General features: G+C 42.8%; 1 protein-coding gene, 1 long non-coding RNA gene and 1 pseudogene across 2 annotated transcripts; 1 reads left to right on the top strand and 2 right to left on the bottom strand.

Moving 5' to 3' along the window:
• Nucleotides 1–31,111: 31,111 nt before the first annotated feature.
• On the bottom strand, nucleotides 31,112–32,673 carry LOC146577450 (uncharacterized). Its single transcript, XR_014889519.1, has 3 exons — nucleotides 32,598–32,673; nucleotides 32,114–32,171; nucleotides 31,112–31,181 (listed from the first exon to the last, which is right to left on the bottom strand). It is a non-coding gene; the product is annotated as an uncharacterized LOC146577450 (long non-coding RNA).
• Nucleotides 32,674–46,060: 13,387 nt separating this feature from the next.
• On the bottom strand, nucleotides 46,061–108,167 carry LOC146577449 (NACHT, LRR and PYD domains-containing protein 12-like). The gene is made up of 25 exons (XM_085254123.1): nucleotides 106,376–108,167; nucleotides 104,023–104,199; nucleotides 102,101–102,277; nucleotides 82,938–83,135; nucleotides 80,604–80,777; nucleotides 69,355–69,531; nucleotides 67,020–67,196; nucleotides 66,789–66,829; nucleotides 66,580–66,609; nucleotides 66,357–66,436; nucleotides 65,534–65,589; nucleotides 65,187–65,401; nucleotides 60,979–61,232; nucleotides 60,422–60,541; nucleotides 60,183–60,324; nucleotides 59,563–60,039; nucleotides 49,995–50,077; nucleotides 49,492–49,693; nucleotides 49,231–49,380; nucleotides 48,918–49,061; nucleotides 48,673–48,820; nucleotides 48,491–48,556; nucleotides 48,062–48,243; nucleotides 47,854–47,964; nucleotides 46,061–47,366 (listed from the first exon to the last, which is right to left on the bottom strand). Exons 1-16 carry the CDS (start codon nucleotides 107,965–107,967, stop codon nucleotides 59,720–59,722), a joined length of 3,930 nt encoding a protein of 1,309 aa, XP_085110249.1. The 5' UTR covers nucleotides 107,968–108,167; the 3' UTR covers nucleotides 46,061–47,366; nucleotides 47,854–47,964; nucleotides 48,062–48,243; nucleotides 48,491–48,556; nucleotides 48,673–48,820; nucleotides 48,918–49,061; nucleotides 49,231–49,380; nucleotides 49,492–49,693; nucleotides 49,995–50,077; nucleotides 59,563–59,719.
• Nucleotides 108,168–128,814: 20,647 nt separating this feature from the next.
• LOC146577448 (uncharacterized) lies at nucleotides 128,815–130,210 on the top strand (annotated as a pseudogene).
• The last annotated feature ends 13,969 nt before the right edge of the window (nucleotides 130,211–144,179 follow it).

Raw genomic sequence — 144,179 nt, 5'->3', positions numbered from 1 at the left:
CAATAACTTTATGTTAATTTCAGTGCACTTTCACATTTCTTTAAATTCAAACTACAGTCCTGTGAATAACTAGAAACATGGGGTCAGGTGGCAGAGCAGGTCAGCCACTAATCAGAAGGTCGGTGGTTCGATCCCAGGCTGCCTCCTGGCTGCATGCCAAACCCTAACCCCGTGTTTGCCTACTGGTGGTGGTCAGAGGGCCCGGTGGCGCCTGTGTCCGGCAGCCTCGCCTCTGTCAGTGCGCCCCAGGGCAGCTGTGGCTACAATGTAGCTGCCATCACCAGTGTGTGAATGTGTGTGAATGTGTGTGTGTGAATGACTGAATGTAGTGTGAAGCGCTTTGGGGTCCTATGGACTAGAAAAGCGCCATACAAATGCAGGCCATTTAGAAACACTTCTAGCAGCACAAATGTGAGCTAATTGTTTTCTGCTTGACTTTATCAGTCTCTCATATTGTTGTGGAGGAATGTTGGCCCACTCTTCATTACAACGTTGCTTCAGTTCTTTGAGCTTTGTGGGCATTTATTTAAGCACAGCTCTCTGAATGTCCCAGGTTGAGGTCTGGACTTTGCTTTTCAGCTATTCTGCTGTAGATTTGCTGCTGTGTTTGGGATCATTGTTCGACTACAAGACCTAAACTTTACCTATTAAACAGTTAACTCTGTATTTTACACTTTATGTGAATATTGTTGCAGATTTCAATTATTAATGTTTTTATAACTTTGTTCTTTCTTATATTTAATATTATACAATATTTATACTTCATGTCTCTGTCTTCTTTTGAACACTCCAGCACAGCATCACTATAACTTTGTCCTCACTGACAATAAAGCTGTTTTATATATTTCATTGCAAATGTTTCAAGCAATTTGTAGCTGTATCTTAAGATATTTTGTTAATAATATAGTATTTTATATTGTTTTTTTCCCCATATTTGAGAAATATTTAACATGTAAAAGTCTGTTTATGTACAATTTGGTGATATTAGCCCTGATTATTGGAGGAACTTGTACATGAAGCAGATTTCTGAGACTTCAGATTTGAAGGTTGTTGTCATATAATCTAAATGATGGCAGATTAACGTTCCCTACCTCTGTCCTACAACCACAGGACTCCTTTGCATTCAACTGATAGAAATTTCAAGCTCAGTGTTAATGAAGATTTCAAAGGCCTTAGTGCAGGGGTAGGGAACGTCTAAAACCTGCAGGGACACCGGCCCTCGAGGCCTGGAGTTCCCTACCGCTGCCTTAGTGTGAAAGGAATGAAGCTGTAGCGCCTCCCAGTGGTTGAAAAGAGGTACACAAGAGGTTTTGCAACCTGCTGTTTAATGAAGGCAATCAGCTGGGACAAAGGTACATTATGAGAATAATATCTCTGACAAACCTCTACCTCAATTAAAAGATGCATTTTGATTTACATGAATGCATTTCATCTTCTCTGCAAAGGCTACACAACCTTCTTTGCCATTTGAGTGTGTCCAGTCCAGCTGAAACCAGCTCATTACTGATGGCATGAAAACGATCTGTGAGGTAACATTTTTACTGTCATTCATTCCTGTTGAAAACTTGTCACGTGTTTGCTTAGGTTCTTCTCAATAATCCTCCCATATCCTGTGTAAAAACGACCCGAGCTTAAAGTATACAGACTGCCGGGAGGGGCGAGATGGGAATTTTCATTGCATATATGTATATATTAAAATACAGATAGCAGCAGCCACGAAAACATAGGCAAGAGAGAGCATAGCAGTGTCGTAGATGTAGCCAAATAAGACAGATAAATTAAGATGGAAAATCCCCAAAACAAAACCCAATCTTTAGTGTGGGAGCATTTCCATGTCATTCCCAAAGGTGTAATTATTTTCAGCGACTGCAAACTGAACACAAACTTTTCATAACTGAGTTTGTTTCTTCAGTTGAATTTTGGTAATGCTGTTGTACAGCAGGGGAGCAAACACAAGTGCTAACGCTAACAACATCCAATCAGGATTTATTGGTTAGATCAAAGCTAACATCTGCATTACATGTGAGCACTACACATGTTATTTAACATATATAACGTATAAGATTTTTACATCTTTCTCTTTCCCTCGAGAAGAACTGCTAAAACTGTAGAAATAACATTACAGAAAAGCAGGACATGCTCAAGCAAAACATTATAGAAAGTCTGTCACGGTTCTGGGTCAGTTTGACCCAGTATTTTGAGTTGTCATGTTTTTGCAGGTTTAGTTTAGTTCCATGTGTCATTTTCTGTCTCTCTCTCTATGTCGAGTCTGCGTCTTAGTGTGATGGTTTCTTGTTCCTGTTTTATTGTGAAGGTCTGCGTCTCATGTGAGTGTGTTCAGTTTGACCTCTGTCTCGTCTTGGTGATTATTCCCAGCTGTGTCCACCACCTGTGTGTAATTCCCCTGTGTTTCTCTGTGTATTTAAGTCGTGTCCTCTGTCATTGTAGTTGCTGGTCCGTCTGTGTATCCACCATGTCTCACCCTTGTGTTCTCCCTGCTGTCCATCTCCTCTGCTCGTTCTTGTCCAGGTTTGTGCTCTGTAGTTTAGTTGTTTCCAGTCTAGTTTAGTTCGTGCTCCATTTGCTGTTTGTCCATATTTATTTTTGTGTTCAATAAACCACCTTCACTTCTCCACTACTGCCTGCGATTGGATCCTCATTTATTATTTTCACACGGCTCTCCTCACCCGCCGTGACAGTACGGACCAGCCAGATATGGATCCAGCGGCAGTCACCCCACCTAGGGAGCTTCAGGAGGCCGTTATCGACTCTGCTTCTAAATTGATTTACCAGCTGTTAGAGCATGAGGGAGAAGTGTCTCTTTACACTGTGGAAGCCAACCTACAACACCTTATTTCCAGTTACCCCTGGTTATTGGACTCACTGCATCCGCTCGTACAGAATTTTGTTCTTCACAAGCTTCACCTACACCCCCCCGCCGCTACCGCTCGCCTGCTCATGCAGTGATATCATCAGTGACAAGTCAGGTGATAGAGGCTAATGCAAAATGGTGTTTCAGTGAGGCAGAATTTATTATGACAATACATTTTTTTTAAATACTCAGTATGAATTAAACAGGTTAAAGGTCAATGCTCTGTTGTAATATAAAGACAAAATGATTGACAGCAGCCCAGCAATATCAGTAAAACGCAAATTAGCCACATGGTGCAATGTAAGGAGCTCTGTGATTGGTTAGGAAAGGACAGACTGGCCACCTCGATTTTTTTTCTTCACTGCACATTGATCCATAGCTTTGCTCTGTAAAGGCTAACAAAGTGCTTTTGCTTTACAAAGACATTCAGCATCGGTATTCACTCTTTTAAAATGCCACTGAACACTGGAGTGAAATGGAGCCCTGATCCTCAGAGTTTTATTGTTGCTAACATTTCTTATAGATAGCACAGATAGTGCCCCACTGCAGTAATCACTCATGTCTAGATATTCCTGTTAAAAGGGAGTTTTTCCTCCCCACTGTAACATGGCAAACATAGCAAACGGATAATCCAGCTGAAGCTTCAGACAGCCGTCAGACGGTGAAACACTGCCATCTGCTGGACTCGAATAACAAAGACGCTGCTTTGACGGGTGAGGGAGTTTCAACAAGTCTGCAACGACTCAAGCATCAAACTACAGAACTATTATAGCGGACATGGTGCTTTAATGACTTCCTTAACGCAGGTCAGAAACGATAATAGAAACTCAATAAATTATGAAATACAAAACTTACTGGTTCACTGCACACACAAAACGTCTCTTATTAGCACAACACTGCTCAGGGCTCAGAGTATATTCCTTACAACCTATTAAACCTTAGCATGTTATTTTGAAGTGTTACAGGTGAAACAGCCAACCAGTGAAGTTAACTGTAATTTCAACATTGAGCTACAAAAACGCTTTTTTTTTTTTTTTAAATTTCTTTTTACAGTTTTGCAATTTTACACAAGTTTTATCATCAGTGTCACAATGACTGCTGCTAAAATTGAGTATGAGCTTTTTGTTGGTCTGATTAAAAGGTTAAATGTAAAAGCATAATTTAAACATGTGATGTGAGGTCATTAATTACAGTGCAGGTGTCCTGCTTTAGGATCATATATTAATACTTCCAAAACAGTAAAGTTGTAGAGAATCTATGTTCATTATCGTTGCTAATCATGGAAAGACAAAGACGTCAGACTCTGCTGAAAAATATTACACCCTCCTACTCTCTGCACACAGCGGTCTGAGGGACCTTCCAGGATCGGGGATTTTATTTATTTTGTTCTTTTTTTGGTCTTACTGGTTAGTAGGTGGTGATTTTGTACCTGGTGATCTCACATTTGGAACATAAATTGCTTTGGAGCAGATTAGGTTCAAAGGATAACTTGGCTCTTGAAGTTAGCCGGATAAGACAGCGTTCTGCTTCACAGTTGAGGCCTCAGAGAGTTGTTGCTAACCAAAGTCTATCTTGTACGGCCATGCAGCATCTTATGACATTTTGTAACCTGAGCAGTGAAATGATTGCTGTTTTAGTGCACATACACAGTGTGGGGATCAGTATCAGGACAATAAAGTTATGGTGCAAAAAGCTGCATCTGGTCAGAAGGAAAAGCACGCACACTTGGAAGACTTGACCATTTGCACAAAATGAATGGCTGACACTGGACAGATGAGAGAATGTGGATGGTCACACCCTCGTGCATTAAAGAGGGCTTTCAGTTCAATGAAAACACAAAACCAAACACACAAAAGACACAATGAGACAGCCGATCAGTTTGCTTCACTAAATCATCGACACAAGCCGTGTTGTAGAGGGTACTGCAGCCGTGGCAGGTTATCATCTTAATGTGGCCCTGACACTCCATCGTACGCCACAAAGCTGTGAATAAATGAAAAGCAAAGAGGCATCATCACTAACATAATAACTGTAGAAGTTATCCCGCTGCATTACATTTATCAGGATATCGTAATAAATGTTCATCATATGTTGCTTTGACCCATCATTGTTGTCATTAATATCGGTACGTGACACTGGACACTTCCTGTCATTCATACAGTGGGGCAAAAAAGTATTTAGTCAGCCACCGATTGTGCAAGTTCCCCCACTTAAAATGATGACAGAGGTCAGTAATTTGCACCAGAGGTACACTTCAACTGTGAGAGACAGAATGTGAAAAAAAAATCCATGAATTCACATGGTAGGATTTGTAAAGAATTTCTTCGTAAATCAGGGTGGAAAATAAGTATTTGGTCACCTCAAACATGGAAAATCTCTGGCTCTCACAGACCTGTAACGTCTTCTGTAAGACGCTTTTCTGTCCCCCACTCGTTACCTGTATGAATGGCACCTGTTTGAACTCATCATCTGTATAAAAGATACCTGTCCACAGCCTCAAACAGTCAGACTCCAAACTCCGCCATGGCCAAGACCAAAGAGCTTTCGAAGGACACCAGGAAAAGTATTGTAGACCTGCACCAGACTGGGAAGAGTGAATCTACAATAGGAAGCAGCTTGGTGTGAAAAAATCAACTGTGGGAGCAATCATCAGAAAATGGAAGACATACAAGACCACTGATAATCTCCCACGATCTGGGGCTCCACGCAAGATCTCATCCCGTGGGGTCAAAATGATCATGAGAACGGTGAGCAAAGATCCCAGAACCACACGGGGGGACCTGGTGAATGACCTGCAGAGAGCTGGGACCAAAGTAACAAAGGTCACCATCAGTAACACACTACAACGGCAGGGAATCAAATCCCGTAGTGCCAGACGTGTTCCGCTGCTGAAGCCAGTGCATGTCCAGGCCCGTCTGAAGTTTGCCAGAGAGCACATGGATGATACAGCAGATTGGGAGAATGTCATGTGGTCAGATGAAACCAAAGTAGAACTTTTTGGTATAAACTCAACTCGTCGTGTTTGGAGGACGAAGAATACTGAGTTGCATCCCAAGAACACCATACCTACTGTGAAGCATGGGGGTGGAAACATCATGCTATGGGGCTGTTTTTCTGCCAAGGGGACAGGACGACTGATCCGTGTTAAGGACAGAATGAATGGGGCCATGTATCGTGAGATTTTGAGCCAAAACCTCCTTCCATCAGTGAGAACTTTGAAGATGAAACGAGGCTGGGTCTTCCAACATGACAATGATCCAAAACACACCGCCCGGGCAACAAAGGAGTGGCTCCGTAAGAAGCATTTGAAAGTCCTGGAGTGGCCTAGCCAGTCTCCAGACCTCAACCCCATAGAAAATCTGTGGCGGGAGTTGAAAGTCCGTGTTGCTCGGCGACAGCCCCAAAACATCACTGCTCTCGAGAAGATCTGCATGGAGGAATGGGCCAAAATACCAGCTACTGTGTGTGCAAACCTGGTAAAGACCTATAGTAAACATTTGACCTCTGTTATTGCCAACAAAGGTTATGTTACAAAGTATTGAGTTGTATTTTTGTTATTGACCAAATACTTATTTTCCACCCTGATTTACGAATAAATTCTTTACAAATCCTACCATGTGAATTCATGGATTTTTTTTTCACATTCTGTCTCTCACAGTTGAAGTGTACCTCTGGTGCAAATTACTGACCTCTGTCATCATTTTAGGTGGGGGAACTTGCACAATCGGTGGCTGACTAAATACTTTTTTGCCCCACTGTATGTCATGACTTTGTGATCAGTGTAGAAGCTTGAAAATAACTGCTTGGGTAACAGCAGGTGTACAGGCAGGTGCTCTGATCAAATAACATGTTTGGCTAAAGAAACACAAAATAAAAATATGTAAATAGGAACACCCACATCTCTACTTCTTCTTCTATTTTCCATTTCACACTTACAAAAAAGTTCTCCTGCGTAGGTGTTGAGACAAATATATGTCAATTTAATACTTCAGACAGGCCCCAGAGCAGGTCTGAACAATTAGTCGACTTAAAATCAAAACTGCAATTTGAAACCATGCAATTAGCAATTTTGCAAAGAAAACTTGGCTAGGCTAAGCTAAGCTAACTGTTTGACAAAGTAGAGGAGTTGGAAGAGTAAAGGATTGTGGTTAACTCCAGTTCAACTTAACATTAAATTAAACTGAATCTATTAAACTATTAGACTCAGACGAGGTCGGCACAGGGACAGGCCTCGGGGGTCCAGGCCCACCCGGTGAAGTGCTTCTTCCCCAACATCTTCTGATGTACTTCATTTATACATTTTGGTAATAAAGTACTTAAACTACCACCTCACTGATTAGTTATTGCAGTGTGAGCTCAGTTCAATTAATCAGGTCACATTAGTTTAGTACTTCTACAGCAATCATGCAACCAGCATGACTGAGGAGGACACTGGGTGGACGGGCTTTGCAGGTCAGACTTTGAAACTATCTTTTATTGTCATTACGCCAAAAGCAGTGAAATTATATGCTGTCCCATTCAGTGCAAATAAAGAATCTGTGTTTACTGACAGGACAAAGCACTGAACATGATTTCATCTGTTAACCTGGACAAATTCCAAAACAATTCCTTATTATTTCTTTTTCTTAAGTAAAACCAGTAAAAGCTTCTACTTCAAAAATATGGACTTAACACTGAGATCCTGATATTTTAGACCAGTTGAATTTAGATGATCTTTTTTAGTTCGTTCAGTTTGCTGGTTCTAACGACGACGGTCTTCATCAGTTTTAATGTCACTGTGACTCATATCTCTGCATGGCTGTTTTGTTCTGAGTGCACTGTGACAATTAAGTTAAGATCCGGTGATCAGCACAGCAGCCTGGGAGTGACTGCTTGGTTAACGACAAGGTTTACAAGACCTGATCAAATGTCACACTGGAAATATTTTGCAAGTGAAACAGCAAAAGCAAATGAAAAAATGTAAATATGTTAATTGGACCACCTACATTGTTTCGAGAGCAGGGGTGAACTAAAGAGTGCGACCCATCACTTCAGTTTCAGCATATAATTTCTATTTAACACTCAAAAAAATCTGTTGTACAAGTATTAAAAATATATTCACAAATGAAATTTACATGCCTGAGATGAAAACATTACTCATACAAGTTGTCAGGTAAAGTCTATAGCACTGTTACATCTAAATATGGACACTGAGCTGGGACTTAACGATGTCACAGATCTGAGCCTCTGCACCTTCACTATACGTTTGTGTATGTCAGGCCTGTCCTGTATCTCTCCACCACCTGATCCAACACACCACCAAATCCTGATCAGCTGATCATCTCTGCTCCTCTAATCACCTGAATATCCAAGTATCCGAAAGTGTCCATCGATCTGACAATACAGTTGTAAAATCGATCATTGACCTGTGCCCTAATGTGTTCTGTGCACTTGTGAACACACTTCCTTATGGAGTACGTTTATTAAGGACACTCTTTCATTAGCACACAGGTTCAATAACACAACAAATAACCTCCAATAAACCTTTTAATAAACTGTCATTGGAGGCTGATGTGTTCTCTCTTGGCTTGTTTTCTTGTTGTGTGCCACACAGAAAATAAATGCATGGTGTCTTAACTCACTGATACTGGGATATCAATGAGCACAGAGTCCAGCCAACGATGGCACAAAGTCAAACCTCCTTCAAGGAAACCGGAGAGTCCAACACTGGCATTGAGGCTACCCCAACAATATCAATATGGTGTAACTTCCTGCTCTAACTCAGGCTCCTTCCCCACAAGAAAGATGATATTTTATGTACTCGAAGTCAGACCTGGAATCTGCGGGTCAGACTTCTTGGGCCCCCGACCCCTGAGATTTTCATGTCTTGTATTTTATAATATTTATCTTTTGTTCTCCTGCCAAAATTGTAAACACTGTCATCATGCCATATCACTGGGATTGCCAGGCTTCTACCGTTCTACCTTTAAAAGCCGGAGAGCAGTCAAATGCTGGAAGTGGAAGCTAAATTGGCTAGTCATTCATATGTATATTAGGTTGTTAACTAGGAATTCTGGAGGGAGGGGAGTGGGGGTGAGTGATTGAGGGGTTGGGGGAGTGGAGTGTTTCAGTTTGCCATCTTAGGGAGAAATCAACACACATGGGTGTAGGTCCTTTGTTGCTGACATTTATTGATAAAAACAGTACAAAAAACCAACCATTTGTACACATATGTACAAATAATAATAAAAAGTGAGTGAGTACATTTCAACATTTTCAGCAATCACTCACAATCCTGGCACTGCCATGGTATCTGTAGTCTGCATTTACCACATGTGTATCTGTAGCAGTGAACACATCGCACAGTGGCATGATTGTTCTTGCATTTGTGTTTGACCTGACACGTGGCTCTTTTTCCAGGGCTCGTTGTGGAGGGTTGTGTCTGAAGCAACTGTTCTTTTCTTGCCTTCTTCGCAGCTACATGAGAGCGAGCCAACTCTGTTGCAAGCGCCACCAGGAAGTCCACCCGTATTTCCTTCGTCCCGGTGCATGCTTGATACAGCACATGTGCATTCAGTGCTGCCATGTCAATCATGTTATAAAACACGGCAACTGGCCAGCGCCGTGTTCCTCTGCGGACAGTGTACTCCCGAACCATCTGGTCCATCACATCCACGCCACACTTTGTTTTGTTGTAAAGGGTGACAGTGTTTGGCTTCCTTTTGGTAGTGTTATCAGTCTGAACCATGCTGTGCATGCTGCTAAGAATATAGACTGTCTTCTTCCGTTTGGCCACCGTTCTTTATGTTTTCATATTTTAATTTATATTTAATTGGGTTGTGGTTTGCAGTGTTTTGTGTTGTTTTCACTTTAAATTTGTAAAAGGAAAAAGCTGAAAATTTAAATAGTTCAAAGTTGAAATGTGAATAGTTGATTTTTGTATTACATGATTTATTTACTACATTTTATGTGGAGTGAATAAATAAAAGTATATTTACAGTGGTCCCTACAGACAAAGCACATACAAACTTCAAGTCACGTACAAAAGACAACAGAAGTGCTCCAGGATGCTGGGCGCAGTGTTGAGCTTTTGTTACCTAATGGCTACACAAGCCAGCAAGTACCAACAACCGGATTTGGTGTGTGATAGTAACAGGTAGATGAACTTTTTTTTTAAATTATTTGAATATATATGAGTGCCTGTGTATAAATACACAAACAATACACACATGCTTTCAATTGTGTAATTTAAGTGATCTAGTAGCTCTGCTTTGGAAGTTCAGTTCATGCTAGAAATGTGTTTTGGAGTTTGTACGTGTTTTGTCTCTAGGGGCCACTGCATATATTTATATATAAACATATACAAATAAAACCACTTTTTTACATTAGTAATTCCTTTTGTGCATAATTTTATATTATTGTTAATAATAAATTAATTAAAGCAACAAAACAACCTGAAGAGCCGGTTGGGAGCCGAAAGAGCCGGATCTCTAAAAAGAGCCGGAAATCCCATCACTACTAGCCCAGCAGTTCTAAGAAACTTCTCTGTTTGTGGTTCAGAACCTAATGTGACACCAATGACCACAACAGCATGCAGCTGCAGGTTGTTGTTCATACCTGGCTTTACAATAAAGAGCCATGTTTGCAGGCAGCTATTTGAAGTTTTGTGTAAAATATCATTTTTATAGAAATAAACCAAATGTGTCTAAATATATTAAGTAAACAATCAGAATAAGAACATTTTGAAATAAAATCCAAAAACTGCATCTGGCTTAGTTTTTGTTGAATAAATAATGACTCTGTGTAATATGTCATGTGTTGTATATGTAAGTTGTATTTGTACAATGAAGCCAGGCTTTCTTTGTGTTAGCTGCCTGACAAAACCTAAAACTCTAGTCAGAGATTGCAGGTGTCACAACAGACATGATCAGCTTTCTCTGTCAATCCTATCTTTCTGTTTCACACTCTGTGCACTCATATAAAAAAAGCTTTAAAAAAAAATCACATGACTCTTCTTCCACACAACATGATCCCTGAGTGCTGCCTGCTCCAACCAGACATGTTATCACAGCGACGATGGTGATAATTAAAATCTACAAAGAACGTGATAAACATTATTAAAATGCAGCACTGTTAAAGCAACGCGATTAATGCTGCATTAAAATGAGCCTTTAGCACATAGAGATGATTAAACTGTTTCATTTGAGTTCATTGTTTCTAAGGCAGATGCTACACCAGTGAAGGTGCACTTAGTTTTCACACACTGCTTCTGCATTGTGTCTTAGTTTTAGTGGATTAAATAATGACACAGTGTTTGTTTGTTTTTCTTTAGTAACAAATGACCTCAGACCAGCTTATAATATTTTATAAACAAATAAGCATAAATGCATAAACTCAGCCTGGAATAACATGGGATAAACATGGGATGTGCATTTTTTTTATTTGTTTTGTGTTACTGAGTCTTGCAAGAATGCCAACCTTACCAGCAGCAGCTTGGTTTTTTTGTTTGTTGTTTTTTTAATTTAATGAGTGCTGAAAGTTGAGCAACAGCTGTGACAACGAGAGAAGATGGAGCCAATCAGAAACAACTGTGAAAATGTACAATATGCAAGCTAAGAAAGCAAAGTGTAGCAGTGTTGCCATCATTTTTGTTATTGTGGTATTTTTTCAACATTCACTGAAAATCACTTCTCTCATATTTCCTCTTTATTATTTTCATCACTGTTTAAGAAACGTAACAAAGTCTTATAAAGCATCTAAACCAGCATCATGAAGTGATGTTTAAAGATGGCAGCAAGCTGACAGCATCTCTCAACTCAAGAGCAACATTCAAAGTGCACAGGCTGAAGGAAATGATTGATTTTATCACATGCAATTACAATACGCCTTTTCATCTGTATCTGTGTGTACAATGGGTATCGGTTGTTTGTCCCAGCAGTTTACAATACAGAATGTGCATGTCTGTGGGGCTTTTATAAAGATTTCTATTTGCATTGATACAATTGCTTGGATCACAAATTGTTCTAACTTGATTAAAGTCACCAATGATAAAGGTATTCTTGCGCTTACAGTTACCATTATTATCTCTGTTTGCTATCAGATCATCACATCCCCCTTGTGGGATCATGTTGATGATATGCTGGTTTTCGAATTTCTGAACACGTCCGTTAGTCATGCAGAGCACAGTGCCAGAGAGCGCCACCAGCAGGAAAATGGAAGTCTTCATTGTATTTCTATATCGAAAAAGTAAACAGAGTGAATATATAAATCAGTATTATTTCATTTCATTTATTAACTTGTTTATTTTTGTTTCCTAAATGTTAATCGTGCTTAACTATTAAAGTAAAAATACAGATAGATAGGAAACTCTCTGAAAAGTCAAACTGTTTTCAGTGAGTTTATATATTTGCCAGAGGAAAGGTCAGAATCTGCATATCTGACCACTTTGAATCAATTTATATCTAAACAGAAATCAGTAAAAGTTCAAATCAGTTTTATCAATATCCTCACTTATGAGGATATTGATATCTGTATAACTGGAGTTATTATAGATTTTCATACATGACATTTGTGAAAAAGGCGAGGGTGTCAGGGTCCCTGTGTCTACCCGGTCGCCTCAGTGTGGCTACATGTGTTTCTTTGTTTTGATTTTGTCCCCGCTCTCTCCCTCCCTCCTTCTCTCACTGCCTGGGCGGAGCTCATCTGTGGGCTCATGCCCTTGCCCTCTTCTTACAGTAACCTTTTGCATCTCTGTGAATAGATTTCCCTGGACCTGCCCCTGTGTTACCTGAGCGATCAAGTGTGTGAGGATTGGAGCGAGCTTTTGTGCTTCTTGTGGAGTGTGAAGAGGAGCGTGGAGCGTGGATGGAGTGAGGACTTTGGAGCGTGTGTGGACTGCAAGTGTCTTTCCCCCCTCCTGTTCGTGTGTGGATTCCCGGAACCCGTCTTTTCCCCACTGTGTAAATAGATCACCTGGTGCTTCTGTAAATAAAAAAACCTTTATTGTTCCCTACTCAGAGCCTACGCGTGAGTCCGTTCAGTCCCGTTGTGACAGAGGGTAAGGACGTAAATCGACTGGTAAAGAGGGACTGGTAAAGAGTCTGCAGCCGCAGCACCAATCCATCTGTCGATCTCCTGTTCCCTTCTCCGATCACTCGTGAACAAGACTGCGAGTTTTGTAACTTAATAAAAGCAGTAATTTGTTTGCCAGAGTGCCCCTTCCACGTCACACCCTGTTCTTTCCTTCTTGTCTTATATGGAAATTCACTTTGTGGAGCTTTTTGGGAAATTGTTAAACTTCAGGAAGATTCTGAACATGCCCCATCGTTTAGCCAGCTCTTTGGAGCTAAGCAGGTTCAGGCCTGTTGTTGTAAGTTTTATAAAACGATCTCATTTAAACGAATAATCCAGCTGAAGCTTCAGACAGCCGTCAGACAGTGAAACACTGCCATCTGCTGGACTCGAATAACAAAGACGCTGCTTTGACGGGTGAGGGAATTTCAACAAGTCTGCAACGACTCAAGCATCAAACTACAGAACTATTATAGCGGACATGGTGCTCTAATGACTGCTTCATTAACGCAGCTCAGAAAGGATCAAACATATCAATAAATTTTAAAACACAAAACGTCTCTTATTGCCCAGGGCTCAGGAAGTGAGTGACCACTTAAGTGTGTTCAACAGGAAGCTAAAAGTTGTTAGCTGTTAAAGTGTTCAAAAAACAGCAGGAGCTCGGTGTGAGGCTACAGTGGGCCAAAAAACACAAGATGACCTCCAGCAAGGAAAAAATGTATCTGGACGTCTCTGTGAGCATCTGTCTCACTGTGTAAGTGTAGCACAGTGTCTGTGTGTGCATGGCTGGGCAAGAGAGACAGCACAACTGAAAGCCAGCACTCAGACGAGGACCCGGTGCATCGTCTGTCTCATCTCAGCCAGTTTACTTACAAACTCTTTAAGTTTGAATTTTAAAGCCGACAATGTGCACAGGGCAGTGATATTTAAAATGAAGGTAAACTATTCCAATCTCTGCAGCCCCAATTGTGTATCTCACACACACACACACAGTCCTGAATTCATTACTAAAGTCTCATCCAGACATTCAATGTGCTCTGTAATTAAATTGAGACGTGGGGTCAAAATTCCCACCTAGATTGAGTGAGATGAAATAGAAATCGGCTCTCCTCTAACTAGGGTGACCAACCGTCCCTTAAAAAATGGAATTGTCCCGTATTTAGAAACAAAAGTACACGTCCCGTATTGAGCTAATAAGGGACGCACTTTGTCCCGTAATACAGTGAGAATCAAAAGTAGTCTATAAATGTTAATGGAATTAACGCTTTGTTTGAAAGCATAATTCCCAGCCCCTCTCCTGCTTTGTGACCAATGAGCTGACAGCACACTTATGACAATTCGAGTATGACAATTCAGATTACCGCTCATCTCATTGGTCGAGGAAAGGTCGCTTGCGGAGAAAATACCGGAAGACAACAGATGACCACAACAAGAAGCATGGCCAACAGGGAAACAAACGCCGACACTGCGGTGCAAGTCTCGGACGACAGTACACCTAAAGCTGGGCAGACACTGTGCGATTTTTTCAGTCACGTTATTCAGCTCCTGCTCAAACTGCACGATTGACTCGCAGGGGTTAGAAGTTGGTAGGTCACGATGCAGGTCTCACACTATACCGCCCGATGCTCTGATGCAACCTGAGTGCTCACACTGTGCCTCCATAACATGAAGGTTATAACAGAAAATCTGTCGCTCTCTCTGTCTTTCACTCACACAGACACACCACCACCATCAACTTTGCTAAATTGCTAATGAAAAACATGATCAGGCAGCTGTGAATGAGCAGCAGTGTAAATCCAACTATTTTCACGATTGTTGTGGTCGTGATAATTTTGTGATGCCACATCGAAAAGGCTCGGATGAGCTTTCCAAAGTTCTACAAGTTGTGCCTCCATCGCTTGTGTCCAGATCACACGCTGCACAGCCGTGCTGCTCCGTCTTTTTCACCGACGTTTACGTGTTTGCGCGTGAGCAGTGTGAGCGGCTCACGAGCGATTGATGATCGGGAGCTGCTCGAGGTGTTAATCGCTTCTCGTTACCCCACGTATACTACACGATGCACGATGAAGGCCAAAATCGGGCCGATCACCAAATCGGTCGCACGACTCAAAAACCGTCTCAAAATGGGCCAGAAATCGCACAACCAATCTGATTATATCCTGTTTTTGTTTTTTTGTTTTTTCAATGTTGAAATTAAAATCTAGTAGCAGTCTTCTCATTTCTTTGTGTTTTGTGCTGTTTTACAGGCCCACAGAAGAGGACGACTCCGAGGCAGATGAGGGACGGGTCCCAGGACGGTCCATCGGCGCTGGAGCTGGCCATCCTGGAGTCCCTGAAGAGGCCACACCAGTCTCCAATGGAGCATTTCCTCCTCAGCCTTGTTCCTGCTCTGGAGAGCAGCTGGTCCTTTTTATTCCTGTCTCTCTGTAAATACTTATATTTATGTTTAATGTTTTTCTGTTTGAGAATTTTAATATTATTTCAAATAAATGTTTATAATGACTAATGTCTCAGTTCTACTACACAGCAAATGTTGGCACACGACTTGACACATGTAGAATTTATTTCATATTATACTAATGACAAAACATACTAATACAGTGGGATGCAAAAGTTTGGGCAACATTGTTAAAAGCCATTATTTTCCTGTATAAATCGTTGGTTGTTACAATAAAAAATGTCAGTTAAATATCATATAGGAGACACACACAGTGATACTTGAGAAGTGAAAAGAAGTTTACTGGATTTACAGAAAGTGTGCAATAATTTTTTAAACAAAATCAGGCAGGTGCATAAATTTGGACACCACAAAAAATAAATGAAATAAATATTTAGTGTATATCAATGTGTGTCTCCTATATGATATATGGGGTGCCTTTGTCTGGACGTGCTTCCCATCCAGAGCTGCACAGCACAGAGGAAAGTTCCAGCGCTCCTGGAATCCCTCTGTGATGGACCGCCAGTCTCCAGGTGAAGGCACAGCCATGAAGTCGTCCACTAGACAGTCCCAGATGGCCGTCGCTGTCTGGGGGGTGATCTGACACACCGACTCTGAAACTGAACGCTTGGTCGTGAAGGAGTCCCCGGTGACAAGGAACCTGGACAAAATTGTTCAAAATCAGTATTATGTGTACTGCAGTTACAAAATACATTATTCAAATTCCAAAATACTTTTGTGATGTCAGATTTAAATCACAAAACTTAAATCTTACATAAAACATTTTGTAATTATAAGGATAATCACAAAATGTATATTAGATCATATCTAAAACAGTTGTTTTGTTTTAACTTTAACATATCATAATTTGATTGGTAGCAACTTTTACAACTACAGTGTGCCAATCACTCATAATTCCTAAACATGTCAATCAGGTAGGAATGAAGTAAGACATTAATAGAAATAAAGAGTTGTATGTTGACATGTAGCCCTTAATCTGATAAGACAGCTTACCAAGATGAACCAAACTGTTCAGTTTTATCTAACTCTGTTTTAAAAAAGGCTGGTGACCCCTGCTATAGAGTCTGACAGCTGCAGGGATTATATACAAATATTCAACTATCTCAGAATCAAACCAGGTCTAAATAAAAAGGAGTGAGTATCACTACAAAGGTTAACTCAGTGGTCCTAATGCTACAGTTTGATATCAGCAAACACCGAGCGCATACATTGATGTGACACCACAGCCATGCTATCATTGCAAACACTGATAACGGCATAAATCGAATTAAATCAGGACTTGATGAGAGCTGAGTATCACTAGAAATATTATAAACAGTCGTCTCCTTACCAGTGAACACCGAGAGCATTCACTGTTAGCATAGCACATCCATGTTAGCAGTGTATAACTGGATGGTTTAGCATATTAGCACAGGTATCAATAAAGGACTACCGTATTAAACACTTTTACTAACCTCAGGCAGATGGACAGGCGCTCTGCAGGTGGGATTGAGCGTCTGTAGTTGGTGTCTAGGCGGGCGATTCTGGGACCGACGCGGGAAAGCAGGTCCTCAAACTGGCCGAGTGAGAGACGGTGATATCGCTGGAACCGGCCGTCATCCAGGCGCAGCTCCTGGAGCAAATGGTGAAACTCACCAAACTGCTCACGCCTCTGGAGGACATGATGGACTCAGGTACAGCGAGGACGTCTTTTACGCCGCTGCTCTGCTCTCCACAGTACATAGAGAAAGGAGACTCTCTCTTCAAGCGCTAGCTCGACAGCTGCCATCTTGCAAAGATACCGGTCTGGCACAACTTCCTCCCACATCCCTCCCACATTTCCGGTTCACATGCGAGAAAATATGATATTTTGAGGCGCGATGGATTTTTCTTGGACACGCGTAGAGGTGCGAATGTGCACGCGTCAAATTAGGGGCGTTTGGGACGTTTTTTTAGGGTCCATCGCGTTCGGTGTGAACACACCGTTACATCTCCAAATGTACTGGAACTGATTTGAACCAGAGGACTCAGCCACACTGTTACTATGTACTGCATAAACAGGTTTACCGATGAAGGTAAATCAGACGCTGTCCTGACTGTGTGGCTAAATTTTGTGCTGAAAGCATCAAATCAATTGAATATGATTAACTTGCTATGAGAGGTTTTTACTCCAAGTGTGACTTTTTCTGGGTTCATACACCTTTCAGGGTCAAATTCAAGCACTTTGTGAGCACGTTTAATGTCCATTTTCAACATTTTCCAGCACATTACCATAAAAAGGATGCATATTTCACTTCGCATCACCTGAATAAGACCACGTGAAAGGCCAAATTAATGTCTTCTCATCAGATATTGATGCTTCTTTCTTATGTGACAAAAAAACAGGAGGAGAAGGATCTTTGCTTGTGTTGTTTTTTAAGTTCATTCATTCAAAACTAACTGTAAGACGCTTAACTACATTGCAGTCTGTGTTATTGTTGTAGACCTAATTATCACCTTTAAAGTGTTTGTGCTAATAACATCATGTAGAGTAAGACAGGCATAGAGAACAGCACTGACTGGGAGAGGCTTTGAACAGATGACATACTCAGATCAATTCAACACTTTAGACTTTAAAAATGCACAAGCGTCTTTCAAAAACCCATTTATTTAATCTATCATCATTGATATTATTATGTACAGTTATAATGTACTGTTCATCTCCCTTAAATAAACAGGCAGCCTTAAAGTGTGAAATAGTCACTTGTCTACTGTCTCAGTGGCTGATAGTGCCCCACAGGCCTCAATGTGAGCTTGAAGCCATTATGTTTCAATTGTTTAATGAGAAACAGATTTTGAATGAAAGCGAGGAAACTTCGGTAGCACAAAAAAGTGCCTATTCTTTGTTCCCATACGGTTCAGTCATATTACCGTCATTTCCCCCTAAGGTGTTCCCAAAGACACCAGGTTAATACTTGAAAAGGCTGCAGCGATACACAAAAATATCATCAATATTCTGTTTACTTGGTGACAACGTCGCTTTTAGCCTTCAATCAGAAAGCCTGACGTTGGCTAGTTAAGCATCGGGCTAACGTTTAACGCTTTCACTTGAGGGAAGTAACTCGTATTACTGCTACTGCTGTGTAATCTTGGTTCAATTCACAGCATATTCTACAAGTTACCCTGCAATAACTAACTGTTAGAATAGCGGCACCGTATTGTATCGCACTGAGTGCACTTCAATCCTTTATCCCGCGAGTTTGCTAGCTAGCAAAATAATAATACCAATTTTAAACAAATAACATGTGTAACGTACACACTCGAGAAAATTATTTACTAGTACTTACGCAAACTCCCCCGTTGTGAAAACGTACAAATCCTTCTTGTATTTTTCGTTTTCCAGCAAACACTCATTAAAACGGCCTCCAGGCACATTAGCGCCCTCACCCCCGACTGATCAGGGAGGGGGTGGGGGGTCACACATTGAAACAGACTAACGTGCAGAGGTACAGCCCAGGCAGAGAAATGTTGCTTTTAGACTTTGCGACTCGTTTTATTTCTCTATCTGATAAGAAAACTATTCAATCAGATAGTTATTTGTGGTGAATGAAATACGGTTACAGTTTCAAGAAGTTTTAAGCACCAAATCCGAAATCCAAGCACTGCAATATTAAAATCCAATTCAATTTCTTGTTTGTTCCGAAATCTACGACATGACTATATACAGAAAAGCTTGACATGGTATGCAAAAAAACCCCCGAAGACAATACAAATACAAATACATGAACAAAAAATGTTTTAACTGTCAGTTATGTCATTTTAAAATTTTCCAAAACTAACATTTTCTTTGATTGACTGATATTAAATTGATTAGGATCAAGTTTAGTGTGAACAATATTACACAAACAAGCACGTGTGTGCGCATGCGCACATATTAGAAACCTTCGATCGCTTCTCATATGTGCGCATGCGCACATATGAGAATCGCTTTGATCGCTTGTGACGTAGTAACTTTGCTTTGATCCTTTCTGACGTCATAACTTTGCTTTGATCCCAAAATCCATAAATAGGAGCGCTCACCTGTTACTTTATGCTTAACGGACGTTGACCTGCAGCAACTAAAACCCTTTCGAGAAGTTTTGAGAGCAATTTACGAGAGAAACCAAAACAAGTTCAGTTTTGTTTCTCACCAATCCACAGCGCAAACAGACACATTACACCATGTCAGCCAACCCATCTTTCGGCTCAGATGAGCTTGGAATATCTAAAGGGACCATTTTGGGAGATCACCACATGGTGGAGGCTTTCCTTGGAGAAGGAAGCTTTGGTGTCGTAACGAAATGTCGCAATACAAAAAAGAACCAAACTGTTGCTATTAAAGTCAACAAGAGTGACCCTGAAATTCTGCTCCAGGCAAAACTGGAAATTTTCATCCTGGAGCAGCTACGGCGCTTGGATCCAGACAGGTGCAACATTGTCGAATGGAACGGCTATTTCCTCGATGGAGAGCGCATTTGCTTGAATTTCGAACTCCTCGACCAAAGCCTGTCAGACTACATAGGGGACCGGAATAACCAAGGTCTCCCAATGAGAGAAATCAGGCCAATTTTGCATCAGCTCGCAAATGCTCTATTCCACCTGGGTTCTGTGGGAATAGTGCATGCTGACCTCAAACCTGTCAACATCATGGTTGTGAACCGCAGTGAGTCTCAAGTCAGAGTCAAACTTATAGACTTTGGCATCGCATGTAACACCTCTGCAGTGATTCCTGGTGACTGTGTGGGGACAATTGGTTATTGTGCACCTGAGATTATGCTTGGCATTCCATATGATGAAGCAATTGACATGTGGTCTCTGGGGCTGGTAGCTGTGGAGCTTGCTACAGGGGTGCCTCTCTATCCTGGGGAAGACGATTATGATGTTTTGAAATTCATAATTGAAACTCAGGGTCAGCTACCAGATCATCTTCTAGAGTCTGGCTTGTACACTGACAGCTATTTCATCGAGGATAACCACAACGAACAGCGCTGGACATTTAAGACCCCAGAACAATTTCAATACGAGACAGATTATCGATCCAAGGAAACTCGATATATAAAACTTAAGCGTCTCGATGACCTCGAACAACTGCTGAAGGTTAGGCGAGGACCGGAAAATGGCCAATCATTATTTGTAAGGCTAATCAAAGAAATGTTGGCCTTGGATGCAAATCAGCGCATAACACCCTTGGAGGTTCTGAAGCATCCCTTTTTCGACCCTGGCCTCTCAAGGAGAACCCCCTGCACGGACATGAATAGTACAGGGGGACAAAACCTTGTGCTCTCTCAGCAGCAATCATCGTTTGGGTGGCCAGAATTCTAGGGGAGCTAGAAATTCTTGTGGAAAAAAAGCCCAAAACAATAACATCAACAAAAACAACCAATGAATGTGGTCTTAAACTTGGGCACAATTTGGCTTGAAATCCATCAACTAATCTCTCAATATTCAAAGCGGAGCAGCAGACAACTTACCATCACATCAGTCCTTCAATCAGACCTACAACAAACGTCTTCCGTCTCTCACCCCAACCGGTCGCAGCAGATGGCCGCCCCGACCTGAGCCTGGTTCTGCCGGAGGTTTCTTCCTGTAAAAAGGGAGTTTTTCCTTCCCACTGTCGCCAAAGTGCTTGCTCATAGGGGGTCATATGATTGTTGGGTTCTCTGTATGTATTATTGTAGGGTCTACCTTACAATAATACATATAGCCTTGAAGTGACTGGTGATGTGATTTGCTGCTGAATGAATTGGGAACTAATTGGAAATCTGGATATTAATTAAATAAACCTGCTTTGAGCATCAATTAATTGTTGTTTGAAATTCTTTATAAATATATAAATATAGTGCCACTCTTCTACTGTTTAAATTGCAACTGTTTAAAACTGACTAATTTATTCATACACTTGAGCATAAACACACGCACAGTAAATGGCCTGTATTTGTACAGCGCTTTACTTAGTCCCCAAGGACCCCAAAGAGCTTTACACTACATTCAGTCATTCACACATTCACACGCTGGTGATGGCAGCTACATTGTAGCCACAGCTGCCCTGGGGCGCACTGACAGAGGCGAGGCTGCCGGACACTGGCGCCACCAGGCCCTCTGACCACCACCAGTAGGCAACGGGTGAAGTGTCTTGCCCCAGGACACAACGACCGAGACTGTCGGAGGCGGGGCTCAATCTGGCAACCTTCCATTACAGGATGAACTGCGAACTCTTGAGCCACGATTGCCCTATATACACATATACTTTACAGTACTAGTCAGTGCTTACATATTAGTTCTTTTCCCTACTTTTTCATGCTTACTGGTACAAAGGCCTGTTACTAGAGTTAAATGCTATCAATGTATTCTCACAGTTATGGAACTGTACAAATGCATACAAAATAACGCTCACGTAAACATAACTGTGCACTAGTTTGCCCTTATTGCTGCAGTTTGTTTCAAATCACTTTGAATAAAGCTCAGCTTCTCTCAAGCTCTCTCTCTCACACACACACACACACACACACACACACACACACACACACACACACACACACACACACACACACACTATGTAACGTTTCAGCAAGAAAATACCGCCCCTCCCCCCCACAGTGACACCACCACCACTAGTCTGCACAGCTGACATGAGGCAGCATGGATCCATCCTTTCATGCTATTTATGCCAAATTCTGACCCGACCATCTGCATGTCAGAGCAGAAATCAAGACTCATCAGACCAGGCAACATTTATCCAATCTTCTCATGTCAAATTTTGAGAACTGTAGCTTCAATTTCCTGTTCTTAGCTGACCAAAACGCTCTTCTGCATTCTTTGGTTGCAACAAATGGTTGTATGAGCTACGGTTGCCTTCCTATCAGACATTTTTCTCTGACCGTTGACATCAATAAGGCAGTTTTTCCAAGAGAACTGCCTTTCACTGGATATTTTCTCATTTTTGTCACCGAAAAGGGTGTCTGTGTTACTTCTTGTCTTATATATATTGTCTCTGTTTTCCTCTGTCCTTTGTCAGAGTGTCTGTTCACCTACCCCCTGTGTCTCCATATTCCCAGTGTTCAAGGTTTCCGAGTGTTTTCCCAGTTTAGGTTTTCATGGTTGGTTCTGTTTGCTACTCAGCCAGAATAAACAGCTCGCTCTTTTTAAAAGTAGGCTCCAGAATGGATGATGGCATGTTCGCATGTCTTTATGCAACACTGAGTGTGCTGAACTAACAACACGTTCTCACTCCCAACTCGTCAAACGTGTGACGCATGGTCAGGCTCCCTCTGCTTCACTTATGGACGCGCAGGGTACCCCCCTCGCGTCGGGAATTGACGTGAAGGGTCCTCCGATTGAAGTGCCTGTTGTCGGTATATTTATATATTTAGACATTTTCCAAATCACATTGTAGTGACGTATACAGAACACAATAAATTATATAATGTAAACAACTACCTGACCAACAGGTAGAATGAAACTTTTGTATCGTTTATTGCATTTACGGAGGGAGTGGTGTATGCTGGGTAATGGCACAGCTAGCTACTGGGTGACTTTATTCACCCGCTTCGGCTGTTATCAGTCCATACAATGGGCGTTATCAGCACAAACCAGTCCCATAGATATGGGCCATCTCCTGCTAGATTGTTCAGAAGGTTGTTCTCATCCATCCAGATGGAGGATCACTAACAGGAGCGTGGAAGACTCCAGAATCCACTCTGGCTGGAATCCGGTGGATATGCAGTGTGTACAGGTAAGACCGTTTAAACGGACAGCATTTATAGAATGACTGTTAGAAGTCAGCGAGTGTCAGTAATGTTAATGTGGTTATGTTAGTAATACACCGAGTGCTAATATAACAGCTTTAAGATGCATTTGTAGATATTATTACGTGTTTTACCGTCTTTATGGTGCTAGCTTAAAGTTACGGTGTAAACGTTAGCTTATATTGGAGTAAAGCTGTTACTGGTTAAACGATGTTAGCACAGAAATATTAGCTTCTGTCATGACTGATGAAGTTACTAGTTAATAAAGTTTCCAGTAAAGTGTTTAATCGCAGCCACAGACTGACAGCAAATATCTCGATTAGCTTCAGTGCATCTGTAATAAATATGTGCAAGTTTCAGTGCTTCGTTTAAACTGTATGATTCTTATACTGACCCAGGGTCAGTGTAAAATACAATCCTAGCTGTGTGAACAAAGCCTGGCTTCTTTAATCCTGCATGACAAACCTCAGGATGCAGGTTATTGTTACTCTTTCCTGCTGGCACACCTGTCACACCTGAGAGTCAGCTAGAAACGTACAGTGACGTGGACATCATGCAAAGACTGCCAGACTCTGTAATACTGCAAATGATCAGTGACTCAGGTTAACACTAAACTTTAAACGGCACCTCTGTGTCTCTGTGTGCTGAACATTTAGGATTGAGTCAGGCTGCATCAGCTGAAGCTGTTATTTGTATATATCAGTATTTTTTATTCAGGTGTGGGGAAAATACGTAAGACTGCAGTGAAGCGATGCACCAGATGAATCCCTGGCCAAAGGTATCGTACTTAAATCAGACTACTGATCCAGCCACATCAGCCTTTTGTGAGGTCTGTTTAAAGTTGACTAAAAGTGAACTGCAGGTTCCTGAGAGGTGGACTGTGAGCACAGAAACACATGTTCATACATACAGCTGCAGCAAACTTACATTAATTTTAAATAGATTTGTTACTCTGATGTCTGTCTCTGTGTTAGTCCTCTGACAGACTGGTGACCTGTCCAGGTGTGCTCTACTACTACTGGGACAGGCTCTAGCCTTTTTAATAGAAATTTTTGCGTTATTCTCATGTAAAGTATTTAAGTGCTTATGCATATGCTTAGTTGTGATAAACTGTTCAGTGAAAGTTTCTAAAACTAGATGAACTTACTCCAGCGTCAGCAGTTTGAGAAAACAACTCCCTTTACAGGTGCTGATAAGGCCAAGGGCACAAAACAGCTTAACCATTGATGCGTTAGGTTTCATAGCGAGACACGTGAAGTGTGGTGTGATCAGTTTGTAACTTCCTGCCTCTTCCTTGGAATGCATACAGGAGGAGGAGCACGACCTCTGTGGCAGCGCTGACATGACTGAACTGTGATGTTTGATGTGTGTTGGCGCAGTAATAAAAAGCTTGATCTCAGCTCTTTCTGTGTTGCAGACTTTATTTAAAAAATTCCACGACACCCCCCACCCTCCCACTGTGAACATGAATTGAATATTCAGAAGACATTTGTTTAAATAGTTCTACAAATCTGAGCTGTTGGTGTGTCCTTGGATTGTGTGGTAATAATATTAGAGCCTGCAACCTTTCTTACTGAATCTCTACTCTGAGTCATGTTACCTGAGATTAGTTCTATGTTTACCTGTCAGCCTGGACGAATGTGCTGTGTGAAGGAAATTAAATGAAATCAGATCTGAACTGCGTACATTTAAGGAACCTGTTCATATTTAATATGAACCAGTGATTTTTTGATTGCTGATTCCAAGAGAGTCTTTGTGGAAATCCTGTTTGGCTTTTTGTTATTTTAATTCTCTTCTCTGTTTTCCAGAACAGTTCTCCACAGTCGCTGTCCACATGGGTCAGTGGGACCAAGAAGCACTCTGCTAATGTGGGACTCTGCCCAGCAACATCCAGCAGGACCCAGACAGCGTTTTCTATTTCCCAGCTGGAGTTTTTGTTTGTCTGTGACTGGAGAGTCAGATTTGGTCTTGTGATGAAGCAAAGCTCAGGAAGAAGTGGGATTAAATGGTACCCACATGTGTGCTGCTGAGAAGGATGTACAGGGGCACCTGCAGCCAAATCCAAGCCTCAGGTTAGTTGTAGTTGCAGAACGGTATAGACTGAGACAGCTGAGGCATCAAATGTTTGATTAAACGGATGAAAAAGAGAAGTTTCTTCCCTATAATTATCACTTCTTAAAATCTGTAGCAACTTCAAGTCTGTCAGCGTGCTGAGCATGCTCAGAATGTGACAATATATTTTTGTTCAATATTTAATTTCTTTCAGTTGCAATTGTTAAATGAAAAAAAATATATATATATTCTTATAATTTAGCAAACTAATTTATCAAAAAAATATACATATATCTGTATTAGTTTTAATAAATTAATTTGACAGCTGTATTGAAAATACCATATTGTATTCATACAGAATCAGTTTGGTATCATTGTTTGTCTGCTCACTGATTGTTGAAACTAAGAGCTGCTTTGATCTGTTTGATCTAAAGTATCCAAAGTTGAGCTCTGATGTTTCTTCACCCCTGTGTGTGATATGTGATTCCTACATGCTGGCAGAGCAGAGCAGTAGTTTGTGCTCACAGATGGTGACGGTGTGGAGAGACGGTGGTGTTTCCTCAGAAGAACCAGCAGAGTCACTTGCTGACTGATGCTCGTCTGCACTGCACAGAGGAAATCAACTGACCGAGGTTTGTCCAGTGACGTGTTATGAAATGTATATTTGTTTTATGCTTACAGTTGTGTTTTCTTGACAGAGGCTCTGCAGAGGTTAGACAAAGAAAATATGTGCTTTACATTTTACTGTGATTTATTGAGATATTTGTTGCCTGATGTTCAGCAGGAATGGAGAAATAGAATCAAAGGGAGATGTTTTTGCTGTTTTTGTAATGATGTAAGTAAATCTTCAATATTATTTATTTGCTTGGTTATATTAGGAGTGTTTCTGAGTGAGGGGGGAGGAGTCATCATCCAGGTAAAGTGACGTAGCTCAGTGGATACACTTGTCTCCCCTTTAAAGGAGACGATCCAAGTCATCCTTAAATGTTAGTGCTTTCAAATACACAAACATTTTTAAAGGACAAAAATGAACATCCAACTTTGACTGTAACACAAAATAAATCTTTGCATGTGTGTTTTCAAACTCTCAGATGGGCAGCATGTCAGTCTTGGACTTTCTGACCTGCAGCACTGAATGACCACCACACATGAGCATGTTCCTGCAACATTCAGCATCTGATCCTTCATCTGTGTGCTGCTGCTTTTGGTAAGTAGAGTTACCCAACTCCAGTAACTCTAAACACATGCCATCCATTTCTTACGGCCTGGTTACTTCCTGTCAGTTACTTTAGAAACCATGTGGTCACCTGACCTAACACTGTTTCTTCTTCTTCCCCTTAATGTTGAAGTGTCACATGTCAAACAGCTGGAGAGGAAACTACACCAGCGTACTGAGATGTTTCACCAACACGTGCCAGATGCTGTTCCTTCATGGTGACATCACCAGAGACAGCCCCGCCCACCTCAGGACCTCGCCATTGATCATGATGATTATAATGATGACAGCGAGCGGAACTAAGACTGTAAAAATCCACGACCAGAATGTTTCTTTCTAATTATTAATGAATACTGAGAGCCTCTTTCTGTGTTTTGTCTGTTTTGTTTTTTTTTACCTCATTTGTTTCTAACAAAGTTCACAAACTCACACAGTTTACATTCTGTATGTTTCCATCTTTACCAGCCACACTCTCACTGCATTTAAGAAAATAATCCTTAGAAATCGTCGTTTTTGGGTATAAGGGGTATAAGGTTAATTTCTCAAAATCTTTACTGTTTCCATTGAACAATCTGGCAAAACAGACCACTTATGACGATTTGCCTTTTAAAATTGAAAATGACAAATTCACATATTTGGGACTGGTAATAGCTGGCTCGATTAAGACTATTTTCCAGTATAACTACAGGTCTATTCTGGACAGTACTAAATCTGATCTGGGTAGGTGGTCAAAACTTCCACTTTCGCTGGCAGGACGGATAAATGTGGTGAAGATGACTGTAATGCCCAGGTTTCTTTATCTATTCCAAATGATCCCCATCTTTCTCCCCAAATCCTATTTTGCCCAGCTGGATCGCTTTGTCTCTTTGTTCATATGGAACAAAAAACCTGCACGCATAAGGAGAGCAAGCCTGGAGAGAGCTAAAGCTGATGGTGGTTTGGGCTTACCTAATTTCTTATTCTATTATTGGGCTGCTAACATTGTCAAGCTGACATATTGGATAACCATGTTTGCGGATGGGGAGGGTCCAGTCTGGGCAGATATGGAACTGAGAGCTACACTCCCAATCTCTCCGATTTCGATCTTAACTGCCCCTCTCCCACTGAATGTCAAAGCATCTGGGCTGAACTCCAATTTGGTGGTTCAAAATTCAATTAAGATCTGGGGTCAATTCAGGAAACATTTTAACTTGACAAATACTTGTAGCTTTTCTCCGATAATGTTCAACCATCTTTTTACACCATCTCAAATAGATCATTCATTTGCAGTCTGGCACAGAAACGGTCTGGTTTTCTTTCAAGATCTCTTCACTGAGGATGGCTTTGTCTCATTTAAATATTTGTGTGAAGACCATAACTTACCAAAGTCTCACTACTTCAGATACCTTCAGGCTCGGAGTTTTGCCTCTAAATTTCTCCCAGGGTACCCGTCTCTGCCCTCTAAGGACCTACTGTATCTAGTTCTTAATGTGAGTCAGCCCACTAAAAGAGCAATATCGAAGATTTATGCATTGATTCTTGAAAGCTGCCCTCATACATGGGACAAACCTAAGGCGGCGTGGGAAGGGGAGGTTGGAGAACTCATGTCAGAAGACATCTGGAAGAAAGCCATACAGCATATACATACGTCTTCTCTCTGTATTAGACATGGCCTGATTCAATTTAAGGTCGTCCACAGGCTCCACTATTCTAATGACAGACTGTCTAAACTGTACCCTGATGTTGCACCGAATTGTCCTAGATGTGATTACTCTCCTGTTTCTTTGGGGCACATGTTTTGGTCATGTCCCTCCCTGTATGGTTTCTGGACATCAATTTTTCAATCACTGTCAGCTATATCGGGTGAAACACTGCGGCCTGACTCTTTGATAGCTATCTTCGGTGTACCTCGGGAAGAGCTGAGACTCTCTCCCCTCCACAAAAACGCAATAGCCTTTGCCTCGTTGCATGCCCGCCGTCTGATACTGCTGAGCTGGAAGGCGTCGAACCCTCCTTCCTACGTCCATTGGATTAGAGAGGTGATGTTGGGATTAGCTCTGGAAAAAATTAGGTATACCGTGCGCGGCTTGGAGAGTAAATATGACAAAACCTGGTCACGGTTCATAACTCATGTCAAGAGTCTGTCTTTTGCCTGATTTATTGTTCTTTACTTGTTGGTAATTTATGCTCTTGCTCTCTTCTCGGACTGCTGTCCATAGTCTCCTCAATGCCCGTACTTTGACTGTTGGGATTTCTTTATTCCCTTTTTCTTCTTTGTTTCTTCTCTCATGTGCCGGGGTCCGGCTGTTGGTGCTATAATGACTGTCACAGATTGGTTTGAGTGTTTCTCCCCTTTTTTTTTTTTTTTTTTTTTTTTTTTTGTGTTGTGTGTATTGTGCTTCCTGGTTGTGGGGATGCCACCTGGATGGGGGTGGGGGGTAGGGTTCGCAACTTTTGTAAGAAATTCTGGACTGTTTTGTTGGAAAACTATAAATAAAGTTGTAAAAAAAAAAGAAATCGTCGTTTTTCTCTTTTGTAATTGATGATAATTCAGTGAATATACTGCGCTGCTTCCTTTTATTGCGTCTCACATTGCTTTAAGTTTTTCAGTGTCGTTATTTTTTACTGCTGTTTGAATTCTCTGTATGTTTGACCCTGTAGACTGTTTGATGGACTGCTTGTCTTCCTGTTTGTAACCGCTGCCTGTTTTTTAATAAAGATTTGGATTTCTGACTTCAACACAGCCTCTGCGTGTCCTCCCTTTGTGTCCTCTTCCTCTGTGAATGTGTTGCATGTGTCTCATTTTATTAACAGCTTTCCCACAGTGAGTTGCATCAGCATTCATTCACAGCACATTTCAGAAGGATTCAGATTAATACAGTGATCTTACAGTCAGAATGATCCTGACAGAGTGCCACTGTAAATGATCTTTCATCAGGTCAATTTTAAAGTTCAGGAGCAGGAGTTATGAAGACTCATACTGGCATAGGACTAATAATATGTACTTGCAAAGTCAAAGTTTTTTAATTATGTCAGAATATTGGAAGACAATCAACTTTTAGTGTTTTCAGCATATTAATTATTCTGAAATAGAGACGGTGACCCTAACTGTACAGAAGCACTAAACAACTGACAATCTAACAGACATCATTGGCCTGAGCCGTCATGCACAGTGAGTCTGATCCTTTGCTGTGAGAGTCTGACAAGCATGTTTCTGGTCAGTTTGGAATATTCATATTCAGTATCGGTCCTTTTATATTATAACCACGTATCCACCCAGGCTCATGGTGGGGCAGGGCTCTGTCCTGGGATGCTTGAGTACAAGGTAATGTACACCCTGACCAGGTATCCAGTCTGTCAGAATTGTTTTCAATATTTGGTTCAAAAACATGAGTGACAACAAAAATCCAACTAGGATTCTTGCATATGATGAATGAAGTCTGTCTTTGACTGTATTGTCCAGCTGATCCATCAAACCCCCAGCAGGTGAACCTTATTCATGACATAACACCACAACAATGTAAAAAATTAAACAGCAACAGTCTAAATGTAAAGTGCATTCTAAACTCGTCTTCAATAAATCATATGCAAAGAGTCATTCAGGACTGTAAAACGTGAACTACAGAACCCAGAGTCTTCATCATTAAATCTCTGGTTGCTTCATTTTTCTATCCTATATCAGATACTTTAAGGTTAGGTTAGGTAAAGTTGCATTCTCATGGTGAGGCAAAGTGCTTTATGTGTGTGTGTGCGTGTCATGAACGGCTATAAAAGGCCTATAATTACAGAACAAAGCGGGGTTTGAGTTCGAGTTGCGGCAGACTGTCACTACTTGTAAATGGAACGCAGCCTTCCTGCGGCGGACAGCTAATAACAGGAATCGGACGCGATCCACCCAAGTCCACAGCAACCACCATAGCAACTGCCTAGCATGACCTTAAAAACATATTCTGTCTTCATAACTATCAAAAACATGAAATGATTTGCAAAGTGTGAAAGTGTTACAGCTGCAGAGAGCTATGGCGGCATCTTTGGAAGCTGTTTGCATAGCTAATAATATACGATGTAACCATGGAGACAGTCAGTCACGTGAGCTAGCGGTGCATGTTTACTACAGTGAATAAGGTGATTGCGTGCACAGCGTCCACACGCTGCAGAGGGTAAAGACATTACTTCAATATTGTTTTATATTGATATATATTTGCCTTCTGTTGACCATCACCTCAGGTTCACCATTACAGTTTCAGCAGACAGATGCACACTGTCTAAATATCAACACATTCAAAAACTCATGTCTCAGAAATAAGCACAGCTGTTCATGTTTGTCATTAGAGTTTTATTTGTAAGAAAATTATGAACTTCATATTGTGCATCAAATAAAAGAACATTTCACAACTCTGAGTCAACAGAAACAGGAAACAGAAATGTCTCTAATGTAGACATGTACAGTGTAGTGTAAGCATTAAAAGATCATAAAGGAAACACTAACATTTATGTGAAACTAATCGTAATAAAAAAATGAACAGGTGGTTTATAGATGTAAAAGAAAGAATCTGAAAACAACACTTTTTTGGTCTAAGTGATCAAAGTAGAAAACAGAACTGATGTTCAAGAACAAACCGTAGCTACACTAATATTACACATCTCCATTGTTGTGGTGAACAGACATGTTGCTTTTAAAAACACATGCAGTGTGTGAACGTGACTGTTCACTGAGACCATGAACGCCACTTAGCTGAAGCCTTCGCCTTCTTCTTCTTCTTCTTCTTCTTCTAAATTGGAAGCAGAAGGAGCACGAGCTGCTTTGATCTACTGAAAGGAAAAAGCAGAACATCTGAGCTGAAACCATTAAGACAGGAACAATCATTCAATGAAATTTCTCAGGTGGCTTAGCCTGTTACAACTGTTGATACAAGCTAAATACGGTTAGCACACAGTGTCAGGGAGCTCCAGTGTGGGAACTAGTGGCTTTTGGTTTGTAGTCATTTAACTTTCATCCATTCATTCATTTAATTCAGGAGGAAGAAATGCCAGGTTGGTGCAGGCTGGTTACATGCATTTGGTCCCATGCTGTCTTTAACTAAATGACTTGGTTCACTTTATGGCTGGGCTGTATGTGGGGTTATATCATGTTATTTGGGCAGGAGTACCTGTCCTCTGTTAGACTTAGAAAGTTTCTCCATAAGTAGAGTTTCTAACTCTTCTAGCACATCTGTGGCTGACAGCTTTTTGGTGGCTCTTTTTACCCCACACTGGCTGTGAGTGTGCAAATAGCCCCACTAGTTCTTTTGGGTTGCAGTTAACTGGGGAGGAAGAGGTGGGTCTGCCATGACTAGATGAATAACAATTATCTGGGATACATAAATTTCATAATGCATGCATATATCTCTATAAACCTGCCTGAGGGCTGCCATTTTTACATTCAGTTATTTCTTTGTTGAATCTAAATAATGAATGTGTTACAGTTAAACTGACACAGGTCAGTGTAAATGGCTCATTGGGACACAGAAACCTTTAAATTAAACCCTATCACCTGATATCGAGTGTCAAACAATATCAAAGCTGTAAACGCTGTTTACAGTCAGAATTTATAAAACTATGATTGTAAATAAATTCAAACAAGTGAGCTTTTCTCTTTGTGCTGAATATCAACACTGTGATTTCTTAGACTGTAAGCTTTACTTTAGCACAACCAGTTGTAGAAGCTGCCACTCCAAATGTCTTTGATAACAAGAAAAAAATACCTTTTCAGTCCACGGCCTGAAGTTCTTCTCTGACATCTTCTGCCATCAGCTTTGTCTGCTGGTTTGAAGACAATAAACCACAAAAAAGATGATTTAGTCACTTTGTCTGCGTCATGCAGCTCGAATGTGTCGTGCAACGATGTTGAATAGCCGTCGTTATCCCTCTGCTGCGTCAGTAGGATTGTACTGTACAGCATCTCATTGATATGTGAGGAATGCTAATGTAACACGATAACAGACTTACATCATTAAAACATAAAGGACAGGAGATATTTAGATATTTTTATATTTATATTACAGTTTATAGCTGACGGATATTACTAAATAGATAGAATTTACTAAATAGCTGGATGAACATGAAAAATATGTCTATAATAACAAATGACCATGAGAGCCAGTAGAATTAATTCAACTGGACACTCGAAAGACTTCTTTAAATGCTCTTTAAGTGGCAGAACAGACGAACAAACAGTTAATCGCTTACTTGAGATGAAATCTGCTCAGCTACTTTGAAAACAGCTTCTAACTGGTTCCTCCTTTAACAGGATGACGGCTCAGGGGTAAGGCCATCATGCAGTCCAGCAACCTTTATGCTTCTGCTTTGATTCACCAGGAACTATTAGGGAAACCTTCCAGCGCCTCCTGTGAAAGACACAGGCATAAACACAAACATTTATTAACATGTTCCACAGTCTTCCAGCTTGAATTTCTCATCCTGTGGACAACAACGAACAGAGATGCAGGTTTATTGTTAACTTTTGTAAGGTTTATTTACTGAACATATCCAGCTGCAGCTCCACTGTGATCCTGAACTGGATAAGCACTTAAGAAAATGTGTCAATAAATGGACAAACATCAGCTTACTACTAAATTTATCCAAACAGACGGGACCAATAATGCTTCACTGAGTCAGAGACTTTAACAGTCTCTTCTATGTAAGAATGTCTCGTGCTGATAGACCTGCAAACTTGACAACAAAGGTTTTTCAGACTGCATGTAGCTGTCCTCTATGTCAGCTCACACATTTACATTCATGTCACACTTATTTCTGCTTTCCCATTTTATAATTATTACTTACATTTTGATTAGATACCTTGAGTTTGTAAATGATCAGATTACATAATTGGAATACAATTCAATACAATTCATGTATCCAATTCAGGGTTGCGGGAGGATGAAGCCTATCCCAGCTGATACAGGACAAAGACAGGCTGCCAGTTTATCGCAGGGCTAACACAATATGTGTAACAGAAAATCCACTTAAATGTTTGATATTTCTTATAATAATCATAATTATGACTATTATTTAAAGGTTTCTTTATAAATACATTTAGATTTTTTTATAACCCCTAAAATATAAACCTGAGCTGTTTCAGATTCTGACCTCTGACCTCAGTAACCTGGCTGTGTCCTCACTGCAGCTCCCTCTTGGAAGTACGTCTGCTTCTTGTCGTCCCCCAGTGTTGACCGCCTGCCCTTGATATCACGTAAAGGACAAACACTTGCCTTCATTTAAGAAGTACATTCATACAGAGGTAATCTATGGAAACACACTAGTTCACCCTTTGGGAGGAATCAGTTCCTGTCAAACATTTCTGTAAATGGACATCATGTGGAGAATGAATGAGTTCTTCAGGTGACTCAGCAGTCCCACACTGACAAATGAAATCTAGTTAAACTATTAAGCATATGTACCCCGCGCGTCGATAAGTGAAGCAGAGCAGGGCCGTGCAGAGAGGTTTAAAGGGACGGGTGCTCAAAGTTAAAAAGGGACACATTGAACCAGGCTGAATAACAACAACACACATTCATCAAGAATCTAATATGGGCAACAAAGCAAATGTCACCGATGTTTTACCTGATGGGTACATGGTAAATGGCCTGCATTTGTATAGTGCTTTTCTAGTCCTTAAGGACCCCAAAGCGCTTCACACTACATTCAGTCATTCACACATTCACACACACATTCACACACTGGTGATGGCAGCTACATTGTAGCCACAGCCACCCTGGGGCACACTGACAGAGGCGAGGCTGCCGGACACAGGCGCCACCGGGCCCTCTGACCAACGCCAGTAGGCAAACATGGGGTTACACACAGTACAATGTTGCTGTTGAGGGGTTGCTGTGGATAGTGCTGGAGGGCAGGGCTGTGTTGGTCTGAGACTGTAGACATTAAAAAGTCCATAGGAGAGGTGGTAGCTGATTAAACAAGTGTAATGAGATAATAACAAAATGCAAAGATTGGTGACAGCGCTTGGAACCATAAGGCAACAAAAAACTGTGAGAAATAATTTAGGCTCTGCCTGTGAATCACTCTTTGCTTCTCTTCTTCCTTCCATCCCATCATTTCATATATCACTCTCCACTTGCTGTCTATGTGAGAACAAGGCACAACTTGCTATTGCAATAAACTATAATCTAATTATCCACACCTAACAACTCCAGCACTTAATCTAAATGATGACAGAAAAATGTTATAGCCCTGCCTTTAGTAGCCTCACACAGCTCCTACTGTTTCCTCCTCATGTCCTTACCAGCCATGTCTGCACAATGTTATATCATGAGTAATATTTTTTTTTTTAAATCCATCTAAATAAAACACACACATGCACGCACACACAGTGACATGTTAGACCTTCTTCAGAATACTGTATATACTATGGGCATCGCACTGATCCAGAATCCTTACATATTTATTACTAGAGCTACAATAATAAAGCAATGAGGAGGGGGAAGTAATAAATATGAAATAATGTATTTATGATGATTCCATGTGTTTCACTATCCACTCTGTGCAGGGCAAAGCTTATTACATGTTTAAACTGTAGAGATACAATCATTTTACTGCTGTAAAATCCAACTTTTGTCTTATTTAAAATATAAATCTAATATAACCTGCTTCTTAATGTATGTTTTTTAAAATACAGCGTGTGTTTTTTAAAATATTATAATAATGCATAATTATGTGGACATGCATATTAGATCGTTTTTTAGTGAAATATAATCCCTCCACAAAGGCAGGAAAAGCCCAGAAACTTACTTTAAAACTAAATATGTTCCCTAAAACGGTGACAGAGCTACAGACCCATGACAGCCAGGTAGCCAGCAGCTGTGACCAGCACTACCTGTACAGTTAATAAAAGGACAGGTAATGTTTGTCGCGCTGTTGCACACACAGCACGCTCGTTTGTTTCAGTTCGTCAGTTGCAACAAGACAGCTTACCAACGTGTACGTAATAAGCTAATACTCCTGGGTGCTACACACTACAGTGTACGCTGTACACCTACTTACTGGTTTTGTCGCATCAGTCTGCGTCTCTGAGTTCACTTGTGTTTCTCCTACAGCTCCGGACCGCTAAAAATGCGTGTGCTCTTTGTGAGCTCGTTCCCGGCTCGTAACCAGCGCGTTCTGCCGCCAAGGGCAACCATTGGTTAAATGTGATCATGTGACTGATGCAAGCCAGATCCTTTTATTTAGCAAAACTGTGATTAATAGTTAAATATTATTGTTGAGGGGCACAGACAGGACTCCGCACGCACACCCACATAAAAAAAAAAAAATAATAATTTTAAAAAAAAAAAGTTGCCTCAACAAAAGGGCACTTTGGGCACCCATCAGGAAAGGGGCGGGTGCTCAAGCCCCTCTAGCCCCCCCCCCCCCCCCCCCCCCTCTGCACGTGCCTGAAGCAGAGGGAGCCTGACCATGCGTCACACATTTGACGAGTTGGGAGTGAGAACGTGTTGGCATTTGGGTCCTCCTTCCCCTCATCATAGTCTGCCACGCAGGCCGTGGCAGAAAAGCCCACTAAATGAACGCCCACCAGACCAAAGCAATGGTTTTGACTTGATCAGCATTAACCCCGCCCCCTGACTTTGATGGCAATAATTAATTAAAATTGGAATTAATTAATTAAATAAATAGTTATGACACATGTAATTAATTAATTATTCACACATTTAATCAATTAATTATTGACACATTTAATTATTTATTTATGTATTTCACATTTTAATTAATTATTGACACTTTTAATTAATTATTGACACATTTAATTAATTATTTAATGATATATTTATTTAATTATTTAATGATATATTTATTTATTTCATTTTGGCAGTCCTGGCGCCTGGCTCTCATCTTGAAATAATTTTATCTGTCAGCCTCACCCATCAAACTCAGGGGGCGGGGTTAACGCTGCCCATGCAGCTTCTCTAACGTAAGTCAAAACAGGTCGATCCTAGATAATCGATTGCTTGTGTAGACTTGGGGCAGCCAGGTATCCCAGAATGCAGATCAAATCACAGGCAGCAACGGTGGTGGTGTAGTTTTAAAATACCCCGTTTTTCTGTCACCAGCTACACTTTTAACAGTGTTTTAGCCGCGAATGTCGCGCCGCATGTCTGGTCAGGTTGTCAACATAGAACATGTTTGCAAAAGTGCTCAGATGTTTTCAGAGATTTCACTAGCTCTGCTAACAGTCAGCATGCAGAGTGCACCCAGGGGGTTACGTTAACCGGTTTGTTTACATATTCCACTCTCCGTGTTCCACATGTTGCATTCGCAGATTCTCATTTTCACCGAACGATCGTCTCTTTCCGCCTGGTCTTGTGTCTCTGTGCTTCTGTAACATAAAGAACAAGCTGACATTTTCCTCACGAAACCAGCGATCAGCTCAACAGACCCTCAGTTTACCTGCATGCATCCTCCTCCTCATCTGTCAGCTGTTTAACACCTGCTGCTAATTCAAGAAACACACCTACGTTACCTGGTGATAGTCACAGTTTAACTTGGCAGCCGGTGCTCGATATAAAGCAATGTCAGCGCATTTTTCTGCACAAGATAAGTAAATATAGTGTTTTCCCCCAGCGCAGAGCTGCTGGAGCTTGTTTCCTTACAGAGCACTTCATCAGCGGCTGATGTCCAATCACCGGCACACAGCTTTGAAACCTCAGCTGAGTTTTAGCTCTCAGTGGTTAAACGCTGGACTTCATTCACTCAGGTTCTGTCTGTCGGGTCACGTTTACTTCGCTGTTTTATTTACAACTGAGCAAATCGGTTTGGCTGAGGTTAAAGTTACGTTTCATAACTGCATAGTTTCACAGATGTTTAATGGTTCACTGGCACATGTGTTAGACTGAACTATTCGCTTTTCTTTATCTGGTGTGTTTTGGATTTAACAGTGAATTTTGAGATTAAACTGACTTTTAAAATGTTTTTATACAAAGCGGAAAGAGAAGGTGCATTTCCACCAAGAGGAGCAGGGTTTGCAACAGCATGTTCATCATGAAGTCTGCAACCTGGACAGAAATATTATATCATCTGTTTTTTAATAGTTATTCAACTGTATTCTAAGCTCCAGCTGTCTGTCAGAATGTGATTTTTTTTTCTCTCTCTGTTGGCAGAGGTATAAAAATGCGCAGGAAAATCTGACGTGCATGGCAAACTTCACCGACGATATTTAGGGAGGAATAAACACACGTCAAACATAAATGAACCATTTGCCTGTCTCCATAATTGAGAGCATTTTCTCTTCTTATGTCAACACTCTCTCTCTCTCTCTTTTTTTTTTTTTTTTTTTTGCTTTTTCGGTCATGTTATGTTTAACTGTCAAAGGCTTGTTACAAACTATGAAACACATCGTGCAGACTTCTGGATGTTAGAAGAAAACTAATACTGCTCATGAAGGAGACTAAAGGCAGGAGGGTGTCCTTTAAAACTAAACATGTTAATAGGACCTCCCTATTTATATCATAGTTTATGATATAGCACATGTATTTCAGTAATAGCCTGCTGATTTCAGTGTAGTGGTGAACAGTCGCACAGCTCACGTAGGCGTTATCTGTGATACTCCTTAACTATAATTTATCCAAGTTAACTTCAGTTAACCATTCAGACGGTTCTTTTGCAATGAAAAACATAAACACCCATGCTGCCGGTAGGTTTCCTCAGTGCCAGCTGTTAACATTATAGCTGCTTATGCAGTAACCATGGTAACCACGGACTCTGAGCGAATGGATCGACGGAGGTCAGACAACAATTTTACACGTATGATCTTAAAACAGGACACAGCCACTATACGTGCTGGCCTCATATCAAATGTGAAGGCAGACTGAGTCTATGTTTGACGTTTGTTTATGTCTAATCTTCCTTTTCAAACATTTTAACAGCAGCGAGTCTGCAGCTGAGGGAATACAAACTCAAATTGTCGGAACAGGTTTGCTGACCTCGCTCTGTGGTGTACAGAGCGAGGTCAGCATGATTAATATTCACAATAAAAATATTAGCCGAACATCATGAAGTCTGTATGTGTTTCATAGTGTCAAACAACCTTTGTACAGTTAAAGCCAGCAGTTACTACATGACAGAAACACCAACGTTATCTCTTTTATGCGTTTATACACAGGTCACGCTGATTACTGAACAAAAACCCAAAGATCAGATGTTAAACAGATTTATTTGCTCTCTCTCCTCCTTAAACATGTTTTTAATGTTAGTTATAATTCAGAATTGGCGACTGAAACACGTAGGACACATAAGAACATCAGGAAATGAAACACCGATAAATACAACCTCAGTAAAAGAAGTCAGCCGAGAGGCCGGGGGCACCCCACCTCCGAAGTGGCCCGAGCGAGCCCCAGTCCCCGACAAGCGGCCGCCAAGGAGTGAGCCAGTGTGTACCCGGACGCCCATCCCCAGACACAAAGAACCACCAACGCATCGATGTCTGAGGGAGTCCGCCACTGGCAGGGGAAGTGGTGGTGGTGGGAGATAGGCCTCCAAACCTTGGAGGGCCTGAGATGTCCCCAGAGAGGTGGCGTCTGATACCCAACCTGACATATAGACACAGACATACAGGCACACACAGACACAAACCTCCATTCCCACCCTCATGCTCTCATATGCACTTACACCACACTCAACCGACATGGAGACAGACATAAAGAGACGCTGTACACACGATCACACTCCCCAAGCGTACTCTACGAACCGGGTCTAGGTACCCTTGCCCCTGGAGGGGGGAACTGCACCCAGACCCAGGTGGTGTTACCCTTTTCCCTGCGGTGGGGAGAGGCAGACCGCCCCGACTCCGCAGCAGCAGGGAGGCCCCACACCCCAGACCGCAGTTGGACGGCCAACTCCTCCTAGCCCCCCTGCTCCAGCGGGCCGCAGAGAACAGGGGTGAGAGAAGACTCCAAACCTGCCTCCACCCGCTCATTGTAGTGTTGATGCATGTGTGTTCTAAGGTGCATTTAAAACCCAGGAGGGCATGGAGCTACCTGCCAGAGAGCAGCAGGTAAGCGCATAGTCCCTCCTGCTAGCCCTCAATGTCTACGTGTATTTAAAATTGAGAGGTGGGCAACGACGCCAGGGGTGAGGTGTACACCCTGATGGTAATTTGGACTCCGTGTGTCGTGCCCACCCCCAAGATCCTATATGTATGTGTAATGAGAGTGTGAGTAATGTGAATGTCTAAGTTGTGGGATAAAATTGAGGCAGAGGCAGCCAGAAGGGGACAGAGGGGGGGGGGGGGGGGGTAGCCTCCTCTGCACCCTGGTGACATACCCCTACTCCAAGGCCCTGCATGTGTGGGTGGTTGTGGTCGAGCGGGAAGAGGGAGGCAGCTGGAAATGGGGAGGGAAGGAAGGGAGGGGCAAGTGACCCCTCCCTGGGGCCAGCTCCCCCGCTGACCCCAGTAGGCACCCCCATACTCCGCGACCCGCCAGGGAAAGGGGGCCCAGGCCCATCCAGACCGGGGCCCAGTGCAGCAGTGCCCCCCGGCCCCACAGAGCCCGGGACAGTCCACCCAACCCCACCACAGAGAAAACTGCACTCACCCCACCATCCACTCATCTTCCAGACTACATAAGACGATAGACGCCCAGGCTGAGATCTTCCTCCACCTCTCCTGTATCTCCCCCTCCTGCAGAGAGAGTTCCTGAGGGGAGGAAAGCTCCTGCAAGGTGTGACAATCTCCCCCACCAGTTGAAGAGCCCCCCAGGTGGCTCGACGCACCGGCGGCACCCTGCGCCAGGGCTGGGCCCCCATGCACCCACCCGCCCACAACCCCGGCAACACACCAACCAGGACCCAAGCTCCCGAGGCCCGGCCAGGGCCCCAGCCCAGAGACGGAGCGCCCCCAGAACCTCACGCCCATCCCGGACCCACCCAGGGGCAGCCAGGCTACCAGGTCAGTAACCCACGTCCGTCAGCACAGACCCTCCCCTAGCCCCGCTGCACGCAGCCACGAGGAAACAGTCAGAAAAGAGCCAACAGAGCCCCTAACCGGACAAACTATGACCCCCCACCCCCACTAGGTGATGGAGCTGATCAAAGGAGCCCAGAGCAATTGATCTGGTGTGGTGGCAGAGGCTGTATCAAGACTAATGTAATCTAATAGATAATTTCTATATTGGTTAGAATTAAGATTATTCTTATTTTTCATGAGGACAGTTTTCAGAATCAGAATCAGAATCAGAATACTTTATTGATCCCTGGGGGAAATTATTTTTTGTTACAGTGCTCCATTTTAAACCAACATTAAGACAAGACAGACAATACGCTAACTAAGAATAGTACAATATATACATATATATACATACATAAGTCACTTATAAATAAATATTTGGAAAAGAAACATGTGTAGTTGTAGCAGCAAACAGTGTGTTAAGTGGATGCGTTGTACAGGGAGATGGCCACAGGCAGGAATGATTTCCTGTGTCGTTCAGTGGTGCTTTTCGGTAATCTCAGTCTCTCACTGAACGAGCTCCTGTGACTGATCAACATGTCATGGAGTGGGTGGGAGGTGTTATCCAACATTGTCTTTATCTTGGACAGCATCCGCCTCTCCGACACCACCTTGAGGGAGTCCAGCTCCATCCCCACAACATTGCTGGCCTTACGGATCAGTTTATTAAGTCTGTTGGCATCTGCGACCCTCAGCCTGCTCCCCCAGCATGCAACAGCATAGAGGATCGCACTGGCCACAACAGACTCATAGAAAATCCTCAGCATTTTCTGGCAGATGTTGAAGGACCTCAGTCGCCTCAAAAAATAGAGACGACTCTGGCCCTTCCTGTAAAGTGCTGTGGTGTTTTTAGCCCAGTCCAGTTTATTGTCAATGTGTACTCCAAGGTATTTATAGTCCTCCACAATGTCAACACTGACCCCCTGGATTGAAACAGGGGTCAAGTGTTTCCTGGTCTTCCTGAAGTCCACGATCAGTTCCTTGGTCTTTGCCACGTTGAGCTGCAGATGATTCTGCTCACACCACGTGACAAAGGAGTCGACCACAGCCCGGTACTCTGTCTCATCATCCCTGCTGATGCATCCAACCACCGCAGAGTCATCAGAAAACTTCTGAAGATGGCAGGTCTCTGTGCAGTGGCTGAAGTCTGTGGTGTAGAGGGTGAAGAGGAAGGGGGAGAGGACAGTCCCCTGTGGTGCCCCTGTGTTGCTAATCACCTTGTCAGACACACACTGTGGGAGACGTACATATTGTGGTCTTCCTGTCAGGTAATCAACAATCCAGGACACCAGAGAAGCATCCACCTGCATCGCTGCTAACTTATCACCCAGGAGGGTCGGCCTGATGGTGTTGAAAGCACTGGAAAAGTCAAAAAACATGACCCTCACAGTGCTCGCCGGCTGGTCCAGATGGGTGTAGACACGATTGAGCAGGTAGATGATGGCGTCCTCTGTTCCGAGACGAGGCTGATAAGCGAACTGAAGGGGATCCAGATGTGGTCTTACTATGGGTCGCAGCTGGTCCAGGATGAGCCTTTCCAGGGTCTTCATGATGTGGGAGGTCAGTGCCACGGGCCTGTAATCCTGGGGGCCACTGGGACGAGGCGTCTTTGGTACACGGACGAGGCATGATGTCTTCCACATCACCGGGACCCTCTGCAGACTCAGACTCAGCATAAACAGTTTATGAAAGACTCCACACAGCTGGGGGGCACAGGTCTTGAGGACAAGGGGACTCACTCCGTCTGGTCCAGCAGACTTGCCTGAGTGAAGTCTCCTCATTTGCATCTCAACCTGGTATTGAGTGAAGGTGATGGGTGGGGGAGGGGTGTCAGGAATCTCACAGGAGGCAACATGTGAAGAGAGAGGCTGGCACAGTGGTGTGGCTCTGGATTCCAGGCTGACTGCAGGTGAGGTTGTGGGGGTGGGAGCAGACACTGTGGTGTCGAATCTATTGAAAAACAGATTCAACTCGTCGGCTCTATTCTCACCTCCCTCAGCTCCCCTGCTGTTGGTTGGCCTGAATCCAGTGATGGTCTTCATGCCCCTCCACACCTCTCTCATGCTGTTCTGCTGGAGTTTCCACTCCAGCTTCCTCCTGTAATTGTCCTTAGCCTCTCTGATCTTGTCCTTTAGTAACACCTGGATCTTCCTCACCTCCTCTTTGTTGCCCCCTCTGAAAGCCCTCTTCTTGTTGTTGAGGAGGGCTTTGATGTCCTTAGTCACCCACGGCTTGTTATTTGGGTAACAATTTCTTGGCTATGCATAGGGCAGTGAAAACCATATGGGCTATATTCTTTTCTGAAGTGACATTATCTAAGCTGCCCAACAAACACACTAAGGGGGAAATTGGAATGTTACATTTCAGACACTTTGATAAGTCTTCACATACCTCGCGCCAAAACTTCTGAACTGGTGGACAGAACCAAAGAGCGTGGATATAATTGTCCGGTGAATTGGTTTGGCAGTGTGAGCAGTTGTTGGTAGATGTAAAGCCCATCTTGAACATCCGATGACCTGTATAGTGCACTCTATGTAATATTTTGTATTGAATTAATTGAAGACTGGGATTTCTGATTAGATGAAAGGTTTTTAAGCAAGTCTGAGACCAGAAGTTTTGGTCTAAGTTAACTGATAAATCCGCTTCCCATTTTACAATAGGAAGTGATATTGATTCATCTGTTTTAGAAAGCATTCTATATATTTTGGATAGTAATTTGGGGGTTTTAAGAGTAAGAAATTGAACCACACTTGGTGCCGCACTTGGTGGTGTTTGTAGTTCAACTTGACCCGGTTTAAATTTCTTTTTTACTATGGATTTAATTTGTTGATATTCTAAAAATCTTTTCTTGTTGATCCCATATTGTGTAACTAGTCCGTCAAATGAAATAAATTCTGTTCCTTCTAGTATATGTTCTAAATATTTGATTCCTTTACCACTCCAATCTGAAAAGTTTATCATATTATTGTTTTGTAATATGTCAGGGTTGTTCCAGATAGGTGTACGTTTGCATGGGATTAATGAAGATGCCGTCAATTTTAGAAACTCCCACCATGCTGTCAGAGAAGAGCTGATGTCGATGCTTTTAAAGCATTCATGTCGTTGGATGTTTGAGCTGATAAATGGTAGGTCTGAGATCTCTAAATTATTGCAAAGTGCTTGTTCTACACGACGTGCTTCCTTTTCAGATGCTCATGCATCGCCGTCATACTGTCATGCAAGGCAAGTTCCATTTTGCAGATTTTGCATTGGACCTTCTTTTCTTTTGTTTTGTGAAAATGCTCCCAGACTTTTGAGTTCTGTTGCCGAGTAGCCATGATAACGGAGACAGCTTCTGTACACCGTTATAAGCGTGCCACAAAACCAACCAATCACAGACTCGGATGCAAAAATTCTGATTGGCTGTTTTGGTCTCCAATCAGCTTGCTAGCTACTGTAGCTAAGCCCAGGCAAATATCCCAGAATGCATTTCATCCACAACTCAAATTGAGGCAGTGGTGGAGGAACGCAGAATTTGAAATATACATATTTCTTTCTGGGTCACAAAAAAAAAGATATTTTCAGGATAGATTGTTGCTGTCAGGACATCACATTTTTGCAAAAGTGCTCTAACATTTTCAAAGATGCCTGTTACCCACCAGCTGACCTCACAGCTGGACTGGCCATCGGGCATACTGGTCATTTGACACAAAGCTGGAGTTATTCTGTCTTTGCTGCACAGCTGCCTCTTCTCTCCTCCTCTCCCCCTCCCTCTCCTGTTGCCACTTCAATCATGAAACTGATCAATGATCAGCTGATCGGCTTTTCTTTCGCAAGTCCTGTCGGTCTTGTTTGTTTATCACCCACTTTGCGCCGAAAAGAGGAAACAAGCAGATGTCACGATGAACAACAGCAGCGTTTAAGCTTGATCAGCTGTTGTTAGAATTTATTTAATATTAATTTCTAGTATCAGCTGATGTTTGTTGGAGCCACAGCTATAAAAGCTGCTGGTCATGATATCGGGTTGGATATGTGGTGAGAGGGAAACATGAAGATGAAACCAGGAGATGTCCTTAAGTGGTCATCTGTGTCATGGTCCTGGGTCGGTGACCCAGCGCTTTTAGTTATCATTTTCTAGTTTATGATGATGATGATTATTGTTGTTTGAGTTCTGTGTGTTATATTTTCGATCTGCCTCTGAGTCTGCATCTGAATCTGTCTGTTTAGTTCAATGTCTTGTCTGGTTCCATGTATCTGAGTTTCCTGTTTTATTGTGAAGGTCCGTGTCGTATGTGAGTGTGATCAGTTTACGTTTCCCCTGTCCCGTCAGCCCAGATTCCTCCCAGCTGTGTTGCCCTCCTGTCTCTCATCCCCTGATTACTGGTGTGTGTATTTAAGCCCTGTGTGTTCTCCTGCCTGTTGCCGGTTCGTCTGTGTTCCTCCGTGTCAGTCTGTGTAACTCTGTGTCAGTCTGTGTAACTCTGTGTCAGTCTGTTACCCTGTGTTCCACGGTGTCCTGTTCCTCGTCTGCGTCTCTCTGCTATTCATCATCCGTTGTCATATGCTCCCAGGTCTGTTATTTTAGTTCTCCCAGCTTAGGTGTCTTTAGTTGTTTGTTATGCCCCACTGTTTGTTTGCCACTACACCTCTGTAAATAAAACCACCGGTATCTCATCCACTGCCTGCATCTTGGGTCCTCCTTCTATATCCACACGGCTCGCCTCGGCAGCCGTGACAATCTGGTGTAAACTGTATAGAAATCATACATATATACAAACGAGACAGTGTACATCACTGTCACAACAGTGTTTGTGAAGCAGTATGTTTAAGATACATTGACAGTCTCATGACGACATGATTCAGATATAAGACGCAAATCAAGTCAATCAGACGAATGTAACATTTGTGTTAAATACTTTTGAATTTCACCCAAAACACCCTTTTTTTTAAATTAAATATGTCATTTTGCATCTCACTCTCCTACCTGTGAGATCTGAGTCTGTGTGCGTTCGTGTGTGTGCGCGCTGCGTGGTGACGTACGCGCGTGCATGTGTGCCCCGGTCACAGCTCGCTTCAGCAGCAGAGTGAAGCTGACCCCCCACCCACTTGAAACGTAAAGGCAAATAGGCAGAGCGGTTAGTGCTACGTTTGTGCAGATTTGTGCAGGTAAAATTAGCGTTTGTGCTGCTACGGTTTCCGAGATATTAAACTTTATTTTATAGGTCATTCAAAGGTCACCATCCCCCCAGACTGCTCCAAAACGGGCCAAAGTGGTCTACTTTTTTAGTGCTACGTTTGTGCTGATTTGTGCAGGTAAAATTAGCGTTTGTGCTGCTACAGTATCTGAGATATTAAAAGTTATATTTTTTGCTGATGACATCACCATCCCCCCAGACTGCTCCAAAACAAACCGAAATGGTCTACTTTTTAAGTGCCACGTTTGTGCTGATTTGTGCAGGTAAAATTAGAGTTTGTGCTGCTATGATTTGAGATATCCTGTTATGGTTTACTGCTGAAAAATGTCTTTTTCAAATGACCTTTCACTTTGTGTGTTCACTTGTTCAATAAAGTTCTGTTAAAAAAAACCCTCTTGTTGTATTTAATCAGCTAAATTTGTAATGAGTGTATTTTTTTTTACTTCAATTTCTTTACTTCAATCACTTTTTGTTCATAAAACCACGATGCAAATGCTTGAGTATTTATTTTTTTTTAGAGTGGATTAAAAAGACTTTATTGAAAACTACATTTGAACATTTTACACTCCCATGAACACTTTTTGAGAAACGAACAAGCTAGCAGTCTTTTGCATCAAATACACATTTTCTGGCAGAAAAAACTATTATTTGGCATTACTGTGTCTGAAGGATTCTTAGAACAGCGTTCATCTGATTTCTGAACAAGGTAAGCTTACATTTAAAATACTGAGGTTTTAGTTACTGAGTTAATACATGATATAGCTATCTGTCTGGATCAAAATGATTTTTTTCCAATGTTAAACATTTTCAAAAATGTCCAAGAAAAAAGTTTCTAAAGCACTTTAAAACATGTAGCACACTGGACTAAAGTGTTGTACAGTACACAAATTCAATAGCTCCATCTTAAAAACAATAATTCCAGAAAATATGAAAGTGTAGATTGGTGGAGAACTTGGGGGAGGGGTTGCTCCTGGCTGTATATATAGTTCAGAAATCACATTTTGCTCCATCATAATCATAGTGTGGTTTTTTTTTTAGATGCCTCGAAAGCCATCTGTAGACAAGGTTTCCATTTTTGCAGTTCTTTGCAATTCAAAAGAGGCCATAGTCCAAAATGGCAAAATAGCCACTCCAGCTGCATCAGTCTGGAAAGAGCTGAGTCAGCAGCTAGAAGACAAGATGTCAGCAAAGGCCCTGTACACTTTTGTGAAGCTAAATAGACACAACATCTGGTCAGCTTTGGAAATCAGTGATCAGGAAAGTAATAATGAAGGAGAGTTAGATTCACATTGCATTTCTCCTGGACAAGAAAACTGTCAAGCTTTTGAACTAGAAGTCCCTTTTGAGGACTGGGTTAAATTTATTCCTGAAAAGGTTGAATACAATGACAAGTTTTCTCCTACCCAAAAAAGGGAATACACAATTTTGAAACCTGGCACTTGGACTCATATCATCAACGATCTTATATGGAAGAATATCAAAAATACATGTACACTTGTGTTCCGTAGAGCAAAGGTCCATCCAACTGTCAACAATAATTATCTGGACATCAGAGGCAACTGTAAGGAGTGTCATGGCCAGTTAGAAATGTCATGTGACAGACAGCCAGCAATTAATAGTCCAATGGTGCTCCAGTGTTTCATGAGAAATACAGATTTCTCCCTGCACACTGGCCACTCCAAGCGGTTCATGTCTGGAAACCTGCGTGAACAGATCGCTAAAGAGCTGTGTGAGGGCAGAATGGAACCGGCTGTATGGAGGTCAGCGAGGGCAGCAGATCTGATGGATGTTGGAGATCCTGAGCCAAGCCACCTTCCAAATTTGGCCACTCTGCGAAAAGCCAAACAAGAGAGAAAAGAATTGGAATTAGGAGATAAGGACCCCATTGCATCTCTGCAATTGTTAAAATATAGTGTTCCTCACAGTGGTAGCATCCGAGATATTGGACTGGACAAGTTTTTTCTGTCACTACTGGAGTCAAACACAGATGCATGTTTATAAGATATTGTCAAAAAATTCTCCCCCAACTGTGTGTTTTGATGCAACCGGTTCAGTTGTGAAAAAACTGCTGAGACCAAATGGCAAATCTGGCCATATCTTCCTTTATTAAGGTATTCTGAAAGAAAACAATTGCCCCAGTGTCCCAGTGGTGCAAATGCAGTCAGAGAAACATGATGTTAATGCCATCGCAAACTGGTTGACAGAATGGATTCGTGCAGGTGCACCTGTGCCAAAGGAAGCTGTGAGTGACTTTTCTCTGGCAATTCTGGGAGCTCTGGTCAAGGCTTTCACTCCTCATCCTGATCTGAAGTCCTACCTTAATGAATGCTTTCATGTCCTTCTTGGAACCCAGTCTTCCAAACTCTCCCCTTGTTATATCAGGGTTGATGTTGCGCACTGCATCAAGATGATATGCCAGTGGGATTGCCTGAAGAAGAAAACACATCGTGTTAAAGATTTCTTTGTCAGGTCATTAGCAAAACTTCTTCAGTCTCAATGTTTGGACCATGCAAAACAGCTCCTACATGCTATCACTGTTGTGGCCCTCAGTGAGGCAGAAGGTGATGACAGTTCTGGAGCACCTCTTCCTTCAGAAAGGTGCAAGAAATACTTGAAAGCCCAAATTGCTCAAGACTCCATCATCATTCCAGATGAACAGACGGAGGAAAGTGAGAGAGTGGATTCAGTGGATGAGATCCAGACTGACCTACGACAGTGGGTAACAGAAATATGTGAGGAGAGCAGGTCACTTGCTGCAGCAAACGGGGATAGAGATAATATTCACTTTCTCCCTGAGATTATTCCTCATATAATAAGACTGGCAAGTTACTTGCCACTCTGGACAGGAATAATGGTCCCTCTCTTCCAAAGCACCAGCATCACAGCAAGTTCAGCCACTGTTGAAGCTGATTTCAAAAACATAAAACATGGCCTTTTCAAACATGACAACTTGCCTCTTCGAGTCGATCGCTTCATTGCTCGTCATCTTTCCTTCATCGAGGGAAATATGCGGATTTGTTCTACAAAAGAAAAGTCCAAAGATGAGGCAACAGTGGGATCACTGAAAGTCGCAGATGCCAATTCTGGATCCATGACGACTCACAATGCAGAAGACAAAATAAAAATGGATGCTCACCCATTTGTGGGATCTGATGCTACCACAAACATTCTTCCGGCTGATGGGGATGCAGTTGAGAACTGGAGGGGCCTAGCTGTTCCACCCAAAAAAAGGAAGAGGACTTCCTACCTCTCTTCATGTACCGAATGGCTCCATGCAGATGAAACTTTTGGGGCCAAAAGAGTGAAAGTGGGATTATTAAAAAATGGAAACCTCCATAAGCCTATTAGATTAGGGGAATCGACAATCTCTGTGCTCAATACCTGTGCATTTGATGCATTTTTTCAGTGCTTATGTTGTGCCTTCTGTGACAGCTGCACATTTCAAAATGCTGTTCTGAAAGACAGTGAAAACCCAGTCCTGCAGCTGGTGAAAGCCATTGCCACAGATAGTGTGACCCAACAAACCTACAGAAGGAGAGCAGAGCTGCTTAGTGTAATGTTTGAAGCTGTCTCGTTGAGGTCTGCTGCGATCCAAATTGATGCTCAGTGCAATATCTCCGCTGTAATTGCTAAGACAATGAGGAACATCTCAAGTGTTTATTTTACCAAACACTGCTCTTCACAGCACTGCTACCTCAGCAAAGGGATGACAAGGGAAGTGCCATTTGTTTCTCCTGCCATCTCTGTCCTCAAAGAGTCTGGTATGGCTCATCTTGGCACGGCTGTGGAAGCAGGACTTGGCCTACCTGAGTCTACCTGCCTCAGGCCACTCTCCAATCCAGCTCTGTGTCCATCAGAATTCAAAACAGAAGACAGCACCACAGGAAATGAGCTCTGTGCAGGGACAGTTACTCACAGCTACAACATTGGAGATATCGTGTGGATTGATAGTGACCTTGCAAACCATACAGAATTTCCACTGAATGAATTTCCCTCCAACCTGGTTCTCCAAGGAAAGTCGTTCACTTTGAGGGCATTAATTGCTTTCCATGGAAAGATGACCAGTGATGGTTTGGGGCATTACACTGCATACTGCAGGAGAGCTCCATGTGTGTGGGAGTGCTATGATGACCTGGGAAATGGAGTGACAGGAGCATCTGAAAAGAAAAAAATACAACCCCATGCTGTGTTATACACAGTATATTGAGTGCTGCCTGCATTTTTCTGTTTTATTTCGTTCATTACAGTTACATGTGTTCAAATGGCTAGTGTGTGTTATCAGTAAGTTCAGTTTTGCACATAAAGTTAAAGTTCTAAATTAAAAATATTTTAACACTCTTTTCTTTGTCAGTCTGATGTATATTTGCTTTTACACACCAAGTCACCTTCACCCATAGCCTTGAAAGTAACTGTTCCATTTTTCTGTCAATAATTTTCCAGTATTTCTTTTGTGTTTACCTGGTGGCTTAAGTCAGGGGTCAGCATCCTTTTCATTTCAAAGGGCCCCTTTTCCCCCTGCTGCTACAAAACCTGTCTAGAGCCTAAAAAAAAGAAAGAGCCTATAAATATCTAGAAAATGAGTTGTTGTATCGTGTAAGCTATGGAAATGTAAATAAAAATGTTTATTTTTAGATTTGATAAGACAATGAATCATCAAAGCTTTATAACGGAAAAAAGTATTTGTTAAAATGAAGCCAGCTACGTGAGTCCTTTCCATAATAATTGAAAATTAGGAAAGATGGGCAACCAACTTGAAAATTACAGTAAACAGATTTGAACCTAAGAAACATTAAATCACTTTTAAAAGCAGTGGAGGGGCCGGAGAGCCACATGTTGCTTTAGAGCCGCAAGTTGAAGATCCCTCGCCTAAGTGCTGTGGAATATTCCGTTTTCTACACGTAGGTAACTGTTGTGAATTTTAGCACTACGGTTAGCATTTACAGGATATTGTTTTGTAGGAATATTATACAGGAGAACTGTTACTCAATAAGGCCCATTTACTAGTTGTTTTTCTCTTTCTCTCTGACCCAAGAATTGATGTGTAAGAATCACAGGCTGGTACCCCAAGGTCGAAAATACCACAGAGACGAGACCACTTCCTTACTCCCATCCTCCCTTCCTTATCTTTTAGAAAAGAGCTTGTTAAAGGCCAGGTGGTTTGTTTCAGAATTCACTAATGAAAGAACTCTGTATTCTATGTCTAGGAGTGTATTTTGCTGGGATGATCATAAATTGTTGCTGAACTGATAAACTACACAAAGGATACTTCTTTGCTCAGAAGGCAGGAAGACGTTTCCTTATTTGGTCTGTACCGGTTTGAACTGAGAACCTGCTGACACACGAACCCTTTTTTCCTCTATATAAGCTGTTGTATACTTAATAAACCTTTGAGTTGATTGTGGGAGAACAACCTGAACAGTCTCTGTATCACTTTGTTCTCCTAACTGCTCCCGACGTCGTAACTAACCCAGCAGAACGGCATACCTGAGTGTTACTTTGAATAATTAGGAGTCTTATAAGGAAAGGACAAAACTCTGCTTATCGCTCACGCCTCGGAGGAAACCCGATCCACGGAGGAAACCCGGGACGGAGATTTTCCCTTCAATTTGGTGTCAAGAAGTGGGATTGCTGACGAAGGTAAATATGCGTCTTTTATATTTTTATAAGACCGTATTATACCTCTCTCAGTGATCGATCCATAAAGAAACGGGATATGCTGACGAAGTTTCACTTAGTGATCCAGAGAGATACACTAACGACTTCCTTAGTCCCCGAATAAAGTAAATTAAAAGCAGAAAGACACAGGAAGTTGCCTGTTGTATTGCGAGAAGCTGCTCGTTAAGTGAGAAGTTGCTCACCCAAACAAAAATTGCTAGCAATAAATTTAAAGTAACCTCAGCTGTGCCACAGCAAAATACTAACATAAATCCTTCAAGCGTGTAAACCCCTCTGGAAATCACTGAACATGGGTCAGAATAATTCAAAAAACTCAGACAGGTCCGAGAAAAAATCGAAATCAACTGTAAAACCAAAAAAAATAAAATATAAAGTCTCAAATAACGGCTCAGTGCGCCTCCCACTTCCGGTTACGTGCAACCCACTCCCGCGAGTCGGTGAAGACTTCCATGATTACGTATCCAGAACGTGTGGAAAAAAAGACAAGCCTCCTCGAATACTGTGGTCCACAGAAATGACTGCCTCTTTCAATGCATTAAAGGGAGCGCTGACCTCCGCCCCTTGTTTGGGTCTGCCTGACTACCACTTACCATTCCATCTGTACGTCACAGAGAACGGCACAACCTGCACAGGTGTACTGGCCCAAGAGCATGGCAGTGGCTACCGTCCAGTAGCCTTCTATTCGAAAGTACTGCCTGTGGTTGTTCAGGGAATGCCAGCCTGCCTGAGGGCAGTAGCAGCTTGCTCTATCATGATAAGGGACTGCGAGAAGCTCCCACTCTCACATGACACTATTCTACACACCAATCACCAGGTCACGACCATTCTAGCAAACATAACTACACAACATATGACTGCACAACGTCGCTCAGGTTATGAAGCTACACTGACCTCCACAGCAAACCTCACCATAAAAGCGAGCAGCACACCCAATTCGCCAGCACATTTATTGATCCATATGCTGTGTTCTTCTGACCGACAGGATGGCTCAGACAGGCTTGACGATCATGACTGCATGACGCGTATACAGGAATCCACAGCACCACGTCCAGATTTAGAGCAAACACCTATCCCAGACTCAGCCACGGTTTATGTGGACGGGTCCTGTTCAAGGCCGAATGACAGCTCATTTCTTTGTGGCTATTCAGTGGTGACATTGCCTGACATCATACTAGAGGCTCACTCATTACCATTTCACTCAGCACAAAAAGCAGAGCTCATGGCTTTAATACGCGCTTGTGAGCTCCATGTGGATAGGCGTGTGACGATTTACACAGACAGCCGCTATGCGTTTGGCGTCGTACATGACTTTGGCACATTGTGGAGACAAAGAGGATTTAGATCTGCTGATGGAAAACCGATTGCTAATTCTGATCTTGTGCAAAGACTTTTGCAGGCTATACAGCTACCATCGGCCGTTGCAGTTGTAAAAACAAAAGGACACAGTACAGCTGACACAGACGAAGCAACAGGTAATGCCCTAGCAGACGTGACTGCCAAGGCTGCAGCTGCGTCACAGCTCCCACCTCCAAAGGAAGTATTATCTGTGCCCCTACAGCTGCCACTTGTTACACTCCCAGACTATTTAGACACAAATGTTGATTTTAAATTCATACAAGAGCAAGCCTCTGCATGTGATTACACCTATTGGGAAAATAATGACTGTACCTTAGATGACAGGGATGGCCTATACAAAAATCTTGAGGGTTTGATTGCCCTCCCATCTTCCCTGCTGCCAGTCCTTGTCCGACATTTTCACGGTGTGAGTCATGTCGGACAAAGAGGGGTAATAGGGGCAATAAAATCAAGATTTGTAATTGAGAAAACATTGCATGCAGTAAAAAGCATATTAGCAACCTGTCTAACATGTGCACGAACTAATGTAGGAAAACCAAAAGCAAAACATCAGCATTTACCACAACCAGATTTTCCATTTCATACATTACAAATTGATTTCACACACATGCCAGCACAAGGAAGCATCAAGTACTTACTGGTAATAGTGGATCAATTTAGTAAATGGGTAGAAGCTTATCCAACCTCAAAAGAAACTGCACAAGTAGTCTGTCAAAAGTTGTGCAATGAAATAATACCCAGATTTGGAATACCTCACCAGATTAACAGTGATAGAGGACCCTCATTTACATCAGAAGTAATTCAAAAGTGTGCTAAAACTTTAGAAATAGACTGGAAATATCATGTGCCATACCACCCTCAGAGTTCAGGAGTTGTAGAAAGAATGAATAGGACCATAAAAAAATCGCCTGACTAAAGCAATGATAGAAACAGGAATGACCTGGATCAAATTACTTCCTCAAGTCCTCTGCGAGATTAGAATGACTCCATCTGCAGCAACCAAATTATCTCCATTTGAAATAATCATGGGAAGACCATTTCCAACACCATGGTCAGCTTCCAGAGGGGCACCGCTATTAGAAGGTGATGTAGATACTGCATTGTCCGACTATGTTCACAATCTGGTAGAAACACTGAATAATAACTATCAGAAAGTTTGTCTCTCCCAGCCTCTCCCCCCACAGCTCCAACGCACCAGTGGAGACCAGGAGATGCGGTGTTGGTGAAGTCGCTAAAACCAAGGACACTCGGGGAGGCCGCGTTTTCCAGCCCCCAGACTGTACTGGCAGTGACGAGAACCAGCATCCTTACGGACGGACAACCTCAGTGGATACACGCCAGCAGGGTTAAGACCAGCCCAATCAGACCACCTCAGGTGTCGGATCAAGCAGACGACGACTCAGGCGGGCCAGCGCCGGGAACCAGAACAAATAAACACACACGGGTGGATGACATCTCAGGCGAGCCAGCGCCCGGATCCAATCCACCTACACACATGCAATCGCTGATTAACACACAAAGCCTGAAAGAGCCACAGCAAGGTACTCGAGCATCCAGCAGGAATAGAAAGCCAAGAGTACCACATGATGTCTAATCTGATAAAGCTAGACTCATTTCATCCTGATAATGGAGAAAATGAAATGCCCATTGTCATCACACGGCGCTTATTCAATGTCTCTCGAACCTGGGACCAGGCCAGGAGACGACTGAAGAACTGTGTTTTTCCTTATATATTTTCTTATATATTTAGGTTCTTTATCATATCGATCGCATTAACCTTAGGATTTTTCTTTGCTATTTTGTATTGTAAACTGCAACCATGTTCACATTTCTGCAGGTCATATTTTGCTCTATTTTGCAAGACACCTACTTAATGCACTCCTCACGCTCCCTAAAATCAGTAAATGACAACATAGACGCCACTAATAAACCATTTTTTGCACCCCCTAGAGCAGGAGCTAACGCCTGGTATGAAAATGCCAGAATAGCCGCTCGTGACTTAAGAAACAGTAACTGTTATGTCTGTTCAAAGGGTAACCCAGAACAGGTTGTAGTGGGATACCCAATTTCAGGTTTTCCCTTAACAAAGATGCTATTCAAAAATGATAAAAAGGGGCCCTTAACAGCAACCCTGATTGGAGCGGTGCAAGTAGAACTAAGTCCTTTAGATTGTTTATTCATATACACAGGACAAGTCTCTAGTGAGGATGTTAGCATGATTGACAACATTACCCACCCCTGCAACCCAAAGCAGCGCCCCGAAGACCGCACTGAACCTCTTTCGCCCCCAAAACAGATGCGCCATCACCCAAATATCTCGATGACATGCATATACCGACCAAAGCTTAAAAACATAAATTATGACGCACAAAACTATACATTCTTTTCTGACTCTCCAGGAGCACGCTGTAACGAAACATGGCTAGCAGCGAGTGTTGACAGGACACAATATAGACATATGCCTTTTTATCTATATGCATATATAAATACGCATTCAGATAACTCAACAATCCTGCATTCGCCCAACACACTGAACGACTCGTACTGGGGAGGCATATTAAAAGGCTTTACAGCTTCGCGCCTGACCAGACCAATCCCACATGCTTATTGGATGTGCAATAATACCCTTAGACTAGCTTTACCTGTTAATTGGACCGGTACCTGCGGTCTAGTAACTGTAGCTCAAGAACTACTAATACAACAAACCTCGGATCTGCCTGTATCCAGCAGACGTACAAAACGTTCCGCTTACTCACATAATGTTTACATAGATGCTATAGGAGTTCCACGCGGGATACCAAGGGAATTAAAGGCACAAGGAGAAGTATCCGCAGGGTTTGCCTCAATACTACCGTATATACAGATAAACAAAAATGTAGCCTGGATCAATTATGTTTATTACCATCAGCAAAGACATACTAATTTGACCAATACGGCCCTTAAGGCCCTAGGAGAACAGATGTCTGCTACCTCTTTAATGACCATGCAAAATAGGATGGCCTTAGACATGCTGTTAGCTGAGAAAGGAGGTGTTTGTGCGATGTTTGGAGATGTTTGTTGTACTTTCATTCCCAATAACACCACCCCTAACGGTTCATTCACACAAGCTATGAATAGACTTGAAGCATTGCAGATAGAACTAAGAGCCAATGCAGGTCACGGTCAGTGGCTAGACAAGTGGCTGCAGGACACGTTTGGAAAATGGAAGGAACTAATTGTAGCTTTTGTAACCATTGTAGCATGTATTATTTTGCTTTTGATGATTATTGTCTGTTGTGTGGTACCCTGTGTACGTTCAATGATAACCCGTATAGCTACTAGTACAACTACTTCAATGTATTTGCAATTGGCACAAATCGACCCAGATTATGTGTCAGATGTCATCAATGATGATCCTGATGTATGTATTGAGCATTAGATTGAGAATTACTCGATTATCCAAGAAGAGACCAGTCACATTTATGATTTGTTTCACATTTATGATTTACTTCACGTTTATGATTTGTCCTTATATTGTGTTATTACATTTGTGATTTTTTGAGTTATTATTTTAAAGATAATAAAAGAGTGGAACTGTTGTGAATTTTAGCACTACGGTTAGCATTTACAGGATATTGTTTGTAGGAATATTATACAGGAGAACTGTTACTCAATAAGGCCCATTTACTAGTTGTTTTTCTCTTTCTCTCTGACCCAAGAATTGATGTGTAAGAATCACAGGCTGGTACCCCAAGGTCGAAAATACCACAGAGACGAGACCACTTCCTTACTCCCATCCTCCCTTCCTTATCTTTTAGAAAAGAGCTTGTTAAAGGCCAGGTGGTTTGTTTCAGAATTCACTAATGAAAGAACTCTGTATTCTATGTCTAGGAGTGTATTTTGCTGGGATGATCATAAATTGTTGCTGAACTGATAAACTACACAAAGGATACTTCTTTGCTCAGAAGGCAGGAAGACGTTTCCTTATTTGGTCTGTACCGGTTTGAACTGAGAACCTGCTGACACACGAACCTTTTTTTCCTCTATATAAGCTGTTGTATACTTAATAAACCTTTGAGTTGATTGTGGGAGAACAACCTGAACAGTCTCTGTATCACTTTGTTCTCCTAACTGCTCCCGACGTCGTAACTAACCCAGCTGAACGGCATACCTGAGTGTTACTTTGAATAATTAGGAGTCTTATAAGGAAAGGACAAAACTCTGCTTATCGCTCACACCTCGGAGGAAACCCGATCCACGGAGGAAACCCGGGACGGAGATTTTCCCTTCAGTAACAATCTATCAAAGCAAACACTTCATTTTTTCTGAGACAGCTACATTAATAATAATGAACATATATAATTCAAAACAAAATCATAGAGGCCAACTGGGTATGTAAAAAATAATAATAATTTAGGTATACGTGAATCACTTCACATGAAACTCAGTTTTGCCACAGAAAAAATGAAAACTTTAGCCTACCTTGTGTACGTTTCTGCACTAGTAACAAAAGAAATATCGACCTTTCCGCTGAATAAATTGTGTTACTAAAGTGTAAACTAATAAAAGTCAATATGCAGCAAGCCTAGAAAAAGTGCAAAACTCCACAGCTGCTGAAACTCACTGACACAGACACTGGTGTTATACAGCGTAGGCCGTAATAATTAAAATCATTATATCTCAGATACTGTAGCAGCACAAAAGCTAATTTTACCTGCACAAATCAGCACAAACGTAGCACTAAAAAAGTAGACCACTTTGGCCCGTTTTGGAGCAGTCTGGGGGGATGGTGACCTTTGAATGACCTATAAAATAAAGTTTAGTATCTCGGAAACCGTAGCAGCACAAACGCTAATTTTACCTGCACAAATCTGCACAAACGTAGCACTAAAAAAGTAGACCACTTTGGCCCGTTTTGGAGCAGTCTGAGGGGATGGTGACCTTTGAATGACCTATAAAATAAAGTTTAGTATCTCGGAAACCGTAGCAGCACAAACGCTAATTTTACCTGCACAAATCTGCACAAACGTGGCACTTAAAAAGTAGACCATTTTGGCCCGTTTTGGAGCAGTCTGGGGGGATGGTGACCTTTGAATGACCTATAAAATAAAGTTTAATATCTCGGAAACCGTAGCAGCACAAACGCTAATTTTACCTGCACAAATCTGCACAAACGTAGCACTAACCGCTCCGCCTATTTGCCTTTACGTTTCAAGTGGGTGGGGGGTAAGTCACTGCCACGTTGCTCAGTTTGTTCAGACCCCAAGCTGCAATGTGAATACAGCCGAACCGCCGCATTTTTGTTTGTCGTTAAGAGGCTCGTTCGGGATAAGTTTTGTGGAGGACAGAGTTTGCTAATATACGTTTTTAATGAGTTTTAGCTGAGAACGCAGCTGAAATGCTAGCATGCTAAGTTAGCCTGAACGCTAGAGGCTTGTGAGCGTATTTGCTGCAGTTTTTTTAACAGCATGCACTCTTTTTTCCTTCGTCAGGAGAGGTGTACTGGCAGGCGCGTGACACACACAGAACAGACACTTATTTCTGTGTTGCAGGTATGGAGATGTTCTTATGTTTTGGAGATGCACTCTTTCATTCATTGTTTTTATAAGTACAGTGTTGTATTGCCTGTTGGATGGCGGTTATTAATATAATTGTACTGAAGTATAATGTTTGAACTATAAGCACTAGAATATTGGGTCCTGGTTATTGAATTGTATTTATCTGACTGTTTATTTGTTTTTGAATTATTTTGTTTATTGTTCTTATAAGTTGTTTTTAATGATTTTTCAGTGACATGTTATTTATTTTATGCTTTTTGTTTTTGAGAGCTTAAGTTAATGTTTTAAAACAATTTGTTGTATTAGATTTATTATATTATTGTGGTGTTAATGAAGCTGCAGGCACAGCTCCTTTCAGCATGGCCGGAGGAGAGGTGTACTGGCAGTCGCGTGACACACACAGATCAGACACTTATTTCTGTGTTGCAGATGTGCAGTAAAGAGCCAAAGACCCAAGTGCTGTCTCCTGCCTCTTACTTTCACGCCAGAACACAATGCAATGACGGGTGTAACACATGAACGGGTTACACGAACAGGAATCTCAAACTGTTTAAAAACATGAATTCAAACTCCAGCATAAGAAAGCAAACAGCAAAACTTTATTTATACAGGCAGAAACACAAAATGCTGCTCAAAGCAGAAGCTAGCACAGACGAGAACCTCAGTAATCAGATTGTAAACACTGATCATGTGATTCAACATGTTATTCATGGACTGAACATACACACACCCACAATGGACAACTGTACCCTCAAACACAATAATAACATGGACTGAACCACCACTCACAACCACTAGCACTTTATATAGCCTCTGTAGAAATTATCCACATATCTCACTTATCTTAACTGCACTACTGTATAGCTCTGTAAATAATCATTCTGTACATTCGATAATCTTTAATCCTACAACTGTTTACAACTTGCATAGTTCCCATTTCTGTATAGCTGTATATCCCAGATTCTGTAAAGTTATTTATTTCATATTCTGTATAGTTTTTCATATTTATATCCTGTTCATAGCCTGTACATAGCTTGTACTCACTACAGCCTGTACATACTTATAGTTATAGAATATTCACAACATACTTCATACCGTGTACATTATAACATACCATAATAGACCCATTTCTGTAATATACTCACATATCTATATTATTGCTAATATATATTGTAATATATCTATATCACTAAAGCACTTCTGGATGGATGCAAACTGCATTTCGTTGCCCTGTACCTGTGCATGTGCAATGACAATAAAGTTGAATTCTATTCTATTCTATTCTATTCCAGCATTAAAGGTAAAAACAGCTTCAGTTATATTGTTGGAAACAGATGCCGGTCACAGATAACTTGAGGTGTTGCTCTTCAACCTGTAGATGTGGTTCAGCATCTACAGGTTGGAGCTTCACATATTTCCTGGTTTGTGCACTAATAATGAGCAGCCCAGAGACTTACCGAGGTCCCAGACTCTGCTTCAGTCCATCCAATGTCCTGCTCAGCTTCTAGTCAGAGTCCAGGTTTTAATAAGAACTAAAGTCCAGTTTCCAACACACACATGAAGATCACAATAATGACACTGTCAGTGGTCTTTGAGATTTATTAGAAATCTGTCTTATCTTAAGTTCAGCTCTGTGAAAAGGCATGGATCCTCCTCACAGAGAGCAGCGATCAGAAGTAAGATGGCTATACTTCCTTTTCGTCGCACTGTGTCAATAACGTCTCGTGCTTTATCTGCTTTGCTCTGCTGTGATCTGACTGATTCCATCTCCTGATCATTGATAATATGCTGCTCCAGGAGTTTATCCAGAAGTTTGTTTAAAACAGGTTCAGACACTCTGTCAATAAACTGTGAGCGAACTGTGAGCAGCCTCTCGTCTGCCGGGACTCCGGACTCATCTGGGACATTTCTCATTAAGGTTTCTGTTCTTGGTGCTGAAGGAACAAAGAAAGATAGACATTTAACAGCACTCTGAACTGAGGATGAAAAGAGAAGTATGATTTCAGTTGAAGTTTTATAAAATATAAAATAAAAAGTTTGTAGGGTAATTTCTGCTGGTATTTGGCAGGAATCTTACCTGGCAGGCAAACAGATGATTTCCAGATTTCATTCCCCTCTTGGTCTTTGACTATCAGACTCACAAACCCTGAATTTGTACTCAGGAAAACTTGAAATGTTGGATGGTAATTTGGGCCAGACTTTGAGCGAAACTGTGTTTGCTAAACAACAACAGAAAGGTGCCATTTTCATGACGAGTGGGTTATCCAGGACTTTCATTTCATTTCAGCAGCATATAGTTTCTAACTGCTGACTCACCTTCGGCTGTATTATCCTGCTCTCAGGCTCACAGTGGACACTGTACCTTTGACCGAAGCTGAAAAGACAGTCAGCAGGGGTCTGGAGGTATTCAGCATCATCGTGTTGTTGGGCAGACACCTGCAGTGACAGGACAGTTTATTATGCTGGTAACGTTAATAAGTCTATTCACCTGTAGAGATCATTTAAACATATCAGGTGTAGAATATCATGTGTCAGTATGAATCAAAAACAATCATTCTTGAGATAGAATAGCTTTGCAGAGAAAAAAAGCTCCATGATTTTATTTTTATCAGTGAAGTGTCAGATCTGACATTATGGGTCACAAACATCAAATGTTCACAGCTTAGGGTCATTACTGGGAGTGAATAAAGAAGAGCAGTGATTGGTCAACAATGTGGGTAAGAAAAGCTAAATGGAGCCTGACTCTTTGTCTCAGGTAATCAGAGTGGAGTGACCAGTAAACCTGTACATAACTTTAGTTTATTATCAGAAAGCTGCTGAGAATCATTTGGATTCTGAGAGGACCACAGAGTGAAGATGATGAAACTATTTACCTCTGACAATGGGATATTTTCCTGGAGTAGAAACACGTTGATTCTTGCAGGCTCTGAAGGTCGGAAGAACAGCAGAACTTGGCCATTTACTGTTATGTTCAGGAGCCGCTTAAAATCATCCCAGATGATGCCCCACCCAGAGAGGTGAGGAACCTTCACAACCACATGGGTGGCAGTGATCTCCAGCGGCTCCAAGATGCTCATCCCATCATCAGAGATGTGGGCAACAGACAGCAGGCCATCAACACACAGCGCTGTGAAAGGAAAGAGCTTTTCATTCTGAGAGTTCAGATTTACTTCTCACCTTATCTGAGGATTACATCTCCTGCAAACAAGTTCACCTCCATCCTTTTTTGTTATAAATGTGAACAGCCCAAAACTTTTGCATTATTTATTACATAAAGCTCAGAACTAGGCATCAGTTATGTTACACGTTTGTGCAGTTATATATGTTCTTGGTTTGTAATTCATTTGAAAGCCTGATGCTTAACATTGTCCACCCCAGCTGTGAAACTCAGAAACCAGTCTTACTTGTTATCATCTATCGTCCACCTGGGCCTTACACAGAGTTTCTGTCTGATTTCTCAGACTTTATATCTAATTTAGTTCTGAGCTCAGATAAAATAATTATTGTGGGTGATTTTAACATCCATGTAGATGCTAAAAATGACAGCCTCACCATGGCATTTAATCTGTTATTAGACTCAATTGGTTTCTCTCAAAATGTAAAAGAACCCACCCACCACTTTAATCACACTCTAGATCTTGTTTTAACATATGGCATAGAAACTGAACATTTAACAGTGTTTCCTGAAAACCCTCTCCTGTCTGATCATTTCCTGATAACATTTACTTTTACAATATATGATTACACAGCGGTGAAGAGTAGACTTTATCAAAGTAGATGTCTTTCTGAAAGTGCTGTAACTAAGTTTAAGAATATAATCCACCCACTGTTATCATCTTCAATGCCCTGTACCAACACAGAGCAGAGCAGCTATCTGAACGCTACCCCAACAGAGGTCGATTATCTTGTTAATAATTTCACCTCCTCACTACGTACGACTCTGGATACTGTAGCTCCTGTGAAAACTAAGGTCTCTAATCAGAAGTACCTGACTCCGTGGTATAATTCTCAAACACGTACCCTAAAGCAGATGACTCGTAATCTGGAGAGGAAATGGCGTGTCACAAATTTAGAGGATCATCATTTAGCCTGGAGAAATAGTTTGCTGCTTTATAAGAAAGCCCTCCGCAAAGCCAGAACATCTTACTATTCATCACTGATTGAAGAAAAGAAGAACAACCCCAGGTTTCTCTTCAGCATTGTAGCCAGGCTGACAAAAAGTCAGAGCTCTTTTGAGCCAACAATCCCTTTAACGTTAACTAGTAATGACTTCATGAACTTCTTCACAAATAAATTTTTTATCATTAGAGAAAAAATTACCAGTAATCATCCCACAGATGTAATATTATCTACAGTTACTCTTAGTACCATTGATGTTAAGTTACTCTTTTTCTCCAATTGATCTTTCTGAGTTAACTTCAATAATTACTTCCTCCAAGCCATCAACGTGTCTTTTAGACCCCATTCCTACAAAACTGCTCAAAGAAGTCCTGCCATTAATTAATTCTTCGATCTTAAATATGATCAACCTATCTCTAATAATCGGCTATGTACCACAGGCCTTCAAGCTGGCTGTAGTTAAACCTTTACTCAAAAAGCCATCTCTAGACCCAGCAGTCTTAGCTAATTATAGGCCAATCTCCAACCTTCCTTTCATATCAAAAATCCTTGAAAGAGTAGTTGTCAAACAGCTAACAGATCATCTGCAGAGGAATGGTTTATTTGAAGAGTTTCAGTCAGGTTTCAGAGTTCATCACAGCACAGAAACAGCTTTAGTGAAGGTTACAAATGATCTTCTTATGGCCTCTGACGGTGGACTCATCTCTGTGCTTGTCCTGCTAGAACTTAGTGCAGCGTTCGATACTGTCGACCATAATATCCTATTAGAGCGATTAGAACATGCTGTAGGTATTACAGGTACTGCACTGCAGTGGTTTGTATCATATCTATCTAATAGACTCCAGTTTGTGCATGTAAATGGAGAGTCCTCTTCACACACTGAGGTTAATTATGGAGTTCCACAGGGTTCAGTGCTAGGACCAATTCTGTTTACATTATACATGCTTCCCTTAGGCAGTATCTGTTAGATTTTGTATTGTTGATTGTCATTTATGCTTAGAAATATTTACTTATATATGCTTAGAAGTATATAATTACTTGTAGATTGAAAGAATGTCTCATCCTAAGAGGTCTGTAACAACTCTGTGTAGCATGAAGAGGGGGGTGAGTTCACTCCCCTACAGAGGAGAGGTCGTATCTTCTTTTGCTGATTTATGGTATAGCAAACACACGTATATCTGTTTAAGTATAAGAGCCTTTTGTTAGATGGACCCAGACGTCCTGGCGCCAGCTTTGGGGATTCTTCACAGGGTCATATCTTGACCTCTCTCTCTCTCTCTCTCACACACACACACACACACACACACACACACACACACACAGGCAAGGTACTCTTTGTGTGTATGTAGACGTCATATGTTAATGAACCTATGCATATTCATGTAACCCCAAGTGGTACGGGAGAACGGACGAGAGCAACTGGGATCAGACGAGAGAACGGCATCTGTCCGGTCTCTCCCGTGCACGAGTAACATGAAGAACTTTGCCTACTTGTGTCTTGCCTTGCAGTGTAATTATATTGTCTTCAACGTTCCAGCGGATAGGTACAAGCTACAAACCTATCAGTATCATTAGAAGACATAGCATACATTTTCACTGCTATGCAGATGACACCTAGCTCTATCTGTCCATGAAGCCAGATAACACACACCAATTAGTTAAACTGCAGGAATGTCTTAAAGACATAAAGACCTGGATGGCCGCTAACTTTCTGCTTCTTAATTCAGATAAAACTGAGGTTATTGTACTCGGCCCTGAAAAGCCTAGAAATATGGTATCTAACCAGATTCTTACTCTGGATGGCATTACCTTGGCCTCCAGTAACGCGGTGAGGAACCTTGGAGTCATTTTTGACCAGGACATGTCCTTCAATGCACATATTAAACAAATATGTAAGACTGCTTTCTTCCATTTGCACAACATCTCTAAAATTAGAAATATCCTGTCTCAGAGCGATGCTGAAAAACTAGTTCATGCATTTATTACTTCCAGGCTGGACTACTGTAATTCATTATTATCAGGATGTCCAAAAAACTCACTGAAAAGCCTTCAGCTAATCCAAAATGCTGCAGCAAGAGTCCTGACATGGACTAGAAAGAGAGAGCATATTTCTCCATTTTTGGCTTCCCTTCATTGGCTTCCTGTTAAATCCAGAATTGAATTCAAAATCCTGCTCCTCACATACAAGGTCTTAAATAATCAGGCCCCATCTTATCTTAATGACTTTGTAGTACCATATCACCCTATTAGAGCACTTCGCTCTCGCTCTGCAGGCCTACTTGTTGTTCCTATAGTATTTAAAAGTAGAATGGGAGGGAGAGCCTTCAGTTTTCAGGCCCCTCTTCTGTGGAACTAGCTTCCAGTTTGGATTCGGGAGACAGACACTATCTCTACTTTTAAGATTAGGCTTCAAACTTTCCTTTTTGCTAAAGCATATAGTTAGGGCTGGACCAGGTGACCCTGAATCCTCCCTTAGTTATGCTGCAATAGATGTAGGCTGCCGGGGGATTCCCATGATGCATTGAGTTTTTCCTTTCCAGTCACCTTTCTCACTCACTATGTATTAATAGACCTCTCTACATTGAATCATATCTGTTATTAACCTCTGTCTCTCTTCCACAGCATGTCTTTATCCTGTCTTCCTTCTCTCACCCCAACTGGTCGCAGCAGATGGCCGCCCCTCCCTGAGCCTGGTTCTGCCGGAGGTTTCTTCCTGTTAAAAGGGAGTTTTTCCTTCCCACTGTCGCCAAAGTGCTTGCTCATAGGGGGTCATATGATTGTTGGGTTTTTCTCTGTATCTATGAAGCGCCTTGAGGCGACTTATGTTGTGATTTGGCGCTATAAAAATAAAATTGAATTGAATTATAAATAAACTGCATTGTGGTTATTTGTATGATAAAGAACAGTTCATATTAGCTGAGCACCACACAGTAACACAGATGTTTCACAGCACAGTGCTCACCCTCCTTTGTTTCACAGTGTGGCAGGTGGAGCTCCCAGACTGCATCCTCAGAGCATGTGATGTTAAACAGCGGCCCTGCAGCTGTTTTTCCAGCTGATTGAAGGAGGCTCCCATCCCATTGGACAGTCCTGTACAACAGCTCCGCCTCCTGAGCCATAACAAACACTAGTCTGGTCAGAGTACACTGGAACACACCTGGACCAGGACACCTGAACCTGTAGGACACAGAAGGGCTGAAGCACTCCAACCAGCCTGTATGAGCTGAGGTCTGATCACCACCAGCTGTATCACGCGTCTTGTCACATCATTACATACATGTTATCAACCTAATGTGAAATTAGAAGCACCTGTAGGAGATGTGTGTGGATTCAGTTTGTACTTGAGGGGTGAAGCTTAATGGAGGCTGGAATTCAGAGAGGAAATACATCAGCTGTTTAAAGCAGCAATAAACAAGTAAACGGTGAACAAACTATACAGAGTACACCCATCCATCCATCATCCATCCATTTTCTTCTGCTTTATCCAGGGCCGCAGGGGTAGCAGCCTAAGCAGAGAAGCTCAGACCTCCCTCTCCCCAGCCACCTCCTCCAGCTTATCTGGGGGAACACCAAGGCGTTCCCAGGCGAGCCAAGAGATATAATCTCTCTAGCGTGTCCTGGTCTGCCCCGGGGCCTCCTCCCGGTGGGACATGCCCAAACACCTCACCCATGATGCGCCCAGGGGGCATCCTTGTCAGACGCCCAAACCACCTCTGCTGGCTCCTTTCGATGTGGAGCAGCAGCGGCTCTACTCTGAGCCCCTCCCGGATGGCTAAACCTCTCACCCTATCTCTAAGGGAGAGGCCAGCCACCCTTCGGAGGAAGCTCATTTCAGCCGCTTGTATTCGCAACCTCGTTCTTTCAGTCATTACCCACAGTTCGTGGCCATAGGTGAGGGTAGAAACATAGATGGACCACACAGCTAGTGGAGTGTGCCCCTAGGCACACAGAGTACACATCAGGTGTTATCTGTACACACTTTCAAAACTGCGAGTAACATACTGACAATGACATAGAATCTTAAACCTGACTGGTTGTCTGCCCTGTGCTTTAACACACCTGACAAAATTTCTGTGCTGAAGGCCTATTTTTTGTATCACAAGACAATCAGATGCACATGCTTTTCTCTCACCTTAATGTGCTTTATGTCATCTTTAGACAAATCAAGCTCTGTGTCTAATGAGTCTGGATTCAGTCTGACCTCAGAGTAACCTGATGAGAGACAAACATCGAATAATTCAGGATTTCCTGGAACTCTAACTGGTGCTGTTTACAATCATATTAGTTTCTTAGTGGTTTTCTGATCAAATACAAACTGTCTGTGAGGGATTTCTCTTTCTTCCTTAAGGACCCACCATCTTCTTCAGCTGCAGCCTTCTCACTCACTAAAAAGATTTTAAAAAGTATTAAAATATTTTGACCAAAACCAGTACCTAAAAACACATCCTTAAAACCCCCCCATAATTTATAGATTTTTGCAAAATGAAATAAGCACAAACGAGCTTTCATGTGATATGCTGTTGATGAAATAGTGATGAATGTGACACAAAGTCTCAGTACTCACTGGTTTTGTCTATGGAAGATTTAAAAGTCTTGACATCAACTCTGCAGAGAGCAACGGTAAAACACAACTGATTAATGGTGTACTAAGCCTAGCCAGAGAAGAAGAAGACAGACTTTACCATGAAGATCCTCAGTGTGGATCAGTATAATATCAGCCTGATGTCTGCAGTTTAGTGTCAGCACAACTTTCACATCATATTCATCTCAGCACAACTAAAACATGCTGACTGACCTCAGAGTTTCAAGTCCACATCCTGGACTCTCCAGGAAACCACACAGATGCTTCACTCCTGAATCCTGCAGCTTGTAGTTTCCTCTCAGCTCCAGCTGTCTCAGATGGGAGGGGTTGGACTTCAGTGCTGCTGCCAGATAATCACAGCTGATCTCTGACAAACCACAGTCGATCAATCTGTATAAAGAATGAAAGATGTAAGTTTATTAGACAAAGTGTGAGCTTGAAATCATTCAGTGTTTCATCATCTGTTCAGAGCTGAAGAAGGTTCAGAATGTAGAAGTTTAGAAAATGGAAACTCCAAACAGCTGAAGCCAACAGGAAGCAGCTTCAAACAAACACAACAAGAGAAAAAACTCTGAATGTTTCACATTAAAGTCGTACATTTCTCATAAAAACAGGACAAAGACTTGAAAAAGTCGTGTTTTTCCTTCCAGGAACCACAAGGCTTCACTTTTAAAGGTGAAGTGTGAAAGAAATGGACATATTTGAAGTCCAACACCTTTTTCCAGTCACATTATTAATGCAGACAAACTACAAGCTCATTTTCATTCCAACAAGTCATCTTCTGACCTGGACTAACAACACTGGTCTCTATGTGCAGCTGGCTGTGAGACCAGTGCTCAGGGAGCGTCTACAAAGTGCAACACTGAAAGAACATCACACACTCATTTGCTTCCAGCACTTTCACACAAACATCTACTGTCATTATTGTCACCAAACTCTGTGGATCCTTTATTGCAAATTCAAATGGGATCAAATGGTCAGACAAAAGAGGCTTATGAGGAAATATGATGAAATGTTGTGTATTAGCAGCAAGTTATTGAATCATTTTCCTCAGAAACCAAACAAAATGATTGACAAACATGTTTTTACAAACTCAGTGTTGGACTTGGATCAGCAGGATAAGCTGATGTTTAAAGGCATTTGAGTCTCGCTGTATGAGAGTCCAGTTATTACTCAATATTTATGGATGATGTTCTTTCAGTGTTGCACTTTGTAGACGCTCCCTGAGCCTCACAGCCAGCTGCACATGGACCAGCTGACATTACCCAGCATTAGAGGTGGGTGTAAAAAAATGGATTTTCCTATTTAAATGGTTTTAATTTGAATAAAGCGATGTTGATTCATTCAATCCTGAATCGTTTTTTAATATAAATGTATTTTGCCAGAATCTCAGGTTAAAGCTCCCAAAAGTATTTCAACAACAAGCAAACAGATAAAACAGTAAATGAGAGCAGCTAAACACACAAAGATGGAAACACAGAGCGTGGATCGTTCACTCGACGGCACGTACACGGACACGCCGTCGGGGCTGAAAGTGGACAGCTCACAGATCCTGAAGCTGCAGGTTTCATCTGTCTCCAACCAAAACTGACTGAACCAGCAGCAGAAGAAGATCCAAACTACGCTTTACGTTTGATGAACATCGTCATGAATTCTCTCTGACTTTGACGTTTACTTCCTGCACAGCTCTCTCTCTCTCTCAGTGTACTTCAAGAACAGTTTACCTTCAAAAATCTGTTTCCTGCATTATTCACTACTTATTACGCACCAGTCTGCTGTTGTGTTCACTGCTGTCGGCCTCCGAAAACAAAGCCTCATTTCTGCTGTTCAATACTGAAGAAATGTAAACCTTTTAAAATGATGACAGATTACAAACTCTCAGCTGTGTCTGTAATCAAACCTCTGTAACTTTGCTTCCCTTCAGCAGCATCAGCTCATGTTCACATGTTGATTCATGGTTTGCTTCAGTTTTTGATGGACTGCAGAAGATTTTGAAGGTTATCTGCTATAAAAAGCCAGAACAGGAAAATCTGCTTCATGTGTTTCTGTTTGATCCTCAGTGACTTTGACACAAAGGCCTCTGCTGTGATGATCACACCTCTGATCAAGTCTCACAGTGTCAGCTTTGTTTTTATACATATGGATATGTGCTGATAAATGATCAGAATTATAATATTTCCCACTGTCTGCTGTGTGCCGTGACCTTTGACCTGCTAAAGACAGTCAGCTGTGGATTATTCATTGTTGTGTCTGATACTTAGAACTGTGAGGAAGAACACTACACAGTTAATCAGGGTCCCCTCTCTCTGAATCAGGAAAGGTGGGCAGGCCGCGTGTGGGCCACGGGCCATACGTTGAGTCTCACTGTTTGAAATGTGAACATTGTTCTGCTGCAGTCAATGGACTAAACCAGAGAAGAAGAAAACAGACTTTACCATGAAGATCCTCAGTGTGGATCAGTATAATATCAGCCTGATGTCTGCAGTTTAGTGTCAGCACAACTTTCACATCATATTCATCTCAGCACAACTAAAACATGCTGACTGACCTCAGAGTTTCAAGTCCACATCCTGGACTCTCCAGGAAACCACACAGATGCTTCACTGCTGAATCCTGCAGCTTGTTGTTGTCACTCAGGTCCAGCTCTCTCAGATGGGAGGGGTTGGACTTCAGTGCTGCTGCCAGATAATCACAGCTGATCTCTGACAAACCACAGTCCCACAATCTGTATAAAGAATGAAAGATGTAAGTTTATTAGACACAGTGTGAGCTTGAAATCATTCAGTGTTTCATCATCTGTTCAGAGCTGAAGAAGGTTCAGAATGTAGAAGTTTAGAAAATGGAAACTCCAAACAGCTGAAGCCAACAGGAAGCAGCTTCAAACAAACACAACAAGAGAAAAAACTCTGAATGTTTCACATTAAAGTCGTACATTTCTCATAAAAACAGGACAAAGACTTGAAAAAGTCGTGTTTTTCCTTCCAGGAACCACAAGGCTTCACTTTTAAAGGTGAAGTGTGAAAGAAATGGACATATTTGAAGTCCAACACCTTTTTCCAGTCACATTATTAAAGCAGACAAACTACAAGCTCATTTTCATTCCAACAAGTCATCTTCTGACCTGGACTAACAACACTGGTCTCTATGTGCAGCTGGCTGTGAGACCAGTGCTCAGGGAGCGTCTACAAAGTGCAACACTGAAAGAACATCACACACTCATTTGCTTCCAGCACTTTCACACAAACATCTACTGTCATTATTGTCACCAAACTCTGTGGATCCTTTATTGCAAATTCAAATGGGATCAAATGGTCAGACAAAAGAGGCTTATGAGGAAATATGATGAAATGTTGTGTATTAGCAGCAAGTTATTGAATCATTTTCCTCAGAAACCAAACAAAATGATTGACAAACATGTTTTTACAAACTCAGTGTTGGACTTGGATCAGCAGGATAAGCTGATGTTTAAAGGCATTTGAGTCTCGCTGTATGAGAGTCCAGTTATTACTCAATATTCATGGATGATGTTCTTTCAGTGTTGCACTTTGTAGACGCTCCCTGAGCATCACAGCCAGCTGCACATGGACCAGCTGACATTACCCAGCTTTAGAGGCGGCTGAAAAAAAATGGATTTTCCTATTTAAATGGTTTTAATTTGAATAAAGCGATGTTGATTCATTCAATCCTGAATCGTTTTTTAATATAAATGTATTTTGCCAGAATCTCAGGTTAAAGCTCCCAAAAGTATTTCAACAACAAGCAAACAGATAGAACAGTAAATGAGAGCAGCTAAACACACAAAGATGGAAACACAGAGCGTGGATCGTTCACTCGACGGCACGTACACGGACACGCCGTCGGGGCTGAAAGTGGACAGCTCACAGATCCTGAAGCTGCAGGTTTCATCTGTCTCCAACCAAAACTGACTGAACCAGCAGCAGAAGAAGATCCAAACTACGCTTTACGTTTGATGAACATCGTCATGAATTCTCTCTGACTTTGACGTTTACTTCCTGCACAGCTCTCTCTCTCTCAGTGTACTTCAAGAACAGTTTAACGTCAAAAATCTGTTTCCTGCATTATTCACTGCTTATTACGCACCAGTCTGCTGTTGTGTTCACTGCTGTCGGCCTACGAAAACAAAGCCTCATTTCTGCTGTTCAATACTGAAGAAATTTAAACCTTTTAAAATGATGACAGATTACAAACTCTCAGCTGTGTCTGTAATCAAACCTCTGTAACTTTGCTTCCCTTCAGCAGCATCAGCTCATGTTCACATGTTGATTCATGGTTTGCTTCAGTTTTTGATGGACTGCAGAAGATTTTGAAGGTTATCTGCTATAAAAAGCCAGAACAGGAAAATCTGCTTCATGTGTTTCTGTTTGATCCTCAGTGACTTTGACACAAAGGCCTCTGCTGTGATGATCACACCTCTGATCAAGTCTCACAGTGTCAGCTTTGTTTTTATACATATGGATATGTGCTGATAAATGATCAGAATTATAATATTTCCCACTGTCTGCTGTGTGCCGTGACCTTTGACCTGCTAAAGACAGTCAGCTGTGGATTATTCATTGTTGTGTCTGATACTTAGAACTGTGAGGAAGAACACTACACAGTTAATCAGGGTCCCCTCTCTCTGAATCAGGAAAGGTGGGCAGGCCGCGTGTGGGCCACGGGCCATACGTTGAGTCTCACTGTTTGAAATGTAATCGATCCCTTAATTGATTAACTTAGGGACATGGATATTCTAGGTACTTTCAATGAGGAGAAGAGGAACAAGAAAACTAGAACACTTCCTTATGCTGTCTTGTAGAGAACACTCTATGGCATTTATTACAACACAACACATAACAGTCTCATCAGCAACTTCAATAATATGCAGAATGTTAACAACAATTATGAGACAAAAACCCAATATAATCCCCCCTTCAATCAGTCAGTTCAGTTTCCATATTAGTCCATTTATGTCTCTTGTCACAGTTCTACCTCCACCAACCACTCTGGTTTGGTGAGGAAAGGGAAAAAAGTAAATTATGGTGTTGAAGTAAAAAAAGAATAATAATAAAATAAATTCAGAGCTCTGAGAAAAACTTTGTCAATCTACCCGGTAGGGGTGGGGGAAAAAATCGATACTGTGTAGTATCGTGATATTTTGTTTGCTAATAATGTATCGATACAGGGACAGCAGAAATCGATATTTTGTTACAAACAATTTTTTCTCTGAAGTCAACATGCTCTGGAGTCAGAGCATGTTGACTTCAGAGCATGTTAATCCTTTTTCTGAGCAAGAATCCTGACATTCCTTCACTGTCCAAATGTGTTTAACTTTTTTTTTGGCAGCAATAAACATGACAGTTTACTTATTTTAATTTAAGACATGTTTAATTTTAATTAAGTTTAAAACTTTTTTATTTAATATAAAATTATATTTTTTAAAAAAATTTACTTTCAAATTCTTCAGTTGCTGAATGGGCTGCATAGTTTTCATAAATTGCATAGTTCAGAATAGCTATAATTGTACCAGATGGTTGCATTCAGTAAAGTTGGACTAGACTGTAATACAAACCATTCAGTTTGTCAACAATAAAACTGACTGAAATGAGAGAAAGACTGAGTGTGAGACTTTGATATTAGATAAAATGAATATTGATAAAGTTTACCTTTATGTGCAGAATTTAAATATCACAAAATATTTTTAAAAATCGCAATAATATCATATCGTGCGTTAAGTATTGTGATAATATCGTATCGCGAGTTGTATGGTGATTCCCACCTCTACTACCCGGGTAGTGTGTGTGTGTGTGAATAAGCCCAGTGCTTATCTGCAAAGATGAGTAAAATCCTCGTTCGCCGTCCTGGGTGGAGCGATAAGTCTCTGGAAAAAACCCCACTGGATTCGCCTTCCAATCGCCGATCGAGTATCCAGCAACTGTGTCTCGCACTATGTCTCAACACAGTAAAAAACAACTGGGAAAAAAAAAGGGATGCGTGGTAAGCAAATCCTAATAGTCTATAACTATAAAAACCTTAACACTTAGAAGAAAGGTTTTTATTCTCTTCGGTACTCCATGCGCTCTGTGTGTTCTTCTTCTAGCTTGCTGGCTATCTGCTCCGCTGCAGCTCTTCTTCTTGCCGCATAACGCAGCGCAGGAAACTATAGCGCCATCACTGCCCCCTGTTGGATAGAATTAGTACTGCATACATTAAACATTAAATCACTGGCTTAAGCCGCATGCATCCTTGCATGTGAAACTTTACACTGTTTCAGCAGTCCCGGGCATTAGTTGATCTATGCTGGGTACACTGTCGAGGGTGAAAGCTTGGGTGAAAGCTTGGTCTAACCCAGAGAAAATGGAGTGCATGACTGTCACCAAAGGATTTCCCAACGTTGGATAAGTTAGCTTCTTTGGAGCTGATCTCTCCCTTGATGACCTCCTTAGTCCCACACCCTCTTCAAGATTAGGGACATCTTTAGAGAGATTTGGTTCTCCTTTTCTTTCTTCCTCCACAACTTTCATTTTGTTGCTCACTTCTGTAATCAACGTACGACTATCACCCAAACTGCGTGAGAGATCTTTAGATTGGCTGTCAGCTGAACTGATCTCATGCAGCGGTGACCCCTGAACCTGGTCCTTCTCATCGTCTCCGTTCTGGGTTGTCACTGGCTGGAATTCGTGAGCATCTGGATTCAGAGTAGAGAGCTCTGGACTCAACTCAGATTCAACTGTGTGAAGCTGATCTATCTGTCCCAAGATGTCTTCTGTAGCTGACTTTTCGTGGACTTTTATTCCAGCCAGTCTGTCTGTGACTGCAATCTGGTCGGCTTCTTGGAGTCCATCTTGCAATGCATTGGGCTCGTTACAGGGTAGAGAATGAAGAGAGTAATACTCAACTTCATCTTCAGTGCTCTCCTCATTGCTGGTTTCTGAAGAATCAGTCTCAAATGTGTCAACTGGTGGTGAGTTTGTAGGTTTAGACCGTGACACTGTTACTTTGGGTGCTGTCTCTTCAACAGTGGGTGGGAGAAACCCACAAGGTAAGAGCAGATCTCTGCGTAGCACTCTTTCAGGCCCGTCTGTTCCTTCAGGCACCACCACAAAAACAGGCGTGTCCTGAATCTGTCTGATCACAGTGAACACGGTTCGGCTCCACCGATCAGCGATTTTGTGCTTTCCCCTGATGGCAACATTCCTTAAAAGGACTCTATCTCCCTTGGCAAGGGTGGATTCCCGCACTTTACTATCAAACCTCTGTTTGTTCCGGAAAGCACTCTTTTGACTGTGCTCAATGGCTAACTGGTAGCTTTCTGAGAGACTCTCTCTCAACTTTTTGATATATTCAGAGTGAGAGAGGCTGCTGGATCTTTCAGGGTATAGGCCAAATGCTATGTCGATTGGGAGCCTCGGTTGTCTGCCAAACATCAACTGGTAGGGAGTGAAACCTGTGGTATCATTCCTTATGCAGTTGTACGCATGTACTAAAGGCTGCACAAAATCTCTCCACCGAACTTTATCTTCTTCCTCCAGCGTCCCTAGCATTTGAAGAAGGGTTCTATTGAACCGCTCGACAGGATTGCCGCGGGGATGGTAGGGCGTGGTCCTCGTCTTTTTTATCCCAAGCAGCGAGCAAAGATCTTTGATCAAGGCAGACTCAAAATCACGACCCTGGTCGCTGTGCAACCTCTCAGGAAATCCATAATGGATTAAAAAATTGCTCCACAAGGCCTTTGCCACAGTCTTTGCTTTTTGATCAGGAGTCGGAACTGCAACTGCGTATTTAGTGAAATGGTCTGTTATGACCAAGATGTTTTTAGTCCCTTTCTCATCTGGTTCCAATGTAAGGTAGTCCATACAGACCAACTGCAAGGGACGATTAGTTTTTATGTTTACCAAAGGAGCACTCCTTTCAACTTGTGCCTTTCTTCTGAGACACCTTTCACATGTCCTGACCTTGTCATTTACATCGATGGTCATGCGGGGCCAATAGAACCGAGCTCGGACTAAGTCCAGAGTCCTATCAACACCCAGATGGCCCACAGCATTGTGGAGCTGGTCAAGGGCAACTTCTCTGTAACTTTGCGGAAGAACGAGCTGATACATGGGTTCCCCTTGAATGATGCGTTTTCGGTATAAGACCCCATCCATTACAACTAACTGATCCATTATTCTTGTCATTAACTGAACTTCTCTGTCTTCGTGCCGTCTTGCCTTGTAGGAGAGACGTTTTCCGGCAAGTACAAGAGTCATTACTCTGCTGACGACTGGATCTGATTTCTGCTCACGTGCCCAATCGGGAAGAGACATTTGCGACAGGGGGCATGACCCAGCTACATCAGTTTGACAGAAATCTGCTGGTATTGCAGAGGTTCCAATAGCCAAACATTCTACTCGTGCAGGCGATGGCACCGCTGCCTCCTCCTCGAGAGTTGAAGAACACTGATGTCTCTCGCATACTGCCTTTACTGCCTCAGTTGGAAAATCGGCCCCTTTGTTGCGGTGTAAGAGCTGTGCAATAAAGCTTTCAATGCGATTTTCCTCATCAGTAGGACTCTGATCAGAGGCATCACAGTCATGTGGATGCGGACGTCTGGAAAGCCCGTCAGCATCTTGGTTGTTCTTCCCAGCTCTATACTGGATGTCAAAATCAAAACTGGAAAGAGCTGCCAACCAACGATGACCTACTGCGTCCAACTTCGCAGAGGTTAAGACATATGTGAGTGGGTTATTGTCTGTCACCACTGTAAATTTTGCTCCATAGAGATAGTCAAAAAACTTCTCGGTGACGGCCCACTTCAGAGACAAGAACTCAAGCTTGTGTGCAGGGTACCTTTGCTCGGACCTGGAGAGGCCCCTACTGGCATAGGCAATGACCCTCAACTTGCTCTCCTGTTCTTGATATAAGGCTGCACCGAGTCCATGGGTGCTTGCATCAGTATGCACAATATAATATTTCTTAGGATCGGCAAACCCAAGAACAGGGGCTGTTGTGAGCTTGTGAATCAATGTCTTAAAAGCGTCTTCACAGGCTGGGGTCCAATTGCCATTAAATGGCTTTTTGAGATCCACACTTGTAGAAACCTTATGGGTTCGGCCAGACAGACTGGATTTTCTCTTTGGTGGGAGGTAACCAGCTGTTAAGTCATTAAGGGGTCTTGCGATCTTGGAATAGTCTTTTATAAACCTCCTATAATATCCAGCGAACCCAAGGAAAGACTTGAGCTCCTTGATGTTAGCTGGTCTTGGCCAGGTAGTGAGGGCAGCTATTTTTGCTGGATCTGTTTTGACCCCTTCTGAGGATATAACATGGCCGAGATATTGGACAGATGTCCTGAAGAACTGGCATTTCTCTGGCGACAACTTTAAACCAAATTCTTTCATCCTGTGGAGGACCTTCAGCAGTCGTTCCTCATGCTCCTCAAGTGTCGCAGAGAAAACGATGACATCATCAAGAAAAACCAAGACTTCACTCAAATTCATGCTACCCATACACTTTTCCATGACTCTCTGAAAGGTACTGGGAGCATTTGTCACTCCTTGGGGCATTCTGTTAAACTCCCAGAATCCCATGGGTGTCACGAAAGCAGTCTTACATTTGTCTTCTTCCTCGACTTCCACTTGATAATAGCCGGATTTCAGATCCAGGATGGAGAACCACTTGGACCCAGTCAAAGCCGAGAAAGATTCCTCAATGTTGGGCAAAGCGTAGGCGTCTTTGATGGTCTTACTGTTCAGTTTGCGATAATCTACGCATAATCTGATGTTGCCATTTCTTTTCTTGACCACAACAATGGGAGAGGCATAGGGGCTCTCTGACTCACGTATGATGTTCGCATCTTGAAGCTCTCTTAAATGTAGTCTGACTGCCTCGTAGTCAGAAGGATGGATGGGTCTGGGCCTTTGTTTAAATGGAGATGGGTCTGAGAGTCGAATTCTGTGCTTAATCTGAGTAGTGTGGCCATAGTCGAGATCATGAAGAGCAAAAACTTCAGGAACTGAGTTTAATTTCTTTGTTATTCTCTCTTTCCACTCCTCAGACAAGCTTGACTCAGCAAAGTCAAAGGTGAGTGTTCCTGTGTCAGACACCGATACAGAGTTGCATGCAGCTGTAGCTGGAACCGACGGATATTGGTCACCTGACAGAGTTTTGACAGTTCTTTCAGTCAAGGATGATACAGCTTTTGGAAGGATGAGTTCTGCAATAACCTGGCCAGCAGGTATTTTAATATCATGTGCTGTGTCATTTTTAACTAGAACCGGGACCTTAAATGATGAACATAAAGGCCGTGTCATTACAGAACTGCAAAACAAGAGCCCACCAGGTAAGGTTGACTCTAGAGGCTCAACCATCAGGGTTGTGTCAGATGTTGTTGTGACCTTCCTTGCATATCCATTCAAGGCCATTTTTTTTCCCTGCAGGAACAGTAATGCACTTTTTGCTCTGCAGCTTCACTTTCCCCACTCTGCCATTGTCTTGACGGGTTTTGAACCTGTGATAGAGATGCTTCACCAGTGGAGAGTGATGGATGTTTTTTTCCTGTAAGACATGATTTGGCTGAGCTTTTCCTAAGCCAACTGTTTCATACAAAATATCCAGGGTATTAGTCCCTATCAGCAAGGGCACTTCCATGTTTGTCCTGTGATCAGGAACTACAAGAATAAGCGTGTCAACTTCAGCTGATTTCCCCATGACACTTTCAGGGAAATGGATGGTTGTGGATATGTATCCCAGATAAGGCACTTCCTGACCACCAGCACCTTCAATGTCCAGCAGATCCTGGATGGGAAAGATTTTCTGACTGGAAAGGTTCCTGTCATAAAAGGACTTTGATACTGTAGTTACTTGGGAACCTGAATCAAGTAGACTGTTACACTGACTCCCTTCAATGGAGACTGCTGCAGTACACTTTGGGCCAATAAGCCTTTTTGGAAGACAGTCACAGAGTAATTGGGCTTGGGAATGGCTTTCACATGTGACTTTTTCCTTGTCCTGAAATCTTATGGGACATCCTGGCTCATTCTTGGGTGCAGTCAGTCCCTCCACTGCGACCCGGTCCAGTTTAAATGACCATATTTGGCTTCCCACTCTCTTTGCCTCTCCCTCAACTCCTTGTATTTCTGATCAACCAAGATCTTATTTGGAGGACCTTCACACTCTCTGGCTATATGTCCATCATTACCGCACTTGAAACAGAACCAAGGTTTTGGTCTGGGTTTAGGTGCCATTTGTTGGGCTTGTACTGCAACTGGAGTTATACTAGCGGAGGCATTTAGGGTGGGATTTCTCTTTTCAGCATGTTTTTGTTTCCTTTGCTCTTTCTTTTTGTTAAGTTGCATTTTTAACTCAGTTACCTGCCTCCTCAAATCCTCTGTTTCAGTGATGTATGTCTGAAGTACACTGGTATTCTCATCATGCATGGAAGACATGTCTGGGACCAGCTGCATGTGTACGGATGATTTAGCTTTTACACCCCCTAAATGACGGTTCATTCGATCAAATTTTGCAGCCCTTCTATCTTCTTCAGTCCGTAACTGTAGAAGAAAATCAGAGAAATCAGTAGCTGTATCTGAATTCAGTTCAGACTGCAATGCTAAGATGAGGGACTGATCCCAGCAGCCGCGGCGAAACTGTCTCAGCAAGTGTTTCCCAGTCTCTGAACTCCTCACACCTCCCCTCTGTGCAGCTGTGGTGAGCAACACCTGCAACCGCTGAAGATACTCAGATGCCTTTTCCCCTGTGTTCTGGTGGGTATTCAGAAACCTTGCGAAAATTTCTTCCCCATCCTCAACTAATCCATAAGCTGAGCCAAGAAGCTTGACATATTCACGAGGAGCTGCATGTGGGCCAAGCTGCCTCACCAAGTCAGAAGCTGGGGAGAGTAAGCTCTCAAGAATCTTACGGCGTTGTACATCAAGTGGGAGATTATCTTGAATCATGAGTTCCACATGAAGTGACCGTGTCTCAAAATCTACTTCATTTTGGGGTTTAGGAACTCTTCCTGAAAATGGGCGAAGACCTTTAGAGCCCTGACTTGGAGTGGGAGGGGCATCGCTTTTGATGACATGCTCCACGATTATCTTTTGGACTTCAGGAGGGTTGTACACATCACTGTCTAATGTTAGTTGAGAGACAGGGTGAGTTGGCTTGGAGACCATTCTCTGTCCTTTTACTTTAGAAGCGGTTTCGGCTACAACCTCTTCAATCTCTTTATTCTTTGCAGTCTGTCTACGTAGCAGGGGTGTCCAACTATTATCAGAATCTGGTTCATTTTCTGAGCCCGAACTGTCACTTTGTTGGCGTGGGCAAAGTGTGGGTGACATTGTCTTTGAAGACTGAGCAGTTTTACAGGCACCATCTACACGCCACATAATGTCTGGGTTCGAAACGCTGGGAAGGTACAGAGGGAGGGTGGAAGCCAACTTTATGGCAGTTTCTTCAGATTCAAACTCCACCAGGGCTTTAACACCAGTACCTTGCCCTGTCTGTCTTACTCTAAGAACTTTGTCAACACTGCCAAATTGCATACAAAATTCACTAATTTGATCATCAGTAGTTTTTGCTGTAATTCCTTCAATGTATACACACTTCTTCATATCAGTACCATATTCCTGTTCTGCATACATTGTGAAAAACGGTAACACTTAATAATCAACAGCTGTGAAATTTTAAACAAAGACTTACAAAAATCAGCTAAATGGAAGTGTTTTCAAACTAATTTTCCATCTACTCCTCCTGGCCTGGCTCGCCAACTTTTGTAATCGATCCCGTAATTGATTAACTTACGGACATGGATATTCTAGGTACTTTCAATGAGGAGAAGAGGAACAAGAAAACTAGAACACTTCCTTATGCTGTCTTGTAGAGAACACTCTATGGCATTTATTACAACACAACACATAACAGTCTCATCAGCAACTTCAATAATATGCAGAATGTTAACAACAATTATGAGACAAAAACCCAATGTAATCCCCCCTTCAATCAGTCAGTTCAGTTTCCATATTAGTCCATTTATGTCTCTTGTCACAGTTCTACCTCCACCAACCACTCTGGTTTGGTGAGGAAAGGGAAAAAAGTAAAATATGGTGTCGAAGTAAAAAAAGAATAATAATAAAATAAATTCAGAGCTCTGAGAAAAACTTTGTCAATCTACCCGGGTAGTGTGTGTGTGTGAATAAGCCCAGTGCTTATCTGCAAAGATGAGTAAAATCCTCGTTCGCCGTCCTGGGTGGAGCGATAAGTCTCTGGAAAAAACCCCACTGGATTCGCCTTCCAATCGCCGATTGAGTATCCAGCAACTGTCTCTCGCACTATGTCTCAACACAGTAAAAAACAACTGGGAAAAAAAAGGGATGCGTGGTAAGCAAATCCTAATAGTCTATAACTATAAAAACCTTAACACTTAGAAGAAAGGTTTTTATTCTCTTCGGTACTCCATGCGCTCTGTGTGTTCTTCTTCTAGCTTGCTGGCTATCTGCTCCGCTGCAGCTCTTCTTCTTGCTGCATAACGCAGCGCAGGAAACTATAGCGCCATCACTGCCCCCTGTTGGATAGAATTAGTACTGCATACATTAAACATTAAATCACTGGCTTGAACAGCAGTGGATAACCTTGAGAGGGTTACATGAACATTGTTCTGCTGCAGTCAATGGACTAAACCAGAGAAGAAGAAAACAGACTTTACCATGAAGATCCTCAGTGTGGATCAGTATAATATCAGCCTGATGTCTGCAGTTTAGTGTCAGCACAACTTTCACATCATATTCATCTCAGCACAACTAAAACATGCTGACTGACCTCAGAGTTTCAAGTCCACATCCTGGACTCTCCAGGAAACCACACAGATGCTTCACTCCTGAATCCTGCAGCTTGTTCAGGCTCAGGTCCAGCTGTCTCAGATGGGAGGGGTTGGACTTCAGTGCTGCTGCCAGATAATCACAGCTGATCTCTGACAAACCACAGTTCATCAATCTGTATAAAGAATGAAAGATGTAAGTTTATTAGACAAAGTGTGAGCTTGAAATCATTCAGTGTTTCATCATCTGTTCAGAGCTGAAGAAGGTTCAGAATGTAGAAGTTTAGAAAATGGAAACTCCAAACAGCTGAAGCCAACAGGAAGCAGCTTCAAACAAACACAACAAGAGAAAAAACTCTGAATGTTTCACATTAAAGTCGTACATTTCTCATAAAAACAGGACAAAGACTTGAAAAAGTCGTGTTTTTCCTTCCAGGAACCACAAGGCTTCACTTTTAAAGGTGAAGTGTGAAAGAAATGGACATATTTGAAGTCCAACACCTTTTTCCAGTCACATTATTAATGCAGACAAACTACAAGCTCATTTTCATTCCAACAAGTCATCTTCTGACCTGGACTAACAACACTGGTCTCTATGTGCAGCTGGCTGTGAGACCAGTGCTCAGGGAGCGTCTACAAAGTGCAACACTGAAAGAACATCACACACTCATTTGCTTCCAGCACTTTCACACAAACATCTACTGTCATTATTGTCACCAAACTCTGTGGATCCTTTATTGCAAATTCAAATGGGATCAAATGGTCAGACAAAAGAGGCTTATGAGGAAATATGATGAAATGTTGTGTATTAGCAGCAAGTTATTGAATCATTTTCCTCAGAAACCAAACAAAATGATTGACAAACATGTTTTTACAAACTCAGTGTTGGACTTGGATCAGCAGGATAAGCTGATGTTTAAAGGCATTTGAGTCTCGCTGTATGAGAGTCCAGTTATTACTCAATATTTATGGATGATGTTCTTTCAGTGTTGCACTTTGTAGACGCTCCCTGAGCCTCACAGCCAGCTGCACATGGACCAGCTGACATTACCCAGCATTAGAGGCGGGTGTAAAAAAATGGATTTTCCTAATTAAATGGTTTTAATTTGAATAAAGCGATGTTGATTCATTCAATCCTGAATCGATTTTTAATATAAATGTATTTTGCCAGAATCTCAGGTTAAAGCTCCCAAAAGTATTTCAACAACAAGCAAACAGATAGAACAGTAAATGAGAGCAGCTAAACACACAAAGATGGAAACACAGAGCGTGGATCGTTCACTCGACGGCACGTACACGGACACGCCGTCGGGGCTGAAAGTGGACAGCTCACAGATCCTGAAGCTGCAGGTTTCATCTGTCTCCAACCAAAACTGAGTGAACCAGCAGCAGAAGAAGATCCAAACTACGCTTTACGTTTGATGAACATCGTCATGAATTCTCTCTGACTTTGACGTTTACTTCCTGCACAGCTCTCTCTCTCTCACAGTGTACTTCAAGAACAGTTTACCTTCAAAAACCTGTTTCCTGCATTATTCACTGCTTATTACGCACCAGTCTGCTGTTGTGTTCACTGCTGTCGGCCTCCGAAAACAACGCCTCATTTCTGCTGTTCAATACTGAAGAAATTTAAACCTTTTAAAATGATGAAAGATTACAAACTCTCAGCTGTGTCTGTAATCAAACTTCTGTAACTTTGCTTCACTTCAGCAGCATCAGCTCATGTTCACATGTTGATTCATGGTTTGCTTCAGTTTTTGATGGACTGCAGAATATTTTGATGGTTATCTGCTATAAAAAGCCAGAACAGGAAAATCTGCTTCATGTGTTTCTGTTTGATCCTCAGTGACTTTGACACAAAGGCCTCTGCTGTGATGATCACACCTCTGATCAAGTCTCACAGTGTCAGCTTTGTTTTTATACATATGGATATGTGCTGATAAATGATCAGAATTATAATATTTCCCACTGTCTGCTGTGTGCCGTGACCTTTGACCTGCTAAAGACAGTCAGCTGTGGATTATTCATTGTTGTGTCTGATACTTAGAACTGTGAGGAAGAACACTACACAGTTAATCAGGGTCCCCTCTGTCTCAATATCAGGAAAGGTGGGCAGGCCGCGTGTGGGCCACAGGCCATACGTTGAGTATCACTGTTTGAAATGTGAACATTGTTCTGCTGCAGTCAATGGACTAAACCAGAGAAGAAGAAAACAGACTTTACCATGAAGATCCTCAGTGTGGATCAGTATAATATCAGCCTGATGTCTGCAGTTTAGTGTCAGCACAACTTTCACATCATATTCATCTCAGCACAACTAAAACATGCTGACTGACCCCAGAGTTTCAAGTCCACATCCTGGACTCTCCAGGAAACCACACAGATGCTTCACTCCTGAATCCTGCAGCTTTTTCTTGTTAGTCAACCACCAGGAGTCATTACTTAGGTCCAGCTGTCTCAGATGGGAGGGGTTGGACTTCAGTGCTGCTGCCAGATAATCACAGCTGATCTCTGACAAACCACAGTCCATCAATCTGTATAAAGAATGAAAGATGTAAGTTTATTAGACAAAGTGTGAGCTTGAAATCATTCAGTGTTTCATCATCTGTTCAGAGCTGAAGAAGGTTCAGAATGTAGAAGTTTAGAAAATGGAAACTCCAAACAGCTGAAGCCAAGAGGAAGCAGCTTCAAACAAACACAACAAGAGAAAAAACTCTGAATGTTTCACATTAAAGTCGTACATTTCTCATAAAAACAGGACAAAGACTTGAAAAAGTCGTGTTTTTCCTTCCAGGAACCACAAGGCTTCACTTTTAAAGGTGAAGTGTGAAAGAAATGGACATATTTGAAGTCCAACACCTTTTTCCAGTCACATTATTAATGCAGACAAACTACAAGCTCATTTTCATTCCAACAAGTCATCTTCTGACCTGGACTAACAACACTGGTCTCTATGTGCAGCTGGCTGTGAGACCAGTGCTCAGGGAGCGTCTACAAAGTGCAACACTGAAAGAACATCACACACTCATTTGCTTCCAGCACTTTCACACAAACATCTACTGTCATTATTGTCACCAAACTCTGTGGATCCTTTATTGCAAATTCAAATGGGATCAAATGGTCAGACAAAAGAGGCTTATGAGGAAATATGATGAAATGTTTTGTATTAGCAGCAAGTTATTGAATCATTTTCCTCAGAAACCAAACAAAATGATTGACAAACATGTTTTTACAAACTCAGTGTTGGACTTGGATCAGCAGGATAAGCTGATGTTTAAAGGCATTTGAGTCTCGCTGTATGAGAGTCCAGTTATTACTCAATATTATTATTAATACTGACATTACCTGCTGATCCGTCTGCCACTGACTGATGTTCCCCTGGTCCCAGCTCCTATATTTGTTCCACTTTTAACAGTAATACACAAAACTCTGGACTAGGACCTTTCTCTCCCACAGTCAACACAATACCCGTCATAATCACAAACAGAGAGCAACAGAATTATCATAAATCCAGTAACTCCAAAAACATTAATAACCTCCGGCCTCTTCAAAAATATCAACATCCATTCAACTCTATTGTCAAAAATCCACCAGTCTCAGCCAGTATGGCACTTTTAAATGTCGAACAAGTCTTTTATTATTAATGATTTAATTTTAGATAATAAACTTGACTGTTTATTTTTAACTGAAACATGGCTGGGTTCGGATGCACCAGTTGTTCTCACTGAGGCCTCCCCACCAAATTTTAATTTCTCTTTTTCTATTAGAAGTGGTAAGAGAGGTGGTGGGACTGCATCTTTAGCCAACAACACACTCACCACCAAACAAATTTTATTTGATCATTTTACCACTTTTGAATTCCACGCTATTGTTTTCAGCAGCCCTCCAGTTTTATCTGTCACAATTTATAGACCACCTAAAGACAGCGCTGCTTTTATCAAGGAATTCACAGAATTTTTAACAAACATACATTCAAAATATAACATGATAATTTTAACTGGTGATTTTAACCTGCACATAGATAATCCTTCTGACCCTGCAACAAAAGAATTCTTAAACATTCTTCACTGTTTGGATTTTATCCAGCACGTCACGCAGCCGACTCACAACAGAGGACACAATCTGGACCTGGTCATCACCCATGGGCTGTCCACCAGCGTGTCCTCTGTTGTTGACTTGGCTGTCTCTGACCACTACTGTGTGTTTTTTAACATCACCAGTTTTATTCAGCGGGAGACCTCAGTGCGAACTGTGAGGAGGCGCTATCTAACCTCTGAAGTGGCTGCAAATTTTACCAGGGTTTTAGTCGAATGCCCCCCTGTGATTTTACCTGCACCCTGCGATTTGATTTTTAGTTATTTCAACAGCAAACTGAAGAAAAGCCTTGACTCCGTTGCTCCACTCACCACCAAAATGATTAACGTAAAACATGCATCACCCTGGAGAAACGAAGAAGTCAAAAAACTCAAAAGAAATTGCAGGGCAGCAGAAAGGAGATGGAGGAAAAATAATAATACTATCAACCATCAAATATTTTGCGAGCAACTTAAAATGTACAATAATACATTAAGGAAGTCAAGAAATTCATACTTCGCCAAAATAATCAGTATTAACAAAAATAATCCCAAGGTCCTCTTTTCCACCATAGATCATTTATTTAACCCTGATTTTAAAAGCTCCAAAAGAACCCCCACAGACTCGCTCTGTGAGCAGTTTGCAGACCACTTCAGGGGAAAGATCAGCGCCATCAGATCTGATATTTTATCTAATCGTGATATGATTTTAAACACATCTGAGGGCTCGATTGTACCTGAGGAGACACTGGACAGCTTTGTCCTGGTTAATGCTGAGAACCTTCAGAAAGTTTTCTCCACAGTGAGACCCACCACATGTCTTTTAGATCCAATTCCTTCTTCACTCTTTAAAACACTTTATGGATTTTTTGAGGCTGAGCTTTTATGCATGATGAATTGCTCTCTTCAGTTGGGTGTCTTCCCTGCTGCCTTTAAAACGGCGGTGGTGAGGCCCCTTCTGAAGAAGAGCAATTTGGATTGTAATGATTTTAATAACTACAGACCTGTATCCAACTTACCATTTTTAAGTAAAGTCTTAGAAAAACTTGTTTTTACTCAGATTACTGATTTTCTCAATGATAGACAGATCCTGGAGATATTCCAGTCTGGATTTAGGGTGAACCACAGCACAGAGACTGCTCTCCTAAAGGTTTTAAATGATCTTAGATGTAACTGGGACTCCCAAAAGCTCTCAGTCCTGGTGCTACTGGATCTAAGCGCAGCCTTTGATACAGTAGACCACGCTATTCTTTTAAACAGACTGAAACACATGGTGGGCCTCTCTGTGTCACGACCTGCGGGGTCGGCAAGGCACTGATCAGCAATCTCTCTCCCCCTCCCCTGTTTTGCCGGGGCGGAACTCATGGCGGGTTCACGCTCTCGGCCCACGCCCTCCCGGATCATGCACACCTGGGCCTCATCAGACCAGCTGGTATATCAGAAGGAGGAGATCAGCTGTTCAACGCTGGATTGTTGTGAAGACTCCTGTCAGTACACGTCAAGCCCTAGTTTCCCACACTTCCGCCTCAGAAAGTAACCGTTGTCTCTCTGTTCTAGATTCCCCGGACCCGTCCCCGTGTTTACCCGTGTGGAGCGTGTAAGAGGTGGCTGGTCACTACGGAGAGAGGTTGGCGTGAGCGTGTGTGTGATTCCCTTGTTTTCCCTGGAGCCCTGGAACCCGTCCTCGCACATCTTGTATATAGCACTGTCCTCGCACTGACTGTAAATACACTTGGTGAAGATTTTGTGAATAAACTGTCTCTGTTACAACACACTTCGGAGTCCTGCGAGTGGATCCTCAGAGCAACTCGTGACAGTAACAATCCAGCCATATTATGGATCCAGCGGACTCGGCTCTACAACCCACCCCTCCTCCCGAAGTCATGTTGGAGCGACACGAGCAGATGCTACAACACATTAACCAACAGCTGATCGCACTCACTCAGGCTCTCGCTCAGCACGTTCCGCTGCCAGGTCCCGCTATGCCTCCCTCGTCTGCTCCCACACAGCCGCCAGCCCCGGAACACTCCACGCCACCAGCCCCCGCTTCCGCGGAACCCCTGGAACGAGCTCTACCGTCACCGGAGCCATTCGCTGGTGAGTTCCACAAGTGTGCTGGTTTCCTAACGCAGATTACGTTGCAATTTATGCAGCTGCGGCGAACGTATGAGAGTGATGGAGCTAAGATAGCCTTTTTCGTTCAGTTACTCCGCGGTCAAGCCTTGAACTGGGCTCAAGCAGTATTACGGACTAGCCCGGAGATTACCTATGCTGATTTTCTCTCAAAGTTCAAAAGTGTGTTTGAAAGGGGCACCGGAGCTGAGGCAGCGGGCCACCGTTTGCTGAACTTAAAACAAGGAAGACGGAGTATGGCGGACTTCTCTGTGGAGTTTTGGACACTGGCTGAGGAGACGGGATGGGGGCAGCCTGCGCTGATAAGTACCTTATTGAACAATGTTTGTGATGTTCTTAAGGGCGAACTGTTAATGAGGGAGCTGCCCAAGACTCTATCGGAGGTGATCGCCTTATGTGTTAAGGTAGATGAACATTTGAGGGCGCGTCACCGCGCCAGCAACTACGGTTCCCAGAGGCCTCTGGGGCGAGCAGAGTCAGCTTCCGGCGGAAGCGGAAGTAGCGATCGGGAAGCGGACCGCGGCGACGAGCAGGAGCAACCCATGCAGATCGGACGCTCCCAGCTCTCCCCGGAGGAGAGGGCACATAGATGGCGATCCGGTGAGTGCTTTTACTGCGGCCGCAAGGGCCATCTCGCCAAGGTCTGTCCTGCTCGGCCAAAAGACCCCGCCCGCCGGTAGAAAGGAGGATACGGGTGGGCGAGGTCTCCTTTTCGCATTCTCCTCCACGCTTCATGCTAGCCGCTAAAGTGACTGTCCACTCTGCCTCTCACTCTCTTCAGGCGCTGATTGACTCTGGGGCGGAGCAGAGCTTCATAGATGCTTCCCTGGCTCTCAAACTTAAGATTCCCACACAGGCATTACCCCACTTGTTGCAGGTCACTGCTTTAAACGGTCAACGTCTTCCTGACATAACTCATGTTACTGAACCCGTGTCCCTAACGCTGTCTGGGAATCACACTGAACTGCTGCAGTTTTATGTCTTTGAAGCCCCTCTCACGCCCCTGGTGCTAGGGTTTCCGTGGTTACGCCAGCATAACCCCGTGCTCGACTGGAAGGAGGTGAGGGTTCTGGGGTGGGGGGAGGAGTGTCACATGACCTGTTTGACAGCAGCTACTCCCGTTAAAGCAGCTAAACCACTACCACACGACCCCCCTGACCTTTCAGCTATCCCATCAGAGTATCATGATCTCAAGCAAGTGTTTTGTAAGGACCGCGCCCGCTCTCTTCCCCCTCATCGCCCGTACGACTGCAGTATTGATTTGCTCCCAGGTGCACCCCTTCCCACTAGTCGCTTATACAGTCTCTCTCAACCTGAACGTGAATGCATGGAGAAGTATATTAATGAATCCTTGGCTGATGGACTGATTCGCCACTCTTCATCCCCTGTGGCTGTTCTTTTTCGTCACTAAGAAGGATAAAAGCCTTCGGCCATGTATTGATTTCCGAGGCCTCAATACCATTACCATTAAGAATAAATACCCTCTGCCGCTCTTATCCTCCGCCTTCGAACTCCTGCAGGGGGCGACCATTTTTACTAAGCTCGATCTGCGGAATGCTTACCACTTAGTCAGGATGAGAGAGGGTGACGAGTGGAAAACGGCCTTCAACACGCACCTGGGCCATTTTGAATACTTGGTCATGCCGTTTGGACTGACTAATGCTCCGGCTGTCTTTCAGAGTCTAGTCAATGATGTCCTCCGAGATTTCATCGATCGTTTTGTGTTTGTGTACCTTGACGACATTCTCATCTTCTCCCGCTCTCTCCCGGATCATGTACATCACGTCAGACAAGTCCTGCAACGCATCCTGGAGAATCGGCTGTTTGTTAAAGGGGAGAAGTGCGAGTTTCATGTGAGTACTGTGTCATTTTTGGGCTACATCATCGAACGGGGCGATTTAAGAACTGATCCAGCTAAGGTACAAGCAGTCTTAGACTGGCCCACGCCGCCTAACCGTAAGCAGCTTCAACGGTTCCTCGGTTTTGCAAACTTTTATCGGAGGTTCATTCGTGACTACAGCAAGATTGCTTTGCCATTAACCCGTTTAACTTCCCCTAAGGTGCCTTTCTGCTGGAATGATCAGGCTCAGGAGGCTTTCTCCCGGCTAAAGAAACGTTTCGCGTCGGCGCCCATCCTCAGACAACCGGATCTCAAGCGGCAGTTCATCGTGGAGGTGGACGCCTCGGATGTAGGGGTTGGAGCAGTCCTCTCCCAGCAACTAGACGGTAAGCTCCACCCTTGTGCTTACTTCTCTCGTCGTCTCTCTCCTGCAGAGCAGAACTACGACATCGGGGACAGGGAGCTGTTGGCAATCAAACTCGCCCTGGAGGAGTGGCGCCACTGGCTAGAGGGCGCAACAGAACCCTTTGTGGTATGGACTGACCACAGGAACCTCGAATACATCCGGTCGGCTAAACGGCTAAATGCCCGACAAGCCAGGTGGGTTCTTTACCAGATTCTGCTTCACCATCACCATCACCTACGTGAAACCCGATGCCCTTTCCCGCCAATTCACCACCTCAGAGGACCCCACCCGTGAGGCTCCCATTCTCCCTCCCACGTGCGTTATCGGAGCCCTGTCATGGGAGATCGAGTCTGCCATACGGGAGGCCCAGCGGGTGGAACCGGATCCAGGTACTGGTCCCCCGGGTTTGCTCTTTGTTCCCACGTTGGTTCGCTCACGAGTGTTACAATGGGCCCACGGCGGAAAACTCACCTGTCATCCGGGCGTTCATCGCACCGTCACCTTCATCAAGCGGTTCGCCTGGTGGCCTACACTGGCCAAGGACGTCCAGGACTTCATCGCTGCCTGTCCAACCTGTGCCCAGAATAAGCCGGTCAACCAGCCTGCTGCCGGCCTACTTCATCCCTTGCCTACGCCAAGCCGCCCCTGGTCCCACATTGCGGTTGACTTTGTCACTGGTCTTCCGCTGTCATCAGGTAACACAGTCATCCTCACTGTTGTCGACCGTTTCTCTAAAGCTGCCCATTTTGTCGCTCTCCCCAAGCTCCCCACTGCCCTGGAGACCGCCCGGCTTCTGTCAACTCATGTGTTTCGCCTCCACGGGATCCCTGCTGAAGTGGTCTCGGACCAAGGCCCACAGTTCACGTCACGTGTTTGGAAGGAGTTCTGCGCCTCCTTGGGGGCCCAGGTCAGTCTCTCGTCAGGTTTTCATCCACAGACCAACGGTCAAGCGGAACGGGCCAACCAAGAACTCAAAACGGCTCTCCGTTGCTTGACGTCCACTAATCAGACCACCTGGAGTGAGCAACTGACATGGGTGGAGTACGCTCACAATAGCCTTACCTCGTCGGCCACAGGTGTCTCCCCGTTCGAGGCCTCCCTGGGGTACCAACCTCCCCTGTTCCCTGCCATCGAAGGTGAGCACTTTGTGCCCTCTGTTCAGCAGCACCTGCGGCGGTGTCGGCGCGCGTGGCAGGCCACTAGAGCTGCCCTTCTTCACACGGCGGACCGGAACAAACGGCAGGCGGATCGCCGCAGGTCCCTGGCGCCGGCCTACTCACCTGGACAGAGGGTTTGGCTCTCGACCCGGTATGTGCCTCTCAGGACGGAGTCGCAAAAGCTCTCCCCCGCCTTCATTGGCCCGTTCGAAGTGGACTCTATCGTTAACCCCGTGTCTGTGCGTCTCAAGCTCCCCAGGACCATGCGTATCCACAACGTGTTTCATGTCTCGCAGATCAAACCTCACTGTTCCAGTCCTCTGTGCCCTCCTTCCGGACCCCCTCCGCCCGCCCGGGTCGTCGCTGGCCGTCCGGCCTTCTCCGTGTCTCGGATTATGGACGTCAGGCGCCGGGGCCGTGGCCTGCAGTATCTTGTGGACTGGGGGGGCTATGGCGTCGAGGAGCGTTCTTGAGTCCCGCGGGCGGCTCTGCTGGACCGGGCCATGGTTCGGCGGTTCCATGAGGCTCACCCTGGGAAGCCTGGGGGTCGCCAGGGGGCTCCCGTTGGGGGGGGGGGGGGGTACTGTCACGACCTGCGGGGTCGGCAAGGCACTGATCAGCAATCTCTCTCCCCCTCCCCTATTTTGCCGGGGCGGAACTCATGGCGGGTTCACGCTCTCGGCCCACGCCCTCCCGGATCATGCACACCTGGGCCTCATCAGACCAGCTGGTATATCAGAAGGAGGAGATCAGCTGTTCAACGCTGGATTGTTGTGAAGACTCTTGTCAGTACACGTCAAGCCCTAGTTTCCCACACTTCCGCCTCAGAAAGTAACCGTTGTCTCTCTGTTCTAGATTCCCCGGACCCGTCCCCGTGTTTCCCTGTGTGGAGCGTGTAAGAGGTGGCTGGTCACTACGGAGAGAGGTTGGCGTGAGCGTGTGTGTGATTCCCTTGTTTTCCCTGGAGCCCTGGAACCCGTCCTCGCACATCTTGTATATAGCACTGTCCTCGCACTGACTGTAAATACACTTGGTGAAGATTTTGTGAATAAACTGTCTCTGTTACAACACACTTCGGAGTCCTGCGAGTGGATCCTCAGAGCAACTCGTGACACTCTGGTGCTGTACACAACTGGTTCACTTCCTATCTCTCTGACAGATCTTTTATGGTGAGTATGGATACATGCTCCTCTAAGATCCATAGAGTGACATGTGGTGTGCCTCAAGGGTCGGTTCTAGGCCCTGTACTTTTTAATTTGTATATGCTGCCTCTCGGCGGTGTCATCAGGAGGCATGGAGTGAACTTCCACAGTTACGCTGATGACACGCAGCTGTACATCTCCGTGTCTCCTGATGACACCAGACCAATGGATGCCCTTTTTAACTGTATCTTAGATATACGATCTTGGATGGCAGAAAACTTTTTACAGCTTAACCAGGACAAAACTGAAGTTTTAATTGTCGGTCCTGAGGCTCAGAGAGAGAAACTCTTGTCTAAATTAGAGGCATTTTCACTATGTCCTTCACTACAAGTGAAAAACCTGGGTGTTATTTTTGACTCTGAGCTTGGTTTTATCCCACATGTTAAACATGTAACCAAAATTGGATTTTATCATCTAAAAAATATAGCCAGAGTCCGCCCTATTCTCTCTCGGGCCAACACAGAGATGCTGATGCATGCTTTTATTACCAGTCGCATTGATTACTGTAATGCCCTGCTCTCTGGTCTTCCTAAGAAGAATATTTCAACTTTACAACTCTTGCAAAACTCGGCAGCTCGTGTGCTGACGAAGACCAGAGGGCGGGCCCACAGTACACCGGTTTTAGAATCGCTGCATTGGCTCCCCGTGTGTTTCAGGATCGATTTTAAAGTTCTTTTATTGGTTTTTAAATGTCTTATTGGTCTTGGGCCTTCTTATCTCTCAGATCTGCTTTTACCATATGAACCCTCACGGACCCTGAGGTCCTCTGGTACTGGCCTTTTGATTGTCCCTAAAGTCAGGACACATACTCACGGAGAGGCAGCTTTTCAGAGGTATGGTCCTCGTCTGTGGAACAGCCTGCCGGAGGAGCTCAGGGCCGCAGAGAACGTACATATTTTTAAGAACAGGCTCAAGACCACCTTTTTAATTTAGCTTTTACTTAGCGTTTATTTATTTTATGCTTATTTATTCTATCCTGTTATTCTATTATTAATTTAGGCTTTACCTAATATTTTTTGATTTTATTCTTATTCATTTTTTAATCTTCTTACTCTATTTATATTTATATTGTATCCTGTTCTTATTTATTTTATCATTTTACCCTGTATATATCGTATTGCGTCATATCTCCAGTGTTTCCTCGGAGGGCGCTCTCTGCACCGGGGCTGTGATTGACCGTGGCTGCTGGGTCTCTGGGGGTCCTCTCAGCCTGGCTGGGGGGCTCCTTTGCCTCCCTCCTGCTGTGTGCCCAGCCTGGAGGCTGCGGTCTGTGACCGGCTCCCGGTGCAGACGGCTCCCTGTTATAGTGTTTCCTCACTTGGCTCATGCGAGCCCAGCCCAATTTTTACTCTTTAAGTGTGCGCGTGTGTGTATGTGTGTGTGGGTGGGGGGATATATGTGTATTGAGAGTGTGGGGAGTGAGTTGGAGGGTGGGGTGGGCTGCTTTTAACTATGTAAAGCACTTTGTGCTACATTTTCTCTGTATGAAAAGTGCTTTATAAATAAAGATTGATTGATTGATTGATTTATGGATGATGTTCTTTCAGTGTTGCACTTTGTAGACGCTCCCTGAGCCTCACAGCCAGCTGCACATGGACCAGCTGACATTACCCAGCATTAGAGGCGGGTGTAAAAAAATGGATTTTGCTATTTAAATGGTTTTAATTTGAATAAAGCGATGTTGATTCATTCAATCCTGAATCATTTTTTAATATAAATGTATTTTGCCAGAATCTCAGGTTAACACTTAGACCCCCGGAGAGCAGTCATTTTGGTTTTCTACCTTAGACCCCCGCGGAAAAAGGGCCACGTGTCAGGTCAAACACAGATGCAAAAAAGAATCAGGCCACTGTGCGATGTGTTCACTGCTACAGGTACACATGTGGTAAATGCAGACGACAGATACCGTGGCAGTGCCAGGATTGTGAGTGATTGCTGAGAATGTTGAAATGTACTCACTCACTTTTTATCATTATTTGTAAATATGTGTACAAATGGTTGGTTTTTTGTACTGTTTTCATCAATAAATGTCAGCAACAAAGGACATACAAAGGACATGTGTTGATTTCTCCCTAAGATGGCAAACTGAAACACTTCACTCCCCCACCCCCTCAATCACTCACCCCCACTCCCCTCCCTCCAGAATTCCTAGGTAACAACCTAATATACATATGAATGACTAGCCAATTTAGCTTCCACTTCCAGCATTTGACTGCTCTCCGGCTTTTAAAGGTAGAACGGTAGAAGCCTGGCAATCCCAGTGTTAAAGCTCCCAAAAGTATTTCAACAACAAGCAAGCAGATAAAACAGTAAATGAGAGCAGCTAAACACACAAAGATGGAAACACAGAGCGTGGATCGTTCACTCAACGGCACGTACACGGACACGCCGTCGGGGCTGAAAGTGGACAGCTCACAGATCCTGAAGCTGCAGGTTTCATCTGTCTCCAACCAAAACTGACTGAACCAGCAGCAGAAGAAGATCCAAACTACGCTTTACGTTTGATGAACATCGTCATGAATTCTCTCTGACTTTGACCTTTACTTCCTGCACAGCTCTCTCTCTCTCAGTGTACTTCAAGAACAGTTTAACGTCAAAAATCTGTTTCCTGCATTATTCACTGCTTATTACGCACCAGTCTGCTGTTGTGTTCACTGCTGTCGGCCTCCGAAAACAAAGCCTCATTTCTGCTGTTCAATACTGAAGAAATTTAAACCTTTTAAAATGATGACAGATTACAAACTCTCAGCTGTGTCTGTAATCAAACCTCTGTAACTTTGCTTCCCTTCAGCAGCATCAGCTCATGTTCACATGTTGATTCATGGTTTGCTTCAGTTTTTGATGGACTGTGATAGGTTTTGTATTGTTGATTGTCATTTATGCTTAGAAACATTTACTCATATATGCTTAGAAGTATATAATCAATTGTAGATTGAAAGAATGTCCCATCCTGGGAGGTCTGTAACAACTCTGTGTAGAAGGGAGTGCATTCATTCCTCTTCAGAGTGTCCTGGCATAAATCACACTCCCTAGGAGAGTTTATCTTTTCTTATTGATTTATGGTATAGCAAACACACGTATATCTGTCTAAGTATAAGAGCCTTTTGTTAGATGGACCCAGATGTCCTGGCACCAGCTTTGGGGAGTCTTCACAGGGTCACATCTTGACCCCCCCCACACACACACACACACACACACACACACACACACACACACAGGCAAGGTACTCTTTGTGTGAATGTAGACGTCATATGTTAATGAACCTATGCATATTCATGTAACCTCAATAAAAGAACAGTGGTACGGGAGAACGGAGGATAGCAACTGGGGTCAGGCGAGGGAACGGCGTCTGTCCGGTTCTCTCCCGTGCACGAGAAACATGAAGAACTTTGCCTACTTGTGTCTTGCTTTGCAGTGTAATTATATTGTCTTCAACGTTCCAGCGGATGGGTTCAAGCTACGAACCTATCATTAATTGGTCCTTGGATGCCGGAGCCCTGGAATCGCATTCACCGAGGGGAGGAGAGGCACGCTGAAAGACTGACGTCAGCCAGGAAGTTCCTGTGGATTCGCTGTCTGTCGTTTCTCCTCGATGAATGGCGATCGGCGGGATTCGAGGCTGATATTACACGCTAAGCAACACCAAGTAAGTTTAAAGAGGCCGACTCTATAACCGTGTCATTGTGCAGTCTCCGCCATTTTGTGAGGCGTTGAGAAGTTCGCTGCTTTGTGGAGCGATAACTGGGTTAGTGTCCTGAAAAAGAGGTTTTGATTAAATCGCCCAAGGGCCCAAGGGCCCAAGCGTCCGGTGAGTGTCCGGTTTTGAAATCGCCCTGGGTGTGTGTCCCGAGCGTCCCTTCATTGGGTTTTGTCGCGCGACTGGGTGAGCGTCCCACAACTGGGTCAGGGTCCCGAGCGGTCTGGTGTGAGTCCGGAGTAGGCCTATTTTGTGTTGTTGTCATTGTTGTCGTCGTCATTTTTGTTGTTGTTGTGTGAGTGTGTGCGGAGCAGAACACGTGGTCTGTGACACCGACTGTTGTTGTTATCATGGTTTCATAAGCAGCCAGGAGCGTGTGGAGAAGGCCTGCCACATCAGCAGCACTTAAGATGTGCTCTGGTGAAGGGCTTTCCCCCACCCCCTTGCTGACACAAAATGTTAACTCTTTAGCTTGCCCTGATCAACAACAGCCTGTGTGCCAGACCATAGACGTAATTGAGGTGGATAGTTGTTAAAAGTAATCTACATTAAGCTTGTGGTTGCTCAAATTCAGTACAATGACATATGAGCTGAAGTGATATAGGTAAATATTTGAACTAATGAAGTGCATAGAGGCACTTGACCTGTGTGAAAGACTGTCGTCTTATTATGAGCCATTGTTGAGATATAGAGCACACCTGTGAAAACAACTAATATGCTGAACCCTGTATGAAACATCTAAAAGTACGTGATGGAGAAGCTTTATTGAATATGAAAGTGTAAGACTTTGCTGTGGGCAGAGCATGCAACTACTGTGTGATGTTGTGTTGCGGTTTTTTTTTCTTCTGAGCTGATGAGCAAGCTACACATTATCAGATCAAGAGCTGTCTGAGAACTACTCAAAGAGAGGGAAACAGAGCTATGAGTGTGCAGCGTTTCCGTGAGCAGTTTTCCTGCACCTTGACTCGTGTGTGTAGCATCAACATCATGTTTTTCTTTATTTGTTTTGTTGGGTTAAAAATAATTAAATAAACTGGTGATCATATTTATGGATCACCATGGTATCATCAGCCATGTGATTTATTTATGCAGATGAAAAAGAGAAAGAATTTATATTGTAGATGAAAAATAATCATAGGGAAAAAGGTTTTGTGTTGATCAGCCAAAAATAACCACAATTTCATTTTCTGCTTTTAAGAAAGGATTGTTCACAAAAACACACACACAGAGAGAGAGAGAGAGAGAGAGAGAGAGAGAGAGAGAGAGAGAGAGAGAGAGAGAGAGAGAGAGATGCGTGTTGGTTAAGCAGCGATGATAATAATGAAAATGTCTTAGTTTGTCACTTCCAGGTGAAAAGCAGACCAGAATCAATTCTCCACGGGCAGCAGTCGGAAGAAAATTATAGGTTGAAATCATTAGAAAAAATTAGAAACACCCAGCCAGAATTTTTTGGCTGAATTGTTTTGCAGCTTCCCATCCTCACCCTGAACAAGCAAGCTCCAAGGAAACTAATCTCTCCCTGAAGACACCGAGTGCAGTTTCAGAAGCACGAGCATGAACATCAACAGTGAACAGGAGTCCAAGAGACAATACCAGAGTTCTGAGCAGTTCTGTGGGCAAACGGCATCAGAAAGAGAAGAACCACCATCTAGATTGGATGGATGGAGATGCGTTTCCAGCCAGCTGCAACCTCACTGTGTGTGAAGGACTTTTGAGAAGACTGTCTGAGTTTGACATTTGCCATGTTTGGAGTGAGATGGCAATAAAAGAGACAGTGGGACAAAGAGAGACACGGGACAAAGCTGAAAAAAAAACTGACTGCCACTGGACTGAAAAGTGGGAGAGAAGGAAAGGAGCAGAAGAGGACTGAGGCTGCTGTTTTAGTGTGGGCAATGAAATTAGGTTAAGGAATTCGGGGAGACAAGCGACTGCCTGGAAGTGGAGGATTGACACAGTGTCCAGACCACCACATAAGGGGGAGGAGGACAAGCACTGAGGTATGCAAGTGTACTGTTAGAAAATGGAAAGTGACACCACACATGCAGATAATATGCACCAGAGATAACACAAAATCATACACAAAGTGTTACACATTACAAGAGGGCATTTGTAGAAGGGGTTAACAACACACCGTGTGGTTGCCGATGGTAACCTGTTTCAGAAAAAAGGGGGGAGGTACATGAAAGGATACATAAAAACAGAACATGTATTAACCCGACTAATACAAACACAAAATGACTCATGAAGATTAGACAACATCTTAAGCGTGAGTCTGTTTATCATCTTGTCCAAGATGGTACAGGATACAAGTGTACAGTGTGATGCAAAGACCAGTGGACTCACAGCACATTAGTTAAGAAATGATTAAATAATAGCAGAGAAGTGTGTAGGAAAGGCAGCTTTTAAGAACATGCTCTGCTGGATATGCAGCTCCACAGACATGCATTAAACCTGCCTAATAACACAAACACACATGCAATGGAAATCAGCTTGTTATCTTTCATCAGTGTTAAAATAGTGTCAATTTAGCAGACACTTGTTATTAAATACTGAATTTATCCAATGCAAAAAATTGACTCTCTAGGTTGCAGGACAACAATTTAACTTTTGTGGGAAAAAAGATCCTGGTTTTACCAACCAGTGATCAGACAATAAATTTAGTTGTTAATATAGTAAATTGGGAGAAGCTTCCTGCTTGATTGATGCAGCACAAGTAATTTACTGTATGAGGGAAATTGTCTTTTGTGATACTAATTTGAACATGCTTTTCTGTCGTCCTGTCAACTTTATTGGTTAATAGCTGGTATGCAAATTAGTTGATCGGTTTTAGATTAATGAAAGGTGACTGAATTCTAGCACGAGTGAATGGGATGTGTTGGAGTTGTTGTGTGTTGAGTGGAGACTCTAAAACACTGAGTTTCCTGTTTTGATGTGCGAGTGAATCCTGTACCTAGATACACAACTCTGAATACGTCAGAACAAACTTCTTTTGTGAAGTGCATGACAGCATGTCACATGTTTTATGATGAAGGGAAAAAGGAAAATTGAATAAAATAGATCTGTGGCCTAAATGAGTGAAGAGCACAGACCTGGTGATTAAACTCATAGCTAATAAGACATTAGGGTTATGTTATGTGTTGTGCAGCTGATGGTTGGTTTGGAGTGAATCTAACTGATGATTCTTCTCCTGTTGTGAAGTTGATGAGGAGTTTGTGTCATGACTTAACAAGGCCTTTTTATTTTGATACTTTCACAGTGCACTGAAAGTTTGGTTTGATAATCTTTGTTATTTTTCATTTTTATCTTTTGAACAGGCACTGATTTTGTTTGTCTATTTCTTTTCTTTAAGCAGATCTGCACATCAGGAATTAAAAGTGCTATACGACCTGTTGAGAAAGCCAAGTGAGTTTCTCCACATTAAAATGGGCTCTGGAGAAAGCCACTTATTGGGACAATATTAAATGAAAGTCCCGGCCTAAAAAGGATTCAGCGATGTAATCCGATCTAAAGTTCTTTTTCTTTTTGAGATGACGTCATTTTGCTGGAAGTGGAAACTAAATGCGACGACGGGTTCCACTATCAGCAAAGAAAGAATGAATGAATGAATGAATGAATGGAAATAAAAACAAACTGACTGACTGGTAAAAGCTGACAGGACTTGACCACGACTCAAGGTTAACCTCCACCTAGACAGGACAAAAGGGTGGATGAATTTATGTGTTTTTTGTTACAGGAGCAGAAAGATGACAGCAACATTCGAGGTTGCGTGATGATTTAACCCTTTAAATGCCATTTTTTTATGTTTGTGAACTCTGAAAATTTAACCTTTTTTAGTTTAAATTCTCTGTCTGTGAATTTACTATGTGTGTGTCATTCACTAACTTGTGTTGCTCACAAACATTACTGTGAGAAAGTGTACACACCTGCGCAGTGCTAACATTTACATTTCTTTTTACAGCAGATGATTAATCATGTGATTGATCATGTGATTTATAAGAGGATTAGTTAATGTTTTTCTACTATAGGATTTCTGGGTTTATATGTGAATGACATTCTTTCCACGGCTAGGGATGGCTAACTTTATGGTGTTTTTATGGCACCTCTGGAATGTGGATGGCTGACGCCTGCCCACCAGGATGATCAATGTGTATTGCTAATGTTTGTTTTTCTGAGACTGCATGTAGAGGAGTCAGCGGAAGCAGACAAGTGACATGAGAAAAATATATAAGGGATTCAGTGTTTATGGAATAGTTGAAGATGGGCTATTGAGCTCATAGTGATTGTTGAGTTGAGTGACTTTGCTTAAGAGAAGTCACTGATTACATTAATGTTAACTGAGCACATGGGATGATCCATGTCTGCGGCGAATTATGGTAATAATAGTGATTTAATGATTTGGGAAAACCTGCACATGACACTTGTCTTGCCCATGCTGACTGCTTATTACTCTTATGATACAATTGTTTATAAGTGTGAAGTTTGATTTTATTTCCAGATCTTGTTTTCCAGGCCATGATGGTGTGTATGCAGGCTCCTGGTGGAGCCAGTTTTTAAGACAGGGATCCAGGTTTGGTGAGTTGACGCATGAGAGTGTCCATGCGTCAAGAGGTGGGGTCCAGAAGTAACATGAAACAATGTTTACTATTATTGTTGCAGTGATTTGTGTGATTAGCCGTTTATTTACAAGTATTAAACCTATGCAAGTGGTGCATCCATGTTCAGATGAGGCTTTGATGGTCTATAAGTGAAGTTCACTGAACTAAAGAATGTGGTTTGATGATTGTTGACATGCTCTCCAAATAGAAGTCTTTCTGAAATACAGGTGCAGCAGTGAGAAGCGAGAAACATTCCAGGCATAGCCCAGGCAGTGGTTGAGGTCAAAGGTCAAGCTGGTTGGGGCCCATCATGAGATCAGACCTTGGAGCCACAGCAAGGACCATGAAACTGCGTTGGAATGAGGGCTGTACCAAGGGGGAGTTCCAGAGGCCAATTCAGATCCAGCAGGCCTAAAATCAGGATTATCCATGACGAGAAGGAGTGCCTGAGAGGATCGTCCACAAGATGGGAGCTGAGGCCAGGAGAGAGGCTTCAGGAGGATCAGAGATCACCTTCAGCACAGCAGACATCACACAGAGTGCTGCGCTACTGAGCTTCCAGAAGATCAAGAGGAGACTTCCCACAGCAAGCAGCGTTGGGACAGGAAAACTCGAGGGATGAGGGGGGCGTGCCAAGCTCCATCGACAACGCAGAGGGAGTCTAAGGATGACATCATGATTCTGTGAAAAGCACAGGAACCAGAAGCTATGGTGGTGATAACAGCAGTTTCCTATGAGGTCTGCAGCTTTGGAAATAGCTGAGACCCATGTTGACAAACAACAAAACCAACTGGTATGATTGGATGTTTATTCTATATACATTTGGACTCTGGTCCTATGGACAGTGATGGAAACAACTGGAAGAGACATTAATGACGCCCTGCAGAACTCAAACCACTCTGCAGGGAGACATGTGATGTGCACACCCGGAGGAAGCATCACCAAGGTGAGATGTTTTTGAAAATGTTACTTTCTTATTTTCACTATTAAATTAACAATTTCTTGTTTGCTTGTAGGATGCAGTTTGCCCTGAGATGAGATCAATGAATGGGATAACCGCTAATACATTTGTTAAACTGTGTATTTTTTCAGTAATTTAGGGTGATTTGACAAATGCTGAGTATAAGAATGTTTGCATTGAAACTGTCAGACATGAGGTATTCATAACTGGGAACTTTTCTAGCATAAAGGTCAAAAGGGGGGAATGATAGGTTTTGTATTGTTGATTGTCATTTATGCTTAGAAACATTTACTCATATATGCTTAGAAGTATATAATCAATTGTAGATTGAAAGAATGTCCCATCCTAGGAGGTCTGTAACAACTCTGTGTAGAAGGGAGTGCATTCATTCCTCTTTAGAGTGTCCTGGCATAAATCACACTCCCTAGGAGAGTTTATCTTTTCTTATTGATTTATGGTATAGCAAACACACGTATATCTGTTTAGGTATAAGAGCCTTTTGTTAGATGGACCCAGACGTCCTGGCACCAGCTTTGGGGAGTCTTCACAGGGTCACATCTTGACCCCACACACACACACACACACACACACACACACACACACACACACAGGCAAGGTACTCTTTGTGTGAATGTAGATGTCATATGTTAATGAACCTATGCATATTCATGTAACCTCAATAAAAGAACAGTGGTACGGGAGAACGGAGGAGAGCAACTGGGGTCAGGCGAGGGAATGGCGCCTGTCCGGTTCTCTCCCGTGCACGAGAAACATGAAGAACTTTGCCTACTTGTGTCTTGCTTTGCAGTGTAATTATATTGTCTTCAACGTTCCAGCGGATGGGTTCAAGCTACAAACCTATCAGACTGCAGAATATTTTGAAGGTTATCTGCTATAAAAAGCCAGAACAGGAAAATCTGCTTCATGTGTTTCTGTTTGATCCTCAGTGACTTTGACACAAAGGCCTCTGCTGTGATGATCACACCTCTGATCAAGTCTCACAGTGTCAGCTTTGTTTTTATACATATGGATATGTGCTGATAAATGATCAGAATTATAATATTTCCCACTGTCTGCTGTGTGCCGTGACCTTTGACCTGCTAAAGACAGTCAGCTGTGGATTATTCATTGTTGTGTCTGATACTTAGAACTGTGAGGAAGAACACTACACAGTTAATCAGGGTCCCCTCTCTCTGAATCAGGAAAGGTGGGCAGGCCGCGTGTGGGCCGCCGGCCATACGTTGAGTCTCACTGTTTGAAATGTGAACATTGTTCTGCTGCAGTCAATGGACTAAACCAGAGAAGAAGAAAACAGACTTTACCATGAAGATCCTCAGTGTGGATCAGTATAATATCAGCCTGATGTCTGCAGTTTAGTGTCAGCACAACTTTCACATCATATTCATCTCAGCACAACTAAAACATGCTGACTGACCTCAGAGTTTCAAGTCCACATCCTGGACTCTCCAGGAAACCACACAGATGCTTCACTCCTGAATCCTGCAGGTTGTTGTTGGAGCTCAGCTCCAGCTGTCTCAGATGGGAGGGGTTGGACTTCAGTGCTGCTGCCAGATAATCACAGCAGATCTCTGACAAACCACAGTTCCTCAATCTGTATAAAGAATGAAAGATGTAAGTTTATTAGACAAAGTGTGAGCTTGAAATCATTCAGTGTTTCATCATCTGTTCAGAGCTGAAGAAGGTTCAGAATGGAGAAGTTTAGAAAATGGAAACTCCAAACAGCTGAAGCCAACAGGAAGCAGCTTCAAACAAACACAACAAGAGAAAAAACTCTGAATGTTTCACATTAAAGTCGTACATTTCTCATAAAAAACAGGACAAAGACTTGAAAAAGTCGTGTTTTTCCTTCCAGGAACCACAAGGCTTCACTTTTAAAGGTGAAGTGTGAAAGAAATGGACATATTTGAAGTCCAACACCTTTTTCCAGTCACATTATTCAAGCAGACAAACTACAAGCTCATTTTCATTCCAACAAGTCATCTTCTGACCTGGACTAACAACACTGGTCTCTATGTGCAGCTGGCTGTGAGACCAGTGCTCAGGGAGTGTCTACAAAGTGCAACACTGAAAGAACATCACACACTCATTTGCTTCCATCATCCAAACTGAAGAGGAAACAGAGACGGCTCCGCTTCAAAGTAAAAGCTGCTCCTTTTGGACACAGTATCAAAGAAAGTCTACAGTATAACATAGAAAAGACAGAACAAAGTTTTGGTTGTTTTTAAATTGTGCAGAAATGAAACTACACTAAGCTCAATTATGTGACAGACATTTCATCCCATGTCAGTTTGGCCTCATCCTGGGCCGGATTATCCAGCACACACTCTGACCACAGGCCCAGGGGCCACGCACAGCTGGGCTCCATCCAAGAGACAGGAAACAAACCAAGACAATAATAAAAAGCACCACGTGATCTTCTTACATCTTCAAGACAAACATAGTAAAAACATGAGCATATTTGTTTCCTGATAAAATGATGTGACAGGTAGAACAGAGTAAAGTGGTGGTGTTACAGCCTTTCTCCCCTCTGCTGCCGAGGCTGTTAGTCTCTCCCAAACTCAGCTACAGGACTTCCAAATGAATGAAAGCAGCAGAAGTGGCTTTACAAATGAAAGAGGAAGAGGAGAAGAAGAGGAGAGGGAGGCCACCCTGACCATCACTCCAGCTGAAAACATCACACTTCCATTAAAGTTGGTGAGAAAATGTTGAGCAGGATGAGCTGCTGGCTAATCTGGAGGCTGTAGCAGCAGCTCACAGTCACAGTGGATTTCCACTCATGAAAAAGCTCTGGCTGCTTCATTTCTCATCTCATATCAGAGACTTTAATGCTTCACTGAAGCTGTACTGTGATGCTTCCATATCCCAGTGAGGCCTCCATAATGATTTCAGCTGTTCTGTACACACACTGTGTGCCCTGTATGGCTCAAAGTCTCTGCAGCCTGTTTTTATCTGCTATCATCAGATCTTCATCATCCTCATTCACATCCCTCACACACTCTACAGCCTCATCAGCACTGACTTCATCTTCACTGACTGATGGAGCACAACATGAACCTGTGGAGGCTGAAACACTGTCCTGTCAAACATCTCCCCGTCACCACTCCACTTCTGTCAGCCTTTAAATGAACCCTGCTCAAGTCTGTCACTTCTGTTTGGAGCCAAAAGGAAAAACTGTTGTTCAGTCGTTTGGAAAAACAACATTTCTGAAAGCACTCAAACTTCTTCACATTTGTCTTCAGACACATCCTGAACATTTGGGAACTAAAGAAAGTTTCAAACATCAATCAAAGACCTGAAATATAGAAAAACAACAACAGCCGCAGTCAGTGAACTCACCTCAGAGTCTCCAGTCCACAGTTTGGACTCTCCAGTCCAGCACACAGAAGTTTCATCCCGGAATCCTGGAGGTTGTAGTTTCCACTCATGTCCAGCTCTGTCAGATGGGAGGGGTTGGACTTCAGAGCTGAGGCCACAACTTCACAGTGAGACTCTGAGAGTCCACACTGAGTCAGTCTGTGATGATAGAAAATATAAAATGTGTTATTATAAAAGCAGAAAATCTGCATTATAAACACAGACTGAATGTATATGAAGACAAAACAGAGTGAGGTCATAATCTGATGAATCTGCTCTTCACATCTGTGCTTCAGCTCCTCTTATTGTGTTAGACATGACACAACGATTGAATCTCTCTCAGACCTGCAGACTTTTAATGAGAATCTTTGTTTGGCTTTAATCTGCAGATGAAGGAGGAAGATGGTGTCACATTTAGGCTTCCATAATGTCCACAGTCTGTCACTGAGATCTGATCCAGAGTCAGAGTGAAGACACACATTTGGACTGTTTCCTGTTTTGACTCCAGAACATTTTGAATGAGTTCAGCTCAGTGAAGAGTTCCAGCTGGAAAGATGATCTCTGTTTGCTACCTGCTGTCAGGTACGACTGTTCACGTCCACACGCAGGAAAAACCTGCTGACTGTTACCAAACGGAGCAGAAATCTCATCACTGGACAATAATGATGAATGAACTCAGAGCTGCTGATATCAGATCTGATTTCAGGGGAACTAAACACAGAAATGATTGGCTCATTTTAGCTTTCTGAGCCATTATCTGCTGCTGTGTCGCTAGTTGGCAGAAAATGATTTGTATTCCTGTTCAGGGCTTCAGTGTTTATGAGTCCAGATCCAGGTGACAGCAAGTCAAAATGATGTTACCTGTCTGTGTCCAGCAGCAGCCTGTATTCACTTTGAATATTGTTATAACCTGACATGGATCAGTTTGTCTTTGATTGGTTTGTAAATGTCACTGTTTCCATTGGACCTGAGTGACGTACAAAGACAGAGAGGGAGAGAAAGCAAAGAGAGAGCAAACACAAACAGGTGAGAGTGGACAGGTGACCAAGGTCAGCAACCAATCAGAGAGCTTCTGTTTGACCCACAGTCACTGATGATGACTGCACATCACCAAGCAGTGTGTTACTCTGATATCAAATATGGATCCTGCTCTTATAATAATGATCATCAGATGATATTATTGTGTTATTTTGTAGCTGAATACGATGTTTGTGTGATTATCAGTGAAAGAAGCAGTGAGGAGGATGGAGAGAGAGAGAGGACAGAGGGAGAAGTTAGAAACACTAAAAGGATTTTTCATGGATTTCATGGATGATTTGAGTGATTTCCAGCAGGACACTTAAACATGTCAGTGGACGTCCTAAAGAACATATTCACTGATATGAAACGTGTCATTGAACAGGATTAATATCAGTGGAAACATGGTGGAAACAGCTGTGACTGCATGGATGTGACACACTTCAAATCTGTTCTCCACTCTTGGATTTGGGATCCATGGAGCTGCTGCTGAGTCTGTACAATAAAGGAATGGTGTGGAAGGTTGCAGCGTACGGACACAAACACTTTGTGGTTACAACCTAAATCTCCCACAGTCTATAAAGCACTGATGACATCATGACGTCTGGCAAGCGCTGCCAGGAAGTTAGCTTGGGGATGTAAACAGCAGTCAAAAACACAGCAGTGACTTCCACCAGCAGAAAATAGGCACGACATTTCAGCAGCAACAACTAAACACTGAACTGAAGCTCTTTGATTAATGAGGACATGAAGTCAGACATCAGGAGCAGCAGCAGGAATGAGAGTGAATCCATGAGCTGCTATGACAACAGCGTTAGCTCACATATTTGACACATGTTCAGTCCAGATGTCAGCAGTGTCTTCTCACTCAGTTTGTCCCACTGTTGGCAGTAAGGGAGCACAGCTGGTTCACCTCTGAGCCCTCACTCTGAACCACTCATCAGTACATCACACTTTAATCACACTAAACCAGAGTCTTCCTCAGCACCTTCATCCTCACTCACCATGTTTATGCCACTAAACTCTGTGTCTGTAGTTCTGTCTGTAGTCATAGGAGAAGCTCAGACGGCGACTGCTCTGGATATTTGTCACTGTGTTTAACATTAGACTTCATTTCACTACAAAGATAAAATACAAAAATAGATTCTTATTTCTGTCTTCTCTCTAACAGCAGCGTCTGAATGACCCACAGCAGCAGCAGCAGCAGCAGGTTTAAGAAACTCAAACTAATGAGAGTCGTTAAGTACTGCGTATATCTAAAGAACTAAACTACTAATCTACACTAATTAATGATGTTAATGATCACATCTGGACTCACCCAGCCTTTCTGCAGTTCCTCACAGCTGGAATCAGTCTCCGTCGTCCCCGCTCTGATGTTTTGTACTTCTGCAGGTCCAACTCACCCAGAACCTCCTCTGACATCTGCAGCATGAAGGCCAGAGCTGAGCACTGGATGTCAGAGAGTTCCTTCTCTGATCTGTTCTCTGACTTCAGGAACTCTTGGATCTCCTGATGTACTGAGAGGTCGTTCATCTCCATCAGACAGTGGAAGATGTTGATGCTTCTGTCAGGAGAGATTTCATCACTGTTCATCTCCTTCAGGTTGTTGATGACTCTCTGGATGGTTTCTGGACTGATCTCTGTCTGACCCAGCAGACCTACTAAGAGTCTCTGGTTGGACTCCAGACAGAGGCCATGAAGGAAGCGAACAAACAGGTCCAGGTGGCCATTTTCACTCTCGAGGGATTTATACATGACTCTGTTCAGGAAATCATCCAGAGATGATTTCCAATAAGTTTGTCCCAGAAGGTTCCTCAGCACCTTTGTCTTCCTGTTGGTGAAACAGTGGAACATGTAGACAGCAGCCAGAAACTCCTGAATGCTCAGATGAACAAAGCAGTAGACTGGTTTCTGGAAGATCACACACTCTCTTTTGAAGATCTCTGTACAAACTCCTGAGTACACCGAGGCCTCTGTCACATCCAGACCACACTGCTCCAGGTCTTCTTGGTAGAACATGATGTTTCCTTTCTCAAGATGTTCAAACGCCAGCCTCCCCAGCTTCAGAAGAACATCCCTGTCAGCCTCCGTCAGCTCCTGTGGACTCGTCTCACGTCCCTCATGGTACTTGTTCTTCTTCCTCTTTGTCTGAACCAGCAGGAAGTGTGAGTACATGTCAGTCAGGGTCTTGGGCAGCTCTCCTCTCTGCTCTGTAGTCAACATGTGCTCCAGAACTGTAGCAGTGATCCAGCAGAAGACTGGGATACTACACATGATGTGGAGGCTCCTGGATGTCTTCATGTGGGAGATGATTCTGCTGGACAGCTCTTCATCACTGAATCTCCTCCTGAAGTACTCCTCCTTCTGGGCGTCAGTGAAGCCTCGTACTTCTGTTAGCCTGTCAACACGTGTAGGAGGGATCTGATTGGCTGCTGCGGGTCGGGAAGTTATCCAGACGAGAGCCGAGGGAAGCAGATTCCCCTGGATGAGGTTTGTCAGCAGCTGGCTGACTGATGACTTCTGTGTGACATCAGACAGCAGCTTCCTGTTGGTGAAATCCAATGAAAGTCTGCTTTCATCCAGGCCGTCAAAGATGAACAAAAGCTGAGAGACAGCCAGCTTCTCTGCTGTGACCTTCTGTAATGTTGGATGGAAAACATGGAGCAGCTCCAGAAGACTGTACTGCTCATCTCTGATCAGGTTCAGCTCCCTGAATGAAAGCAGAACCACCACACTGACATGTTGGTTCTCCAAGCCCTCTGCCCAGTCCAGAGTGAACTTCTGCACTGAGAAGGTTTTTCCAACACCAGCCACGCCGTTGGTCAGAACCACTCTGATGGGTCTCTGTTGGTCAGGTAAGGCTTTAAAGATGTCCTGGCACCTGATTGGAGCGTCATGGAGGGCGTCCATCTTGGAAGCTGTCTCCAGCTGCCTCACCTCATGTTGGGTATGAACCTCTTCACTCTGTCCCTCTGTGATGTAGAGCTCAGTGTAGATCCTGTTGAGGAGGGTTCTACTTCCTGTTTCATCACTTCCTTCAGTCACACGTTCACATCTCCTCCTCAGACTGATTTTATGTTAATCTAAAACCTCCTGCAGACCAACATCTGCTGAAAGAAAGAAAAACAATGAGACTAAAGAGAAAGAAAACTCTTCAATGTCTGAACAACAGAAGAAGTCCAGTTTTCAGAAATGAGTCCATCAGCAGACAGATGTTCAGTCTTACTTTGTACACAGCTGCTCTGACTGGCTATCTGCAGTCCAGCTCTGCTTCTGGATCTTTCTCCACACTGTGCAGAAGCTCTGATGGTGACACAGAAAAGTCAAAGTGGAGATACTTCTGTCCACCTTTGATTAGACTCATTTTAAAAAGGAAAACAAAGTTTTCAGTCATGTTCAGTCAGTCAAACACAGTCATGTTTCCAGTTCACTGACTTACATTTATTCCATGGACACTCACTCTAACCTGAACCACAGCTACAACCCAACATTGTTGAGGCCTCATCCCCTCCTTTCCTGACTGTAGAGGTTAAATATGCAACAACCAACAAATAAAAGAATTTGGTTCATTTCAAAGAAATTCAAGTAAAGTAACCGTAGTAAAGGAGACAACATTGATGGTGGGATTATTTGAAAGATTTGCTTTAGTCACGTCACAGAAACATATAACAGAAACTCTTTCAGTGTTATTCATTAATAAATTAACAGATAAACTGTGAAGAAGAAAAAAACTGAGATTTAAAGGAGAGAGTGAGCTCTGGGATAAACTGCTCGCTTCACGTCCTTCTCAGCTCACAGACACTCATCCTGATATTTTCCTTTAACATTTGATGGTATAATTCATCTGAGTTTACACTTTATCTGCATAAATACAGAAAAACAGACCCAAACACTAGAAACCATCAGTTTCACCATGTAGAATATATTGTTGTTTCCTTGCTTTTAATTCAGAGAAAAACTCTGATTTTGATTTTCTCTGTTCTCTTTGCCACAGCCCATCCCAGCAGCAGCTGAAGCAGCTGACTGTCACAACACTGAATAACACTTTAGGAGGAATTTCAGAGGTCAGTAAAGCTCCAGTTTCAACATCAGTTAATTAATCATAGTTAATCATAAATGTGAACCTGGCTGGCACACATGTTAATGTTAGCCATGTAAATATTAGCAGTTAGCTGAGGCCACAAGAAGAAGAGGCCCTAGAAGAACAATGGATGATAAGATTAGATTTTCAAGACTAGGCAGAGACGTGTTTTCCTTTACTGTCTCTTACAGAGGAGGGAGCAGATACCAGACGAGGTCACGGAGGTACGGGGAGGATTCGCAGCAGACAGCAAGACTGCCACGTCCATGCGAGAGAGCGATGGCTACGATAATCTCTGTTTTTGTCTCCCTATATAATGTTGTACAGCCCATTTGAGGGTTAACACAAACATTAGTCCTTCTACTTAAGTATGTTTGACACTTTGTTTACGCCTAAATTAACTTTATGTCACGGTCTGGCTAGGGCAGATCGTATGTTGCAGGGAAGGACTCAAGCGCAGACCGAAATGAGATATGAATAACAAAACAAGCCGTTTATTAAGGCAAGAAACGAGGGTACAAATATAATAGGGAATCGATGAAAACTAAACAATGATCTAAACTGGGTGAACTAAAACGAAACATACAAAACTCTAAACATAACGAACTGACAGGGATACCTGGAGCGGAGACATAGGAACAACGGAGCAATACAACGGGTGAATACAACGGACGACCTGACAAAGAAAGACTGAGAGCACACAGACTAAATGGACACAGGAGGACAATGAGGGAAGTGGCAACACATGGGCCCAGCTGACACATGAACATAATTACGTCACAGGGGGAGAGTAACTGAACATGATGAACACAGACACACCAGACCTCTTCACAATAAAACAGGAAACACAGTGAGATATAGACATGACAACCTGAACTGAACAACATAAGCCACATACATGAAATACATGAAAAGCAGGGGAGACTTATCATAGTGGAAACACGAGGGGAAAATAACTAGAAACATCTAGGCATGATAGACTAAACATAGTGGGAACACGAGGGGTAAAAATGAACTGGAAATAACTAGGCATGATAACGATGAACTTAGGAAACCTGAAGGCTACACAAACTAAACACAAAACGTTGGGTCAGCAGACCCAGAATCATGACACTTTACTGTTAAAGAGTTTTCATGTTTCTGTAATCCACCAGTGTGCTCATGCTTTTTTAAGTGAAAAGAGATTTTTAATGATCAAATATAATTATGTTTGTTATTTGTGGATTTTAAATGTCCTTGACAGAGACAGATGATAATCATTATCCTGCACTGTGGTTTCAGGTTTGGTCGAGCTAGCACAAAGAATGGCTATGTTGAACTTCCTCCTGGGATCCACACTAAGAAGTGAGTCCAACATTAGCAGGGTCTCTTTCCTTTATCTGGATTCACTTTAGCATTCACAGTCACGTGAAGCTTGTTATTAACTCGATAAGTCAACCCAGGGTTTCAGCTGAGCGCTCACATGAAACACATGGTGTTGGCAGCATCTGATCAATCATATTCATGGAGACGTGTATCAGCAACAGAGCAGCTGAGTTTGCAGAAGGAAGTCAAACTAAACCACAGGAACAATATGAGGAGATTACACACATAATAAAATACTAGCAGTAACACAGCTGCTGCAGACAAATCAGTCGTGTGATCGTGTGTGAGAGGAGAAGGACTGTAAAGGAGTTTGGTGTTAAAAGCTCTGTATGAATGTGGGAGACTTTGAAGGGCTTTAAAAAGGCCAATATACAATAAAAGGCAGAAAAACTGCTGAGTGTGAAAGTCACCAGACTTATCAGACCTCTGTGATTAAGACCTGTAAGAACACCTATTTGTACTTGTTGGCATTATATCAAACACACACGTATATTAAGCCTTTGTTTGAACTCTGGTTGAATTTGTTACTTTCAGACTGTGAAACATCACAGAGGCTGCAGCTGCAGATCTTTTATTCACCTGGAAAATTACTTTAAATGTTAGATGGAAAATGTATTGCTCAGTTTAACCAAAGTAAGAACAAGAATCCATAAACCTTCATAAAGACAAACATCTCCCAGAACATTGAGCTGCTGAAGTGTCACTGAAGGGAAAAACTATTTGTCCTCCTCCATCCAGCAACACCTGAAACACCTGAGTGGAAGCTCCTCCCTACACTGTGTTTGAAGCAAAGCACAAAGGAGACACCTGCTGGAGCAGCTGGAGTCCTACAGACACTCAGCCTCTTCACTACACAAACACCTCCTACAACATCCACTCTTTCCACTCTGACTGCTGTGTTTGTGGAAACACTCCAACACACACCGCTTCACATACCAACATAGAAATGTGTGTGAAAAAGAGCTGAGCTGATATTAAACATGAGGATTTATTCAAAAATACAGAGTCAGGAACAACATCTAGGCACACATTACCTCTCAGCAGCAGAAGAACATCCTTTAAAGTCAGCACCAACATCCTTCGACTTGTTGCTCTTTAAGGAAACACAGCTGGGTTCAGGTCCAGGAGATTCTGGCCTCTTATTGATCCTAAAAGAAAAAGAATAAATGTAACAGCTTCATGAGACAGGAAGGAAAAACTGGAAATAATAAATTAAAGACATGATGAACAATCTCATAAAAATAATGTACTTACTCTTTGTCACATAACAGAGTTTTGTTAAAGTTTACAGCGATATCCTTCGAGTCGTTGCTCTTTAAGGAAACACAGCTGGGTTCAGGTCCAGGTTCTGGATTAGTTTCAGGGTTATGTCCAGCTGAGCCTGGTACGCCCCACAGCTCTGGGCTTTAAAACAACACACAGAGGTATGAGTGTGAATAATGATGGAGCAGTGATGTGAGTGCTGAGCTGTGACATGGAGAAGAGTCATGGACAGTTAGAGATGGTCATCTCACCTCTGAGCTTTGGTCTGGCTCTCATGTTCCCCACACAGAGTGCTTTTAGAGGGAGGGACTCCCTCCTCTCTGTCCTCACACTGATCCATGCTGCTCAATTCACATCAGCTCACACACACTTTCTACCTTCACCTGCAGAGGAAACACAAATCATTCATGTGCACATAAACCATCATGTGTGCTGTCCAAATATCAGCTGAATGCAGTCAGACAGCAGTGTGAGGCACAGGAAGCTGCCATCAGCTGCTCTACTTCTACTATCAGTCCACTACATGGAGCCATGAAGCACACATGATGCATTCACTGACACACACTGATTCACTGTGACTGGAAGTTTAAGTACATTAAGCCTCCACTCATCTACATTGTGCCTACAACCCACTGCCCCCCATCTCCCACCCCCATCAACCTCCTGGGGCCAGGAATGATTGGAACTGAATTGGAAACGGGCGTAATCAAACATAAATCTGCTATTCTTATCCAACCCGTCTGCCTGGACACAGTTTGCTGACCGATCATGGAGCCTATGATTCGCTTGGACAACAACTTCATGAATGTGGAAATGAAACTGAGTGTCAGCTGAGTGTCGAGCAGAAGAGGAATCAGAGAAAAGTGACAGAGCTGCTGACTTTACAAAGAAAACTAAAACCATGTTGAAGAGATTAAACAGATAATACAATCTAACAGCAACACAGCTGCTGCAGACAAAACACATGTATGAGTGTGTGACAGGAAAAGCACTGAACAGAAGTTTACTATTAAAAATGCAGCATGTTGTAAAAAGTTTGGTCAGTGAGACTGAAAAATGGCTGCATGAGTTACTATTGTGAACAAATCCCTATAAGAACCCTGATATTACCTGAATAAGATCACATCCTGATACGTAGTGCAGACCTTGGTAAGAGATACGGTCCAACTGGAATATAAACCTTTGGTGTGTTTAATCCAGTCAGTCTCTGAGTAACTCCACTCCTCTGCTTTCTGTTGGAAGAGAAACGAAAGTTTGTAGCACGATCCTTTTCCTCAGAGGCCTGTGTTGAATTTATATTACATCTAAGATAAAAAATAATTCACAAAGTCTGCTCTGTCCTCCTGTCCTCCCTGCAGTCTCTGTGAGCTCCGCAGAGTGATTATAAAGACCCGGAGCTCAGAGTTTCTCCAACACCGTGGTCAAGTGTGAGCCACGCCTGCTATCCGTTATCTGCCAAACTTGAGCTTCAACGCTAAGTTTTACGGTAGTGCTGCTTCTTATCCCTTTTTGCTGATCACACACATAACAACACACATGATTTTCAGGAAGTTAACAGAAATAAAGCCACAGTGTCATTTGTTTTTCACTCAAGTTGTCTTTTCTTCTTAATTTTTCTGGTAATGCTTCTTCATTCATGATTCATTCAAATCTAAAATATAGTGGGGCAAAAAAGTATTTAGTCAGCCACCGATTGTGCAAGTTCCCCCACCTAAAATGATGACAGAGGTCAGTAATTTGCACCAGAGGTACACTTCAACTGTGAGAGACAGAATGTGAAAAAAAATCCATGAATTCACATGGTAGGATTTGTAAAGAATTTATTCGTAAATCAGGGTGGAAAATAAGTATTTTGTCATTCTGATTAAGATTTTCTAGTTCTGAGGTTTTGCTTTCTGTGTTCCCTCTGTACTGTGTTAGTATTGTGTCTCTGTGTTCACTTCCTGTTTTATTTCGACAGTACCATGTCCTATGTTAGTGTGTCTACTTTTGCTTCCCCTTGTCTGGTTATGTCCAATGAATCCTGCTGTGTCTCCTTTTTCTCATTCCCTGATGGCTCTTTTGTGTATATGAGCCCTTTGTTTTCTCCTGCTTGTTGCTGGTTCGTCTGTGTTGTCTCCCCGTGTCTCCGTTTAAGGTTTCAGGTTAGTTTTGTAGTTTTTTCAGTAGAGGTTATCTTAGCTTCTGCACAGGCCATCTCCACTGCACTTCACCGTTTCAATAAAGCTCACTCACTTCACAGCAGTGTCGGCATCTTGGGTCCTTTATTAAATTCAACATGGCTCGCCCCGCTAGCCGTGACATATGATGTGAAAACAATATCCAAAAAACATGAGGGACAAACAGGGAATAGTTTTAAGGTGCAGGGCCAACAAACTGAGTCTAGCCATGAACTCAGAGTTGATTGAATTAGCATTTTGAATTGGCTGATCTGAGTTACTTCAATCAAGTCTATGTTCACTTTGAGTTAAGACTAGGGATGGGTATCGAAACCCGGTTCTTGTTGAGAACCGGTTCCCACTGTTTCAATTCCTTGGAATTGTTTGCCATTTTTGCAAACGATTCCCTTATCGATTCCAGTCGCCCCGAATGACGTCACCACGTTGCGGAGCATCATTTACCCGGCAGGAAACACGGTACCTAAGCGGCTCAAACGCTCAAAAGTTTGATTATACTTTACGAGAACGGATGACAACAGGGTAACTTGCAATACTTGCAAAGTAGATATTTCATTTAAGGGAGGAAACACTGCGAATATGCAAAAGCATTTGCTCACAAAACACGCGATGACCTTAAATGAATGTCGTGTTTTTAATTCCGCTCCGGACTCGTGAATCTCAACCCAGCAGCAGCGGTAACGTTTGCACGTCCTCTCCCGTTAATGCAGCAGATAAATAATCAACTAACAGTGCATATTATGTTAGCGCGATCTGCCTTATCTGCCATTACTGCCATTACTGTGCGTTTAGGTGACCATGATGAGAGAGACAGAGTCTGGCTGGCGCTCGCTGGCAGTTCTCGCTGCAGTCTACCGGTAGCGTCTCCTTTCAGGCCAGGACAGACGAATGTCACCGAGCAGTGACTCAGTTTGTGGTCAAAGGCTTGCACCCATTTGCCACAGCAGATGCCCCCGATTTCACTTTGGTAAGTGAATGTGTTTAATTGTAGGCAGGGACATTACTGGATATTCTTGTGTAATTGCTACAGAATAATTTATGTTACACTTTGTTATTGCTACAGGAGAATATTTATTTTATTATTTTACATTTACATTTTTTTTCCTGGGGACCCTGTGACACCCATTTAAGAGCCGTAGGCTGTGGATCTCTTAAGATTTCACTGTTGGGTTTGTAAGGCCATGTTACTCCTAAATTTCTATCTTGTTCAAAGAGAAGATATAAAACAAACTTCTAAGCTAATCAACCTTAGTGTTTTCCTTTTTTAAACATAAGAATCGATAAAGAATCGGATCGTTAAACAGAATCGAAAATGGAATTGGAATCGTTAAAATCGTATCAATACCCATCCCTAGTTAAGATTATACGTGATTAATGAAAAAGAAAAAAGCCGTCATCAGCAACTGATTCTGATTTAGCAGGTTTTCAAATCTAAATGGTACCCATCCCTAGCTGGCTGTAGTTAAACCTTTACTTAAAAAGCATCCCTAGACCCAGAGGTGGGTAATAATGAGTTAAATTTACTCCGTTACATTTACTTGAGTAAGTTTTTGAAAAAAAATGTACTTTTAAAGTACCTTTTGGTACTTTAATGTCACACATGTTAATGTTAGCCATTTAAATATTAGCAGTTAGCTGAGGCCACAAGAAGAAGAGGCCCTAGAAGAACAATGGATGATAAGATTAGATTTTCAAGACTAGGCAGAGACGTGTTTTCCTTTACTGTCTCTTACAGAGGAGGGAGCAGATACCAGACGAGGTCTGGTATATGAATAATACTGGTATATGAATAATACTGGTATATGAATACATACAATGAATACATTGCAAAGTATTCACTGGGCAGCACGTAGTATGTAGATCATTGAAGGAAGAAAGTAATGAATTTGTGCACAAAGCAGATGAAACAGTGTGTGTGACTGTGTCTGACGTCACTGTGTGTGTGAGCCACAGAGAGGTGTGAAAGACAAACATCCAAACTCAGCCTGCAGTTCTGTTCTGTGATTCTATATTTGACTATCCATTGAGTTTGGTGTGCACTTCTGCTTTGTTCAGATGCAGGAGGTAGAGCTGGTCACCTACTGATTGGAAGGTTGATGGTTCGATCCCAGGCTCCTCCAACCTGTGTGTCAAGTATCTTAGGCAAGATACTAACCCCAACTTGCTCTCTGATGGATCCATCGGAGTGCGAATGCACTTAGAAAACACTGAGTACAGATACAGCTGTTGCTCCTCCTCCACATGCTTACCTGCCACAGTTTAACTCCGCCTCTCAGACAGTCATGTCACCTGATCTGCATGTTTTGTTGTACGATGACGTCATCTTGACGTTGACGAGGAGGGCGAGAAAAACTAGTTTTGTCCTGCAGATGGCGATCTTGCACCGTGTTCAGAGAGCCGACACTTTGATGGTGCTTGTCTACTCAACTTACTTTTAGCCTGGGTTGGACTCTATATGAGCAGCTTCCACTCTGGTTTCACTGTTAAATACACTTGTTTGATTTCACGTGTAAAAGTTGGAAAATAAAGATTAAATTATTTGTTGGTACATTTTTTGCTTCATTTGAGGAATGAACTGTTAAGGTGGAGAAATGAATCAGGTTAAAATAGTGGTGCTTTAAATCAGTGCAGATGTATAATGTAATTTAACATGTTGATAATGGTTGTAGTGGGCTTGTAATGTAAATGTGTTCTGATTAAATGTGACATTAATGGTGATGCTGCATAAAACCTGATAAAACAGTTCTATTAGTGGGTCTGTGTGATCAGCATCAGTGGGTTAAGGTGAGGCCTTGAATAGTAGAACGTCGTGTTGGTGTATGACAACACATGAGCCAACATCAGACTCCGAGCGCTACGATGCTCAAGATCAGAAGATCCAGTGTGACATCAGCGTTACCTGGCAACAGCAGCCCTCATCTGACTTTATTGGAGGATATTTACACCAGCAACACTGTTTAGTTTGATATGACGGATTAACAACATGCTGTGATATCCAGTTCATCTGTAATAGATACTGGATCTAATCAGTCAGCAGATATTTGATCACCTTATTTATAACTATACTAGAAACAAACACAACTGTGTTGGTGATTCATGCAAACTTGCATATCAGCCTTTTAAGGTTTTGTAGTATTGAGAACAAAGAGGTTGTGTTAGGGCTGAAAAGCCCGACTTGTTCTCCTCTGCAGGTCATCAAATGCACCACAGAAGTTTGTATTTGCAGAAGCCTGTATATGTTTGATGGCTTTATTATTCTCTGTTCAAAGACAATAAATGTGAAAAATGTCTCATGTAGTATCAGCGTCATTTAAAAATGACTGCAAACATTTAGAGAACATGTGCTGCTGTTTGTCCTACATGTCCAACACTGAACTAACCCTGAAAACGTGATGGCAGCTGGCAGATTGGAGTTCACATGAAATATCGGCTGCATGAAGACTGGAAAATATAGATGATAAAAATATGCAGCCAAACATTTGTGGACATGGATAAACTATCTGATCCAAAAAGCAGGAAGTGACACAGCTAGAAAGTGTGTAACAGCTGAAGTCAAATGTAATGCAGAGTTGAATCTGCACTTGGATCCATCTGTGAAAGGTCCACATGTAGGGATCACATGAGTCCTGATGTTTGTCAGTCCAGCTTGAAAACTCCATCTACTGTGGGCTACATATACTGGGCTGGTAGCTCCATAGTGCTGGAAAGAAACTATTCAATGTGCATATTTTAAAATCAGAGGCTCTTCTAACACAGGAGCCATGTTGAGTTTAGATTCCAGCCGACCACCGGCAGTCTGAAATGGAATGAAGCCCATTGACAGCGAGCAGGTCTAAACAGGAATGGAACGCATCCATGGATAATACACCACTTTATTTGAAGACATCTGTAGCACTGCCTCAGTTCTGGATGTTTCCACAGACTCCTCTGGCCTCTGTGCACCTAAAGAAAAGGTCAAAGGTCAGCAGCACATGTAGTTGGGATAAGTTTTCATTTACAAACAACAGTCGCACTTTGACAAAGTGGAGGAGCAGTGGCAATGCTCTCCATTTGTCCCATATGTGTTTACCTTTTCTTGCACATTGTACACATTATTCTGTTTCTATGTATAGAGCTATGATTTGCTATTCGTCAAGTAACATTGCTTCACTCAGTATCCCGGGTTTGTTTGTGTAAGCGTTCTGTTGCCGGCAAATCAAGCAAATCAATTCCGCCCCCTGAGTTTGATGGGTGAGGCTGACAGATAAAATTATTTCAAGATGAGAGCCAGGCGCCAGGACTGCCAAAATGAAATAAATAAATATATCATTAAATAATTAATTAAACGTGTCAATAATTAATTAAATGTGTCAATATTTAATTAATTACATGTGTCATAACTATTTATTTAATTAATTAATTCCAATTTTAATTAATTATTGACACATTTAATTAATTATTTAATGGTGTATTTAATTAATTCATTATGGCAGTCCTGGCGTTCCATACATTTAACCTTCAGTTACTCTTTATATAGTTAGGTAGGAGTCAGACCATGTTTCTTTTTAGCTGAAAAACATTACACCAGGTAACCTGCAGTGTTGAAAATGTGTTTTCTGACGATGTTTGCTACCCTACAATCCGTCCTGCTCTGTAGTAAAATCAGCGAGATTTGACCGTCCTGTTGCTCCCATTGAAATGCATACAGCCTATTTAAAAGCTAAAACTTAAAATTGTCCGTAGCCTGCTGTTGTTACCACTGTCCTGTTTGAAATGGATACTTACTAGCTAACTGACTAGATCAGAATCAGAATCAGAAAGGGTTTTATTGCCAAATGTTGAGCAGGTTTACAACATTAGGAAATTGCTGCGGTGCTTCAGTGCAAACATACTGTCATAAATTACGCTTAAATAGACATGAAAATAAAAATAAGAATAAGAATTAAAAGTGCTACGTAGAAAGATATATACATGAGTGCAGGTGGTGATTAGTGCAAACATGGAATGATGCAGTGAACACAGCGTAGGGTCATGTGTTAGTGGTGGGAACAGTCATACGGTTATTGTTCATGTGTCCAACAGCAGAGGGGAAGAAACTGTTCTTATGGCGAGAGGTTCTGGTGCGAATGGACCGGAGCCTCCTGCCTGAGGGGAGCAGGTCAAACAGACTGTGTCCAGGGTGAGAAGGGTCAGCTGAGATCCGAGCTGCACGCCCCAGTGTCCTGGAGTGTACCACACAGTGATGGAGGAGGTGAGGATGGACTCGATGATTGCAGTGTAGAATTGCATCATCGTCCGTGTTGGCAGGTTGAATTTCTTCAGCTGCCTCAGGAAGTACATCCTCTGCTGGGCTTTCTTGATGACGGAGGTGATGGTGGGCTCCCACTTCAGGTCCTGGGTGATGGTGGTACCCAGGAAGCGGAATGAGTCCACAGAGGTGATGGGGGTGTCAGACAGGATGATGGGGGGGAGTGGAGCTGTGTGCTTCCTGAAGTCCACAATAATCTCCACTGTCTTCTGGGCATTCAGCACCAGGTTGTTGTGGCTGCACCAGGACACCAGACGTTCAACCTCCCTCCTGTAACCAGACTCATCCCCGTCCGAGATGAGTCCAATAACGGTGGTGTCATCTGCAAACTTGATTAGCTTGACAGACTGGTGGGTGGAGGTGCAGCAGTTGGTGTACAGGGAGAAGAGCAGAGGAGAAAGAACACAGCCCTGAGGGGAGCCGGTGCTGATGGTCCGGGAGTCCGAGACATTCTTTCCCAGCCTCACATGCTGCTTCCTGTCCGACAGGAAGTCAGTGATCCACTGGCAGATGGGATCAGGCACATTCATCTGGGAAAGCTTGCCTCGGAGATGGTCTGGAAGGATGGTGTTGAAGGCAGAGCTGAAGTCCACAAACAGGATCCTGGCGTAGGTTCCTGGGGAGTCCAGATGCTGCAGGATGAAGTGTAGGGCCATGTTGATGGCGTCATCTACAGACCTGTTGGCTCTGTATGCAAACTGCAGGGGGTCCAGGAGGGGGGCCGTGAGGGTCTTGAGATGGGAGAGAACTAGGCGCTCAAATGACTTCATGACCACAAATGTCAGAGGTCTGTAGTCATTTAGTCCAGTGATCCTAGGTTTCTTGGGGACAGGGATTATGGTAGAGGACTTGAAGCAGGCAGGCACATGACATGCCTGCAGTGAGGAGTTAAAAATGCCAGAAAACACTGGGGCCAGCTCGTTTGCACAGTGTCTGAGGGTGGCAGGAGACACACCGTCTGGGCCGGGAGCTTTTCGAGCATTCAGACTCTTAAACTGCTTCCTCACACCTGCTTCATGAATATGAAGAGTTGTGGTGGGACGAAGTGGTGTGAAATCCTCTTTTGTGTGGGGTGAGGAGGGGGGTGTTGTAGGTGAAGTGTTTGAATGTGGTGATGGCTCTATGGAGGGGGGAGAGGTGGGGGAATGAATGTCCAAAGTGCCTCTATTGTTGGGGCCGTTGGAGGTGTGAAGGCTGCCTGATGGCTCGTCAAAACGGCAGTAAGTCGTTGAGGGTGTTGGCCAAGAGCAAGTCATCAGTGGAGTGGGGGGTTTTAGGCTTGTAGTTGGTGATATTCCTAAAACCTTTCCACACAGAGGCCGAGTCATTCTCTGAGATCTGCTGCTGCATCTTCTCAGAGTGCTGATGTTTAGCAATGTCCACTTCTTTAGTGAACCTGTACTTGGCCTCTCTATAGCAGTCCCTGTCTCCGCTTCTGAACGCCTTTCTCTTTTCCAGCCACAGCTTTTTGAGTTTAGGAGTAAACCAGGGTTTGTCATTGTTATAACTCACCCTGGTGCGTGATGGCACAATGCTGTCCTCACAGAAGTGGATATAGGAGGTGACAGTGTCCGTAAACTCGTCCAAGCTGTTAGAAGCAGCCTTCATTGTGTCCCAGTCTGTAGACTCCAAACACGTGCGAAGCTCCTCCACAGCCTCGTTGCTCCACAGTTTTTTAGTCCTCACGACAGGTTTGGAGAGCTTCAGCCTCTGTCTGTACGCGGGGATCAGGTGGATCATGACGTGGTCAGAAAGTCCGAGTGAAGCGCGGGGCACCGTGCGATAGGCCCCGCTGATCGTGCCGTAACAGTGGTCTAATGTCCTCTCCTCTCTGGTCGGGCATTTAATATACTGCTTGTATTTGGGAAGCTCATGGCTCAGATTGGCTTTGTTAAAGTCCCCAAGAGCAATATTGAGAGAGTCCGGGAATGTCCGCTCCATGTGCAGTATCTGCTCCGCGAGTGCGCACTGAGCTGCCTGCGCATCTGCATCTGGCGGGATGTAAACAGCGGCCAGGATGAATGAAGCAAACTCCCGCGGAGAATAAAACGGTTTGCAGTAAATAAAAAAGTATTCCAGAGAGGAAGAGCAGTGCTGAGCAATCACTGTTACATCTGTGCACCAGCCACTATTGATGTAGAAGCAGACACCTCCACCTTTGGTCTTACCAGAGAGAGAGGCCTGCCGGTCCGCGCGAAGCCCTCCAGCTTGAGCGCCCAGTCCGGGATGTCCTCAGAGCCATGACTCCGTAAAACATAAGACACAGGAGGAGGCAAAGTCTCTGTTCATGCTTCTCATCAGGGCCAGCTCATCTATCTTATTCCTGAGTGAGCGTACATTGGAAAGGAAGATCCCAGGAAGAGCAGTTCGCAGTCCGCGTCTCCTCAGACGCACGAGTGCGCCGGCTCGCTTTCCTCTCTTTCGGCGTCTCACTTTCCTGATCAGAGTCTGCAGTAAATCTGCCGCAGATGCGACAAATATTGGAAGTAAATGATGGGTTTAGATTTTGTTATTGTCATTTGTATTAAGAAATATTTAACCATATATGCTTAGAGGTGTATAATCATTTGTAGGTTGAAAGAATGTCTCATCCTAGAAGATCTGTAACAGCTCTGTGTAGCATGAAGGGGGAGTGCGTTCACTCCCTCTACAGAGTGTTCCGGCATAGATTACACACCTCCTAGGAAAGGCCTTATCCTCTCTTGCTGATATATGGTATAGCAAACACACGTATATCTGTTTAAGTATAAGAGCCTTTTGTTCAGATGGACCGCTAGACTCCTGGCACCAGCTTTGGGGAGTCTTCACAGGGTCACATCTGGACCTCACACACACACACACACACACACACACACACACACACACACACGCACGCACGCACGCACGCACGCACGCACGCACGCACACACAGTATTCTTTGTTCACATGTATACCTATGTAAGATGTCATATGTTAATGACCCTATGCATATTCATGTAACCACAATAAAAGGAGTGCTATGGGGAGCCTGGCTGAGAGTCTGACGGTGGTCAAGTGGTGGAACGACACTTGGCTCCAGGCAGGTCTCCCTCATGCATGGGTAAACCAGAGAACTTTGGTGCCTTGTGTCTTGCTTTTTGCTGCGTAGCAGATTGTCCTTAACGTTCCAGCGAGTAGGTTTATGCTACAAACCTATCATTAATTGGTCCTTCGAGAGCCGGATCCCTAGAGTCGACGTTCAACGAGGGGAAAAGAGACACACCGAAAGACTGACGTCAGCCAGGACTTATAGAGGTCCTGCAACAAAGTCCCGAGGCGTGAGAATTCGTCATCGGGCCGGTGGATTAGCCGTCTGTTTTTCTCCTCGATGGATGGCGATTGCCGGGATTCGGGACTGATGCTACTCGCAATAAGCAACACCAAGTAGGTATGTGAAAAATCTTAGCCACTGTGTGAGGCTGAGTTGTAAAGTCTTTATCACTGTGTGCGATAAAGCGTGTAGTCACTGTGTGCGACTATTCTTTGCCGCTGTGTGCAGCAAAGCACGCGTCCACTGTGTGAGGTTGCGTTGAAAGTCTTTATCACTGTGTGCGATAAAGCGCGTGATCACTGCTATGTAAGTCTTTGCCACTGTGTGCGGCAGAGCGCGCAGCCCTGTGTGAGACTGCGTTGAGACAGTAGGCCTATTTTGTGTTGTTGTCGTTGTTGTCGTCGTCGTTGTTGTTGTTGTTGTGTGAGTGCGTGCAGAGCAGAGCACGTGGTCTGTGACGTCAGCGGCTGTTGTTGTTATTATGGGTTCCCAAGCAACCAAGAGTGTGCCAGAGGGCGATGAGAAGTTTATGGTGAAATTTGCTCCCGGTAGCACAAAGTATTTAGGACATTGGCGCAAGAAATATGATTTTGAAGGTAAATTGGTTGTAGGACAATGTCAAATGTTAGTAGACCAGTTGACAGTGAAAGCAGCCTGTGCGACAGGGAAATTGAAACAGGAGCGAGAGTTATAACTGGCGTCCGCTAAATTGTGGTTAGAGCAGGCGCAGAAAAGACAGGAGGCAGTGAATGCGAAGAGAGCAGCTTTGCAGGCATTAGCTGTGAAACCTGAAGATGAGACGGTGCGGTCTACTTCAGTGGTGCTGACTTTAAAGGACCAACAGCGTAGAGCAGCATTAGAGAGAGAGAGAGAGGCCAGAGAGGAGGAAGAAAAGCAGGAGCAGGAGAAGAGAGAGAGAGAGGAGGAGGATAGAGTACGGCGGGAGTTTGGGGATGCCGCAGCACAATATTTAAGCCCTTATAACACTAGATCCAAATCTAAAAGCCATGAGGCGAGTGCATCTGCTATGCCTGCCTCCCCTTTCCATGATACCTTTCCCATGGTGGAGGTCGCAAATCCCCATTTTGGTGTTGAGGATGACCGAAGCCGTGTTATTTGTGTTTACAGGCCATGGACTGAATCTGAATGTGCAGAGGCATGTAAAGATTTAGGAAACCCGTTGACTAATGTTGATGAATTTATCACCCGACACAAGCAACTCTGTTCCTCGTACCGTTTAAACGGTCAGGAAACAGAAGCCACCTTTAAGAAGTGTCTCACATATAACTGGGCTCGGGTGCGAGGCACCTACACAGGGAGGGATGGTAATACTGTCCTACCCTATGGCCATGCAAATTTAAGAGGCCAAGTTGATGGGGTTTATGAGCGTCTTAGAAATACTTTTAAAGCTTCTGTAGATTACAACAAAATTGCCCAATGCATTCAGAAGGCAGGAGAAGATGTTCATGAGTTCAGGGCAAGATTAGAGGAAGTTTTCAAAGAACATAGCGGCCTTGAAGAGAGTGCAGAGAAGGCCAGCCCATATCAGCAGCAGTTAAAACATGCTTTGATGAATGGCTTTCATTCACCCATTGCTGATTTCATCAGAAAACAAAATGTTAGTCATAACACTGACGGGTCCGTTGAATGCATGAACTGGGCCCGCCATGCACAGGAAGTCATTAAAAATAAAAAAAAGAAGTCACAAAACTCTGAGGCCGCTGCTTTCTTAGCGGATGAAATCTTTTTCCAGGGACAGTTCAGACGGGGAAGAAATAGAGTCGGAGGTGAGAGAAGTAGAGGAAATTGGGGCCCTAAAGAGAAACGGGACAAGAGATTTGATAAATGTTATGAATGTAGGGAAACGGGCCATCACGCAAGGGAGTGTCCTGATCGCATGCCTGAAGAGTATAAACGCCCTGATCCAAGAAACCCTTATTATAATAAATGACTAGCACCTGTTGACACTGCTAACACACATACATGTACAAATGATCCCTTACTTTGCCAGAATTTACAACAGCCTGTGTTTCAAACTCTAGATTTGACTGAAGTATTGTTAAATTTGTCAGGGAAAGAAGTAACACCAGTTCGCACCTTAACTGTGCAAGGCAAAACTGTTCAATTTCTGTGTGATTCAGGTGCAGATAAAACTGTTTTAAAAGATCATGTGTCAGGAGTTGATCCTTCAAATGGCATAATTTATGTGAAGTCTGCAAATGGTCAGTTAAATCAGCATAGAATCTCTAAACCAGTGTGGATTAGAGATCCTACCACAGGAGAGGCAGTTCAGAGTTCAGTTGTAATATGCCCAACTTGTCCGGTGAACCTTTTGGGAAGAGATATGATGATGAAACTTGGAATTTCAATAATTCCAACATCCGTTGGGATGATAGCTGCAGGAAAAGGTGAAACTGCTGAGACAATGGTTCATCAGGACAGTGGGGATTTGCATTATTACTGGACACTTGACCTGTCGGCCTCCAGACCTGATCAAATAAACTGTAAACTGTTAGCTGCAGCTGAGGAAATGTTGACAACTAGCCATGACATACAGCCACCAGAAGACTTGCATGTCACACTGAGATTTAAGACCATGCCTGGGCCTGATGAGGCCTACACACATAAAGTGCTGAAATTAGGGCCACAGAGAATCACCATAAAAGCAATATATACTGATGGTGAAAACATGGCTGGATGTAGTGTGATCCTTTCTGAAGCTGCACAACAACTTTTTACAGGGCAAACACCACACATTTCACTGACAAAGAGTGGCACAGCTGAGTGGACAGACTTAGCATCTTTGGTGAGACAGGGGGAGAGTGTTGGAATGTGGCAGCAAGCTGGAGGGGGTTGGGAGACAGACATGCAGCACAGCATCTTTCGTAAAAAGCTGGGATGGGTGACACATACTACACCACAAACACATTTACAGGGGAGTGAGAATGACACAGCAGAATGATATGTTGTAGATGTCAAAGATCACCCGGAGCTTAAACAGGTCCCAGAGAAGCTCTGGTCTACTGGGAAGACTGATGTGGGGTTAATAACAACAGCGAGTCCAGTAGTAATAAAGCCCAAAACGTCTTTTAGGCCAAGAGTGAAACAATATCCCTTGAAGCCTGATGCAGTGGAAGGCATTAAACCAGTAATAGAGGATATGATTAAAGCAGGGATACTGGTTGAAGCTCCACAAGCAGTATGTAACACACCCATCTTCCCAGTTAGAAAGGCTGATTCACAGTCGTGGCGCATGATTCAAGATTTAAGAGCTGTAAATCAGGCAGTGGAGAGTATCGCTCCATGCGTCCCCGACCCCCACACCTTATTAAATCAGCTTAAACCAGACATGACACATTTCACTGTGGTAGATTTAAGTAATGCTTTCTTTTCCATACCAGTACATGAGAATTCACAAGGCTGGTTTGGTTTCACGTACCAAGGCAAAAAATACACATACACCAGATTGCCGCAAGGTTTTTGTGATAGTCCTACAATTTTCACACAGAATATTACAAATTGTCTGTCTGGTTTTGTGATTCCATCACATTCACAGATGTTGGTATATGTCGATGACATTTTAATAGCATCCAATTCAGAGAAGAACTGCAAAGACATATCATTGGCATTGCTGACTCACTTAGCTGAGACAGGTAACAAGGCCTCACTTTCAAAGCTACAGTGGGTAAAGACAGAAGTGAAATTTTTAGGACATCTGCTTAGTGCAGCAGGGAAAAGCATACACCCAGAGAGGAAAACAGCTATCTTGGCAGCACCTAGGCCAGTGACAAAGAAACACCTGATGCAATTCCTAGGGTTGCTAAATTTCTGTCGATCGTGGATGCCCCATTACTCTGAAATTGCACAGCCATTATTAGATATGATGTACAGTAAACCTTTAGCTATGTCATAAAGTTTAAGTTGGACCCCTGAGGGGGAGCAAGCTCTGTGCATGGTGAAACAGATGCTGACAGGAGCATCGGTTCTAGGGCTTCCAGATTATAACAAGCCTTTTGTTCAAACTGTTGACTGTAAAGGACATTTTATGACATCCATGTTAGCACAAAAATGTGGAGGTGAAATGAAGCCAGTAGCTTATTATTCTAAGAGGCTGGATCCAGTGGCTTGTGCCTTACGTCACTGTGTGCGATCTGTGTGTGCAGCCGCTGAAGCCGTTAAGTGTTCTGGTGAAATTGTTTTGTTTCACCCTTTGACCCTGCTGGTTCCACATGAAGTTGATGTTTTATTGCTGCAGACTAAAATGACATTCTTGTCACCTGCAAGACACTTGTCTTTAATGTCACTGTTGCTCTCCCAGCCACACATAACTATTAAGCGGTGTACAACTTTGAATCCCTCTACATTGTTGCCCACAGAGGAGGAGGGTACACCACATGTGTGTAGTGAGCATGTGGAAACACAGTGTAAACCTAGAAGTGATTTAACGGACATACCACTCACTGAGGGCAAGGTTTGGTTTGTTGATGGTTCCAGTTTTAAAACAGCAGAGGGAAAGACTAAAACGGGCTTTGCTGTTGTGGATGACGTGCAGGTCATCCGTGCTGGGCAGTTATCACATTCCATGTCGGCCCAAGCAGCTGAGATAGTGGCTCTGACGGAAGCCTGTAAAGCAGCTGAAGGGCAGGCAGTGACTATATATACAGACAGTCAGTATGCATATGCTACACTTCATTTCTTTGCCGCTCAGTGGTCAAGACGAGGCATGACAACATCAACAGGGAAGCCTGTGGAGCATGCGACATTGTTGCAGGGCCTGTTGAAAGCAGTCTTACTGCCTAGTAAAGTTGCAGTTTGCAAATGTGCAGCACACACACGTGGCACTGACCCCATTGTACTAGGCAACGCCTTTGCAGACAAAATTGCAAAGGAAGCGGCCCTTGGAACACATGGGGTTCATATTCTGGCGTCACAGGAGCAAACTATGCCCATCACACATGATGTGTTAGCAGACATGCAGTCACACTCACCTCCAGCTGAGAAGCAGCTGTGGCTCACTAAAGGAGCAAGCCTGCAAGGTGATGTCTACTATCTTTGTGATAAACCTATATTGCCTAAAAACTTATATAGGACTGCTGCAATTTTGAGTCATGGACTCTGCCACATTTCGACAACTGGAATGGTAGCAGCAGTCGAACGGCAGTTTTTCACAATGGGATTCAATGCTTATTCAAAACATTTTTGTAAAGCATGTTTAACATGTTGTAAACATAATGCTCAGGGGAACCTCAGACCAAAAAGAGGAAGGTTTCCCAGACCCAGCTACCCATTTGAAGTAATCCATATGGATTTCATTGAGTTGTCTAACTGTAACACCTACAGGTACTGCCTGGTAATTGTGTGCCCGTTCTCAAAGTGGGTAGAAGTTGTCCCCACTAAGAAAGCAGATGCTATTTCAGTGGCTAAAGTGATATGCAAAACTGTGATCCCAGAGCATGGGATTCCCCAGACTATTTACAGTGACAATGGTCCTCATTTTGTGAATGAAGTAATTGAGAAAATGTCACAACATCTGGGGATAACGCTGAAAAACCACTGCTCATATCACCCACAAAGTGCAGGGCTGGTTGAAAGGACTAATGGCACAGTAAAGCTGAGACTCAGGAAAACAATGGAGGAAACAGGCAGAACATGGGTAGACTGCATTGAGCTAGTGAAAATGTATATGAGAATCACGCCAACTGATAATGGCCTAACGCCTTTTGAAATAATATATGGCAGGCCATTTAGAGTTCCAGTGTTCTGTAATGATAATGATAAAGCAGAAGAAGAAAACACACTAGCAGACTGGATGATTAAAATGCTGAAAAGCAAAGAAGTCATGAGTGCAAATAATCTGCCAGATGATTCTGTTTCTGTACAGGAAGAACGTCTGAAGCCAGGGGACTGGGTGCTGATAAAGGTCATAAAGAGGAAGTGCTGGTCGAAGCCACGGTGGGACGGACCGTACCAGGCTCTGCTGACAACACCAACTGCTGTGAAGATTGCAGAACGACCCACCTGGATACACCAAAGCCATTGCAAAAAGGTGACACACATCCAGGCCAGCTCGGAGTAAGTGGCAGGAAGACCGGGTACAAAGGGGGGGAAAGCCTCTAGGGCCCTTCGTCTCAATCCGGTGAAGAAACCAACTGAGCCACAGGTACTCATCAGAATGGCTGGTAAAGTGTTGTTACACCTGCTGGGTGTAATGGCTTTGATGTCATCATGGTCAGCTGTGGAGACCCTGTATGTCCAAGGAAACCACACCCAATACCCTCATGGCTATTCTATAAACTTTTGGTGGCAGTTTATGAATACAACTGCTCACTTGAACAATAGGACGGACTGCTATGTGTGTGCTCATATGCCGTTATCCACATATACATCTGGACTGCATACCAGCATACAGCATACCAAAGGACAGGAGTTGGTGTCTGTTGGGCTTAGCAACTCATCCTGGCGACAGAGTCCTCTGGTCCCAGGCCAACTATAGTACACCTCTGAACATCACCTGGAGTAAGTCGCCACTTCTAGGCGTGAATTGTTCTGGACAAACTGACTTATTGGCCTGGCCTCAAGTGTCAGACCCACTGCCAGACATAATATTGCTGAACAAGCTGAACGCAGGTCAACTGCCGTTGTGTGTGATGAACAATGGATCACTGTCAGTGGGGGAGTTACCGCTTCGTTTATGTGGACACATATACACCTACTGCCCTCCAGAGAATGAGAGCAGGTGTATGAAATGTGTGACCAGTGCGAAGTGCGCTGGGAACTTGACATTAAGGGGAACCGAATGCAAGTCCAACCTGGCTTACAGAATACCAGTAAAAGCAAAGAGTCAGAAGTGGACAGGATGTGCACGGACGGTGCCGAGCAGTAAAGGAACAAGAGTTTTGGCTGATTGGTATTTCCTGTGTGGACATAAAGCCTATCTATCACTCCCTGAGGGATGGGGAGGATTGTGTGCCTTGGTGAAGTTATCGGATCATGTCTTCTTCATGGACAGAGTTGAACATCACCCTAGTAACCGACGGAAGCGTGAGGTGAATGTAGCCTCACCTAACTCCTTTGGAGTGACAGTAGACACTGGAGTGCCACGAGAATTTCGCATTTGGAATGGAGGAGCTAAATTCTTCCAAAGTTTGATCCCAAACATCGGAGTTGCAGAGGTGCGGGATCATGTGGAGATCAACCGGTATGCCTTACTGCGACACATTAATCTCACTAAGACTCTGGGAACAGTCTTAGCGGAGGAGCAAAAGGCCATCAGAACGATGGTACTGCAGAACAGGCTGACCCTGGACTTGATAACAGCATCACAAGGAGGAGTGTGTAAGCTGATTGGAGAGACGTGTTGTACGTTTATCCCGGATGGATATACGACTGGAGGAGACATCTATGAGGCACTGCAGAACTTAACTGCTCTGCAGAAATATGTGGAGGACCACACATCAGGAGGAGATGCGTCACAAGGCTGGATAGCCTGGTTGACATCTGGACCATGGTGGAATATGTTCTTAAAGTTTTTGACTCCCATTCTTACATTATTGGCGTTGCTTTGCTTGTTTACAGGTTGCATTTTGCCATGTGTAAGATCGATGGTGAATAAAATGATTGCTAACACCTTTACCAATTACATACTGTTGCAGCAGGGTGACATGGATGCTAAGGCTAATATGTGTGTATGAAATGAAGCCTGCACTGAAAATGGTGACAAGTGGTGTAGAGCTGAAGATATATATACGCCGTATAGCCTTAAAAAATGACAATACAGGGTGGTGATGATGGGTTTAGATTTTGTTATTGTCATTTGTATTAAGAAATATTTAACCATATATGCTTAGAGGTGTATAATCATTTGTAGGTTGAAAGAATGTCTCATCCTAGAAGGTCTGTAACAGCTCTGTGTAGCATGAAGGGGGAGTGCGTTCACTCCCTCTACAGAGTGTTCCGGCATAGATTACACACCTCCTAGGAAAGGCCGTATCTTCTCTTGCTGATATATGGTATAGCAAACACACGTATATCTGTTTAAGTATAAGAGCCTTTTGTTCAGATGGACCGCTAGACTCCTGGCACCAGCTTTGGGGAGTCTTCACAGGGTCACATCTGGACCTCACACACACACACACACACACACACACACACACACACACACACACACAGTATTCTTTGTTCACATGTATACCTATGTAAGATGTCATATGTTAATGACCCTATGCATATTCATGTAACCACAATAAAAGGAGTGCTATGGGGAGCCTGGCTGAGAGTCTGACGGTGGTCAAGTGGTGGAACGACACTTGGCTCCAGGCAGGTCTCCCTCATGCATGGGTAAACCAGAGAACTTTGGTGCCTTGTGTCTTGCTTTTTGCTGCGTAGCAGATTGTCCTTAACGTTCCAGCGAGTAGGTTTATGCTACAAACCTATCAGTAAATCCACAGGTGTTGTAGTCCTGTAGTTAAGAAGCTCTTCTCTGGTGTAAGAATATCCAGAGGAGTGCCCAGACACAGAAGTTATGCACAAAAACAAAACAGAAGTAACGCACTGAAGCACCAGGGCATCCATACGCGGCGCCATCTTGGATTTGGATGCCCATTAACCTTATAACTCCTGGTGTGTGTGTGTGTGTGTGTGTGTGTGTGTGTAGAGAGAGACAGCCAGGTTCATAATGGATATAAGGAAGTTTTTTCCAAAAAAAGGAGCCACATTCAGGTAAAAGTGTAAAATCAAATGATCCGTCAATCAAGAATAATGTTGGATCAGTGTTTCAGTATTTATATCTTTTATGTGGTTGGGTTATTTGCCTTTTGGTTGAAAGTACACTGAGAGAGGACTTTTTGTTAGTGATCTTAATAGGGCTTTGGAGTTGACGTCACGCCGCAATGCATTGTGGGAGCGCAGCACCATTTTCGGGGTCTACGAATCAAAACAAACACACTGTGTTGGACCAACTACAAGAAAGATGCTTAAGAGCCTCTCAAAAGAGAATGAACTGTATAGAGACCGATTGCGTCCAGAGGCGAAGCAGCGGTACTTGCAGAAAATAGCGTGCATTGGAAATGTGGACCCGTATGAAATACGTCCGTGGAGTAGAAACCCTGAAGACCAAGCGCTACTGACGTAGCCTGACATATTTTCGTACCTTGTCTGTGGAGTCAGCGCGTACAAGTCGTCATTCAAACAAAGGTAAGTCAGCTCGAGTACTGCATGTGAAATGCGTTTGATTTCCCTGCAAACATTCACATTAGTGCAGCATAAATTCATTCATGAGGGGAAATTACAGCGAGAACATGTGGAGGCTGTTAGAGGGATAACATAGTGAGTTCAGTGCATTGATGTGACATTGTCCTGAAGGATTTAGTTATTCTTTATGGTTAAAGAAATTGCACTAATTAATTCACATTTATTATAAATCATTCTAATTATACATCTTGCTTCCATGTTTGTATCCTGTGTCACTAAAAATACATTTTATTTTAGTTTTATACGTTGATTAATGACCTGCAGAATCTCCTTATCATATTAAGTGATTCATAATTGTCACTCACTTTATGTTTTCTCCATCTTGAAAGTGATGACATCCTTGCATTACATGCTTTAGGTTCATTTTGTGCAGGCAGGTTTCTGACAGAGAACAGGCAGATTTACACTATAACATGCAGCGTTCTATAGATGGATACATAAAGAAATGAAAAATGACATGTGCTAACTTTCTAAACACTTTGTTACATTTATGATAAAGTAGATAAAACATATTTACGTCGGCCTTGGCTCGTAGTTCTTGTCTTTAAATGAACTTTGTGTGTGTTTCAGGTCCTGCACTCTAAGACTGAATGAACCAGCATTGCAGCCATGGGTCACTGAGCATCACAGGGAAGGTTGAAGCCGCCCACTGCACCTGTATGGCCGGAGTCGCAGAGACCTGCAGCCATGTCGCTGCTCTTCTGTTTAAAGTAGAAGCAACAGTGTTGATCTGTGGCACAAGGACTGTTACAGATGAACCTGCACACTGGGTTTTGCTGGGTAATATGACCAAGATACAGCCAGAGGTTGGCCATAAGATAGACTTCTCCTCTTCAGCTGCCCAAAAAAAGGCTCTTGATCAAAACATAAACAGACCATCTGTAGTGACAGGTAAAAACAGAAAAATCCCACCTGCTACTGTGGAGGAGTTGTCACTGCTATTGGATACTTTGCTGGAACACAGTAAAGCTGTGGGTTGTGGGAATGACCCATAATGTTTTATCTAGAGGTCTAGATTTATGCCTGTTGTCAGCGGTTGTGTGTGGAGGCGTGGAAGAGATGACCCAAACGCTGGACTCACGGTGCAGAAATGAAGTGGATTTTTTGGAGGGTGAATTAACAAAGCAGGAACGATGGAGTGGCTGGCTGGCTGGCTGGCTGAAAGGCTGACTGACTGACTGACTGAACATACAGACGGAGGGACGACATCAACATCAATGACACGACAGTGAATGAGTGAAAACAGAGGGCTTAAATACACAGGCTGATGAGGATGATAATGAGAGACCGGTGAGTACACAGCTGAACATAATCTGGCTAATGACACGAGACGAGCTGACACAGGAAAAGCAGGAAGTGAGAACATGGAAGTGGCAAAATAAACTGAACATGAACAAAACTGAAAACACTGGGTCACCGACCCAGGAACCCTGACACCTGTAGTGCACTGCCTTGTAAATAATTTGCATTTACTGAATATCTACTGACTGAGTCCCACTGTTCAAAAGTTGAATAAAGAAACAAACTAATTTTTGCCTCTTTTTTTAAATTAAAACCACCTTATAGAACATCACATCAGTTCCAATGTAGAATCCATGTCATTTATAGTTTACAAATGACAAAATGTTTACACAAAATCATGAGTGTTTACATGATATCACCCACTACTAACATTACTTTATTTACTGTATCTTTTGAAAAAATACAGCAATTTTAACAGCACAAGACTTAAGAACATTTAACAGGAGCAGGTTTCATTCTTCCCTGGTTTTACTACCACACTGTTCACCAAAACGCAGCAAACCTTCACCATCTTATCCAGGAGGGTCACCTCTTCACCCTCACATGGAAGAAGTAATCTGATTGGCATGGTGGTTTGTTTGAAGCAGGTCCCTTGTGTAGCGCTGGAACTCAGTCATGATGTGTTTCATCCATTTCATAGGCTGGTTTGCTGCAATAATGCCAAATAATTAGCAACTCTATAAATAGAAGGTAGTTCTGCAAAATCACTCAGTAGGATGTTTGTTCTAATTTGCTATGACCTCAGAGCGCATAGAAAATAAAACTAATAGGCTATAAAGAGTGATATGAACATATTTAGAACTTACCGGAATGAAAATGTCTGGAGCACCAACAGATATTTGGAGATGGAAGAGAACTGCACGTCAGCTCGTCTCACAGCTGCTATCCAGGCTGGACGCCTTCGTTTGGTAACATCGATACATGTTGCTTCCAGGTTGGGAAAGAATGAAAAGATAAACCCTTTTCAAGCTTATTCTCTTGCCGGTCGTGTGATCGAACATTGCAGCTGACCACACAGCAAATACGAACCATGGCTGTTGTGTGTGCCTTCGCTCCCTTTTCACTTGCGCTAGACCCCCAAAATGGCAGATCGGGCCAAAATCCTTTCCACGCCCACCCCCGTGACATCACGCTCCAAAGCCCTATAGTATTTTTTTCATATTAATGTAATTTTTCATCTAATTGAATACAATCTATTTGTGTATGATTGTCAGTCCAAAGAGGGAGAGAGGAAAGAGAGGAACGTGAGGAGAAGCACAAGGTTAGGAAGAAGCAGGTAAGCAAACAGACAGGGAGCAGTGACAGGCACAACTGTCACGGTCTGGCTGGCAGACCGTGACAGTTGCTCTGTCCAAAAAATGCACTCAGTTTACTTTTTACTCACTGTGAGCATCATTCCTTATTCTCCCCCAGTAATTAAGGTTAGGATATGTATTTCTTTTATTCTAATCCATTCTTCTTTTGCAGCATTTAAATAACCTTTATCAGATTTGATGGTTTTGTTACAGACTTTTCAAAAATAGTGTTTTGCTTTTCTTTCACAAATGTTGGGATTAAATTGTGTTAAAATGTACAAAACAGTGATGTCATGTTTTGTGACGAGGACCCAGGCACAGAGAGACTTGATGAATTTAAGAATCTTATGATTTAATAAAGAAATTTGCAGACTTGTACAGAGATGGTAAAATTATGATGACTGATAACGGAGACGAAGACAACAGACGATGAGGACAGGGAGGAACAGGGGTTTAAATGCACCAAGGAGACAGTCAGAGAGAACTCGGGACAACTTCCTGTTGCCACACACGGCCTCTAAAATCTCTTCCACGCTTTCTGTCTGAAGTCCACTCTCTGTGTTGGATCCACAGGAAACAACAAGATATTATTAACATGGTTTTCAATGTGTCTCCTTCCAAAAAGTCCAACCAATGAACAAATGTGTGTATTTGTGGAGGCCGAACAGAAGCATGACACATTTCTCTGTTTCTATAAACTGGAGTCAAACACAAACATGAAGAGTTTCACTGACAGACTCCAAAATGCCCCCACAGTGGATCAAAGGGAAATCCTACAGTGTGGCCAGAGACTCTTAATGGCTCCAACATCAACACATCCACAATGTTGGATCCAGTTCTGCCTCACAGAGTTACTAAGACACACCCTCTGCCAGCATCACAACAGCTCCACCTGCTTCACCTGCCTCCTCAGCATCTGTACACCTGAAGAGAAAAGAAAGGCTCCAACAGCTCAAATCTACAAAGGATTCATGAAGTTTCATCCAACAATAACATGTTTGCCTTCCACAGTGTGCTGTTAGACAACACTGTACCTCTGCCATTTCAAAAAGAGCAGCTTGGGAACATTTTGGCTCCAAACACTTTGTGTTTAAGTTCTTTGTTTTCTTTGTGAAGCCGACAACATCTGGAGCTTTTTGACTCATAGAAACATCATTTTGTTCTTTAGATGACAGCAGATTGGGACTGAATAATCAATCACTATCAAACCCATAAAGACAAACATGGTGATTTTACAGGAACTTTGTTGGAGAAGCTGTAAAGACATGAAACTGGTGGAGATCCCAAACCAGTTGATAGTGCTGATTATTCCAAATAAAGCTGTTTTCCATTTGAGATGAAATGACTTTCTGTCCTGATATATAATAAAGATGTTGTTGTTTTTGAGCCCCTGTATTAAAAGTAGTTTAAAGTCAGCTTGAGTTTGATGTCTTTATGTCAAAGCTGCTCATGATGTTGAGCTGCTGATGGAATAAAAACAGTGAAAAATCTCCTCAATATAAAAGCATGTAGTCCAGACTTAAATGTAGCCTGTTGTTAGCTGAGGTCCTCACACAGTGTTTGACAGTGTAAAGTGTGTGAAAGGGCTGCTGGTGGAGCTCACTAGGATGAGCAGGTGACCATGTGCCACGAGGTGGAGAGCAGCTGGCCTGGTTTGATTCTGACCCGGGCCACGCCCCCTTTCTCTCTGCTTTGCTGTCACTTATCTTCACTGCTCTGTCCAATAAAGCTGAAAAAGGCCCCAAATCAAAGAAATCTGCTGCAGCCTCTGAAATGTCTTCTGTTTCCTTCCAGAGGCCGATGGCTTTTTCACCGTCATACATACATGAAACTATCAAAGCTGACAATCATTTCATTCCAATAACATCTAATGGTACATATATATAGACAGGACTACAAGTAAATGGCTCTCAGCATCTGGCTGTGGTAACAAATGTCCCTGTTTTGTGTTCAAATTGTGTGCATGTTTTAGACGTGTGTCACATGTAGAAACACAACAATCCCACAATGACACACAGATGTGTTTGACACAGCTGTGCAGCTGTAAGTTGTTTCTAATGATTCATTGAAGCTCTTCTAACATTCTGGAGACGATCAGTACATGAATCTGTTCAACACGACAACAATTTGACTCATGAAGCATGAGATTCTGTTTGTCATCTTGTCCAAGTCACTAGTAAGATGAAAGTGATACATAGACTAGTGGACGAATATTATTTTGGAGGACAGATGGTTGCATCATACAGGAGAAAACAGGACGCTGATGAGGGGTCTTGAATGAGTGAGCTGATTGTTGAGTTTCTGATGTGTGAAGAAGTTTTAACATGGCACACATTTGGTTACATGAGAAGAAAGTCGTTATGTGATGAGACAACAGGGTTATGTTGTGTGGTGTGAGGTGTGTGGCTGAGTGGATGAATGTTTGAGATTAATCTGGCTGATGATTTGTCTTTTGTTGCAAAGTTGAACCTGCCAGTTAGGTTTGGTATGATTTCCCCTCCTGGGATGAAGAACACGTGTCATGACTTAACAAGGCCTTTCTTTCTTTTTTCCTTTTTATTGTGTGACTTTCACAGTGCACTGAAAGTTTGTTGCTAAATCTTTGTCATTTAAAGCACATCTGAACATTTGAACAGGAAGAACTACACAACATGTTGTCGGGAACGGTTGCAAAGTGAGTTTCTCCAAAATTAAAATGGGCTCAGGAGAAAGCCACTTATTGGGACAATTAGGAAGCGAGTCCCTGTCTGAAAGGATTCAGCGGTGATCCAGTCTAAATTATTTTTCTTTTTTTGAAATGGCGTCATATTGCTGAGGGTGGAAACGAAATGCGACGATAGATTCCACTATCAGCACTGAATGAATAAATGAATAAAAAATGAGTGAAAAAAAATGGGGAACTGACTGGACTGCTGAAAGCTGACAAGAGTTGACTGACTTAACACCACTATGCAAAGGTTAACCCCCACCCAGATGTGACAAAGGGGTGGATGTATCTCTGTGTGTGTCTTTTGTTGCAGGAGCAGGAGGAGACCAGAGGAGGAAACTTTGGGTCACATGACTGTGTGAACTCTGCAAATTTAAGCTTTTAGCTGTAATTTTTCTGTGTGTCTGTGAATTTACCAGCAGTGTGTTATTCATGATCCTGTATTACTCACAATGCAGACGTCACTGTGAGAAAGTGTGTACACACCTGCGCAGCGCTAAGATTTACATTACTTTTCTACAGCAGAGGGTTAATCATGTGATTTGATCATGTGATTTACAGCAGGACACAACTTAATAATGTTTTTCTACCACAGGATTACTGAGTTTTTGTGTGAAGGAAACTGTGTTGACAGGCTGTATGTTGGTGATGAAATTACACTGTGTTGTTGAGGAATGTGAATATTACAGTGGAGATGTGAATACAGTGTGAGAGACATCCTGTGTTGAAGCCAGTGTTACTTCTTTTACAGCAGAGTGTTAACTTTATGACCTTTTACAGCACCTGTGGAGTCTGGTGACCCAGGCCTGACCTAGGATGCTACTGCTAATGTTTCTCTAATGTGCTTGTAAAGGATTCAGCACAGACAGACAAGTGACAACTGAGCAGATGTGCAGGGTTATAGAATAGTTAAAATGGGGCTCATTATCTGACCACTATTGAGCTCATAGTGATGAAACAAGTGAGTGACAAACTTAAGGAAAGTCACTGATTACAATGTGGGATGAAGTTGAGATGATCGATGATTTGGAGCAAATTATGGCACAAAAGCAGGAGTTTAATGATTTAGAATAAACCTGCAATGATACTTGTCTCTGTGATGCTGAATACTTTATTACTCTTATGAGCTACAGTTGTTTGCAAATGTGAAGTTTGTTTTAACTTACAGGGTTTTGTCTACAGGCAAGGATACAGGCTCCGGGTGAAGCTGGGAGTTGAACAATCTTAACATTTAACCACTGACTAATGTTTCTTTGACACAGGGTTACAGGTTTGGAGTGCAGCTGCTCCAAGAGAAACCCTGGAGAATTTTTCAGAGAGAATGTGCAACATTCTTGTGCATGTCTCATTGTGTGGAGATGACACATGGCGAGAGCCGTGTGGCAAAAGAGGAGTGTCAATATTTTAACTTGCAGATGTTGTGATGTGCCCTGAGAAGGAGTGACTGAAGGAGATCATCCACAAGATGGAAGCTGAGGCCTGGAGAGAGGCTTCAGGAGGATCATAGAGGAGCAGAGATCACCTTCAGCACAGCAGACATCCCACAGTGAGCTGTGCTACTGAGCTTCCAGAAGATCGTCGAGAGGAGACTTTGAACAGCAAACAACCAGAAGGAGTGAAAGAGATTCAACGTTGACGTTGAGGAAGACAACTAGGGTGTACGATGTGCTCTGCCCTAATTCTTCAGCGGCGTTGGAACAGAAGCAGAAGGATGAAGGGAGCGTGCCAAGCTCTAATCGACGGTGCAGAGAGGAAGTTCAGCGATGGAATTGTGATTCTGTGAACAGCACAGACGCCAGGGGACTGGGAAATAGCTGACAGCACTTTTCCCAAGGATGAAGATAACCTAAAGTGTGTCACTGTGCCATGCAGACTTAATACTGCAGAGGGGCTTTTGTTTACATTTGCATCATGCGTTACACTTTTTTAATCTTTAATTTTAAATTGAAACTAACATTTAAAAACATTTGGTACAATGTGGAAAGAGGAAGAGTATTTCCACCAGGAGCAGAAACGTCTGACTCAGCATGACGATGCTGTTGGTGGATACTGAAGAGCTCAGCCTCTCAAGACAGGATTAGGTTATCGTTTTTAAACATGTTTATTCAATTATATTCTGAGGCCAGTTATCTGGTATAATCTTTGGAAGTCTATTAAAATTAAAATAAAATCAGATGTGTGGACTTTTGGTTGTTTTTGTTTTGTTCGATAAGCAGATGTTGGTGTTTCAGCAATGCAGTAACTTAAGTTTAAAAGGCTTGTTAGAAACTATGAAACACATCATACAGACTTGTGGACATTAGAAGACGACTAATAATCATCATGAATAAGACTAAAGGCAGGAAGGTGTCCTTTATAACTAATAATATTAATAACTAATAATATTAATATCATAGTCTGTCTGCAGCTGAGACAATACAAACTCAAACTGTGGGGAGAAGATTATATCACTTCAGTTTAAATTGACCTGGAAGCGCCACATTTTCACAGACTTCTTTATTTACAGCATTTTTTACGTGCTGTATAGATTATACAGTTAGGTCCATAAATATCTGGACAGAGAGAACTTCATTTCTGATTTTGGTTCTGTACATACACTAAAATCAATTTTAAATGAAACAACTCAGATGTGTTTGAAGTGCAGACTTTCAGCTTTAATTCAGGGGGTTGAACAAAGAGATGCAGAAAAATGTGAGGAACTAAAGCATGTTTAACACAATCCCTTCATTTCAGGGGAAATGTGGAGGAAAAATTAGAAAAAATAAACAACTTAATTAAATTAATTAAATAATAAGATTGCCAGCTGGTAACCAGCTTCATGCGACCGCTTATCCTGGTCCCAGTGTTAGGGTCAGTGAATCCAGTTAACAGAAAGATATCCTGGATATACTTGACTGACTTTTTAGACTCAAGATTAATAATCATAATAAAAATTATAGTCTAACATCCAGAAATCTGCACGATGTGTTTCATTATGTCTAACAAGCCTTGTACAGTTAAAGCTAACAGTTACTACATGACTGAAACACCAACATTATCTCTTTTATTAAAACATGCATATTAGGGCTGGCATCGTCACTCATGTCTAGAATCGATTCGATTCAATTTGATTCAATTTGAATCGGGGAAATTTGGCCTCAGACAGTCAGAAATATTATAATTCAGGTCATGCATCAGTACATTTCTATATTTTTATATCTATAAAAAGAAATCTGACACTTGCGAGACTTTATCAAAGGTGTGAGCGTCACAGCAGATGCCTTTGTGTCAAAGTAGCTGAGGATCAAACAGAAAGACATGAAGGTTTTCCTGACCTGGGATTTTATACAAATATTCTGCAGTACATCAAAAACAAAAGAAAACCATTAATGAACATATGAACATTACCTGATGCTGCTGACGTGAAGCAGAGCAAAGTTACAGAGGTTTGATTACAGACACAGCTGAGCGTTTTGCAATTTTGCATCATTTTAAAAAGTTTAAATTTGTTCAGTATTGAACGGCAGAAATGAGGCTTTGTTTTCAGAAGTAAGTAAAAGAAAGAAAAAACAGCGGCCGACAGGCTGTAAGAACGGTAGACTTGTGCGTAACAAGCAAGCGAATAATGCAGAAAACAGATTTTTAGACGGGAAACTGTTCTTGAAGTACAGAGAGAGAGAGAGAGAGAGAGAGAGAGAGAGAGAGAGAGAGAGAGAGCTGTGCATGAAGTGTGATTTTATCCTGGTGGCAGCAAAACAATCAGAGGGAATTCATGACGATGTTTATGTGAAGTGTAGTTTGGAGCTTCTTTTGCTGCTGGTTTACTCAATGTTGTTTGGAGAGATCAAACCTGCAGCTTCAGAATCAGCGCAAAAAGGGCGTAAACACAAAGCGCGGAGCCGCCGAAACATCAGAATCAGCGAGCTGTTGGCTTTCAGCTCGTGTCCGTGCCGTCAGGTGAGAAAGTCACATCTCACTGATTCTGATGCGTCGGCGGCTCCGCGCTTTGTGTTTACGTCTTTGTGCAGAATCCGTGTTCCTGCTCTCATTTACTGTTTTAGCTGTTTGGTGGTTGTTGAAATTTTGGGAGGTTTAACCTGAGATTCTGGCGTTTTGGCCAAAATAAGCGCAGATACTGAAGGACCCGTCCCATCCTGGCAACAAACTGTTCCAACTTCTGCAATCTGGTAGAAGGTTCTGCATCATCCGGGCAAGGACAGAGAGACTCAAGAGGAGCTTCTATCCCCAAGCCATCCGGGCCCTAAACACACACACCCGCCCTCTCACATCATCCATAATTGACTGAGACAGGACTCTTCCAGACACTCTAAACGAAGGCACAATGTACATTCCAAATACCTTTAATTTTAAATATGTTTATATTGTCAATCCTCTAAAATAGTCAGATGTCTATTCATATTAATGTACAGAATTCACCTGCTTGCTGCTACTACTGCACATTCACCCAATGTATATACTATATGTATATACAATGTTCTTCCTCTACCCCCCCCCCCCCCCCCCCCATTTTTGCACATGTCGAGGAGCGTGTCAGGGTACATATCACTGTGTGTTATACTTGTATAACTACACAGCAAAATCTCCAGTGTTAAATTAACACTAGAGAGTGTCTATATGGGTCCACACCTCTGAGTGTTAAATACAACACTGTTGAGTGTTAAATTAACACTTTTGACAGTGTTATATGTTTAAAAGTAACCTAGTCAGTTTTGAAGATTAACAATGGCTAACACTGAGCAGTGTTGATTTTCTAACACTGGAATATTTCTAACATTTTGAGTTATTTTCCAGTGTTAGAAAATCAGCACTTCTCACGTGTTCACCACTTTGTGTTGGTCTTTCACGTGGAATTCCAATAAAATTGATTCATGTTTGTGGCTGTAATGTGACAAAATGTGGGAAAGTTCAAGGGGCCGAATACTTTTGTAAGCCACTGTAAAGTTCACTATCAGTAACATCATAGCACCACCCAGCTATATAGAAACTCCGTCATGCTAGCTAGTAGCAGTACGAGTTATTGCAACTGACTGTAAAAAGTCAGCACAATGAAAACAAACTCCACCTAAACTTGGTTTATATCTGACCCAGATAGACTGCAGGTCATAACTTCTTACCTGAAGTCCAGTTCACCTGACACTCTGACCGGCGGCCGCCTCGGATCTCTGCTCCTCCTGCCTCCCCTTTCCCTCATCCACCTGCTGCCTCTGTGGAAGCTCCACCATAGCCACCACCAAACAACTGACTTATTTCTACACATCAACCAGCATCCGGCCAATCCACCACCTTTCATTGTTTATACCAGAACAAAAAAATAAAAAAACATCATCGGCCCATAAAAACAAAAAATCACCATCAGTATGCCCGATGGCCAGTCCAGCTATGGTCGTGCCATCAGTTAACCCTTCACGTGCCAGCTGTGACACGCGTGCCCAGGGTTGCCGACCCCTGCTCTAAAGCATCTGATTTGGATTCCTGAGATCAAATATATTTTCCTTTGGCTTTGTTTTCTTCCCATTTGTGGCTTTAATGTAGTGTTACATCCTGTTTGTTTGCTTCCCTCTGTATACATGTCCAGATTCACTGTTATGTTTCTATTCTTACATTGCTGTGTGATCACTGTTCCCTCTGCTGACTGATGTGACCTTTTGTATCTCACACTGATACTTGTCATATTTGTATCTGCGCCTAAAAGATAAAAAGTTTTCCATGCTAAAACACAGCTCCACCTCCTGCAGTTCTCCCTCTGAACCACTAGATGTCTCTGTTATCTAAATGAAGACGTGCAGCACAGCAACCACAGCAGCGCTCAGATCACACGTGTCCTGTTATTATGTATAAAAGCATGAAACAGGTGAGACAGGTGGGATCAATATTAATGTTGTGGAAATATATGAAAAAGCAACAGAAGAGTGAAAACATTTCGTGTTTCTAGAAAGATCTTTCAGCTCACAGCTGCTCACAGACTGTATTTACAAGTGACAAACTGCAACTCTACAGTACATCTACAGTATATATCAAATATATTCTGTATTCAAATCTATTGAGTGATGTTTGAAAGTCTTTCCAGGTGAGTTTGATCCAGGAGGGTCTGAAGCCAGAGTCAGACAGAGACTGTGCAGAGACTGTAGAAGGACAGAGCAGCAGCAGAGCAGTCCAGATACACTGATGATCCTCTGTCAGATCCAGAGGGACACACAGGGATGATGCTGGACTCTACATTGTGTCTGACAGTGGAGCTGTTCTCAGAGCAGTTCACTCTGCAGCACTGACAGTCATCTGCACTTCTTCTCATTCCTCTGTCAGTCACTGCTGGATGAAGCTCTCCTCTCCACCTCCCAGTAACATGGCCCAGTCAGAGCGTCTCTACACACAAGCTGCTGCTGCTTCAACCTCTCTGGATCATCAGGACACAGCTCCTCCTCTCTCAGCACACACACCGTCCTGTTTACCATCATCAGCCCCACCTGCAGAGAGAAGAAGGAAGAGCAGAGGAGATAAATGAGTGTTTCCAGAGACTCTTCATCAGCTGTCAGTCAGTGATGCAGCACATCCAGTATAAAGAGCAGCAGGGACTTCAGTGCTGGGACTGTACTAGGACTCATTGTTGCTTCACTTTTTCTAATCTTTGGATTTTTATTGAAGTTGATGAAAATGTTTTTCCCTCCTAGTTTGAGTTTGGACTTTCATTCATTAGAAGAACCTTGGTGTGTCCACTCTGAGCTCTGTAGGAACTAGAGATGGTACGATACCGATACCGATATCATAAATTTGGATATCTGCCGATACCGATATGAATCCGATATTTTTTAATCAATAAAACGTTTTTTTAATATCTTGCTGCATTTTGTATAAGTTCATACGCAAGTTTAAAAAACAAACAAACACTAAAGCTATTCTGTTATACCTGTATGTAAAAAAATACACTGCGCCCAAAATATTTCATAGTTCAGCAACACTGATCAATCTAATAAACTTAAACCTGCAACATCCTTCCTATTCTGGTATTTTAAAGAGTACATAGCAGAAATATTAAGCAACCTGACTAATAGGGTTGCAAACTCCCAGCAAAAAAAAAAAATAGGGAACCACCCTCCATCTCATGATGCT

Source organism: Mchenga conophoros, linkage group LG3, assembly GCF_057382185.1.
Source record: "Mchenga conophoros isolate Kocher_MC1m ecotype Shallow Benthic linkage group LG3, M_conophoros_male_GT1.1, whole genome shotgun sequence".
In the NCBI taxonomy this organism is placed as follows: domain Eukaryota; kingdom Metazoa; phylum Chordata; class Actinopteri; order Cichliformes; family Cichlidae; genus Mchenga; species Mchenga conophoros.
The sequence above is the reverse complement of the archived record's forward strand: the minus strand, read 5'-3'. Positions and strand labels throughout refer to the sequence as shown.

Coding starts and splice junctions, on each gene's coding strand:
- LOC146577449 (XM_085254123.1), bottom strand. CDS start 107,967: ATGGACGCCCTCCATGACGCTCCAATCAGGTGCCAGGACATCTTTAAA. Junction 102,278..104,022: donor TGTGGACTGGAGACTCTGAG/GTGAGTTCACTG, acceptor TTCTTTATACAG/ATTGAGGAACTGTGGTTTGT. Junction 60,542..60,978: donor AAAATATCCCATTGTCAGAG/GTAAATAGTTTC, acceptor CTGTCACTGCAG/GTGTCTGCCCAACAACACGA.